Raw genomic sequence first — 144,179 nt, forward strand, 5'->3', positions numbered from 1 at the left:
ACGTCACAATACATTGTTGCGTCATAAAGGAGACAGATGGCAGTGGCATATCTTTCTTTCTTTTTTTTATATTGGAATATGATATTGGGATATGATCTTATAATTTGATGTGTTTTTTTAAACCTTTGAAAAAAGTGACAAAGAAAAGATAACGATTTTTTGTGATTTGTTGATTTTTTTTTCTTTGGCAATGAATTAAAATTGGAAACTTGATATGTAACCATTCAGGTATTTCATAATTTATATTGCTCAATTGGTTTAAATCTATTAATAGCATAAGCAATCATAATCCACACCCGTATCCACAAGCATGCGACTTTTTCCAGTAGACTTGATATAACAGTTTCCATGGCAGTACAATAAACAGATGCGCAATCGGAGCGTGTAGCCTACTTATGCAAATACACGCCATTTTCTGTGACGTCACGAGTGAAGTGAGAAAGTAGAAAAACATTCATGAGATAGAGGGAACCAAATGACTGAGTCAATGAATTATCCGGTGTGATTTAATTCTTTAGAACGATTAAATATGCCACTTTTTGGTAAAAAGCATGAAACGGATAAGAAACATTCAAAGGAATCGGATGTTCGGAAGAAATATGACTTCAAGCGGACCCTGGGAACGTAAGTATCAGTTCTCCATTCCTCTGTCACACTTTCATATGCAACTAGAAGACATCGTACATGAATTTTCCTCTACGTTTTATTTTTTTTATATTTCATCTTCTTTTAAATACCCAGATTAAATCATCAATGTCCCGGGGGATTATTCATATTTGCAATAACAAATGCTTACATGATGAAAGATGTGTTTTAACATGTAGGCCATTATATTTTCAATTAAGGATGTACATTTTACACATATTTTTTACCCAAATGTTAAAGGCTAGATAACAGGGTAAACCAAGCGTTGAATCCTTTGTTGTATTATAAAGACGACGATGTGATGACAGTTTCATTAATCCGTATCACGAAGATGGACTAAACCTATAGTTCCTTGAGATTTAAATGTAACTGTGGCATACCAATCATTGTAAGATTAAAGACACTATTAATTAATATAGTAGGTAACCCTTGTATAGTTGACCTTATGTAATTCATGTTGTGCTTTGGTTAACCCTTAAAAATGACATCCTAAGACAATGTGATTCCATAAAGCTTTTAGTTTTGACGTACACTGTAGGGTTGCAGATCAGAAACTGTGAATTGCATTTAAAAAAGAAAAGAAAGAAAGAAAAAAAACTTCTGTCAGTTATATTCACATGCAGTGACAGAATTGCACAAGCCTTTAGAGAAAATATATTTCTATCGGATGTATTGATTGTGGGTTAGAGTAATTTCTTTTCCAAATGACACCATGTGAAATCATATTGTACAGGGATGGGGGATTAGACTGGCAGATGCTTCAGATTAACTTGACCTCATGAACAACGTTTTTTTTTATTGACCGTTATTTAGTAATGGACCACGTTCACCTTCACAATGAATGTTGCAGATAATAATGATCATTAGACTGTTTTGTTATACTCTTATGCAGGGTATAATATTTAATGTGAAAATCTAATTAATAGGTATTGTATGCAGCCCACACCTTTCCTACACTGCTTACGCAAAATAGTGTATCCATTAATAATGATATAATTCATACATATTACGTACCCATTAGTAAATTAAGATATATTTACTGCACATGTACAATGAAGGGTTACATAATGACACAATAACCAGACATTATAGGTTCATAACCTCCACCAACACATATATGGACAGAGCTCGAGGTTAATAACTTACCTGAGTTTTTGTGTTTGTTAGTAACACACTTCAACAGGTCTTAATTGTGTTGATTAATAGAGAATATTTGGGAACAAGAAATTTTAAGTTATGCTTGGATTTTGGTTCTCTATTTTGTTAACCATGTCATTTAATTGTGATCATTAATATTGAATTGCTAAGAATATACAAACCTGTTCATAAGTTTTGGGATATCAGATGTTTGATAAGTTGTTATCAATTGTTGTGGGCGTTCATGGTCTTGTAAGTTGATTTTCACCCCCTTTTTGTTTTAATTGCTTCTTTATATAAGGCTTTTTTCATTCCACTCGTCAAGAGTAATGAAGTTCAACATGAAATAAACGAAAGACCTGCCATCACATGTATACTAGAAGAAATTAACAGTTCTCCATTTGTCCATGACTTCAGATATTAAGTGTCATTTGTGATTCTGAATTCATTATTTAATTTTTAGAGAATTAATTGATTACTCTAAAATGGTATGAAATCATTATTGACAATTGTATAGTTGTAAGCATGTTTTATATATATAGTATAATAAATTGTATTTACTGCTGACATGAACATCTGAGGGTGATATCAATTACCCAAGTAGAATGATAGGAAAAAATTCATTCCTTGATAATCAAATAATTTTATAGCATAATTTACAAAACAAATAGTGAGAGTGTTCGAAATCACTTGATAACAGTAAGAAGAAAGGAGAGAGCAAACAGTGAAAAAAATATATTTTTACTTATAAACCAGGATGTGATGATCAGTGCTTATGACAGTGGCATTAAGGAAATGTTGTTTATATGTGTATTCCTAGATGCTGAACATGCTGAATGGACTAATATTTAATTTTGTGTTTAAAAGAATTTAACAGATATGTTTGCTGTCTGGTATTGTGCAAAAGAAATTTGAAAAATGTTACCTCAGAGGAATAAAAATAATCAATGCTTGTCACTGTAGATTGAATCTCAGAGAGTTTTTTGAAGGCATTTGAAAGTATTCAGCAATTGTCAAAAGGAATTGAAGAATTTAGCTGTCCTTTTTATTCATCTTAATGTGTTCATTAATAATAGATCATTGGGTTGTGTTCATGTGCTGTAGAAGGTGACACATTGAATTTCAGTCATGAAATTTACACATGCACACATGTGGGAGTATCACCTGTCATTTAACTGCAACACTCAGCAAAGACCTATGGCATATATGCATCATTGATTAAAAATCTTTTTCTTGTTTATATACACTATCATTGGAAGGTTACATCAACAGATTATTAACAAAATGTAAGAAAGAAAGAAAAATAGAAGCAAAATATACCATGTCTAATCTAGTTTATATACTAGCTAATACTTAATTTGCTCTTTTATGTTTATCAGCTGTTTTGTAAATAGTTATATTATGTATTTTATAGATTTTGTCAATCAATTGTCTATTCTTCAGCACAAACAATGCTTTTAAATTTTTAATAGTGTTTTCAAAAAATAAATAAAAAGATTCCAAGTATGTAAACTTGGGTCTATTTCTAAACAAAAGGATGGATCATATTCAAAGCGGTTGACAATATAGTATACTCAAATCAATTATTCAATTAACAGGAGGCAAAGATATAATCCGGAATCAATGACTTTATTACCAGGTAGTTCAGCTCAATTAGTTAGTCGGCTTTTGTAATTTATCTTTGTATAGAGACTCTAGCTTTGCTAAAGATTGGCTCTTCAGGGCAATTTCTCCTTTGTTTAATGGTCAAGACAAGAATTTACGAGGAATTAACTTTTGATAATTATGGACAAATCAAGAAGTGGCATGCAAAGGTTTCTCCAACTTTAACATGTACCATACTTTCATTGTACCATGATAACAGGGAACAGCTGTTTTTCATAAGTCTTTGAAAAATTATTGCATGGTTGGCTCCCTCCTTTTCCCAGCTCAACCATTTGGACTGTCCATAACCCCCCCTCACCCCCCCCCCCCCCCCAAAAAAAAAATAATTAAAAATATCTATTTAGGACAGGTACTAGTATAAATATGCTAAAAATTAAGAATGCATTCTAAATATTCTGTAGCTACTAAAACATGAATAATGTACAGTGCAGACATAGTGAAGAAACAACATGCAGATAATTTTTAATTTAAGGAGGTGATCAAGAAAACAAGAATTTCATGAAAATCTAATAATAAGTGTGTGGTTAAAATGCCCCCCAAAATACATGCAGAAAAGAACTTTTAATAATTTGACAGTTTATCATTAATGACAAGATACGTGTACAGGAAGTGTGATTATATGACTAGGTCCTGGTCTCAAGAGGGGTATATGTAATCAAAAATAATATCTGACAAGGAGTCGTTCAAGTAACATTAAGGTTGTGTTTTAACTCTTAACTTTTTATTAAATTGCATATGGTATTAGCTTCTAAAACTTCTGAGGGGGAGAGAGAATTATGCCTAGATTAGGTAACTATACAGTAATTAAAACACACATACAACAGGGCCAGGGGACAAAAATTTTTCAGTTTTTACCTTTAATTTGTCTTCATCTTCTTCAGTATAAGGAGTTCACTCTTAGAGCTTACTCCATGTGGAGTAATTAATGTTACATCTGACATCATTAAATCTTGTAAGCATGAATTCATATTAAGCACTGTAACCATGTTTCACTGTATACATAACAGATTGGCAAAAACAGTTTAGTGCATGCCTGTGTTAAATTTTTTTTTTATTAAATTTTTAAAGGAACAAAATGATTCATGAATCAATCATGTCTACAAATTCAAATAATTTCCTTATATTTTTTATGAAAACTTTGAAATGAATGTTTATGAAAGACACTCACTCTTTTAGCTACAAAATTGCTTAAGGTAGAACCTATGTCGGAAAAGTCTTTGTCACAGGATTTTCAAACTTTTTAAAATGATTTATTAGCATTTGCTTATTAATCAGTTTAAAATAAATGGTGTCTTTCCTTGTTATTAAATACAGTGCAACTTGTGTAACTTGGTATCATATTATACACTGTAACTCTATATTTTCAGCGATATTGAGTGTTGCAATTAAGACACAAAAATGATATAAAAAATAACAAAAACACCGTTGTGAATATCAAAATTAACTGATTTTATTGACTGGACACTATTTTGTAAAATTGATCAGGAATTCATTCATTTTTTTCAAATTTTCTAAGAGATAAACCCACATTTCAACAAATGTATGCAAAGAGGCTCATTATTTTCAAAGGATTTTTAGTCAACCTAACATACTAAAATTGTAAAAAAAATTCAAAAGTCTTTGTCACAGGATTTTTAATCTTTAATATGATGAAGAACATACTTAAATGATGATAAAAAGTGATTAAAATATACATGTTGCCTTACTAACTTACGAAAAATATGTCAATTTATTAGTACAACTTCTGTTGACCTTTTTGCACTTACACAACATTTGGTGATAAAGACTGTTTTAAGGATATTTTCTGTTTCACTTCGTAAATATTTATCAGAAAATGTATCTTTTTATTAAAGAATAATATTTAAAAGAAAAAATTATTTCTATACAGCAACCATCAAAATACTAATGAACAAGGGAAAACTGTCAATGTGACAGCAAATGGGCCAGATTTCCTTTTGTGTGAACAGTACCGTTACTAGTATTTCTCACAATTTTTTTTTTTAAAAAGTTTCTATTCTGATAACTCTAGGAGGTGAGTCATACCATCAATATACATGGTAACCTATAAACATGTTTTGCATTAAAGTGACTAAATTCAAGAAATTTTATTTTTCTCACAAATATGAAAAATTAAAATCCAAGTACTCTGCACCTATCTGACAAGTATACAATAGAAAACGTTCATATCTTGAAAATATGCAATATTTTGCACAAAAATGATTAAGTTCAACAACTGGTATTTAAAATTTCTCACATAATTAGCAAAAATTAAAAATTCCAACTACTATGCACAAAATGTTCAATACCAGTACACATCATGATATAAGCACTATCAATCTTTGAACAGATCCTGCCACCTATGCTTCCGATGACAAATCATCAAGGAATTTTATTATTTTGTTGGCAATGGAACATTTCTTTGCAATCTTGCACTCTTTTAAAATGCTAGCAATACCATTCATATCATCACGGTTGTGAATTTTCCTTAGCTGAGACATCCCTAGGGAACAAGCAGCAAGTTTGTTGCACACATTTTGTGAAATTACCTTTTTCTCAACTAATGCATGGAGACTAGATTTACAAGCAAAATAAGACAGTTGGAAAACAAAATCATTTAATTGATTTTCATTCAGACTGAAATGTTCAAACAGTTCCCGCAATGCAACAACATCTTCTAATGCATTATGTGCTGCATATTCTTTGCCTAACAAACATTTAATGAGGGACTGCTGAGAAAAACTTCCATTTACTTCATCCTTTTTGTACAATGATCTTGCAATAACTAACGTATCAACAAAACCTGAAATACTTCGGTTTAAAGTTTCACAAAGACCATATTTTTCCAAAGAATTAATGAGGACAGGCACATCAAAGTTTTTAATATTATGTCCTACGATGCAAGGATAAGTAAATTTCTTCACAAATGCAAGAAATTGTAACAGACCATCCTTTTGCTTAACTGCTTCAATGCTTTTTTCCTGGAGAAGTAGTTTTCCATCTTTGAAACTCAAACCAGTGGCTGATGATGCACCAGGACTTATGGGCTTAGTAGGGAATACATATGTATTAAAAGTTTTATCACTGCAGACAGCTGCTATCTGAATGATATCTGAAGTACGCCCTGTAATGGAACACATTGAGACATTTTAATTATACATCTGAGGTACTAAATCATTCAATAAAACAATTTTTTTTTTCAATAAGATTTCACGAAGTTCTGCTTCTGCCTTTTTTTTTTTTTCTTTTTTTTTTCTTTTTTTTTTTTACAATTCCACACTTTTTTTTTAGTCTCTGCAAAAAAATTGTCTTTAGACTGAAAATATGTCACACTACAACACACTGAAGTGCTTAGGATGAATAATTGCTATATATTATTTTGCATAAAGATATCAAAACTTCTTGTGGAGAAGTAAAATGATTTTTTTTTCTTCAAAATTTGCAGATATGAAATATATATGCCCAAAACAAAGATGTTGCATCTGTATTGTTTCCACAGTTAACCAAATTATTCAAGCAAAATTATTCACACACCTAGTCCTGTTGTTTCCAAGTCAAAGAACATAAAAGGCTGCTGAGCTGTTAGATGCTTTTCAGGCAAAACACTTATTTCCTCAATATCAGTGTGGTCCTGTAATTCAATATTGGTGCTGTAGGTGTCACCTGATTGAAAATATAAAACATGTAATACATGTATTAAATTAACAACATATCATTTGGGATATATCAATTTTGGATGCATGTCATGGCCTTCAGACAAGCATCCTTTTTTAAAACATAATTATTCACTTTGTACTTAAAATACAGAATGGCATAATTAATTCATCATAAAATATGCATATAAGTTTACCTTCAAGGACAGTCTTCACTGCATTTCTAGAACTGCGGTTTGATCTGAGCTCAAGCCTGCGTCTTTTGTACTTTGATGATCTCTGCAAAAGTCTTTTCCGTTTGAGTTTGTTGGCCAGCTTAATTGTGTGTTTTCTTGTAAATGTACCTGGACTGAGGCAGCAGTTTTTGTTCAGCTAAAATGTAAAAATTTATGTACTATGTGCAATTCGATATTGAGTTAACATTTTACAAAGATACAAAAATCAGTCACAAAATTATATACATATATATATATATATATATATATATATATATATATATATATATATATATATATATATATATATATATATATATATACCAAAATGTTATCAGGAACCTGACTAGTTATATACTTACCTTCAACAAATAATTATGGCCTTCATTTTTCTGACATACTGTTGCTGATACACGAGACACTAGACTTTCTGAGCCACTGTAACACCTGAATTTTTAGCAAAGAAGTTTTCCATATTACCATATTTTTGAAGGATGTGGGGGTGTAGGGTTAAATAATCATTGCATACATGTATGTACATTCACACTTCAAAGGTATTGAAAATCAGAGTATACATGTACTTACATTCTCTTTGGAGCTTTGCTGGACACCATATGATTAAAATTCTCATTGGCTTGAGAGGATCCTAGTTTGCATAGAATGTCAGATTTTAACACAAATTTTGAAATTAAATCCTCTAGAGACATTCTCAAATTTAAATCAGATAAGGGTTTGCCAAAAGGTAGGTTTTTGGGTTTGTAGCCTTTTTCTGCACTCCTACACCAATTACCACAGGACTGGTGTTCACCTGAATAAAATGATTCAATATATTACTTGGCAAAATGTCATGCACAATTGTGTTACAAATGCATCAAAATATTGATAAAATTTGCTTCATATAAATAACATGGATATAAAGCAATCTTGACGGTCCTGTGGTACTGAAAAGTGATTGAAAACATTATATTGCACACCTGGTAAATAGAATTGTTCAAAATATTCATGGATAAATTTAAATAAATTTAAATACCATACAAATGGGGTACAATTGCCTCTAGAGCACTTCCAAGTTGTTCTGGATTTTCCTGATTCTGATGTAGGCTAAACATGAAACAGCGCTCAATGTGTGTTCTGACTTTTTGGTTTTTGAGTTGTCTGTGTTCATTGCTGAGGTTGATTAAGGCCGAAGTGAAAGATTTCCTGATATGGTTGCTATCTGTTTTCTTTGAAATTGATGGGTCTACAATAGCCTTAACCCTAGAAATGGTGGTGGAGTCATTATCCATTATCAGTGTTGATACCTTGGGGAAAAAAGAAAAATTGTGAATAATAAGTCCATAAGTCCATTTCTTGTCAAAATAAGGTCAACTTTTAAAAAATTGTTTGCTTGCCCTCTCCTGACTTAGAATTTTAAAAAAATGGTAGGTAGGAAGGAGTATTTTCTATTAATCAGAAAGACTTGCAAATAAAGAGTTAAAATAACTATTAATGGGATGAGAAAACTTTTGGAATAATAAATAAATAGTTTACTGGAGGTTAAAAAAGTTTTAAGTTGGGATGTTTTTAGTCAATCGGTTGGGAGAGAGCAAACAAACATTTTTTTTAAGATGGCCTAACTGAATATATTATGAGCAACTAATGATATACATGTACAATAAATATTGTTTAGTCTTTACCTACTCTATGACCCTGATTGATGACATCTTGTAACATATCACATGCTAAAGCAGGTTCCATTCCCTTTGATGTCCCTGTCCAATTTTTGCTACAAGTGTGTTCTTTTGGCATTTGGTCAGAACTAGAGGCTGTAGAGCAAACTTTACAATGGGATGACTTTACTCCGAACCCAATACATTTTCCTGTTTTCTCTCCTATCAAGGAAGCATGGCCTGAAAAGTAAAAATGAAAACTTTGTAACTACATTGAAAGGGAATTCTTACAATCTATTCCAAACAATGATTGGGCATTAGAGTTTTTGTATTTGAAAATACATCTTTTTTTAGGAAGAAGTTATTCATTTTAAAAACCAATTATTTCTTGTTGCTTCTTGATGCAGTGAAATATGATTATGGCAAACATATACTAAACAATAATACAATACTGGTATGTTACATAATATAAAATATTTACCAGATAAACTATTGTAAGCTCTTCCAGTGCCACGTTTTTGCCATGCTCCATCGAAGCTAGCTGATATTTCCCCATTACTCCTGTCAATACAAAGACACAGACATTCTTAAAAAATTAAACTAGTATAAACTTTTTTTCCAAATAATTTATTATTATGCAACATATTTTGGCCGTATTAAGGTTTGTCTTGCCATATAATATTGGTTAGACTAGTCTTTCAGATCTAAATAAGAATATCTGATCAACTGAATTCTAAATATATGGTTCAGTATTTAATGTTATTTGACAATAGCTAGTAAAATACGTACAGCTCAGCCTCTTCCGTCAGATGTTTTTTACATGATTCAGTAGCCATTTCCAATAGTTTTTGCCCTACTTCCCTCTCTCTGGCTTTCAAGCTGTTATAACTGATGGGAGGTATGTTCAGAGCAGCAAGGAGGTTACTAATATGAGTCTCTCCAAATCCACCATTTATCATTCCTTGAATTGCACATAGTATAGGAATAATACAAGTTATCTAGGCCAAAGGCTAAAGGGTGTGTGGAATGCAACCCAAGGTAAACCTCTATACATATCCTTGATTGGACCCAGATAACAAATTCATTTCCTAAGTAAACAAATAGATTATTCAATACCTACTTCAAATCTATTGTGTATCAACCCATTGATAGAATTTACTGTGTGCTAAAAAGCATCATTGACATAATGTTTCTACTTTTGCTAGAGAGACTGCTTCATTCAATTTCATAGTGACAACATGTTATTTACACTCTACTTTAGACCAGGTGTACAGAAAATTACCTCTGGCTTGTTAACTTATCATAACTCATCATAAAGTTACATAGAAAAAAAAATGTATTTTTTTTTGTATGTATTGTATTTTTTTCTACCCAGTTGCTATTGTAAATTATGATAATTAAGTATATGCAATAATGAAACTGTGCCATACACTGGTACCGTAATCAACTTTTAAAAAAAAAAAAAACCCATATTTTTTTAAATGTGTAAAATGAAATAATTCAGCTGTATTTGAGATTTAGCAGAAGAAATATGTTGTGGATCATAAACCTAGCCTCATTCTGTAGTCTTTATATATAATATAAGTTTAATCTTCCAAAGGTTTTTCCTACCAGCTGCTAATTTGGTATTGACATCCCAGGCATATCCTCCTCTGTCGGTGAAATGGCGTGACCCCGTTGGTATTGCATTTACAAATCCACACTCAGTATAACCACATTTCACATCCAAAAACTGGGCAAGCCCGAAGTTTCTCTCCCCAACACAATTCAACAGATGAAGAGGTTGGCTGCACAGTTCACAAGCCTTTAGTCCGTCTGCTAAAACGCCCAACTCTACTATCCTTCGCCCTTCTCGCCAACTTTCCTGTTATTTTAATAAAATTCAAGATCTGTTTAAGTTTGTCACATAATTGTTATAACTCCACTTAATAGTCACTGATAGTTGCTCGCGTGCCAAAAAAAAAAAAAAAAAAACTTACCGCATTTTCAACTACTTCTTCCCGCTCTACCATACGTATGTCACAACCATTGGCATTATCGTCTGCAGATTTAGAGTATGCATGGTCTTTTTCGGTATTATAAAAGCGTATTCTTCTTGTTTCTTCCAATTTCTTTAATCGTTTAATATGACTTTTCTTAATAAAACGGCCCCCTTTCGATCTCATTTTGTTTGTTCAAATTGTTGTTGTCGTTTGACATTTCACCGGATATTTACGCTACGTATAATTTTAAAACCGGATTCGATCAGACATAGCAAAAACGTTTCTATGACGTAATACGACGTAGGTTCTACGTTAAGTTTGGACTACAATTGGCGTAAATAAGGTATAGGCATAAAAAATGTTATCAATCCTCTCCAAAAAGATAAAGGGGTGCTGAAATTTCTTACACGCTGTAATTTATGGTCAGAAAACCTTAAGTATCTTTAAAGATCTAAGCATATTGATTGACTTTTCATCCACAGTTGTGGTCTAATAGAGCTTTAACTGATGGATTTTATATGGCCCCATGTTTCTTATATTATGGTTGAATGGGATTAACTTTCCATTGAGATATTTTCTATCATTCAGGTAGCTAGGATTTTCCTTTGAGAATATTAGAGTGAATGCTACATGTATTGATTGAAGTTTTAAAGGTACATTACCTATTTTTGTTGCTTAAAATATTTTATTTCTGGGGGTTATTGATTAATATCAAGTAAGGGGGCTTTTGATTGAAAATATGAAAAATGCATGAATTAGCCATATTTTTTAACATGATATAATTCCAGGGGTTATCATATTACCTGAGAGTTAATTACAAGTAGTACATGTCAGTGGTGGATTCAGGATTCCTTAAAGGGGGGTAGGGTGGGGTGGCAGCAGCCCTAGGGTCTGAGGACCACCTTTAGGCTCCCAGTGTGTCAAAGCCCTGGTGGGGGACCAGGGACAAAGCCCCTGGAAGATTCCAGGATTTAGGATTTTTTTAGATCAGTTTTGTGTGTAAGTTTAGATATACTTTATGAACAAGATGATTAATATCTAACAAGTTACAACCAAAAAAATTATGTTTTCAACTTTGCTAAATTTTTGGGTACAAGGGGGGAGGGTGGGGGAAGGGGGGCTGCCCCCTCTCTGAATCTGCCAGTGCATTGATCAAGCATTTCATATATATGACAAATAACATACTATTCATATTTTTAACTATAAATTTTAGAAAGCTGTGTTAATTATTTTTTTCACTCTAGACTACTTGTCCACGATTTAACCAGACAACTCTCGTATTGTGTTATATTTAATGCATTTCTTTGATGAAATCAATTTTGAGAATTATGAAATTTGCAGGTATAAAAGTATATATAGAGAATTGAAACATTCAGGATTATTTTCTCCGTTACCCTATAGTCAGCTAAGAGGAAAACATTTCTAAAACGTAATTAAAAAGACTTACCAGTAGTTAAAATCTAATTGAACAATGTACATGATATATATACTCGGACTAATACAAAATATTTCTTAGTGGTTTAATTCTATTATAATGTACAATCTTATGTTATCTCGAACTTGATGGGACCATTAAGGAAAAAATTCCAAATATCTGTGGGTTTTTGAGATAATGAGACTGCAGAGACTACACATACATGTATGTTCACTTAGAAATTAAAATAGCTAGCATTAGTTAATAAGAACTAGCATTAAAAGAATTAAAGATTTATTTTGAACATTTTCTATAGGTTGTCTTGAGCTTGTCCTCTTTAAATAAGCAATAATTGAATTAATGATAGAGTGAGTATGTATCTAAAAGAATAGTATTTGATTATTTATTTGTTCAAACCAAATCCAAAGAATGCATGCAATTTCCCACAGTCTTAGTAGGCGGCAAGCCCTTTTAATATCCTGGGGAGGGTTAACCTAAAGGTCAGAAATATTAAAAATGTAATTGATTTTCTTCAAGTTCTGATGCTCCCCACTGCACTTTGTTGACATTTCATGACAAAGATGTAACATAATATTGGTGCTTATAGGAAACACCCACCAGCTTTTCCATGAAACTCTGAGAATACGATAGTGGATTTGAACATAATACATTTTGCAATTATAGATAAAGCATTATGCAGTTTGAATTGAATTATACCATATAATAAAATACCATATTTGCATGTATACACAAAATTCTCTGGGCAATGCAGTAAAATTATGGACAATTGTGTATTGGAGTTTTAATTTACTGTGATATTTATATTGACAATAAAATCCTTAGGAAGTATCTTCTTGTGCAGCTCATATTATCACACAAAATATGAAAATAATTATACACTCTCAATTTTTAGTAGATTGGCCTTGCATTATAATTTATGGGTGGCTACACTGTGATCATGCAAACTGGCAACAATATTCATCATACCCCATTAGCCAATCCACCGACACATAAATGACTTCCTAAGTTTGTAATGCTTTGAACATTTTGAATGTCTAACTGGGAAGTCTCATTGGAAGTGATGTCATTTATAGTCGCAGAAGGAAGAAGAGTTGGTGCTAAAATACATCTTAAAGCTGAACACGACTCGTAAATAGGCATACGCCATTTACGATATTACTATCTAAGATAACAGCACCAAGGTATACTCTTCGCATTCGTTACACCTGACTGCTTTATTGTCACGGGTATCGGCGTGGAATGGCGACCCTTGTTCGTGCTGGTTATCTTGCATTACTTTTGTTTACATTTTATTGCAGTCACGTATATTTGTGTTTGTTTGTATACTGCACTGACCTGTGCAACTGTTGTAAATCTCTTTGGTATCTTACTCTCCTGCATTAGAAGAAGCACAGTTATTTTCGTCGCTAGTAAGTGCTGTATAGCATACGTCCGTCTACACCGGTGACAATTGATTACACTAAACAGTGACCAAGTGAGCGGCTCTATATATAGGGGCTCTCAGATATAGCGAAAGTCCTATCGAATATGGCGGATAGATTCTTTTTAAGAAGCGTGTTCAGCTTTAAGTATTGCATACATACCCCCCCCCCCCCCCAAAAAAAAAGGAAAGAAAGAAAGATAAAGAAAAAGATGTACTAGCTGTTAAAATCAAAGGGATTTTAACATTTAAACATTTGATGACAGTTAACTTAGAAACTGATATAAGGGTTATTTGTTTTCCTCAGAGAAAATTAGATACTTGATTTATTCTTTTTCTCAGAGATTTTGGACTATCTTTGCATAATTAGTCTAATGGTTTCAGTTAATTACCTGTTCATTGGTCTGCGTACAGTGGTTATGTGCAGTTTTAGTGTTTTATGCCTATTGAGTTAACAGGTTCTTTATGGATGACAAGTGTCTGGAACCATTGCAGGTGTGAAGGTATTGGCAGAATTTAAGTTTCTTTCATGTAGAAGATGTGAGGCTTTATAGTTTCCTTGTCCTATATTTATGTATTCAAAGACTTAAGGCCCTGATGATATGTTGACACTCACAAACTGTACCAGTGCTTAGGAGATATACCATATGTTTGATAGACATATATGGTAAGATATGTTAAGATGGGATTGACTGCATAAAATGTTTTGATTTGTCATATTAGTTAACACTTCAACATGTTCAGCTTACCAAACTTTAAGTTATAATTATTTTGAGGAGTATAGGCAAAATGGATGACATTCATAAGGCATTTAGACTCTGGCTTTAAAGTGATATTTATTCAACCCACATTGTACTCTTGCACTTTGGAAGAAGTTTTATTTACAATTGTAACAGGAAGGAGAAAATGTATGACTGGACTAGGAGTCAAACTGGGGACCCCTGCATCACTAGTCAGGTGCTTTATTGACTGAGCTAACCAGGCCCGCACCATTACACAAAGAAAATGTGTCATTGTAAATCAGAGACTTCTTTTTTATAATACATGTGTATATATTAAACATCAATGCATTGATTTAAAAAAGGAATGAAATATACGCGGCTAGGATAAGGCTGTCCGTAAAATATCAAACTGTTCCAAATGTAGAAACTTCTCTGAACTACCTAGATATGACGTCATAATAGCATATGAAGTCAAGTCACTGCATACTTGAGCTGACTTGACGGGAAAGTGTCATAACTTTTACATTCCTTTCCCGTGATATGTAAAGATTTTTTAGCGTTATTGTTTGATTCAAGCATCTGGATTGTTCTTTAAGCTTAAGTGTGCTGTTATGATGTTGAACATTTGCAATTTAATATCGTTATTCCTTTTACTTGTCTGATATACATATATTCAAACAATAACAAAAAATGACTGTGAAACGCTCCCCCTTACACGTCCGTGGGCAGAGTTAGAATTTATAAATCGTGTATATATTTGACTGGCACAAGTGATTAATAAGGATAAATTGAAGATATTCTGTGTGAATCTACTAGAGAAGTATCTCTTCTAACTGAGTTTTGCTGGGGGATTGTATGTAATTTATCCTATTTTGTATAAATTGCGATAAACAGTGGAAAATGCCCCCTTGTATATGGGTAAGTTGAATTTCTAGTGGAATATTTTCTCAACAAAAAAAATTCAGACTTGCCCACAGCACTTTTTATGTACCAAAGATTACGATGAATTGACTTATGTGACAAATTTTTCTCAATAATGTTGTTTTGCACTTGTGCTGATGCAATTTTTATGCAACATTTAGAAATTTACATTGTATAAGTGTCCGTCACGTGATCAACAAAGTCATGTGACATCACAAAAATGCATAGTTTTAATACCTGATTACACTCTCATCACAAGTTGACTGCAAATTGATACATAGATTACAAATTGAAATTATCTAGCTCAAAATAAAATGTATATTTTAATGCATATTAAGCCTTCGGACAGCCTTAACATAGCTGCGTATTCAAATGAACATAAAATATTGCACATAAGTGATATACATATTCCTTAAATTGCTTTTAAATGACATTAACTTTAAAGTTTGCCTTAAATATCATACTTAAGATTTGATAAGTATTGCATTTGGATATAAATTGACCTTCACACCTTGACCTAGTCTAAATGACCTTGATACAAGGCCACTATACACCACCTTTGTATTCCTTGGAATATGACCTATGATTTTCTCAGTTTCAAAGTTTATTATTTATTAGGATAATCATTTTACACTTATTGCTATCACATATGATAACGTACAGTGAAAACTTTGAAAATCTAATAAAATTGCAGGTGCACAGATTGAAATGGTATATTTCTTTTCTACAAAATTTGAAGAAAAAAATAAAGGGCACACTGCATGGTTTTGAGCATGTTAAAATATTCTTTCCATTTTGTTAACTGAAAGAAACAACTCCATTGGAAAATTAGAAATCAGTTGAAAGACTTTGAAAAAAAAAAATCTTTGAAATGACTGCATGAAGCGTGCAGGTTCACTGTAAATTTAGCATTGTGTATGGTAGGATTATTTGTCACATGTAATCTGTGACACAACCAGATTTGTTCTCCATTTTGACAGTGAAAGGGACATTTTATTGGTACCATGCATGATGATAGCATTGTTTTCTTGGAATAAACAAGAGATCAATAGAATATTTGTTAATTATCAGGAGATGTTATCACACCATTGTGTGACCTGTCTGCTCTAAAATTATCATTGATTTTTTTAATACTACAGAGGGGTTTGGTTACAATAGACCACTGATAGAAAACACACAGACATGTATACATGTATACACATAAATATTGATAAAATCTAGTGAAATTTGATTAAACAGCTGGTTGGCTGGCTGGAAATTCAAAGCTACTCCCAAAGGTAGAGGGGTAGTATGATTGAGACTTTTTTGTTCAACTGATAGCAGTATAATTTGTTTTTCATTATATAGTATTATTAGCTGTTATTAAGCAAGAAACCTGTAGCTGTCACCTTAAAACTTGTCCAATGTTTCAGAGTATAAACACTGATTAATGAGTTTGAACGTTAATAAAATCATAAAAGTGAAGAACTTGGTGTTACAACAAGGTTTTAAAAGAATTTCAAAGAAATTTCTATTTTAAGTAACTGTAACAACACTGTCAAAATCAAAAACCAATATCTTTTTTTTTTTAATTAGTATCGTTACTTGTGTATCAATTTTAAGTCTTATTGAAATTGTACCAAAACTGAAAGAGGAGTGATCAGTTTCATTTATCAGCGTTCTGGAATTTTGTTATGTGATCTGCAATCTTTTGTAAGAACAAAAAAAAAAAAAAAAAGAATAAACAGTGTGATTAACAATTTTATTTCATTGCAATGTGTTCTCATTCATTATTAATTAAAAAGATACACAACTCACAAAGTAAGGCCCAATATGCATCATTTCATTAATAAGCATAAATAAATATAAAGTTTATATATTTTCAAAACAATTCAGGTTTGTTATTTAATCGAATCGTTGAATATACATAGAAAAAGGGATAATCATTAAGTACCGATATGGGTACCTGTATTAATTGAATGAAACAGTATTTTACAGGTAAATTTGAAAAAAAAAACATGGATACCGAGTACAGGTGACCATCCCTATTTCTAAACATGCTAAAGGCCACAAATATATCAAACTCTAACATACATTCATCAGCTTTGTGATAATATACATAAATTGAACAATGCACTACTGTAACATATCTGCATAGTTTATGGAAATCCACAAAATGATATATTGAAGTGCAACTCCCAGTTGTCTAAGAACTGTTTCCAGTAATTGTCTGATCTGTCAAACAAGAAACTGAGATGATTGCTTTGTGTTCTGTAAGAGGATGGGACTGGGGGCCTAGCAGACATTGTAGAATTTATAGTTAAAGATTGGACTTAATTCAAATATTTTTAAAACTGATTGAGGATATTTGCTTGGAGTTAATATATTAATGAATGCATAGATGTTCTTACTTCTGCAGAATCAGGGTTCCTCTGACAGGGTCATCAACTACATTAGTTAATTCTGTCCAGACTATTCTGCAAGATATTTGTTTCATGAACCTTTTGGCTTGTAAAAGAGTACATCTATACAAACATATATACATGTATAAGTAAAGTACTTCCTGCTGACTTAACTTTTTGGCTCTTACTTGATTTCTAAAAAAAATATTATTTTTGCACCAGTCTTTATTTTTGCCCATTTCACTCTCTTAGGAAGTGAACAAATTTAAAACGAGGTTATTTCAAACAAAACTACATTAAATACTGTAACTGTGTCTGGGAGAATTAAGGGCAAAAGAGTTTGGAAGTGTGAAACATGTGAAAGGGGGAAAATAAGATGGGGCGAAAATAATCCTGATGGTGTATACATGGTGTACAATATATGAAAGACACTTCAATTAACTGTTGTAACACTGTTGAGTCAGGGCAAATTTGGATACCAGTACCTATGATTTTTTCAGGATCCCACAGTCATATTTCTAAAGGGCCCACTTTTTAGTTTTGTTGTCAGTAGTAATAATGAGAGGTTTTTGATTACTCTCTGTACCTTTTACACTTGTAGCTTAATGTACCTTCAACCTGTTATAACTTTTAGTTGCTATACCCTTTACTACACAGCTACCTGTACAGTGTAGATGGTTTTCCTATAAACGTATTTTTCCTCGGAGTTATTCCCCTTGGCCGCCATCTCGTAGGTCAAAGTAGTGAATTTTCCTCTTTGAGCAACCAATTTTAATAATGCATGCTAAAAATATATGTTAAAAAATATTTACAATATTGAAATCATGAATTAAAAGAAGCTTTAACAAATGTATATTCATAAGAAAAACGGTGTTATCCTCACCTCAGTGCCCAGAGTAACAAATTGAACTTGGTTGAATAATGAAGGGATCTGGGGATATTGACCTACAATATGGCGGCCATGGGAAATAACTCTTGCTTAAATCACCTTGATGGAAAACCATATATTATTGGACACTCACTATCACTAAATGAACTGCTATAGTCTATATAGCCATTTTCTACATCATGCACCTGCCTGGTGTGTAAAATTAAATACCTGGTATTCTAAATGTTCAACTTTTACCAATGTGAGATTTTTTTGGAGAGGGACTACATCTCCCCCAAATCCCAATTTTTTGTGTAAGTGTGTATGTTTTCTTTCTCTTTTTCAGTTACAGTGTCAGTAATAAAAAAAAAAGTAAACCCTGAAATATATAAAGTTTAAATATTGACTGTCATAATGAGATACTTTTAACCATAAGAATTACTGTCATACTTTCATGCCACTAGTTCATTGAGAAAAGTCACAACTGTCTACTAGCTGTTATAATCTTGTAGTATTATAAATATTTCAGTTGTGTCTTCCGTTGTTTAGAGTGCTTCTGAACCCTTTTGAAGGAATGAGAGTGTCACATTTTTGTACCCCGCTTTCACAAAAGCGAGGAAACATTAAATCTCATTCGTCTGTCTGTCAGTCTGTCTGTCTGTCACAAAAACTTTAACCTTGGTCATAACTTCTGTATGAGAAGAGATAGGGCTTTCATATTTCACATGAACATTACCTGTGACAAGACCTTTCCAAATATACTTTGATATTTGACTCTTTGACCTTGACCTTTAAGTTCGACCTTCTTTTAAAAAAAATTAACATTACTTTAAATTAGTCATAAAATTTGAATGAGAAAAGATAGGGCTTTCATATTACACATGTATATTACCTCTGACAAGACCTTTCTAATTTGACTATGATTTTTGACCCTGTGACCTTGAAGTTTTACCTTCTTTTCAAACTTTTATCTTTGCTTATAACTTTGATTGAGAAGGGATATGGCTTTCATATTTGACGTGCATTACTTGTGACAAGATGTTTCCGAGCATGCTATGATTTTGACCCCTTGACCTTGACCTTCATGTTTCCACTAAGACACCAAAAGCGGGGGACCACAATTCTTTGAATTTGCTTGTTTGTTTAATATTAAACCACCTAAAAACTCTAGAAATCGGAAGTTTTAATATTTAAAAACGTTTGTCAATGAACAGTATTTTTTAAAAAAGCCTTGGTCAAGTGGGCAGCTCTGGTCTATTCCTATCTCTCACCCATATTATTAATTTTTACATCTTTGAATTCAGATCTAAATCGCCTAGCATTTGATTTCTTTTCTTCAAAAAGAAAAAAAATATTCCCATTATCAGTTCTTCAGTCGTGCATAGAAGAGTATTTTGCTGCAGTGATTAAGTCATTGAGATGCCAAACTTTTGGTATCCATGTAATTAACTTTCTTGTGGAACACTAGGCACTTTTAATCTTTCTGCTGCAGCAATGTGTCATCAAATTTATGTAGCCTAATACAGACTTGCAGCGCAATATGTAATTCAAGTTTTTACTTCTTTTTTTTACTACCAGCATGCATGTATAATAATCTGTTGATCTGAGAATGTCTTGAATAATGAAGTCAAGTATTTCATTTATGTAATGATCTTGCTTTCCTGTTAAAAATGAAGGTTGATTTATGACTTAAACTGACAAGTATTGAATGCAAGAGTTCTAGAATCTACTCATATCCAGGAGCCATTATTAGGGTTCCATTTGTACTTTGCTTGGTGCAGCTCCATCATTGGACAAGAGATTAGGAGACAAATCTTGTGCATTAATTACCAATAAGCCCTTTTAAATTAAAATTAATTACTGCAGCCGGAATTTTCCACCAGCAAGCACACATCATTGAAAGCAGAGGACAAAACTCCATGCATAAAATTGTGTGGAAGCATAAAGGTTTTTTTTGATGAGGATATCATATCACTATTATTGCACAGAAGTCAGTAATTACGTGAATGGTTGTGGAAGTCAGTGTTCGGAATTATGATAGTCTCCTAGCACTCAGAAAACACAAGGCATAAACAAGAAGAAATTGATTGGATGTCAGATCAGAGATTATTGACATTAACAGTACTTTGGTAATGTTTTCTGTGCAGTTCTTAGGAAAGATTACATATTAATTTCACTTACACATTTATCACCCTGTCTAATGTTAGAGTAAATGAGTTAATGATGAGGTATAGAGAGATGATTAAGGTCCTGGAGCCTTTAGTCTCAATGTTGTAGATAAGGGTCTTTCAGCTGCTGTGTTTCTTAGCTGAATGTAACAATAATATATAACACCTGTATTTTTACTATGCTTCCTTCCCTAAATTGGGCAAAACTTTTTTTTTTTGGTAAAAGTTTTATATCTCTTAAGTCTTTAAGAATGGACTCAACTATCATTCGATCTCCTAAAGGTGTGTCTTGATCTTCAGTCTATGGCTCTGGTCATTGTCACTTGTTAGAGTTAATAAAGTAATGTAGTCATGTCAGAGCTCAACATGTTGAAAACTGGTAGATTATATCATTTAATTTTTTTTAATGATATTTAAGCTTGAATATACATATATATTTTTTTCTTAAGGCATAACAGCATATGTTATGATTCTGGCATAAGATCATATCTTGAAGTTATAAGGATGATAGCTAGAGGGTCGTGAGTTCTTGAAATGACAAATTTTGTTAACAAGTTTGCATAAATTGTTAATTGTCTTTGCAAGCCTGTTTGTCCTTATTATATAATAAACCATTAGGCTTATTACTAGAAATGTTCTGAGGCCTATAATAGAAATGTTTTCGTGCTGTTTCAAGGACATTTCATTTAAGGTTCTTGTATATATATAATAGATCTGTATAATTTAATTGATGAAAGGTGAACTGCTAGTGTAGATCAAGTGGTATTGTATTTCTCATTACTGGGAACCAGTTGCATAAAATATGCATGTAGTATTAAGAAAGCCATTCAGTTCCATTAAAATATGCTTACGTGTTAATTTATAATTATAAATGTCTACCTCAGAACAATTATTATGTATATACTTAAATATGTAACAACAGTTAGATTGCTCATGTTTATTTGTATCCCTTTTGAAGGTTGTTGGGTTTACCCACATTTTACACAACTGTTTACTTGTATGATACTGTCAAAAATAAAATGGGTGAGATTCTGAATGTTTAAGATATTTTTAATTGCTATCTTAGAGAGCTTGCAACAGAAATCTGAGTATAATATTTGAACTTAATGTCTTTACAGGGGTGCTTTCTCCGAAGTTTTGCTAGCAGAGGACAAATCAGAAAGGGGGAAATTAGTGGCCATCAAATGTATAGATCGATGTGGATTACTAGGCAAAGAAGAATCGCTTGAGAATGAAATTCAAGTCCTTCGAAGGTAATACTCAGAAATGGAAGAAAATCTTATCACCATGATGGGGTACTTGAGTGCCTTGCGAAAAAAGTAATTTTCACTTGCTGGAGCTGATTCTTAGGGATGAATCCTCAGATAATTGTTCTGTGGTGTATCAAATGGTGTCAGTAACCTGTGAAAGATGTTAAATTAATTTTCTTCCTCCAGATATTTATCAATCCACTGGACAGAGTTTCATTTGCAAGAATGTTAGAACCGGGGATGAAAATTTGGTATTTGGTGCTTTGTTTAAGTCATGTGCCTGGCTATTTGAACCATTGCACATTCCTTGAAGAAATACAAATACCAAATACTGATTTCATTTTTGGCTATTTTGAGTTAGAGCATAATAACATTCAGACATATAGTGTTGTACAGTAAGAACTTAGCACAACTTTTTTCCTCATCTCTCTCAGGTATACATATATGCAAAGTTACAAAGTATATGATATATGTAAATAGCATTGTGTATATCCATTGATTTGTAGGAAATTGCTCTCCCACTCAATGTACATGCTATTACTCTTATCTTCATGACTATAAAAAATGTTAATTTACATAATTGGAAAACTTCTTTACAATATTGTTCAATAACCTTTTTTCTCTCAGGAAGGCAAACGTGGGCATTCATTATTAGACATTATCAAAGCCAACACAGAGGTGACCACCGCTTGTTCAGTTCATGGCAATGTAAACTATGGGGTATTGATCCGTTTACACAGTTAATTGTTGGCTTATGAGGTAGCTTTTTTTCTTCATTGAGAGTAAAAGAGAAGAATCCATGGAGTCCCACGTGAATTACAACTGCATTAATTCCTGCTGTTAAATTTTAGTCTGTAAAAATAGTAATTGAGGCCAAAAGCAAGTGAATACAGTGTAGCAAGTGATTACTGCAAATGTCTGATTTTTCTTGAACTTTTTGGTGCAGGTAAACAGGGCTTTCAAAAAGATTAGAAAAAAGCGGTATATAACTTTAACAAAAATAGGAGGTACCTTGTGGAAGGTGATTTTAATCAAATATGTTATTAAATATTTTTGGTCAGTATACAATCATTCAGTCAGGTAAAAGTACCAGGTACTAGCAGCTGATTTTGAAATGGCTGACTAAATAAACCAATCATATATACCTTCAAAGTTGGGTATTTTGCGACTGAGTAAAATGGGATATTGGACATGATCTGTAATGTTTGCCAGGGCTCATTTCCTTCTGGCTGATTGTCCATCCCGAATTTCTCTTTTTATCTCTGTTTCAAACATTTTCCTCAAACTTCTGATACATACTTGTAATGAACAATACAGCTGTGGCAATATTTTCTGACTTTGACCTTTCACTTGACCTCACTTTTCCTTGATCATTCTGCATTTTGGTAATTAGTTGCTCTGAAACTGATTAAGCTATGAATTTTTACCAAATGTAATACACTTGATGTATATACACAATGTACTAAGACACATTGGTGGGAGAATTTCTTCGTTCTTTGTCAAAACCCCGTAACCGTAAGCTTTGTTGACTTTAGCCTACCTTTGCTCCATTTTTGTGTTTAGATCATTTTCTTTGAACTCTTCACTTGAGATATTTTTCCCAAACATCTGCATACATGGATACATATTGGTTGCGTATATATATATGTATGTATGTATATATATATATATATATATATATATATATATATATATATATATATATATATATATATATATATATATATATATATATATATATATTGGATTGTTGGAATTGAAATACGTACATCTTCATACACTATTATGATACATGTTAGTGAGAGCAGGTCATTTGTGTCGTTAAAATAAAAAAATTGTATTTTACTAATGGCTCAGACTGAAGTAACAAGGTTAATTTCTTTTCATGCTTTAATGCAAATGTACCATTTAACATCTTTGAATCTGTCCAATCAGTGACACACGTCTTGAAAATATGCACAACATATTTTTAAGAGCAATCACTTTCCCTAACAAAGACCTAAAAATATTTCCATAGAAAATGAATGGACCCACCTAAGGTACAGCTATTTTCATTATCCATTGGGCGAATTATAAACACAGTAAATGTTCTTAACAAATTAGACACTCAAAATTCCATCGAATGTTTAATTATTGTTAAATTGATTCACTAGAAGAGATACCTAGTTGAAAACTGCATGTATTAAATCTAGTATACAGAAACTTTGAAGTGTTAAGTAGAAATAAATATTTATTTGATTGAAATGAGAGAATTTTCTCAGTGTATACATTTCTATCATCAATATGCAGCAAAGGTATTTGGCTTGAGCATAACCATAATGATCTATACAAAATGAGCTCTCTTGGAAAATGTTGTCTGTGTCAGTTAAAAAATGTAAACACTTTGCATATTAAAGATCAAAGATTTTTTTCATGAAAGAATACCACATTATTGATAATTTTTTACCCTGAAATTCTTAACCATAATTATGGTAGGTATAAAAGAACAAAGAATAAAAATTGATAGCGAGTAATTTATCCTGAAATGGCTGGTCTCTGTCATCTTCTCTATATTATTTTATGGCCTTTAAGATCAGAAGAGGGTAACTGCATTTTTGTTTTCATTATGAAACTATAGAACCAAGGGAATTCGAGCCCTCCGTCTTGTACTGACATTTATTTTGTGCTCATTTGCAATTCTGTATGGAGGCACATATTGTGAGAACTGAAAGTCTAGATGATAAGAAAGTCATATTGTTTAGTTATTAAAAAGGTTTAATCGTAAAGTTCAGATAAAGCAAACCCACACAGAAGGAATATTAGCTCATAACAAAGTTTTTTTTTTCATTAAGAGGTGAAAAATTTAAAATATTTATTGAATTAACCATGAAATAGGAGGTAGAAACATTAATACAGTTACATGTCTAAGAAATAAATGTAGTTTTAGAATTTGTAGATAACTGCAAACATATTAGCATGATTAGCTTATGAAGGTCATTCTAAAATACATACAAAAGGTTGCCATTCATCATATCATTTTTACAAATGATTATGGATAAACTTTGCAAACAATAAGCCTATTCACGACTGGACACCAATCAGAAGTTAGAATTTAAACTTCACATTGATGTATTTACAAAAGATGCAATACGGTACCAAAGACGTTGCCTTGATTTAAGATCTTGACCGAAAGGAAAATGAAAGGAAGACAAGAAGAAGATACACATGTATTTCAAAACAAATCAATAATCAGAATCCTCATCAGAATTTGTTTGACGGTGTTGACAGGCATCATCATGTATATCAGAAATTAAGTGGTCTTACACATAATTATACACTGATGTCTAGAGCCAAATAACACTACACATGCACTGTAACCTGAGTCTCTCAGGTGACCTATTGCTATCTGTTTTTGTCAGTCATTGTGCGACATGCATTGGTTGTAAACTTTTGAACATTTTCAGCTTCTTCTCTTGAATCGCCAAAACAATTTCAATCAATTTTGGCACATAGCTTTATTGGATGAAGGGGTACAAAATTTTGAATTTCATGGTCCCTGCCCCACTGGGGCCTGACAGGTGGGGCTAAAACCACCAAAATGCTATCTTTCAAAAAGCTTCTTTACTCCTGGACATCAAGCAGTCAGACTGTTGGCATGATTGTATAAGGATAGAGTCTTGTACCAAAATTATGAAATTAATAGTCCCAGGGTCAGGGGTTCTGGAGTTAGGGTGTGGTTCTAATGATCATAATGTGAAAATGCATAAATTCTTTAAAAATCTTCCCCCCCCCCCCCCCCCCTAATTAGCAGTTTAACTAGAGCATAGTTATGATAATCAAAGGTGCCTCTTCAAAAATTGTGAAATTTGTGGCTCCAGTATCATGGGTTTTGGTGTGTGTGTGTGTGTGGGGGGGGGGGGGGGGGGGGGGGGAGAGGGCTCTATTGATTATGTAATGAAAATCCATTATTTCTTTGAAAATCATCTTCTCTGATCTTGTGTATATGAAGCAAACAAACTAGATGTATATGATGAGCAAGGGTGCCTCTTCCAAAATTGTTAATTACCAATTTCTTGCATGAAATGTAGACCATGTACCATTAATTTAAAAAATTAGTATACATGGAAGTATGATAAAGTTTGTTCACAAGTTTCAGGAGAGTAAGATGAGTTAATTGTTCCTTAATTTTGAAATAATTGACAATTTCTTCAGTTTTGGTTTTAATTTTACAATGTCTGGAAATTGTTTGTAAATATTGATGTAGAAACTTTATTTTCTCAACTCTGAAAACATCATAAAAAGTTTTGAATTTTTTTAAAGGAGTGTAAAAATGACTCCAAGAATCAAAATCTCTATATTTTGTATAAGAAGAGAAAAAGGTAATGAACATTGTAAAAATACTATACAAATATAGCCTTTCGATGAGGTCAATCCCTAGATATACACACCTCAGAGAAAGCATATCTAGGGATTGTACCGAATCATAAGGCTATATTTGTTTTATTATTTTTCTATATCCTTTTCAGTTAATAAGAATTGTCTCAAAAATCCATGTTTCTAATACTCAATACAACTGAGTCAATAGTTTCTCATATACGGCATTGTTATGTTAATTTTATACCCATTATGGCATCACAAATAACAGCTGAGGTATCCGTTTTTAGAAACATCCAGTTTATAATGACTATTGTGACATCATCACTATTGTTGCTTCACAGAAGAACTTTTTTCAATTTTAGAAACACCATTTTAATAAGCTATTTTCAGAAGCTTAAAATAGAAACACCCAGTTTATAAGATATGTTTTATACTTCAGATCATATGATCTAGTTTGAGCCAATCAGATACTAGGGAACAATAGAGAAAAATAATAATCTTTTTCAGTTTGATTCTGAATTATTTATGAAGTTTCTATGGTTTTATATTTGCAGACTCAGCCATCCCAATATTGTGCAGCTGCTAGATGTTTTTGATGACAAAGCTCATGTGTACCTAGTCATGGAACTGTAAGTAAAAAAATGTCAATGATGTTGAGCAAACAAAAAAAAATTGGATAGTTAAATCAAATTACTGCATATTCTCAGAGGATGTTGACTGATGTCAAGCCAAGAAAAAAAAATTAGGATAATTAAAAAAAATTGCATAATATACGTGGTAGCGTAACTTTTCATCCATCATTTATTTTGTTACACCCCCACCTGTTGGAACTTTGAAGATCATCAAATATGCGGCCAGATGGAGTAAAGAAAAAAACACAGTGTTTTGTTTAAGACACGATGAAATGGAGGGGGGGGGGGGGGGGTTGATCTATGTTTCTTGGATAGTAGTTTGTCACTAATTGGTGCACAGGTACTTAGTATGTGAACACATTTAAAAAATCAAGGTGATTATGTAGATGAAATGAAAATAAAAAAAATCTATGCATCATTTTCTGTCCTTATAGTGATGACATCAGATTCTATGAAATTAGTTAGTCTTTAATTCTTCTCTCCAAGTATTCTCTCAGTTTCCCAGCTCTCTGATCTTGAACCTCATCCCAGAGTGGTTATTGCAGTCAGGCTTTTATAGGATTTTATACTGAGATGATATGAAAAGAAAGCTATTATACTCAGATGATATAAATTATATCTGCATGTTTTTCTTTCTGTTTTAAGTATTCTAGATAATTTTAAAGACAAACGTCCTATTTTGATCATTATTTCTTTTCCAGTGTGACAGGGGGTGAATTATTTGATAGAATAGTCCAGAAAGGTAGCTATACAGAGAAAGATGCCAGCAACCTGATCAAACAGGTCCTAGAAGGTGTGGACTATATGCATGATCGTGGTGTGGTGCATAGGGATTTAAAGGTGATAATGTTGTAGTCAGATCCCCCCACCCCCTACCCCTCATGGAAAAAGAGCAGAATTAAAACACAGAATCTTGTGGCATGGTCAGATATGTTTTAATGACCATAACTTCCTCAGTGTATAAATTTCTCACTTTTCACTTCAACTGGATATCCACTTTGAAGCCTTATTCAATATTAAGTTTTAAATGTAGGTTTATATCAAAGTAACGTTATGTGCGAAAGCTTTAATGCAAAGTTTAAAGCTAGGTTCATAAAGAGATTCCTCTATTCTCAGCAAGGATGAAAGCAAATTTGATTAAATTTTTAGCTGATTTTAATTTTCTGATAATTATAATAAAACAAATCTTAAAGGAAAATTATATTAGAGCAATGAGTATTGTTATATGCAATCTATGAAGAACTAGTTTATCTTTTTTTTGTTCAAAATGGCAAGGATTGTTTTAATTGTGTAACTATAATATTTATCATATATTAGTCAGTAATATTAAACACCGATTCCTCACTGTGTGATGCAGGTGACGTCACAATAACGCATATCAATGAACAACCTTATCACTTATCAGACTGGCATGCAAAAATGGATATCAAACCAGAAAAAAAGTATTTAAAAAGTGTAAAAGTTAATTAATTTGATTTTATTGAAATATACATGTAATAAGATCTGCGCATGTACAAAAATTTCTTGACTTAAGTTTTAAAATATCCAAAAATTGGCTCTAATAGATATTAAAGAAAAAGGTCATATGTACACGAAATGTTCTTACATGACTTTATGTGAACTCACACATTTAATATTTTGAATATGTGATAAATAGAATACTACAAACTAAATTCCATATCTTACGTCATATTAACTTTTGGGCCCCATATCAGCCCATATATGAATTTTAGTATGCAATATTCTCTATTTAGTCTCTCATCTTTGTCAGTTAATTCGGGAACTTCCCAGAAATTGTTTTATATTCTCAAAAGCTGCATGAATACATGCAGGATGAATTAGCCATATACACATATATTTCATAAGTATGTTTCAAAAAGAATTTGTCCTCATTCCTCTTTTTGGAGAGGGCATTTAGACTGAGACATTGCATGTTGCCCCAATCCTGTAAGATTTTTTTGAATAAATATACATGTAATTGTAAAATTTATAATATATATATTAAATTATTTTCAAAATGGCTGGCCTTTGAACATTATATAGAACACCACATTCAGTCAGTAGGGCCATCTATACAACCTACGTTACATGTACTGCTACATGTAATATTCAAGCTGTAGGTAGAATATAAAGTATGAATTACATTTCACCAGAGATATAGATATCGGATAATGGCACCTCTACCATGCTTTGTAATATACTGCAGCCCATGAGATTTCATATCCTTGAGCATGTTGAGGTGGCTCACACAGAATAAAAATCTCAATTCTAACAGCAAAACAGAATTGTTCACATATTACATGTTCAATATTACAGGAGAAAACAAAATTTAAAGGCAGAATTGATGACGAAGGAAGTCGAAGGAAATAAAGAATAAGAAATTTTATGAAACTGTACTATAATGACTTGCTGTTCATTACTCTGCCTCTTTGTAACCATTGATAATGATTCTCAGTTGGTTTTATCTATCTTTGACATTTTCCTAGTACCTTTTTGACATTTTCTTTTTTATTAAAAAGAGCTCTTGAATGTGTAGGGGAAAATAATAATCATTGTGTTCTTTGAAGGTCAAGTAATTTATCAAATCTTATTTTCTACAATTGAGAGAAAGGTGTTTTTAATTATCAATTATTACTAATAAGTGCCACATGTTATATTAAGGGGAAAAAAGATTAAAAAATTTTTTTTCACAGTTTTGGAATAGAAAGGAAGTGTTTTATTAAGAGTTATTTCAAAAGATTTTCACATTTAAATTCAATTCTTGTAATTTTGAATTTCCCTATGTATGATTTTTCAGTATCGACACTTTGTCAACATGTTGAAAATAATTGCTGCACTGCTAGGTTCAGTTTGGTATGGTACACTGAAAAGTGACCTTATATAAAAATAAATTTAACAAGTAAGACAATTTCATTAATCTAATTGAATTTCGTATTTGCTTTTTTACAGCCAGAAAATCTATTATATTATAGTCCAGATGCTGATTCTAAAATTATGATTAGCGATTTTGGTTTATCAAAAACGGAGGAATCTGGTACCATGGCAACCGCCTGTGGCACACCTGGTTATGTAGGTAAGAAAAGCCAATTTTCAGGGAAATTTACAATGTACTTTACATAGTTTAATAAATACTTTTTTGTAAGTACATTGACTGTTATATTTTTCAATCAAATAGACTTCTCAAAGTTGATGATGTAATTTGCCTTTTACGTGGAGAATTTTAGACTAAATACTTATTATGTGACTTTTTGGCAAAATGCTTGGATATAACCTCCATCTCTTTTAACCAATACTGTCAAGGAATACCACACACACTTACAAAGAAAAACACAACATTGAACATTCTCTAAGGTTTCTGTACACAATATAGTGTCTGGGGCTATGTAGCAAATCCCATTACTTCACACTGAATTGATTTCAAGCATTAATGGAGGCTGCAGCGCTGTCTTTTCTTAAAACCAAGTGAACTATGTATACCAGTCATTTCTGATGAAAATGACAGTAGCCCCCAAGGACAGGCTTTGTAGATTAATGACAGGTTTTAGTTCCACAGATTCACATTTTCTGCTGGGTTTTTGGTGTGTAAAGAAATGCTTCCTTGACAGTAATTGCCCATCCTTACGCACCCTGAGAGTGTCTGATAATTGGTGACCGGCTAGACTGGTATTATTGTGATTAGCTAAGGCTTGGTTAGTTCCTGTCCCATTCATATCATAGATAGAGGAGAACATGTGCTTCATGGAAAACTGTAAAAAGTGGCATTGTTTTTTTTTGTAGTTACCCATGATTAATTTTTGAAATATTCAAGATTATTAAAAAGATTATACTTATGTCTTGAAAAGTATACATGTAGAGTTGAATTTTTACTGAAAGGAAGTTGAATAAAGTTCAGAATTTGGTCTATAAGCATGATTTATAATACACATGATACAATCAGGAAAATTGTGTCATATAAATTATTTTTTTTCTAAAATGTGTTTACTCATGGAGGATTAATTGTGTTCATTAAATTTAGTACATGTATCAGATGTCTTTTCTTGAAAAACAAACAAAACAAAGTTGACTAAAAATAAAAATATGTCTTATTTAAAATAAGTGAACTTTTGTGCTTCCTCTTGTATACATGGGTTTCTAAAAATTATGAAAGGACATTAAATTTTTACTATATCTGTACAGAAATTCAAGTGTGGAGGTAATTTATTATAATCATGTTAGAAAAAGTCTTTTGTCAAGTTTTAAATAAGTATTCTCCTGGGTATCAGTGCCTTTACATGTACAGTCAAACCTTGTTAACTCCAACTTGATGGAGCATAGAAAGAAAAAGTATCAGAGAGATATCAGGGAATATGACATATTGAGGTTAAAATACATAAAGAAAAAGTGGATGAGATTTCCAACTTGCTTTCAAATTGACATATCCATGATACTGTAAATCACTTTCTTTCTGTGTTATAACATGAAACTGCCACAAAAATAATTTAATTCTCACATATATTTGTATTTACTAAAGATTGTTCAGAACAATACCCAAAATCGGGAAATTATGTCTTGCTTATAAATACCAAATGACCATCTCAAGAAAATAAGGTGTCTCCAAAATTTAGTGATCTACAGTATTCAAGATACATGAGTTCAACTGTATTTTTTATTCATCCATTAGCATTATCATTGTATGATAGAAATAGCCCTCTGCTTTATTTTGCTACTCTGTGTAATTAACAATACAAGTACGATGTGTAAATATCTGTGAATAGGAGGCAAATTTATAGTAATATGAAACATTTTATCGTAAGCCAACTCATATGACTTGTGGATTATTAACTGTTAGGTAGTAACAGCATGTCGGTTTCTACTTAACAAAGTTTAGTGACCGAGTTCAGTGTTCAATAAATAACTTTCCAAGTTTCATATATCATGTGTTCTAGTGATTAGTATGTTTTATTTATGGTTTGGATATTTCAGTCTCTGGAAAGGAAAAAAAAACACTTTGAAATTTTATCTATGGTGAAATTGGTTAGCCTTTGAATGTACTCTGTTGAAATAGTTTGATCTTAAACTTAACAAAATTGAGACTGTAACTTGCGTGATCTAGATTAATGGTCTAATTAAAAGTAATGTGCCTGTGTAATAAAAGTAAAAGAATATGATGCCCTGGTAGCCTGTCTAACTGATTTAAAGAAAAAAAAATCATTGATTATTAGATAATTCAAAGTAAGAAGGTAATGGGTTCTATAAGCTACATTTTAAACATTTTAATTATTCTGATATGTTGTTTTTCAGCACCAGAAGTTTTAGCCCAGCAACCATATGGCAAAGAAGTTGACTGTTGGTCCATAGGTGTTATATCGTACATATTGTAAGTAATACACTGTAATTGCACAAGTTAGGCAGCCATCCCCCCTTATCACTCAAATAAGTGTCATTGTCAAAAGGTCAGAGTTAATGAAAGATGATTGATATGTCTACCAATACTTAAAATGATTACTAGAAAAATACTTTATTCTAATGACTTTGTATTCATTCAGTGGTAGGAGGGTGGGGGAAGACACCATTAGATTTCGGGGGTCCCCCAATGACAGGATATTGAAATGGTTGAGGATGCTGAAGAGTTCTGTATGACTTAGTTTTCCAGTTAATAAATCTCCTCATCATAGAAAAAATAGGTTGAGCATTTTCTCCCTGAGATAAAAGAGTGTGTAAACAATAGTGTGTAAGTTACTAATGGAATTTCTATTTCAAACCAATACTTGTCGGTGATGCATTCAGACTGAGAAATGTACAACGACAGATGTAAGTCAATTACGAGTATCCTCTGTGGATAGAAAATTATTGACACAAGCAGACAAAAAAGCAATTGATGAATGCGGTACATTAGGATGATGAGAAATGATTGTCCCCTGTGTTCTTCTTATCATGAGCTGAGAGGTACTTGGTGTGTTCACCTAAAAGACTGTAAACTGTGAATTACTATGGGTTATTGAGTGTAGAAGATTGTTTTAAGGATGACAATTTTATTCTTCTGTGTTCTCTAACCTGAAGTTAGTATATAAAGAAACTTTTTTTGAGAGAAAGAGAGGGGGTGGAGGTTGAGGGTAGGGGTAGTCATTTATTTTGGATGGCTAAAAGAGAATATTAGGATTTAAGTATATAATATATAAACACATATTTATCATGATAAGGGGATTGTCCAAGAAATGCTGAAATGTCCAGAATGCTCCTTTACAATGTAAATTTTAAACTCCTGAGTTTCTGAGCTTCGATGAATATTATGAATCTTAGATTTTAAATGTTACCCATTATTGACAAAGAATACTGTAATTTTAATTTGAATTTAATCTGTTTTGCTGAGTACTAAATTCTAAATGTAAATTTCATTTGTTAGAGTTACTGTCAAACCTGATTATCTTGATCCCGATAGAGCAATCTGATTATCTTGAACCCGATAGGGCCAAGAAAAAACTTTATAGAGATTTTAAGATAGCACAGGGTTAGAGATACTGAGGTTAAAATTTAAAAAAAAAAAAAAAAAAAAAAAAAAAAAAAAAAAAATTGGAACTTCTAACTCCTCTGACATATTTGTGGTATTTAGATATTGATGTTCAAGATACTGAAGTTCAGCTGTATTATTTTCACTTTATCCAAATATTTTCTCCCCATCGTTTCTGCCAGTGTTACATCTTGTTGCCTTCTTCACGTCAGTCTGTCAATTAGAAGGCCCTGTGATACCCTAATGTAAACTCCAAACAATGATAATATGACATGTTTAAATTGTTTTTATTTCATAAATGGATTTTCATGGCTTTATTAAACATTTGCACTGACGTTAAAAAAAAATAATACAAGGACATTGGATATAAATCATTTTAAGAATTTGACAAAATCAGATACCTATAGCTGGGACTATCTGACAAGTTGAAAACAGATCTATGATAATCTTAAAGGAAACAGCAGGGACAATAGATATAAAATATAATACTTTACATCACTGGAGACTAAACTCTACACTTCCTGCTAGCAAGGTTTAACAGAAATAGGGAAGTGAATGAAGAAACATTTCTACTGGATCAGACAGATTTTTAATCAGTGGATTTATGTGTCCTACTCATGCAGCCTTCATTAAGAAACTACAGTACATACATAAAATGATACTGCATACATTTCCTTTGCAGAGTTATGTAATTAACTCATCAGAGGTAATAAAATTAGGTGAACACCACAAATCATTTTATAGATTTTATGTTTATATTGCCTTCTAGCTGCCCTAAATTTTACTTTATATTAGCCTTATTTCAAAATGGCATTAAAATCATTAAACCAATCAAATGTTAGAATATTTTACTCTACTCAAAGTTTGAGGATGTTGAATTACCTTGAGTAGGATCATTTGGTACATGTTATGTAAAAGTCCCAAAGATTTGTCTGGGCCATAAGCTTGTAATTGTAATACAAATTGTAAAAGTTCATACCTTAGGATAGAATAAAGTTTGTACATGACCTGAAGGTGTGTTGTTTGACCTCTATCCAAATTCAAAATCTAGGTCAAGGTTGCAGGGATAAAAATTTAAAATTCTTAAGTAGTCCATAGCATTATAATGAAAGACACAAAGGTAATTTTAAACCTGGAGTTACCAGTTATGACCTATATATGGTTTTGTCATGACCAAGAGCCAAAGGTAATTGGGCAATCCCATGGAAAAGTGAACTGCTTATATAGGCAGTTATGAAGCAGTTCTTTAGCAGTTTTACAAATTTCAAGCAGTTTTCTAACAGTTTCGTACAGTTGGGCTTTTACTGCTCTTTTATAACTGCCAGAGCTTTAGGAGTAAACAGTTTTCCTAAGCAGTTATCAGTTTCCCTAGCAGTTATATCACAGCTGCCAATGCTTGGGGAGAAGACAGTTTTCCTATTAAGCAGTTTTGTAAGCAGTAATTAGCAGTTTCTTTAGTTTTTTTGATTGGGATCGAGATTAATTTCAAAGTTGGGCTCAGTGATCAGTAAATATACACAACAGGAACCATGCATACAAGTCTGACTGCCAAAATTCAACTTAAGCTGCCATGTTGTATTGTTGGAGTCAGAAGGAATATGTCACATGGTTTAGAAAGGAGAAGTTTTGTGTCTTGTGTCCAATGATATTTATTTTTCCGATTGTACATGTAGAGACTTATACCTCACTTACAGATTGCTTTAGCTGCAGAGCTGTACCTCTCTGGTTGAGAAAATTCGGATGAACAAACCAGCTGGTTTGACTGTTTGAACTTTCTCAACCAGAGAGCTACAGTTCTGCAGCAAAGATGGCTTCTGACCAGACCTCATCCAATTTCACTTTAACAAGTAAGGGTCACATGATATGACAAATGAATATGGTATATAGAAGTTAAAACTTGCATAGCTGTAAAACTTATAAATTACAATTTTGTTCTGGTTGCCAGTGAAAGAGGAAGAGGGAATTAGTTTCGTTATGAAATCTTTAGTTTGATTTTACATTCTCCTGCACCTTTCTGTTATTTTTTATTCTTTCAGATTATGTGGTTATCCTCCATTTTATGATGAAAATGATGCAGCTTTGTTCCAACAGATTCTCCGAGCCGAGTATGAATTTGATTCGCCCTACTGGGACGACATATCAGAATCAGGTGGGACTATGGACATACCTTAATTAATACCTCGGAATATTAATTGCTTAGTTGGATTCCTTGCCAATAATGTGGTTTAGCCTTTCTTCAATTCTTTTTTTTGTGTCATCAAGTTGGAGAAATGAAACACTGTCTTGGGACTTCTCCATCTGTTCCCCCCTTTTTTTTAATATATCAAGTTATATAATTAAGGTCTTCCGTCTCCAACGGAAGACCTTATTGTTTTCGTTCGGTTTCTTTTTCCCTATTATTATTAAGGTCTTCCGTCTCCAACGGAAGACCTTATTGTTTTCGTTCGGTTTCTTTTTCCCTATTATTATTATTATTAAGGTCTTCCGTCTCCAACGGAAGACCTTATTGTTTTCGTTCGGTTTCTTTTTCCCTATTATTAAGGTCTTCCGTCTCCAACGGAAGACCTTATTGTTTTCGTTCGGTTTCTTTTTCCCTATTATTATTATTATTATTATTATTATTATTCTTACCGATTTTGTGCACGCAAGTTCTCGGTAACGTCTTGGCCGATTTTCATGAAACTTTCAGGTCTGATAGGTATTGATCTGAACCTTATTGGAAATTTTTTCCGATGATGACGTCACTTTCCATCTCGAGATATTTAGGATTTTCTGATTTTTTGAGGGTCGGCTTGTCCTGGAAACTCCTCCGAAACGACTTAAGATATTGAGTCAAGATTTTCAGTGAAGGTAGGGGAAGGTTTGTAGATTTGCAGGCAGGTGTCCGAATCTCTCTAGCGCAAAAGGCGCCGAAGCTAGGTCGGGCTCAAAAAATGTCTCGGAAACATCTCACAAAATTTTACACCTTTTCTTTCATATCTTCATACATGTTAAGAATTTGTTAAAACATATAGAAGAAAAGTTGTGCAGAATGATACGACCTTTCATTTGATATCAAGAAAAAAGGGCTGACCCCTCAAATTAGGGGCTGAGAGGGACCAAAAGTCTTTAATCTTTAACTCTTTAACGATCAATATTTTGTAATACATTACTGAAGCAAAGATGTTTATCTTAATGATTTACAACAATATATAATAAGATTTTGATCATATGTTACGTAATAAGGGGTCACAAGGGGCCAGAATTCTAAATCTTTGACGCTTTATATCTCGAAAAGGGAGAATATTTTGATAAGCAATACTGAACAAAAGATGGTCAGAATAATGTTCTAAACAAGATGTACCCTTTCAATTTTTGTCAAACGGCCCCATTAAGGACTTGGAGGGGTGGCCCCTTAATATTTCCATTCAGCATATCTCCACAACGAAAAGAAATCTCTGAATAGTTGTTGGACAAAAAGTCTTCAAAATCACAAGACCTTTCATTTGATATCAAGAAAAAGGGGCTGACCCCTCAAATTAGGGGCTCAGGGGGGCCAAAAGTCTTTCATCTATAATTCTTTAACGATCAATAATTTGTAATTCATTTCTGAAGCAAAGATGCTTATCTTAATGATTTACAACAATATATGATAAGATTCTGATCATGTTACATAATAAGGGGTCACAAGGGGCCAGAATGCTAAATCTTTGACGCTTTATATCTCCAAAAGGGGGAATATTTTAATAAGCAATACTGAACAAAAGATGGTCAGAATAAGGTTCTAAACAATATGAACCCTTTCAGTTTTTGTCAAACGGCCCCATTAAGGACTTGGAGGGGTGGCCCCTAAATATTTCCATTCAGCATATCTCCACAACGAAAAGAAATCTCTGAATATTTCTTGAACAAAACGTTTTCAAAATCACAAGACCTTTCAATTGATATCAAGAAAATGGGGCTGACCCCTCAAACTAGGGGCTGAGAGGGGCCAAAAGCATGTCATCTAGAGCTTTTTTAATAATGTTATATAAATCAAAAGAATGAAATCTAATTAGGGAAGTCTATATATTATTATCTTTTGACAAAGATCATAGTCAAAATAATATCTCATCTTATCGAAAAATCGGACGGAAGACCTACTCGTTGCTCGCAACGAGATCTCATCTAGTTATTATTATTATTATTCTTACCGATTTTGTGCATGCAAGTTCTCAGTAACGTCTTGGCCGATTTTCATGAAACTCTCAGATCTGATAGGTATTGATCTGAACCTTATTGGAAATTTTTTTCGTTGATGACGTCACTTTCCATCTCAGGTTATTTAGGATTTTCTGATTTTCAAAGGGTCGGCTTGTCCTGGAAACTCCTCCGAAACGACTTAAGATATTGAGTCACGATTTTCAGTGAAGGTAGGGGAAGGTTTGTAGATTTGCAGGCAGGTGTCCAAATCTATCTAGCGCAAAAGGCGCCAAAGCTCGGTAGGGCTCAAAAAATGTCTCAGAAACATCTCACAAAATTTTACACCTTTTCTTTTATATCTTTACACATGTTAAAAAATTGTTAAAACATATAAAAGAAAAGTTGTGCAGAATGATACGACCTTTCATTTGATATCAAGAAAAAGGGGCTGACCCCTCAAATTAGGGGCTGAGAGGGGCCAAAAGTCTTCCATCTTTAACTCTTTAACGATCAGTAATTTGTAATACATTACTGAAGCAAAGATGTTTATCTCAACGATTTACAACAATATATGATAAGATTCTGATCATATGTTACGTAATAAAGGGTCAAAAGGGGCCAGAATACTAAATCTTTGATGCTTTATATCTCGAAAAGGGAGAATATTTTGATATGCAATACTGAACAAAAAATGATCAGAATAATGTACTTAACAATATGCACCCTTTCAATTTTTCTCAAACGGCCCCATAAAGGACTTGGAGGGGTGGCCCCTAAATATTTCCATTCAGCATATCTCCATAACGAAAAGAAATCTCTGAATAGTTGTTGAACAAAAAGTCTTCAAAATCACCAGACCTTTCATTTGATATCAAGAAAAAGGAGCTGACCCTTCAAATTAGGGGCTCAGAGGGGGCCAAAAATCTTTCATTTTTAACTTTTTAACGATCAATAATTTGTAATACATTACTGAAGCAAAGATGTTTATCTTAACGATTTACAACAATATATGATAAGATTCTGATCATATGTTACGTAATAAAGGGTCAAAAGGGGCCAGAATACTAAATCTTTGATGCTTTATATCTCGAAAAGGGAGAATATTTTGATAAGCAATACTGAACAAAAAATGATCAGAATAATGTACTTAACAATATGCACCCTTTCAATTTTTCTCAAACGGCCCCATAAAGGACTTGGAGGGGTGGCCCCTAAATATTTCCATTCAGCATATCTCCATAACGAAAAGAGATCTCTGAATAGTTGTTGAACAAAAAGTCTTCAAAATCACCAGACCTTTCATTTGATATCAAGAAAAAGGAGCTGACCCTTCAAATTAGGGGCTCAGAGGGGGCCAAAAATCTTTCATTTTTAACTTTTTAACGATCAATAATTTGTAATACATTACTGAAACAAAGATGTTTATCTTAACGATTTACAACAATATATGATAAGATTTTGATCATATGTTACGTAATTAAGGGTCAAAAGGGGCCAGAATGCTAAATCTTTGACGCTTTATATCTCGAAAAGGGGGAATATTTTGATAAGCAATACTGAACAAAAGATGGTCAGAATAATGTTCTAAACAATATGCACCCTTTCAAATTTTGTCAAACGACCCCATTAAGGACTTGGAGGGGTGGCCCCTAAATATTTCCATTCAGCATATCTCCATAACGAAAAGAAATCTCTGAACAAAAAGTCTTCAAAATCACAAGACCTTTCATTTGATATCAAGAAAAAGGAGCTGACCCTTCAAATTAGGGGCTCAGAGGGGCCAAAAGTCTTTCATTTTTAACTTTTTAACGATCAGTAATTTGCAATACATTACTGAAGCAAAGTTGTTTATCTTAATGATTTACAACAATATGTGATAAGATTCTGATCATATGTTACGTAATAAAGGGTCAAAAGGGGCCAGAATACTAAATCTTTGACGCTTTATATCTCGAAAAGGGGGAATATTTTGATAAGCAATACTGAACAAAAGATGGTCAGAATAATGTTCTTTACAATATACACTCTTTCTATCTTTGTCAAACGGCCCCATTAAGGATTTGGAGGGGTGGCCCCTAAATATTTCCATTCAACATATCTCCACAACGAAAGGAAATCTCTGAATAGTTGTTAAACAAAAAGTCTTCAAAATCACAAGACCTTTTATTTGATATCAAGAAAAAGGGGCTGACCCCTCAAACTAGGGGCTCAGAGGGGCCAGAAGTCTGTCATCTATAGCTCTGATAATGTTATAAAAATCAAAAGAATGAAATCTAATTAGAGAAGTCTATATATTATTATCTTTTAACAAAGTTCATAGTCAAAATCATATCTCATCTTATCGAAAAATCGGACGGAAGACCTACTCGTTGCTCGCAACGAGATCTCATCTAGTTATTATTATTATTATTCTTTTTTTTTCTTACCGATTTTGTGCACGCGAGTTCTCGGAAACGACTCGGTCGATTTTCATGAAACTTTCAGATCTGATAGATATTGATCTGAACCTTATTGGAAATTTTTTATATTGATGACGTCACTTCCGGTCGTGAGATATAGACAATTATCTGATTTTCAGAGGGTCGGCTTGTCCTGGTAATCACTCCAAAACGAATAAAGATATTGAGTTGAGATTTTCAGTGAAGGTAGAGGAGGGATTGTAGATATGCTTTTTTGCGTCCATATCTTTCCAGCGCAAAAGGCGCCAAAGCTCGCCTGGGCTCGAAAAATAGGCTCACAAGCATCTCGCAAAATTTGACAAGTTTTCTATCATATCTTTATACCTGTAAATATTTTGTTAAAACATATATAACAAAAGTTGTGCAGAATGATAAGTGCTTTCATTTGATATCAAGAAAAAGGGGCTGACCCCTCAAGTAAGGGGCTCAGAGGGGCCAAAAGTCTTTCATCTATAACTTTTTAACGATCAATATTTTGTTATACATTACTGAAGCAAAAATGTTTATCTTAACAATTTACAACAATATATGATAAGATTCTGATCATATGTTACGTAATAAGGGGTCAGAAGGGGCCAGAATGCTAAATCTTTGACGCTTTATATCTCGAAAAGGGGGAATATTTTGATAAGCAATACTGAACAAAAGATGGTCAGAATAATGTTCTAAACAATATGCACCCTTTCAATTTTTGTCAATCGGCCCCATTAAGGACTTGGAGGGGTGGCCCCTAAATATTTCCATTCAGCATATCTCCACAACGAAAAGAAATCTCTGTATAGTTGTTGAACAAAAAGTCTTCAAATTCTCGAGACCTTCCATTTGATATCAAGAACAGGGGGCTGACCCTTCAAATTAGGGGCTCAGAGGGGCCAAAAGTCTTTAATCTATAACTCTTTAACGATCAATAATCTGTAACACATCACTGAAGCAAAGATGTTTATCTTAACGTTTTACAACAATATATGATAAGATTCTGATCATATGTTAGGTAATAAGGGGTCACAAGGGGCCAGAATGCTAAATCTTTGACGCTTTATATCTCGAAAAGGGGGAATATTTTGATATGCAATGCTGAACAAAAGATGGTCAGAATAATGTTCTAAACAATGTGCACCCTTTCAGTTTTTGTCAAACGGCCCCATTAAGGACTTGGAGGGGTGGCCCCTAAATATTTCCATTCAGCATATCTCCACAACGAAAAGAAATCTCTGTATAGTTGTTGAACAAAAAGTCTTCAAATTCTCGAGACCTTTCATTTGATATCAAGAACAGGGGGCTGACCCTTCAAATTAGGGGCTCAGAGGGGCCAAAAGCAATTCATCGATAGCTCTTTGATAATGTATATAAAATCAAAGGATTGAAATCTAATTAGGGAAGTCTATATATATTATTATCTTTTAACAAAGATCATGGTTAAAATCATATCTCATCTTATCGAAAAATCGGACGGAAGACCTACTCGTTGCTCGCAACGAGATCTCATCTATAGTTATTAGGTCTTCCGTTCACAACGGAAGACCTATAGTGATTGTATTGTTTCTTTTTATTATTATTATTATTATTCCTCCCAAATTTTGTGAGCGCGATTACTCAGAGATGTTTCGATAGATTTTCACAATTTTTTACAGGATAATAGGTTAATATGTGAAGTTTATATAAAATTCCGTTTTTTGAAAAATTCACTTCCGGTCCGAAGTTATGACCGAATTTCAAATTTTAAAATGTACTTTTGTCCGGTGTTTTTCTCAAAAGCAGTTTGAGGTAAAGATGTGAAACTTACAGGAATAATAGATCATGACATTCTCTTTGTTTCTACGTGATTTTCGTTTGTGTCTTGAACTTCCTGTCTGAACCGGAAGTGAATTTGTGTTTCAGTCATTTTTCGACTTTTTTGTTTTTAAATATATTTTGAAGATATCTTTAGGCATAATAGAGATAGGTCCATAAGTGCCAAATATATGATTTGTTTTGAAATCAGATAACACGTTTTGTAGATTTCAGCTACTTTCGTTTTGGTTTAAAAAATCAAAGTACTGAAAGTACTGAAAGGGCATTTCTTACTTTAACTTACATGAAGGTTATGTTTACATGTTTCTCTGCTTACAAAAATCAATACATACAGTATCATATATAAGAATGAAGACTACATTTAATTGCAGTAAATATCAAAGTACCTGAAGTACTGAGAGGACTGTTTTAGATACCCAATTTTTTCTAACTACAGTGTAGTATAAACAGGCATGTTTTTCTATACATAAAAATCAATGCATACAATAAGTTACCTATGGAAGCTATTTTCATTAGCCAATAAAAATCAAAGTACCGTAAGGACTGAAAAGATATTAAGTATTGTTTTTTTTTACTTTGACTTACATATAGATGCTTCTCTAAATGCAAAATTCAATTCCACACTCCATGTTTTATAATTTATTATGTTTATATATAAGGATGGTGGATAGTTTCATTTTAGTAGTGAAAATCAAAGTACTGTAAGAACTGACAGGTTGTTTTCTAGATCCCCCCCCCCCCCAATTTAACTTTTAAATTTAAAAATAGTTTAAATACGCTTCTACTAATGAATAAAAACATGCATACAATTTCATATAAAAGGACAACAAATACATTCATTTTTGCAGTAAAAATCAATGAACTGCAAGTACCGAAAGGACAAATTTTAGATTCTTTACAACTTAATTATTACATACTGTACACGTTTTTCTACATAAAAAAACAATGCAAACGGTATCATATAGGAACGGAAGACCTTTTTGTTGCCATGGCAACAAGAGTCTAGTTATATATATATTTTGAACAAACCATGCGAGATCCTATATATATATATATATATATATATATATATATATATATATATATATATATATATTAGGGATGGCAATCGAATACAGAATTGCCAATCGGTTAACCGCAAGACGTTCCGACCGATTAGTCGGTTAATCGTATCAAAAATTCTCGACATAGCTACACTCAAATTAGTAAGACTATAAAGATGTTCATGTAGTAATTAGGTCTTCCGTTTTCAACGGAAGACCTATAGTGATTCTACTGTTTCTTATTATTATTAGTAGGTCTTCCGTTTTCAACGGAAGACCTATAGTGATTCTACTGTTTCTTATTATTATTATTATTATTATTATTATTCTTATTCTTATTTTTTTGACTTTCTAATTTTGTGCACGCGATTTCTCAAAGACTATTGGATGGATTTACATGAAATTTTCAGGAAAAGTGTGTTGTAACATGAACTTGATCTATCTGAGAGATTTTTTGGAAATTCACTTCCGGTGCCAAGTTACAGACCATTTTCTGATTTCAAAATGACATTTTGTCCGCGGATAATCTCAAGAATGACAAGAGATATCAATGTCAAACTTTCAGGGATTATAGATCGTGATAGGTACTAGCCGGGTCGCTACTTTTCGTTCGTCGTCGGCACTTCCGGTCGCTTACGGAAGTGATCAAAGAAATCGTAAAATTTCAACTTTCCTTTTTTAAATCGATACTTACATCACATTATTGCACCTCTTTTGTAGTTTCGAAATATGTTGGTCCCACCGGAAACAAAAACGTCAACTTCCGGTAAGAAGAGAAAAACTACATAATTTGAGTATTTTTCTTTCCCATTAATATCTTTTGTAGATAAAGTATTTGAAATGATTTTTGAATATGTTATTCAGACTGCAAATGTCTAGAGTAACGTCAAATATCTTTGTAAAAGTCACTTCCGGTCGCGTGTTTTCCTGTCCTCAAAATGAGAAGTTGTGTGAGCAAGATCTCGGAAACGGTAAGAGATTATGACACCAAACTTTTATGAGCAACAGACCTTAAGATGTAGGCAAAACCATTTGGGTTAAGAGCGTCAGTCGTCACTTCCGGTCGTCACAGGAAGTGATCAAAGAAAACGAAAATTTCAACGTTTCTTTTTTTAATTAAAAATTACATCACTTTATTGCATCTTTTTCGCAGATTCGAAAGATATTCGTCCCACCGGAAACAAATACGACAACTTCCGGTTAGAAGAGAAAAACTAAATAATTTGAGTTTTTTTTTAAATTTTCCGTAAATATTCTTTATAGATAAAGTATTAGAAATGAATTTTAAATGTGCTATTCAGAGTGCAAATGTCTAGAGTAACCTTAAATATTTTTTCAAAAATTCACTTCCGGTCGCGTGTTTTCCTGTCCTCAAAATGAGAAGTTGTCTGAGCGAGATCTCAAAAACAGGTAAAAGATAAAAACACCAAAATTTTAAGAGTAATGGACGTTGAGGGGTAGGTGATACCATTTGGATTAAACTCGTCAGTCGTCACTTCCGCTTCTCACAGGAAGTAATCAAAGAAATAAAAAATTTTAACTTTTCGTTTTTAAATTAAAACTTACATGACTTTATTGCATCTCTTTTGCTGTTTTGAAATATGTTAGATTCCACCGGAAACAAAAACGTCAACTTCCGGTTTTAGGAGATAAACTACGTTATTTTGATATTTAACTTTCTCATAAATATCGCTTATCGATGAAGTACCTGAAATGATTTTATGCATGTTGTAGATACTGCAAATGTCTAGAGAACAGTCAGAGATATTTATAAAATTCACTTCCGGTTGTGTGTTTACCTGTTCTCAAAATTAGAATTTAGTCCCACAATATTGTTCGGCAACAATAAACGACTGAGGACTAAAACTTTCAGGACTGATACTCAGTCATCAGTTTATTTGAATCGTGAGAAAATCTTGCATCGCCGTTACTTCCGGTCGTGAAAGGAAGTGATGTAAAAAAGTGAATGATTCATGGTTAGCACGTTGGATTTTCACGCTGACGATTAGGGTTAAATCTCCAGAGTGTCTGAATTTCTTTTATCACTTTTTCAGCCAGATTTTTCTTTGTATTTTCAGAATCGGACGGAAGACCTCTCATTGCTCGCAATGAGTTTCTAGTTAAGGTCTTCCGTCTCCAACGGAAGACCTTATTGTTTTCGTTCGGTTTCTTTTTCCCTATTATTATTAAGGTCTTCCGTCTCCAACGGAAGACCTTATTGTTTTCGTTCGGTTTCTTTTTCCCTATTATTATTATTAGGGTCTTCCGTCTTCTGCGGAAGACCCTTCTATTATTCTATTGTTGATTTTTCACTTTTCTTATTAGGGTCTTCCGTCTTCTGCGGAAGACCCTTCTATTATTCTATTGTTGATTTTTCACTTTTCTTTTTAGGGTCTTCCGTCTTCAGCGGAAGACCCTTCTATTATTCTTATGTTTCTTTTTCAATTTTCTTATTATTATTCTTTTTTTCTGCACAAATTTTGTGCAGACGATTTCTCAGAGATGGGTTGATGGATCTGCATCAAATTTTCAGGGTTGGTGCTAGATTATCTGAAGTTAATTCCGGCTAAATATTTTTTTAACAATCACTTCCGGTCAAAAGTTATCGTCCTTTTAATAAAATTCAGAGGACCTCCTTGTCTGTGATGGAACTCAAAAACGGCTTAAGCTAGAACGCTGAAATTTTCAGTGATGATAGAGGACATGTTGCCATTATGCACCTGGGTTTAGATATTTTCCGGAAGTGTCTAGTATGGAAGCTCGGTAGGGGTCAAAATTTAGGACACGAATCATGAGTGAATTTTTGAGACATTTTGTATCATATCATTAAAAGTATAAATATTTTGTTAAAACATACTGAACAATATTTGTGCAGAATGACAAGATCTTTAACAGGATATCAAGAAAAAAGGGCTGATTCATCAAATTAGGGGCCGAGAGGGTCTAAAAGTAATAAATAAATAACTCTTTAACAATCAATATTTTGGAGTACATTACTGAAGCAAAAATGTTTATCTTAACAATTTACAACTATATATTATAATATTTATGTCATATGTTACATAATTAGGGGCCATAAGGGGCCAGAATGCTAAATCTTTGACGCTTTATATCTCAAAAGTGGGAAATATTTTGATAAGCAATATTGAACAAAAGATGTCCAAAATAATGTTCTAAACAAGATGCAACCTTTCATTTTTTGCTAAACGTCCCCATTAAGGAGTTGAAGGGCCGGCCCCTAAATACTTCTTTTGAAAATATCTCAGAAACGAAAAAGAATTTCTGACTAGTTGTTAAACAAAAAGTGTTCAAAATCATAAGAGCTTTAAAGTGATATGAAGAGAAAGGGGCTGGACCCTCACAATAGGGGCTGAGAGGGGCCCAAAGTCTTTGAACAATAACTCTTTAACAATCAATATTATGTAATGAATTACTGAAGCAAAAATGTTTATCTCAACAATGTACGACTATATATTATGATATTCACATCATATGTTACATAATTAGGGGCCATAAGGGGCCAGAATGCTAAATCTTTGACGCTTTATATCTCAAAAGTAGGAAATATTTTGATAAGCAATATTGAATAAAAGATGTTCAAAATAATGTTCTAAACAAGATGCAACCTTTCATTTTTTGCTAAACGTCCCCATTAAGGAGTTGAAGGGCCGGCCCCTAAATACTTCTTTTGCAAATATCTCAGAAACGAAAAAGAATTTCTGACTAGTTGTTGAAGAAAAAGTGTGAAAAATTATGAGAGTTTTAAGGTGATATCAAGGAAAAGGGTCTGACCCCTTAAATAAGGGGCCGAGAGGCGCCGAAAGTAGAAAATCAATAACTCTTTAATGATCAATATTTTGTAATATATTACTGAGGCGAAATAGTTCTTCTTCACACACTTTATCTAAATAACATGATGTTGATATCATATGTTACGAAATAAGGGGTCTTTAGGGGGCCAAATTGCATAATTTTTGGCGCAACATGTCTTGAAAAGGAAGAATATTTTGATAAACGGTATTGAACAAAAGACGTTCAAAATAATATTCTGAACAATATGCACTCTTTCAATTTTTGCTAGACGTCCCCATTTAGGACTTGAAGGGCCGGCCCTTAATATTTCTTTTGCATATATTCCGAAAACAAAAAAGAATTTCTGAATAGTTGTTGAACAAAAAGTGTTCAAAATCATGAGAGCTTTAAGATGATATCAAGAAAAAGGGGCTGACCTCTCACATTAGGGGCCAAGAAGGGCCGAAAAGTCTTTAATCTATAACCCTTTAATGATCAATATTTTGTTAAACATTATTAAAGCAAAATTGTTCGTCTTAACAATTTATTTATATCATTATATTTGAACGAAAATCCCAGTCAAATTTTATCTCATCTTATCAAAAATCGGACTTAAGACCCACTCGTTGCTTGCAACGAGATCTCCTCTAGTTATTATTATTTTTCTTACCGATTTTGTGCACGCGAGTTCTCGGAAATGGCTAGGTCGATTTTCACCAAACTTTCAGATCTGATAGATATTCATCTGAACCTTGTCGGAAATTTTCGCCGTCGATGACTTCACTTCCGGTCGTGCTATATGGACGATTTTCTGATTTTCAGAGGGTCAGCTTGTCCTGGCAATCACTCCTAAACGACTCAAGATATTGAGTTGAAATTCTCAGTGAAGGTAGAGGAAAGATTGGAGATGTGCTTTTTTGCGTCTATATCCTCCTAGCGCAAAAGGCACCGAAGCTCGCCAGGGCTCGAAAAATGGGCTCAAAAGCATCTCGCAAAATTTTACAAGTTTTCTTTCATATATTTATACCTTTAAATATTTTGTTAATATATATATATATAACAAAAGATGTGTAAAATTAAAAGACATTTCATTTGATATCAAGAAAAAAGGGCTGTCTCCTCAAATTAGGGGTTCAATGGGGCCAAAAGTCTTTCATGTATAACTCTTGACCAATCAATATTTTGTTATAAATTTTTGAAGCAAAAATGTTCATTTTAACGATTTGCAACTATATGTTTTAAAATTTTGATCACATGTTACGTAATAAGGGGCCATAAGGGGCCAGAATGCTAAATCTTTGAAGCTTTATGTCCCAAAAAGGGGGAATATTTTAATAAGCGATATTGAACAAAAGATGTTCAGAATAATGTTCTAAACAATATGCAACCTTTCAATTTTTGCAAAACAGCCCCATTAGGGACTTGAAGGGCTGGCAGCTAAATATTTCACTTAAGCATATCTCGAAAACGAAAATAAATTTCTGAATATTTGTTGAAAAAAAAAATTCTTCAAAATCATAAGACCTTTCATTTGTTATCAAGGAAAAGGGCTGATCCCTCAAATTAGGGGCTCAAAGGGGTCAAGAGTCTTTCATGTATAGCTCTTGAACGATCAATATTTTGTTATAAACTACTGAAGCAAAAATGTTCATATAAACAAGTTGCAACCTTATCTTATAAGAGTTTGATCATATATTACGTAATAAGGGTTCAGAAGGGGCCAGAATGCTAAATCTGTGAAGCTTTATATCTCAAAAAGGGGGAATATTTTGATAAGCAATAGTGAACAAAGGATGTTCAGAGTAATGTTCTAAACAATATGCACCCTTTCAATTTTTGGAAAATGGCCCTTTTAAGGACTTAAACGGCTAGCCCCTAAATATTTCTATTCATCATATCTCGAAAACAGAAATAAATTTCTAAATAGTTGTTGAACAAGATGTCTTCAAAATCACAAGACCTTTCATTCGATATCAAGTAAAAGGGGCTGCCCCCTCAAATTAGGGGCTCTGAGGGGTCAAAGGTCTTTCATGTATAACTCTTGAATGATCAATATTTTGTTATAAATTACTAAAGCAAAAATGTTCATCTTAATAATTTGCAACTATATATTTTGAAATTGTGATCATATGTTACGTAATAAGGGGCCAGATTGCTAAATCTTTGAAGCTTTATATCTCAAAAAGGGGAAGTGTTTTGATAAGCAACATTGAACAAAAGATGTTTAGAATAATATTCTAAACAATATGCAAAATTTCAATTTTTGCAAAAAGGCCCCATTAAAGTTTTGAAGGGCCAGCCCATAAATATTTCAACTCAGCATATCTCGAAAACGAAAATAAATTTCTTAATGATTGTTGAACAAAAAGTCTTCAAAATCACACGGCCTTTCATTTTATATCAAGAAAAAAGGAGTGAATCTTTAAATTAGGGGCTCAGAGGGACCAAACGATTCTAATCTGTAACTCTTGAACGATCAATATTTTGTTATAAATTACTGAAGCAAAAATACTTGTGTAACAATATGCAACAACATATTGTAAAAGTTTGATATTCTGTTACGTAATTAGGAGCCATAAGGGTCCTGAATGCTGAACCTTTCATGCTTTATATCTCGAAAAGAGTAAACATTTTGATAAGCAAAATTGAACAAAAGATGTTTAAGATAATATAATATAAATCAAAAAAATAAAATCTAATGAGGGGAGTCTTGATATCATTATCTTCTAACGAATATCTGAGTCAAAATCACATGTCATCTTATCAAAAATCGGACGGAAGACCTACTCGTTGCTCGCAACGAGATCTCATCTAGTTATTATTATTATTCTTTTTTTTTTCCTTACCGATTTTGTGCAGAAGATTTCTCGGAGATCTCTCGATCGATTTGCTTCAAATTTTCAGGGTTAATGCGTTGCTATCTGAAGTTTATAACGCCGCTTCAGTTTTTGAAAAATCACTTCCGGTCAGAAGTTATCGCCCTTTGATCGATTTTTACATAGACCTTGTGTCTGCACAAAAACTCAAAAACGACAAATGCTAGAGTGTTGAAACTTTTAGTGGTGATAGAGGACATGTTCTAGATGTGCACCTTGGTTTTCAAATTTTCCGGTAGTGCGAAGTATGGAAGCTGGGTAGGGGTCGAAATTTAGGACGTGATTTACGAGTGAATTTTAGAGACATTTCTTATAATAACATTTTAAATAGAAGTATTTTGTTAAAACATATAGAACAAAAAGTCTTCAAAATTACAAGACCTTTTATTTGATATCAAGAAAAAGGGGCTGACCCCTCAAATTAGGGGCTCAGAAGGGCCAAAAGTCTTTCATCTATAACTCTTTAATGATCAATATTTTGTTATAAATTACTGAAGCAAAAATGTTCATCTTAACAATCTGCAACTATATATTATAAAATTTTGATCATATGTTACGTAATAAGGGGCCATAAGGGTCCAGAATGCTAAATCTTTGACACTTTATATCTCGAAAAGGGGAAATATTTTGATAAGCAATATTGAACAAAAGATGTTCAGAATAATGTTCTAAACAATATACACCCTCTTAATTTTTGCAAGACATCCCCATTAAGGAGTTGAAGGGCTGGCCCCTAAATATTGTTATTCTATATATCTCTTAAACGAAAGGAAATTTCTGAATAGTTGTTGAACAAAAAGTCTTCAAAATCACAAGACTTTTTATTTGATATCAAGAAAAAGGGGCTGGCCCCTCAAATTAGGGGCTCAGAAGGGCCAAAATTCTTTCATCTATAACTCTTTAATGATCAATATTTTGTTATAAATTACTGAAGCAAAAATGTTCATCTTAACATTCTGCAACTATATATTATAAAATTTTGATCATATGTTACGTAATAAGGGGCCATAAGGGGCCAGAATGCTAAATCTTTGACACATTATATCTCGAAAAGGGGAAATATTTTGATAAGCAATATTGAACAAAAGATGTTCAGAATAATGTTCTAAACAATATACCCCCTTTTACTTTTTGCAAGACATCCCCATTAAGGACTTGGAGGGCTGGCCCCTAAATATTGTTATTCTATATATCTCTTAAACTAAAGGAAATTTCTGAATAGTTGTTGAACAAAAAGTCTTTAAAATCACAAGACCTGTCATTTGGTATCAAGAAAAAGGGGTTGACCCCTCAAATTAGGGGTTCAGAAGGGCCAAAAGTCTTTCATCTATAATTCTTTAATGATCAATATTTTGTTATAAATTACTGAAGCAAAAATGTTCATCTTAACATTTTGCAACTATATATTATAAAATTTTGATCATATGTTACGTAATAAGGGGCCAGAATTCTAAATCATTGACACTTTATATCTCGAAAAGGGGAAATATTTTGATAAGCAATATTGAACAAAAGATGTTCAGAATAATGTTCTAAACAATATACACCCTTTTAATTTTTGCAAGACATCCCCATTAAGGACTTGGAGGGCTGGCCCCTAAATATTGTTATTCTATATATCTCTTAAACGAAAGGAAATTTCAGAATAGTTGTTGAACAAAAAGTCTTCAAAATCACAAGACCTTTCATTAGATATCAAGAAAAAGGGGCTGACCCCTCAAATTAGGGGCCTGCAAGGGCCAAAAATCTTTCATCTATAACTCTTTAATGATCAATATTTTGTTATAAATTACTGAAGCAAAAATGCTTATCTTAACATTCCGCACACTATATGTTATAAAATTTTGATTATATGTTAGGTAATAAGGGGCCATAAGGGGCCAGAATGCTAAATCTTTGACACATTATATATTTGGAAAAGGGGAAATATTTTGATAAGCAATATTGAACAAAAGATGTATAGAATAATGTTCTTAACAATATACACCCTTTTAATTTTTGCTAGACATCCCCATTAAGGACTTGGAGGGCTGGCCCCTAAATATTGTTATTCTATATATCTCTTAAACTAAAGGAAATTTCTGAATAGTTGTTGAACAAAAAGTCTTCAAAATCACAATCCTTTCATTTGATATCAAGAAAAAGGGGCAGACCCCTCAAATTAGGGGCTCAGAGGAGCCAAAAATCTTTCATCTTTAATTTTAATGATGAATATTTTGTTATAAATTACTGAAGCAAAAATGTTCATCTTAACATTCTATAACTATATATTATAAAACTTTCATCATATGTTCAAAATAATGGGCCAAAATGGGCCAGATTGCCAAATCTTTGACACCTCGAACAAGGGGAAATATTTTGATAAACAATATTGAACAAAAGATGCTCAGAATAATGTTTTAAACAAGATGCATCCTTACACTTTTTATAGACGAAAATCTCAGTCAAGGTCTTGACTAATCTTATCCAAAATCAGACGGAAGACCCACTCGTTGCTCGCAACGAGAACCATCTAGTTATTATTATTATTATTATTCTTTTTTTTTTCCTTACCGATTTTGTGCAGAAGATTTCTCGGAGATCGCTCGATCGATTTGCTCCAAATTTTCAGGGTTAATGCGTTGGTATCTGAAGTTTATAACACCTCGTCAGTTTTTGAAAAATCACTTCCGGTCAGAAGTTATCGCCCTTTGATCGATTTTTAGATAGACCTTGTGTCTGCACAAAAACTCAGGAACGACAAATGCTAGAGTGTTGAAACTTTCAGTGGTGATAGAGGACATGTTCTAGATGTGCACCTTGGTTTTCATATTTTCCGGAAGTGCAAAGTATGGAAGCTCGGTAGGGGTCGAAATTTAGGACGTGATTTATGGGTGAATTTTAGAGACATTTCTGATAATAACATTTTAAATAGAAGTATTTTGTTAAAACATATTGAACAAAAAGTCTTCAAAATCACAAGACCTTTTATTTGATATCACGAAAAAGGGGCTGACCCCTCAAATTAGGGGCTCAGAAGGGCCAAATGTCTTTTATCTATAACTTTTTAATGATCAATATTTTGTTATACATTACTGAAGCAAAAATGTTTATCTTAACATTCTGTAGCTATATATTATAAAATTTTGACCATATGTTACGTAATAAGGGGCCAAAAGGGGCCAGAATGCTAAATCTTTGACACTTTGTATCTCGAAAAGGAGAAATATTTTGATAAGCAATATTGAACAAAAGATGTTCAGAATAATGTTCTAAACAATATACACCCTTTTAATTTTTGCAAGACATCCCCATTAAGGACTTAGAGGTCTGGCCCCTAAATATTGTTATTCTATATATCTCTTAAACGAAAGGAAATTTCTGAATAGTTGTTGAACAAAAAGTCCTCAAAATCAAAAGACCTTTCATTTGATATCAAGAAAAAGGGGCTGACCCCTCAAATTAGGGGCTCAGAAGGGCCAAAAGTCTTTTATCTATAACTCTTTAATGATCAATATTTTGTTATAAATTACTGAAGCAAAAATGTTTAGGTTCAAATTCTGCAACTATATATTATAAAATTTTGGTCATATGTTACGTAATAAGGGGCCATAAGGGGCCAGAATGCTAAATCTTTGACACTTTGTATCTCGAAAAGTGGAAATATTTTGATAAGCAATATTGAACAAAAGATGTTCAGAATAATGTTCTAAACAATATACACCCTTTTAATTTTTGCAAGACATCCCCATTAAGGAGTTGGAGGGCTGGCCCCTAAATATTGTTATTCTATATATCTCTTAAACGAAAGGAAATTTCTGAATAGTTGTTGAACAAAAAGTCCTCAAAATCAAAAGACCTTTCATTTGATATCAAGAAAAAGGGGCTGACCCCTCAAACTAGGGGCTCAGAAGGGCCAAAAGTCTTTTATCTATAACTCTTTAATGATCAATATTTTGTTATAAATTACTGAAGCAAAAATGTTTAGGTTCAAATTCTGCAACTATATATTATAAAATTTTGGTCATATGTTACGTAATAAGGGGCCATAAGGGGCCAGAATGCTAAATCTTTGACACTTTGTATCTCGAAAAGTGGAAATATTTTGATAAGCAATATTGAACAAAAGATGTTCAGAATAATGTTCTAAACAATATACACCCTTTTAATTTTTGCAAGACATCCCCATTAAGGAGTTGGAGGGCTGGCCCCTAAATATTGTTATTCTATATATCTCTTAAACGAAAGGAAATTTCTGAATAGTTGTTGAACAAAAAGTCCTCAAAATCAAAAGACCTTTCATTTGATATCAAGAAAAAGGGGCTGACCCCTCAAATTAGGGGCTCAGAAGGGCCAAAAGTCTTTTATCTATAACTCTTTAATGATCAATATTTTGCTATAAATTACTGAAGCAAAAATGTTCATCTTAACATTCTGCAACTATATATTATAAAATTTTGGTCATATGTTACGTAATAAGGGGCCATAAGGGGCCAGAATGCTAAATCTTTGACACTTTGTATCTCGAAAATGGGAAATATTTTGATAAGCAATATTGAACAAAAATTGATCAGAATAATGTTTTTAACAATATGCATCCTTTAATTTTTTATAGACGAATATCTCAGTCAAGATCTTGACGAATCTTATCCAAAATCAGACGGAAGACCCACTCGTTGCTCGCAACGAGAACCATCTAGTTATTATTATTATTATTATTCTTACCGATTTTGTGCACGCAAGTTCTCGGTAACGTCTTGGCCGATTTTCATGAAACTTTCAGATCTGATAGGTATTGATCTGAACCTTATTGGAAATTTTTTTCGTTGATGACGTCACTTTCCATCTCGAGATATTTAGGATTTTCTGATTTTCAGAGGGTCGGCCTGTCCTGGAAACTCCTCCGAAACGACTTAAGATATTGAGTCAAGATTTTCAGTGAAGGTAGGGGAAGGTTTGTAGATTTGCAGGCAGGTGTCCAAATCTCTCTAGCTCAAAAGGCGCCGAAGCTCGGTAGGGCTCAAAAAATGTCTCAGAAACATCTCACAAAATTTTACACCTTTTCTTTCATATCTTCATACATGTTAAGAATTTGTTAAAATATATAGAAGAAAAGTTGTGCAGAATGATACGACCTTTCATTTGATATCAAGAAAAAGGGGCTGACCCCTCATATTAGGGGCTGAGAGGGGCCAAAAGTCTTCCATCTATAACTCTTTAACCAGCAATAATTTGTAATACATTACTGAAGCAAAAATGTTTATCTTAACAATTTACAACAATATATGATAAGATTTTGATCATATGTTACGTAATAAGGGGTCACAAGGGGCCAGAATGCTAAATCTTTGACGCTTTATATTTCGAAAAGGAAGAATATTTTGATAAGCAATACTGAACAAAAGATGGTCAGAATAATGTTCTAAACAACATGCACTCTTTCAATTTTTGTCAGACGGCCCCATTAAGGACCTGAAGGGATGGCCCCTAAATATTTCCATTCAGTATATCTCCACAACGAAAAGAAATCTCTGAATAGTTGTTGAACAAAAAGTCTTCAAAATCACAAGACCTTTCATTTGATATCAAGAAAAAGGGGCTGACCCTTCAAATTAGGGGCTGAGAGGGGCCAAAAGTCTTCCATCTATAACTCTTTAACCAGCAATAATTTGTAATACATTACTGAAGCAGAGATGTTTATCTTAATGATTTACAACAATATATGATAAGATTCTGATCATATGTTATGTAATAAGGGGTCACAAGGGGCCAGAATGCTAAATCTTTGACGCTTTATATCTCGAAAAGGAAGAATATTTTGATAAGCAATACTGAACAAAAGATGGTCAGAATAATGTTCTAAACAACATGCACTCTTTTAATTTTTGTCAGACGGCCCCATTAAGGACCTGAAGGGGTGACCCCTAAATATTTCCATTCAGTATATCTCCACAACGAAAAGAAATCTCTGAATAGTTGTTGAACAAAAAGTCTTCAAAATCACAAGACCTTTCATTTGATATCAAGAGAAAGGGGCTGACCCTTCAAATTAGGGGCTGAGAGGGGCCAAAAGTCTTTCATCTATAACTCTTTAACCAGCAATAATTTGTAATACATTACTGAAGCAAAGATGTTTATCTTAATGATTTACAACAATATATGATAAGATTCTGATCATATGTTATGTAATAAGGGGTCACAAGGGGCCAGAATGCTAAATCTTTGACGCTTTATAACTCGAAAAGGAAGAATATTTTGATAAGCAATACTGAACAAAAGATGGTCAGAATAATGTTCTAAACAACATGCACTCTTTCAATTTTTGTCAGACGGCCCCATTAAGGACCTGAAGGGGTGGCCCCTAAATATTTCCATTCAGTATATCTCCACAACGAAAAGAAATCTCTGAATAGTTGTTGAACAAAAAGTCTTCAAAATCACAAGACCTTTCATTTGATATCAAGAAAAAGGGGCTGACCCTTCAAATTAGGGGCTGAGAGGGGCCAAAAGTCTTTCATCTATAACTCTTTAACCAGCAATAATTTGTAATACATTACTGAAGCAAAGATGTTTATCTTAATGATTTACAACAATATATGATAAGATTCTGATCATATGTTATGTAATAAGGGGTCACAAGGGGCCAGAATGCTAAATCTTTGACGCTTTATAACTCGAAAAGGAAGAATATTTTGATAAGCAATACTGAACAAAAGATGGTCAGAATAATGTTCTAAACAACATGCACTCTTTCAATTTTTGTCAGACGGCCCCATTAAGGACCTGAAGGGGTGGCCCCTAAATATTTCCATTCAGCATATCTCCACAACGAAAAGAAATCTCTGAATAGTTGTTGAACAAAAAGTCTTCAAAATCACAAGACCTTTCATTTGATATCAAGAAAAAGGGGCTGACCCTTCAAATTAGGGGCTGAGAGGGGCCAAAAGTCTTTCATCTATAACTCTTTAACCAGCAATAATTTGTAATACATTACTGAAGCAGAGATGTTTATCTTAATGATTTACAACAATATATGATAAGATTCTGATCATATGTTATGTAATAAGGGGTCACAAGGGGCCAGAATGCTAAATCTTTGACGCTTTATAACTCGAAAAGGAAGAATATTTTGATAAGCAATACTGAACAAAAGATGGTCAGAATAATGTTCTAAACAACATGCACTCTTTTAATTTTTGTCAGACGGCCCCATTAAGGACCTGAAGGGGTGGCCCCTAAATATTTCCATTCAGCATATCTCCACAACGAAAAGAAATCTCTGAATAGTTGTTGAACAAAAAGTCTTCAAAATCACAAGACCTTTCATTTGATATCAAGAAAAAGGGGCTGACCCTTCAAATTAGGGGCTGAGAGGGGCCAAAAGTCTTTCATCTATAACTCTTTAACCAGCAATAATTTGTAATACATTACTGAAGCAAAGATGTTTATCTTAACGATTTACAACAATATATGATAAGATTCTGATCATATGTTATGTAATAAGGGGTCACAAGGGGCCAGAATGCAAAATCTTTGACGCTTTATATTTCGAAAAGGAAGAATATTTTGATAAGCAATACTGAACAAAAGATGGTCAGAATAATATTCTAAACAACATGCACTCTTTCAATTTTTGTCAGACGGACCCATTAAGGACCTGAAGGGATGGCCCCTAAATATTTCCATTCAGTATATCTCCACAACGAAAAGAAATCTCTGAATAGTTGTTGAACAAAAAGTCTTCAAAATCACAAGACCTTTCATTTGATATCAAGAAAAAGGGGCTGACCCTTCAAATTAGGGGCTGAGAGGGGCCAAAAGTCTTCCATCTATAACTCTTTAACCAGCAATAATTTGTAATACATTGCTGAAGCAAAGATGTTTATCTTAATGATTTACAGCAATATATGATAAGATTCTGATCATATGTTACGTAATAAGGGGTCACAAGGGGCCAGAATGCTTAATCTTTGACACTTTATAACTCGAAAAGGAAGAATATTATGATAAGCAATACTGAACAAAAGATGGTCAGAATAATGTTCTAAACAACATGCACTCTTTCAATTTTTGTCAGACGGCCCCATTAAGGACCTGAAGGGGTGGCCCCTAAATATTTCCATTCAGCATATCTCCACAACGAAAAGAAATCTCTGAATAATTGTTGAACAAAAAGTCTTCAAAATCACAAAACCTTTCATTTGATATCAAGAAAAAGGGACTGACCCTTCAAATTAGGGGCTGAGAGGGGCCAAAATCTTTCATCTATAACTCTTTAACCAGCAATAATTTGTAATACATTACTGAAGCAAAGATGTTTATCTTAATGATTTACAACAATATATGATAAGATTCTGATCATATGTTACGTAATAAGGGGTCACAAGGGGCCAGAATGCTAAATCTTTGACGCTTTATATCTCGAAAAGGAAGAATATTTTGATAAGCAATACTGAACAAAAGATGGTCAGAATAATGTTCTAAACAATATGCTTCCTTTCACTTTTTTGTCAAACGGCCCGATTAAGGACTTGGAGGGGTGACCCCTAAATATTTCCATTCAGCATATCTCCACAACGAAAGGAAATCTTTGAATATTTCTTGAAAAATCGTTTCCAAAATCACAAGACCTTTCAATTGATATCAAGAAAAAGGGGCTGACTCCTTAAACTAGGGGCTCAGAGGGGCCAAAAGTATGTCATCTATAGCTCTTTGATAATGGTATATAAATCAAAAGAATGAAATCTAATTAGGGAAGTCTATATATTATTATCTTTTAACAAAGATCATAATCAAAATCATATCTCATCTTATCGAGAAATCGGACGGAAGACCTACTCGTTGCTCGCAACGAGATCTCATCTAGTTATTATTATTATTCTTACCGATTTTGTGCACGCGAATTCTCGGTAATGTCCAGGCGGATTTTCATGAAACTCTCAGATCTGATAGGTATTGATCTGAACCTTATTGGAAATTTTTTTCGTTGATGACGTCACTTTCTATCTCGAGATATTAAGGATTTTCTGATTTTCAGAGGGTCGGCCTGTCCTGGAAACTCCTCCGAAACGACTTAAGATATTGAGTCAAGATTTTCAGTGAAGGTAGGGGAAGGTTTGTAGATTTGCAGGCAGGTGTCCAAATCTCTCTAGCACAAAAGGCGCCGAAGCTCGGTAGGGCTCAAGAAATGTCTCAGAAACATCTCACAAAATTTTACACCTTTTCTTTCATATTTTCATACATGTTAAGAATTTGTTAAAACATATAGAATAAAAGTTGTGCAGAATGATACGACCTTTCATTTGATATCAAGAAAAAGGGGCTGATTCTTCAAATTAGGGGCTCAGAGGGGTCAAAAGTCTTTCATCTATAACTCTTTAACGATCAATAATTTGTAATACATTACTGAAGCAAAGATGCTTATCTTAATGACTTACAACAATATATGATAAGATTCTGATCATATGTTACGTAATAAGGGGTTACAAGGGGTCAGAATGCTAAATCTTTGAGGCTTTATATCTCGAAAAGGGGGAATATTTTGATAAGCAATACTGAACAAAAGATGGTTAGAATAATGTTCTAAACAATATGCACCTTTCAGTTTTTGTCAAACGGCCCCATTAAGGACTTGGAGGGGTGGCCCCTAAATATTTTCATTCAGCATATCTCCAAAATGAAAAGAAATCTCTGAATAGTTGTTGAACAAAAAGTCTTCAAAATCACAAGACCTTTCATTTGATATCAAGAAAAAGGGACTGACCCCTCAAACTAGGGGCTCAGAAGGGCCAAAAGCATGTCATTTATAGCTCTTTGATAATGTTATATAAATCAAAAGAATGAAATCTAATTAGGGAAGTCTATATATTATTATCTTTTAACAAAGATCATAGTCAAAATCATATCTCATCTTATCGAAAAATCGGACGGAAGACCTACTCGTTGCTCGCAACGAGATCTCATCTAGTTATTATTATTATTCTTATTCTTATTTTTTTGACTTTCTAATTTTGTGCACGCGATTTCTCGAAGACTATTGGATGGATTTACATGAAATTTTCAGGAAAAGTGTGTTATAACATGAACTTGATCTATCTGAGAGATTTTTTGGAAATTCACTTCCGGTGCCAAGTTACAGACCATTTTCTGATTTCAAAATGACATTTTGTCCGCGGATAATCTCAAGAACGACAAAAGATATCAATGTCAAACTTTCAGGGATTATAGTTCGTGATAGGTACTAGCCGGGTCGCTACTTTTCGTTCGTCGTCGGCACTTCTGGTCGCTTACGGAAGTGATCAAAGAAATCGTAAAATTTCAACTTTCCTTTTTTAAATCGATACTTACATCACATTATTGGATCTCTTTTGTAGTTTCGAAATATGTTGGTCCCACCGGAAACAAAAACGTCAACTTCCGGTAAGAAGAGAAAAACTACATAATTTGAGTATTTTTCTTTCCCATTAATATCTTCTGTAGATAAAGTATTTGAAATGAATTTTAAATATGTTATTCAGACTAAAAATGTCTAGAGTAACGTCAAATATCTTTGTAAAATTCACTTCCGGTCGCGTGTTTTTCTGTCCTCAAAATGAGAAGTTGTGTGAGCAATATCTCGGAAACGGTAAGAGATTATGACACCAAACTTTTATGAGCAACAGACCTTAAGATGTAGGCAAAACCATTTGGGTTAAGAGTGGCAGACGTCACTTCCAGTCGTCACAGGAAGTGATCAAAGAAATCGAAAATTTCAACTTTTCTTTTTTTAACTAAAAATGCATCACTTTATTGCATCTTTTTCGCAGATTCGAAAGATGTTCGTCCCACTGGAAACAAATACGACAACTTCCGGATAGAAGAGAAAAACTAAATACATGTAATTTGAGTTTTTTTAATTTCCCGTAAATATTCTTTATAGATGAAGTATTTGAAATGAATTTTAAATATGCTATTCAGAGTGCAAATGTCTAGAGTAACCTTAAATATTTTTTCAAAAATTCACTTCCGGTCACGTGTTTTCCTGTCCTCAAAATGAGAAGTTGTCTGAGCGAGATCTCAAAAACAGGTAAAAGATTAAAACACCAAAATTTTAAGAGTAATGGACATTGAGGGGTAGATGAAACAATTTTGGTTAAACGCGTCAGTCGTCACTTCCGCTTGTCACAGGAAGTGATCAAAGAAATCAAAAATTTTAACTTTTCTTTTTTAAATTAAAACTTACATGACTTTATTGCATCTCTTTTGCTGCTTTGAAATATGTTAGATTCCACCGGAAACAAAAACGTCAACTTCCGGTTTTAGGAGATAAACTACATTATTCTTATATTTAACTTTCTCATAAATATCGCTTATCGATGAAGTACCTGAAATGATTTTATGCATGTTGTAGATACTGCAAATGTCTAGAGAACAGTCAGAGATTTTTATAAAATTCACTTCCGGTTGTGTGTTTACCTGTTCTCAAAATTAGAATTTAGTCCCACAATATTGTTCCGCAACAGTAAATGACTGAGGACTAAAACTTTCAGGACTGATATTCAGTTATCAGTTTATTTGAATCGTGAGAAAATCTTGCATCGCCGTTACTTCCGGTCGTGAAATGAAGTGATGTAAAAAAGTGAATGGTTAATGGTTAGCACGTTGGATTTTCACGCTGACGATTAGGGTTAAATCTCCAGAGTGTCTGAATTTCTTTTATCACTTTTTCAGCTTGAATTTTCGCTTTTATTTTCAGAATCGGACGGAAGACCTCTCATTGCTCGCAATGAGTTTCTAGTATTATGCTTATATTTATATATGATCAGAATACTACATATATTTTATTTCAATTTTAATGGGCCAAAAAAAAAAGAGGAAAAACAGAAAAGAGAAAAAAGTAAGAAACCCATGAAACATCCTGAGGTCGCAGATGCATTAAAAAAATTCAGAAAAGATGTCATTCTGCATTTTCACCATAATCAAAATTTAATGTGAATTATCGATTATCTTACGATGTTTGTTTTAGAATATAATTTGATAGGTAACTGCAAAGGATAGAAGAGGTTGTGTACACATTATAATCAATTCAATTCAATTTATTCTCACATTGTGTAAAACAACATAGAGAAAATACAACATCAATGTCAAACAAAATACATGATGCAAAAGTGTACAGTTTACATTAACCAGGAAGGGTAACAGAAGTCAACAATCGTTTAATTAAAATCATTAAAGAAACACGGGACAGGGTGGGTAACGACATGTGTTTAAACAGCAATTAACGACTCGAAAAGTGACCAATTACCCCCACGCGATGTCAATCTTTAGAGCCTTAATTATATCTGAATCAACTTGAATAGGTGGACATGCTAACATTTCAGAAAATTTTATGTGTATTTTTAAATTGAATTTTCAGGAAATTGTATTCAAATTTACACATATATTAATTTTTTCCCGACTAACCGATTACAGATTTTCTAACTGATTACCATGGTTCCGACCGAGTAACCGGTTAACCGATTACAAATTGCCATCCCTAATATATATATATATATATATATATATATATATATATATGGTCTCCCATGGTTTGTGGTTGGATAAGATTTTTTATCCAACTCTTGTTTTTTTAACCCTGAGCCTTGGCGAGGGGATAAAAAAACACAACGAGTTCGATAAAAAATCATATCTAACCACAAACCATGGGATATTCTTTATATCACATGTTTTACACAGGTATTTCATGTTTTATACTGTTTATACATGTGAATCCACAATATTTGACTTGACTAAATTCACCAAAAACCATTGTGACGTCACAACCGTGGATATGAAAATGATATCCTATGAGCTATATCCACTGTATAAAGGAGTATAACGTGATAAATAGAGGATATTCAATGTTTTGTCGATGAATATGGAATTTATTTCACGAGTGGGACAGGAATTTTTTTATATTTTCACGAGTGCGAAGCACGAGTGAAAATATAAAAAAAAAATCCTGTCTCACGAGTGAAATAAATTCCATTTTCATCTACAAAACATTGAATTTTCTGTTTATTACATTTTCTTTGATTTTCCCTTTGCCTCTGTCTTAAATTTTCTTAACATAGTGTCATAGGCTTGACGTCATAGTTGAGCGGTTGAGACGTCATAGCTTAGCAGTTGTGAGATTGAAAACGTTACATAGCATGGATTTTAGCAACATACTTGGGAAGAAATTTGCCGTTTTAGCTCTATCAAGATTGTTAGTTACTAGCTCTATCTTATGACAGGCCAGAAATAATTTTTACTTACTTTGATATCCTTTCACACTGTGAGAGAATATCGTTTTGGTATCCTTTCACACTGTGAGAGAATATCACTTTTATTCAATAAATAAATCACAGAATTTCACTGTTGAAAATGTAATAAATAATATTATTGTATGAGATATAAAGTCAAGAACAAATTTTCTTATCACAAAAATTTGCCACAGCTATGGAAAAAATGTTTCACAAACACATTTATTTTTCATTTTTTGCTAATTTAAATTTAGTTAAAAGACAAAAATTTCTTTTGGCGAAGTAATCTTTGACTTTTCTTCAATGAAAAGTCACAAGATACTGTTAAAAAGCAAGAAACATTAGAGTGATTATATGTATGATTGTATCTTTTTCAGCTAAGGACTTCATCCGACACTTAATGTGCAAGAATCCGAAGCAGAGATTTACCTGTAAACAGGCACTATCTTATCCATGGTAAGTCTACATCGAACTGTCATAAAGACATCATGTTTAACAAGCACAAGCAGATCATCTCAAGTATAAATATATGTACTGTAACAGTATGATTACTGAATATTGATATAAATATACTTTACTTCAGGGAGAAAGTATTCTTTAAACGTGGTTTTATTGAAGGGTTGAAAGTTTGACGATTTTGATTTTATAGAAATATGGCGAGTGAAAACTGTGATGATTTAATAGGATTTTACAGTGCTGTTTAACAAGAATGAGTGGAAACTTTGACAATTTTCATTCATTCGTCAATTTTGTCAACATTTCCACATCGTCAAAGTTTCCACTTTTACGGTGTCATATAATGAATATATTTTTCAGAATAAGGGTTTTTTCACTGTATGAATTCTAAAGTTAAAACCTGACATTAGTTTGAGGTAGTTAGCCATTTCAACATTATCACAACTCTGGACCTGTAATTCTATTTTCATATGCAAATCTCTTTTTTTTTTTAATTTTGATTTGGGGGGGGGGGGGGGGGGGCATCAAATAAGTTATCTAAAAACGTCTTTTTTCAAACATTTTCTTAATTTTGATTTTTTAATAATAATGGTTCTTATTGTTTAAAAAAAAAATCTCAGCTTAATCTATTTTCATGATATGTTATGCATTTACTATTTGGATTTAAAACAAGGATTACATTTTGACTACTGGATAACCAGTCTCGTGTTGAAATTTATGGCTGCTTGTTTTGGACCCTGCCATTTATTAATTGAAATTTTGTCAGTCATTCAAGCTAACTCAGTATTGATGAGGAGGATTTACATATTATGTCACAAATTAAGTTTTTAGAAGAATGGCCTTCATATTATAAAAGTTAATGCAAATTTATTTAAAAGACATCAATTATCATGTGCTTGTGGTATGATACTCTAATTTCTCCAGTGTGTTGCATTGACTGGTTAGGTACTGGTAATCACAAATGATATTTGAAAATTAAATTCCTACTTGCATTCTGGTAATTGAAGCTGTGTCATCTTTACAAAATTGCACATTTATCTGTGTTGTCTCATTAGAATTGCATTTATATTGTGATAAAAGCATTAGAATTTCATCTTCATATTTCAGAGACACAATTGTAAAATTGACAGCAAAAAATCAGAAGAAAATGCATGAATTGTTGCATAATAATTTTTCAGTTTTGTCTTATGGAAATGGCATAAATTGAAGTTATTTTAAATTCCAGGAATTTGGAGATTTGTTCATTTTTTTATTTTACAGGATCTCTGGTAACACTGCATTAGAGAAAGATATCCATGCTTCTGTCAGTGAACAAATGAGGAAGAATTTTGCAAAAACGAAGTGGAAGGTAAAAAAAACATACACAGTAAAAACACTGTCATATTGAATCTAAAGGGAAACCAAATCGTGAGAGGGCTTGTACAGTGAAAACTGTCTAATCCAACACCTGTACAATCTGTCTCACTGTGAATTCTGACCTTCATGCCCATTTTACCATTTCTTATGCTCTTTACACTGTGTAATCAAACACCCTGTCTATATTCTGACACAAAATGTGTCTCCCAGTGCATGTGAATAGGTTTCACTTGATCTAAAATCCATAATGCTTACGGTAACATTGGGAGATACTTTGAAAAGTAAATTTTGGTGGCAATTGAGTGCAATTTTAAAGTTGTGAAATTTGAAACCTGATAATGGAGTACCTTAATCTGCATTGATTGACTTCTGTAATCAAGGGGTAAGAAAAGCATGGAAAATAAGATCTGTCATAACCAGTGATTTCACATTTCAAAATTTTCACAGCTACAAGACGTATTTGAAAAGTTGCAAACATTCATTGAATGTTTACTATTTAACCTGTAGAAGTTAATGATTTTAAATCATTTAAAAGGTCAGAAAAAGGTGCATGTAATGTCACTTGGTATTATTTGTTATTTAAAAACTACATCATGTGATTGTGTTAATTTTTGGATATTTTTATCATTACAGCAAGCATACAATGCCACAGCAGTGATTAGACAGATGAAGAAGTTAGCCATGAACAAAGATGACCATAGTCATCAGGCAGAAACAAAGTCCTAAATGACTGCCATTGGTCGTATTGTATGTAACTCCTTGACGACCCTTGTGGGGGACTTGAGGCGAAGCATATGTGTGTTTTGTGGGGGATCTACAAGAGTTTCAGATTGAGGCGTTAATTTGACAGCGGCACTATGTAGGGCAGTGAATGACCTGGTGTAGTAGCAGTTTTGAATCTCTGTCAACTTGTAGATTGAGTCTATTTCATATTTATTGTTACCAATTTTTGTTACTTATTTATATTCTTAGCAATTAAACAGAGGGTAAATGGAACTTAAGGGTCTTCTGTAAAAAAAAAAAAATGATCAAAATATCTTTATAACACTTAATGAATATAATACACTGTATGATCTTAAACTTTTCAAGTGGAATGGGTTATTTTGATTGACTGAGTATTAAAAAAAAACACTTTTTGCACAGCTCTTTGGAAGTAAGAGCACCATTTTATTTATCAAGCTACATTTTTTTGTTGTTGTCTATTTTAATATATTACCAAACAGATGGCCTGAATACCTTATTGCACTGCCCAATATGTTTGGTACTTTTTAGCACTTCTTGATAATGGTGCAGCTGTTGTGGAATCTTTAGACCGAGAGAATAAATTTTTGTGCCGAGCTGTATAGATGTTGTTCGGCATGGTGTATAATACTTTTAACTACGACCTGTAGTTGTTAATACATTCCTTGTCAGTTGTTGTTGTCTTGGCATTTTTACACTTGTTGACTTCTTTTTCATCATGTCAATCGCCAGAAGTTGGCCATTGACTGGCACCGGTAACTGACCTGACTCTTAACTCTGACCAAGACTGTCATTATTTATATGACTCGGAGAACGTTCAGAGTGGAGGGCAGTTGCTGGTACTTGCTTTGGGTATTTTTAGTATGTATATCATTCATTTTATGCTAGCTAATAGTAGATAATTTTATCTCAAGAGCTGTGATGCACAAATTTAAATTGTTTGATAGATAGAAGGTTTATTTTTTAGTTTTCATTTTTAATTTTTTTTCTTTAAAATAGAATATAATAAGTTAAGGCTAAAAAAATTTTTTAGAATTGAAATTTCCACAGGGAAAATTAGACCCCTTCAGAATATTACAATTTTTTGGACCAATTCATCAAAACAATGTGTTCTTGTACAATGATAGTGTGCAATATTTTCTGTTTTTGACTTTTTTGTTTGAGCCAAGATGAAAACCTTTAAAATTAATGATTCAAAATAAAGCTGTTATTGTTTGTAATTCATTGCCATATCCAAAGTTTACAAGCACTGTTTAAGGGGCTGGATAGATTTTATAAAACTATACTTTTTTGTACCTTAAACAGCTCTTAATTGTGGATCATGAAATAGTTCATACTAATACATGTACATGTATTTCCTATGCTGACCACCAAAATTTACACAACTTTTTGTTTCCCTTATGTTTTCATAAGAAATATTGTTATTGATATTGCAATTTATAAGATAAGTTAATACTCTGGAATTAACAATCTCTAAATGTAGACAATCCTTCTTTTATATTTTACTCTCATATTTTGGAAATAAACCCACATAAGCATGTTAGTTTTATTTGATATTGGAACAAAACAAATTGTTTGGGAAGGAAAGGTAACTCATTAAGCTTTTTTTTCTTCAAATTATTAATTTTTCATCTATTTTTCAAAAAAAATTAAAGACTGTTTTCTTTACAGTATGTGATATTTTTTGTGCTGTTATGTGTAGGTCTTAAGTAGAAATGTTATAAAGTATGGGTGGAGAGTGTATTTCTGTGAGAGTTGAATTAAATTGTATGTTTATAGCTTCTCAAAAATAGAAATTTTCTCTCTTTGTTACCTTGTGGTGTACGTCCAACAATTTTACTGTTTATTGCTAATTATTAGAAAATTGAATTCTGATGATTATGTGTTATTGTATGAAACACCATACTTTAAGTGTTTTAATGAAACAAGTATTAATATAAAGTTCTAGTTTTTAATCAAGTATTATAAATACTAATACATGCACTAATAAATGACAGCGTATAAAGTTGAAACAACATGAAAATAAAAATGTTGTACTATATTTAGTTGAATACATGTATTGATAGATGATATTAACATAGGAATTTTAGATTTATATTATGAAACAATGAAAATTACATTTTGTTATTATTCAGCTTATAGTGTATTGCTTACATATTTATGGAAAGAATCAAAGTCTTGGGAGGAATTAGACATAACATGTCTGTGTGTTTGACAAATCAAATTTCACATATATGTGCAGCATGTGTAAGATAATTGGTAGTGTAGGCAAGCCAATGCTTTACGTGTCGCGAACATTTTGAACAAATTTATTGTTGTAGCCTTTGAAAGAGTTTTTTTCAATCAATTTATCAATTTTCTAACAATTTTTCCTATTGATGTGTTGTCATATTTATTTATTGTAATCTTGTGTATTTATTATTGTAAAACATTGATATTCCAAAAAATACCTAATTAAATATTATTTTTCAAAACTTTACTAAGGGTTGTTTTCTTTTGATTTTAAATTAAATCAGTGGTTGGCACATATGGGGATCACTTTCCTGTCTTCTTTTGCATTCTTAAGACTCTGTATATCTGAACAAAGAAATTTGACATTTTGCTTGCACACTGCTTGTTACAAATTTTTTTTAAACTTATTAAATTAAATCAGTGGTTGCTTATCTCCCTTAATGCAATACAAGCTGCAGTATTTTTGTGTACAAATGTGCTAGTATGATATCTCTATCTGAAGAAACATTTTATTCTCATTATAGTAATGTACAGTTACCATATTATACATGTATATATAGAAAATCATTTTTTGTAGAGATAGACAATAATGTAATAATTTTACGCCGATCATAATTTCTGAATAGGTCTTCCAATGATGTGAATAACAGAAGTTTATAAATCATTTTTTTCTGACAAAAAAATAATTTTACACCAAACAAACCTATCAGATAGGAAAACTGCTGCTCATACTGTTTTATTTTTGAACCTCTATTTGTCAAGAATTTTTATATTGACATGTAACTTTGTTTTTTTTTCAAACGTGAGAGGCAGGCCTTTGATACACAGTGTGTATTAACTGGCTCAAAACTTCACGTAAAATGTCGATTTTGAACTTGACTTCTGTTGATATTGCATCAAAATCATCAGTTGCCAGGTTTAATTTTTAATAGATCTCTTTCACTCTAAGTATCTTAAGCTTTCCAAATCGAGTTCTTTTATTTCTGAACTGTTTAGACAAAGGTTTTTAGATTTCATTTTGTTGGCGAATTGTCTGATTTATTTTAACTAAAGAAATATCGCATTTAAGCTATAAAATATTTAATTGGAAAACTGTTAAGTGGAAATTTGATTATGGATGAAACCCTGCACTCACAGAAGGTAAACGATTATTAGTCATCATGAGGTCACCTGTGTTACTCAAGTGACCAATGCTATGAAATATAAAGATAAATCAAGCTTAAATCCATTGCAACAATACATATCGGGAGCAGAGCAGACAGGGACCTCTAAAAACACCAGAGAGGATCAGGTACCATAGAGGAGTTAGCAACCTCTGTCGTCCGGTCATACCCGCCGTGTGCTCCTTGTCATGATTGGGCAAACGGAAAAATCCGTAGACAATTCAATGTGACATTAATTAATGGCCTAATAACAATTTTTCTGAAAAACATCAGTCAACATTTGACCTAACGATAAATTGTATTTGCTAACAAGCTTAAGGTCATTGTATCGAACATAAAATTTGCATAATGTTGATTTTAAACGAGACTGTTGATATCCTTGTATCATCAACTTATTTCAGTTTCAATAGTTGCCTCGTTTTAGAAAGTGTTCCTACGCGTAGAACATCTTCTTGCGTATCGAATCAACTGGGAGACATAAACTCCATAATGTAGGTAAAAATGGTATATTGCTACATACATAACGGAAGTTGAACATAGAAAGTCATCATGTTTATCATAAAGTTTTGTAGTAGCTTTGCCATTAATTTTTTTATTTAGTAAAATATCATACAGGTGTGTCAGACTCTGTAGTGTCTTTTATTTCGAGTTGGAAGGAATATATGGAATCAAAGTAGGAATGGAAATGTATATTATTAATTGATAAAACGTCGTCGATATATCTAAATGTCGAATTGAAGGCCAAGGAAGAGATCTCTTCTTTTTAAGTAGAAATTTTTGAATAAATTATCTTCATAGGAATACAACTATAGGTCTGCTAATAACGGGGCGCAATTACAGTGTAGTACCCATGGGAATTCCATCAGATTATTTGAAGACCTGATCTCCAAAAACTACATAGATATTGTCAATCAGAAACCCAAACATCTTTTACTATCATCTTGTACTTGTGTGTACAATCAGAATGTTTTTTAACAAAATAATTTTGCATATGACCAATGATAAGGTATGTAAATTTACGAGTTTCATTTTTATCGAAAAAGCAGTTGTGTATGATGTCAAATTGCTGGACTTTAATTTATCCTGGGTTTTGTCCAGGTAAAACAAATACTTAGTTGTTATAATCTATACCATAGTCGCTGGACATGGAAAATAAGAAAACAAAAGAAAAAGCAAAGTTATCACATTTTATATTATGCAAAATTTAACAAGGTTAGACTATTTTATAAGATGCTCTTCAAAGTGATCCAGTCAATCTAATTTCCTCAGCTTTCACTTGACTTGGGATGAATAAATTAATATTCCTATTCATCTAATTATGCATTTAATGTAAATAATAAAATTATCTATTTAATGAAATATTTATCTTTTATTTATTAATTTAATTTTATATGTAATTTATATTTAGATATTTAGATATGAATATTTACCCAGTTCTCGCCTTTCACTCGTCTTGGGGTGAACAAGTTAATTTTCCATGTGTTGTGAAACAAAAATAGCATACACTATTTTGATCCTTAATAGATCTATGAAATAAATAAAAAATAGACTTGTGAAATATGGAGATAACGAACAGTATTCAAGCTCAAAGTCCATTAAAATAATACAAATCGGGAGCAGAGCAAACACGGACCTCCAAAAACAGAGGTGGGGTCAGGTGCCATGGAGGAGTGAGCATCCCCTGCCGACCGGTCACACCCGCCATGTGCTCCTTGTCATGATCACTAAATAACGGAAAAATCCGTCGACAATTAAGTGTGTAAATAATGACATAACAATTAATTTGAAAAACGTCAGTCAGCATATGTCTTAATGAGAAATTGTATTTGCTGACAAGGTCATTGTATCGACCATAGAGCTTACGAAATGATGACTTTAAACATGACTTTTGATATTCTTGTTTCATCAACTTGTTTGTCAGTAACTTGCCTCGTTTTAGAAATTTTTCATATTGTATATGATATTGTATCGATTCAACTGAGAGATATACACCCCATATGCAGGTGATAAGGGTATATTGCTGCATAAGTAAAGGAAGTTGACGATTGAAAAGTTAAAGTCATCACGTTTATCATAAAGCTTTGTTGTTAGATTATCATTAACGTCTTTTTCCAGTAAAATATCCAAATACGAAACAGATGTGTCAGACTCCGTGGTGTTTATTTCAAGCTCACTTGGATATATCGTGTCGACATAATTATAAATGGAAATAACTATTGTTAATTGATAATACGTCGTCGATATATCTAAATGTGGAGTTGAAGACCACAGCAAGAGATTTCTTTTTCTCTTGTATAAGATTTTGAATAAATTCTGCTTCATATGAATAAAAAAATAGGTCTGCTAACAACGGGGTGCAATTGGTACCAATGGAAATGCCAACAGATTGTTGGAAGACCTGGTCTCCGAAAACCACATAGATATTGTCAATCAGAAACTCAAGCATCTTTTTAATATCAACTTCAGAGTATTTGTGTGTACAGTCAGAATGTTTTTTTAACTGGTCTGAGACATAAATATTCACTTTTTTTTTTACAAGACCTTGGTAAAATACAGATAAATATAGGTAAATCAGAGACAGAAAAAAGTGTTTAATTGTTATAGACATTTCGCACCAATGAAAAATGCAGCTACCATTGTTTCTTCCTATGCAGTTACCAGCAAGTGAAAATTGCATACATCTTAAGCTTTGCTTTACCTAAGCAGAATGAAATTTCAGTGTGCTCAATTTTGTGACACTGTGTAATCGTATAAAACTATATCTACTATAAATATAGATGCATTATTGTCTTTTCCCCTAAACATTCTTATGTTTAAAAGGTAGTCGATTTCATTTGTACAACATACTTTTTTGAAGGAATCAGAGAAGTCCCAAATCCAATAGCTTTGGCATTTGTAAGTTTCTGTCTGTTTTTGCAAACTAAGAGTTTTATAAGAAACGCAATCTTGCATTACCGAAAATCTATATTGCATTACCAAAAAACACACACACAAAAAAAAAAAAAAATCTCATCAAAACTTAATATTTATGTATCATTACCGAAAATTTTATTAGTCAATTTCTGAATCAATGTATAGCTTTTCCGATTATCTAACTTCTGTACCTCTTCCATTACAACCAGTCTTAATTGTTTCACTTGCACATTAAGTGAAGAGGACTTTGAGAAGGATAGATTAAAATTCAGCACTATTTAATAGATAAATATTTACAATCGCTGACGTAACACGTCTCAATAAACATGGTCAATGTAATTCTGGATGCAGTATCCCCTATTCTGCTGTTGTCTGTATCTGCTTGGTACAAATAAAAGGATAGTGGATGACATACAGAAATTGGCTTGGAACTTCGAGTGAAATGCCGCATTTTGAATTTTCGGTAATGATGCCTTATATTCGTTTGATGATCGGTCACGGTAGCCTAGTGATAGGGCTTTCGCTTCGTGATCGAGAGGCCCGGGTTCGATTCTTGTTCGCTGCGCCGCGTCAAACATAATTATAAACATTAGTGACTAATCCTTTGCCAAGCGCCTGGGGCATAAGAAGTGAAAGTCACGGTTCTTTTGGATGATACCTTAAAAACCGAGGTACCGTTTCACGGTAGGCGTTAACACGATAAAGATGACCTACTGCTCAATGGCCATGAGTACCGAGTGTAGGTCTAAATTTGAAGCCCTTCGCCTCTCTATATGAGTGAAAAATTTCCGAATGGGACGTAAAACAACAAACAATCAACCAATCATAATTTTTTTTTTTTGGAAATGAAAAAAAAAATTTCGGTAGTGATGTCCGACCAGATTTCAAAAATTTCGATAATGCAATGCAGCCTAAGAAACTGTCTTCAAGTAGCTTATACAGAACATACATGTATGTTATGCATTTTATAGGACTGCTACAGATACCTTTATAAATAATCTTTTACAGGGTCACGGGTAACATCAAGATCCTTCACTGCTCAAAGGCCGTAAGTGCCGAGTACATGTCTACATTTGCAGCCCTCCATCGGAAAGTGGTGGCGTCTCAGTATGAGTGAAACATTCTCGAAGAGACGTTAAACAAATTGGGAGCAGAGCAAATACGGACCTCTCAAAACATCAGAGGTGGGATCAGGTGGCATGGAGGAGTAAGCATTCCCTGTCGATCGGTCACACCCGCTGTGTGCTCCTTGCCACGTTGGGGCAAACGGAAAAATCCGCAGACAATTCAATGTGAAAATAATGGCCTCACTTTTTGTATGAAAAACGATAGATTGTATTTGATGACAAGGTCATTGTATCGACCATAAAATTTGCGAAATGTTTACTTAAAAGGAGACTCTTGATTTCCTTGTATCATTAACTTATTTGTCAATAGCTTGCCTTGTTTTAGAAACTGTTCTTACGTAGAACATGCTCTTGCGTATCGAATCAACTGGGAGACATACACTCCATACGCAGGTGATAAGTGTATATTACTGCATAAATAAAGGAAGTTGACAATAGAAAGTCATCGAGTTTATCATAATATTTTGTTAAGTTACCATTTTTAACGTCTTTTTCTAGTAAAATATCCAAATATGAAACAGATGTATCAGACTCTGTGGTGTCTTTCATTTCGAGTTCAAAGTGAGAGTCTTACATAAGAAATACTACTCCCCTACCGGCAAATGTAATCTGGTTCCCCTTAAAAGGCTTTAATTCCGTCAAAAATCAATTAAGTGGAACAGAATGCATATTTGATCTTTAACTCATCATGGTAGGCCCACATTCCAAAATCCAACTCAATATCTGCAAGTGTTAAGGAAAAAAGTGCAGAAAACCAATAGGGAAATATAGTTCCCCTTAAAAATAAAAAAAAACCTCAATTCCAGCAAAAATCATCGAATTGGAAGAAAATACACACTCACTCTGTAATTCATCAAAGTACACTCATATACCAAAAGTCAGCTCAATATCTGAATGCATTTAAAAAAAGTGTGGAAAACCAAGCTAGACAGACTGACAGACATAAGGAGGGACAGACAGACAAAGAAGGAGACGTATAGTCCCCTTTAGTTTCGCCAGTAGGTGACTAATAACAAGTTACTTTACTATGTGGTATATATGAATATCTGATTTTTTTTAAGTGTGCCTAATTTAAATTAATTTAATGATTAATGTTACCATGATCATATTTAACCACCCCCATTCCTGGGGTGCTATCCCCTACATTTATAGGAATTTTCATTGTTAGAATGTGACCCCTCAGTTCAATTACACATGTACTCAAAATGGACTGCTGTTATTTTGCTTGTCCGGAAATTTTTATATCCAGAAGAAATACCCTTTCACCTGGATCTGCCCTTGTTGGGTTTAAAAAAAACTTATCAAGGCTTTTTTTCCTTCATGTGTGTTATAAAGAATATAGTTTGAATATCATCTGCAAGCAGTAGCAGTAGGCTTTTGGTAGGGGCATTATAGTTAGCAATGACAGAAAACAGTGGAAGTTGGGTTTAGTATATTGAATTCCATACAATATGGATCTATTTGTAGACCAAAAATTGCTGTCAAGGTGAAAACAAATCCATATGCGAAATAATTGCTATTATTAAAAGTGAGCAACGAAAGAAGTGCTTGACGAATTGTTAGAATGTCTTTGAAACTCAGCTGATGTAGCCCTTTCTTGTGACTTATTAATCCACTGTTATTTTTTCCTATGATATTTTCGCTTTAAAGATGATATAAAAAGTTGATCATTTTTATTCTATCACTCAGTATATCGATCAAAGGATAAAAATATGCATGTTTATAGTTATATCTGATGAAACTTTAATTATATTTAAAAAAGATTCAGAGTTAAAATTAAAAAGTAATGTGCTAGAATGTTATTTTAAAATTTGAAAATTGTACGTGCTTGTTAATGTCGACCGTAGGTTGAAAAAAAATCAAGAGTTTTTTTTTTAAATGTAACTAGAGACAATAAAGTGAATTAACTATCTCGTTATTAGATTTTGGCAACTAAATCTCTTTTGCATGATATCATGAAGACGATTCTTTGGAACACCACATAAACTAAAATAAAAAATCATGACAATGTTTCTAATACACATCTTTGTCTTGAGAAATGTTTCACAAAGCTTTGCAGTGTGCATCATTTCCCTCAAAATTACCAGAAGGTGAATTCACGAGTCATATGATTTTCTCTTGAAAAAATTATATATGGATATGTTATCCTTTATTTAGTATGATTAAAAAAAAAGAATAGATACAGTGTAGTGAGATTTGATAGATTAAAAGACTTTCAGTTGATGTTTGATGCCATTTTGGAATATTCTGATTACATGTGTATGTTTGTTGTTTAACGTCCCTCTCGAGAATTTTTCACTCATTTAGAGACGCCAACGGTGGAGAGCTGCTAATTTTGACCTATACTCGGCACTTAGGGCCATTGAACAGCGAGGGATCTTTTTCGTGCCAGCACCTACTCAACACGGGACCTCGGTTTATACTGTCTCATTCGAAGGACTCGTCTCCACGCCCTAGTGGGATTCGAACCCACGACGTAAAGATCAACTCCTTACTCCTCGACTCTAGAGCAAACTCTCTAACCACTGCGCCACGCTGGCGACTACATGTATATGAGTACGTAATTATATTATGCAAAGTACCATGTTATACATTCCGAAATCTCTTTCAAAAGATATTAAGCTTTGAACTCTATCACCATTGATCAGGACCATTTAATATTAACTCTCCAAATATCTAACACTATAAACAAGGAAAAGCCTATGTCATAATCTTCCTGTAAAAACAACATAAAAAAAAATCATCAAGAATTTGAACTCATTTTATCCTCATCTTATAACACAAATCATCTTATGTCATGAAATTGTTTGATGAATATTACTGAATGGTAAAAAATAAAATCAATGAATGAAAGAAAACTACAGTATAGTACGTAGGCATTGGAAAGAAATGATTTTCTTTATTTTTTATTTGTCCCTTGTGAAAGAAGGTAAGTAAATTACATGTGCTTTTTTTAAAAATATACAATTAAAATGGTCAAAACATTTGTTTCATACTTAAAAGGGAGTATACTTTAATTCTTGTTTTATTTGTAGGCTTGTAGTATTCGCTAACAAGCAATTTTTATATGCTGTCAAGTTTCTTGCGATTTACGATAGTGTTGTATAAAATATTCATACACTTTCCTTTTTTCATTAAACAGCGTATGTGGGGGCCGAGGAAACATGCTGGGGAAAGTCAGATGTTCGTAGGGGTACATATGAGTTCATTCAGTGTGTAGGAAGTATGGACATTATCCTACTAGAAGACGTGAAAGTATATAAAAGGAAAGGATATGAAATGGTTTATCGGAGTTCTTTTAGAAATTATTTTGTTTTAGAAACATTCATATCTACATGCAATGGAAAACGCATATGTAATGTCGCAATTGCCGACCTTTTTGCTGATAACAAATTTCATTCCGTAGATCTTGGAAGACTGTGTATTATATTTGCTTGTGTCCCAGAAAAAGAAAATCACTTTTATAATATAATGTATTGTAAATATAATGGATAAAGGATCAAGAGAGCGTTTTTATGCCGCCTGTTTGACAATTTTTCACATTTTCGACGTCTTTACCGTACAACAAGTTCAATTCAACCAAAATGCCCCCCCCCCCATCAACCCCCCCCCAAAAAACCCAAAACCATTCTTGTGTAAGGGAGTTAACTTTTTTCCAAACCTTTCTCCTTTCAAAAGAGTACATAGTTAGGAAAGCATGAAAAATGGTGGAAGAATTTATAAAATCCTCTCCCCAACAATTAAGGGAGTGGGGCCTTGGGTGTCAAAGTAATACTTAGTAAGATATAAAAAAAAATCTGCTTCTCAAGAACTACAAGGCAAATTGTCAAACTTATATGCAGGAATTTACATGTAGCGTATATTCAAATTTATACAGTCTTGGCCCTGGTATCACGGTAGCAAGGGATCAAAGTTTTATGCAGTAAAACGTGGAGGGGGTCTTTAAAAATCTTTATTGTCTAAAGAGTAGGTGAACCACAGCTAAGCATGTTAATATGCAAGCTTCAACGGTAAGGGGAGATTCAAATTTGTTCATATCAATAGCAATCGGGGCAATGGGTGGCGCTCAAAGTTTTTATAGAAATATTTAGTTTATATATACATATATATAACCCACAATTTGTAAATTGTGACATTACTTTGGATAAACCCTCGTTATTCGTTCGAACATACGTGTTAGATATTCATTCGAACTAATCAAGGCAGATTTAACCTTTGCGTCACTAGATTTAGTTTCCACTTGCAAGACCTTAAATATATATTACAGAAAGGGTAGGGGCATTTGATTCAAATCATTTTTACTTGACATATTCAACCAGATTATGAGGCTATCTGAACGAATCATCCTCACAACGTCAGGGGTCCTGAGTCAACACGTTGCCGTTGGACGTGTTGACTCAGGGCCCCTGACAGTTTGTAACATTGATAATGCTTGTATAACAATATCGTCTTTGTAAGGCTCATTATAACAAGTGTATTTTAGAAGAACATTTTAATTCTACGTCAGGAAATCCAGTTTATACTCACACTTCACTTTCTGTGGATAGAATTATTCAAAATCACATTTCCGTATTTAATACTTTTCACATTCCAGTCAACAAAAGTGAGTTCAATTTATTCTATTTATACTGGATACCTAGACTTCATAAAAATAAAGAATTTTTATGCTTTTCCTACCAGTGACTTTTAACATGCCGGATTGACCTTCGGTGAAAGTCAAGACACGCCCTCGGGTCATAAGCAATCCCCGTTCCAAGTATGACCTTCAAATGATTCTTCGTTACAAAGTAAAAGCCAGAACAAGAATTTTGTACCTTTTTCTTCCAGTGACCTTTAACTTACATGAATGACCTTGGATCAAGGTTATGACACACTCTCGGGTCATAAGCAATATCTTAATAAGTATGAGCTTTCAGATATTATCCATTATAAGGATATAACACGGACAAAAGTGCACGGACAGACAAGGCGATTCCTATGTCCGCCCCCCTCCCCCTCCCCCAAAGTTAAACTACATAGTTCCTGGTAAATATGTCCAAGGTGGCTAACTTAGATCATAGTTAGTAAGGTTTGAAATCGATTCAATTGGATCACATCAATTCATTGCTTGGTAATTGCGGACCTAAATGGGTACGTTTTATAGATATTTACTAGTTTAGTAATTTGGTATTATAAAAGACGATATTCATAATTTACTTTTAATTATACCCCCGCAAACGAAGTTTGAAGGGTGTATATGAATCACTTTGTCCGTCTGTCTGTCTGCAATTTTGTCCGGGTTCTGACTTTGTAATGGAGAATCATTGGAAGTTCATACTTGGTACAAAGATTGTTTATGACCTGAGGGGTGTCATAACCTTGATCCTAAGTCTTTCTGGCAAGTTCAAGCTCACTGGTATAAAAAAGTGTAAAATTCATGACAGGTCTAGAATTTTCTAATGGAGAAATGTTTGATGTCCATATTTCACTAAAAGATAACTTATGACCAGAGGATGTGTCTTTTTTTAACCAAGGTACTTTTGGCAAATTCAAGGTCACATTTGCAAAATTTGAATGGGCACTTTTAAAAATGCATTGGGGGGGGGGTCCATCATTTTGTGAGCTCACTCAGTACCTCTAGTTAACTATTTTCAGAGCAATAGAGGAGCTACTTATCAATCACTGATACACTGAAGAAAGCCAGGGGCAACATTTTTCAAGCAGTGGAGTTCTCCGGGTTTTTGCGGTGTGATATTTATGGTGGCATATCACAGATAACAATTTTTAAGTCAAAGGCCTCAGAGATATTAATCAGAGATAAAAACGCATCAAGTATACTTGAAAATAAATACAGAAATTTAGGTAAGTAAAGTAAAATCAAAAAACGTTTATTTCTACATCTGATACTAGTATATATATACACTAATCATTTTCATACTTCAGGATTGTGAATACAGTAAAATTTCTGAAACGTCAAGGGGCGAACAAAAATAAAACTTGCATCTGAATTTCTCAGCAGATTCTCTTAAAAATAAATCTTTGGACTAAGATTTATTACTCTTTCAAATTTCATTGCAAACTGTCGAAAAAAATCTGAGTTACTGAGTATATTGTGAACAGTTAAAATCTTTAGCCAGATCTTCAAAATTTGATAAATTTTTTATCAAATGGTTGACCATTTCGTACAAAATTTGAAGTAATTTAGTGTTTTAACAATGAAAGCGATTTGATTTAAACTACATGTATTCAAATATTTATGTATTCTCCTTTTCCTTCCTTACAATTACACATGCAGTGTCTTTATGTCGATGAGTGATCATTAAAATGTATTCAGTTTGAAATACCTTATTTTGTTTATTTGATTGAGAAAAGGAAACTACTTTGTAGCTCAATCATAACCTTTATAAATTACAAGATTGGTCCCATAGCTTTTATGATTCACATCGCTGTGAAGAATACAGCAGCGCCTTTGAATGTACAAGAAATTTCAGCAACATTGGAGAAGTGGAACTGAATCTGTATGTAGAAACCAAGGAGGACATAATTTTGATGATGAGAGGTCGGTTTCTTTGTCTGTTTTTCATAATGCTACGCCTCAACAGTTTGTATCTTACGACAATAAACTTTAAACACAAGCAGAATACATATACATGTATATGAAGATACATATATAATTGTAAATGTAAGTATTTGATGTCCATGTAGGGTGTTGTCATTATTCCTAAAATAACTTAATCTGTAAAATTCTTTTAAGATACTTTTCGTAGCAGTTAGTATTTTCGTTTATTCTTTATATGAAAAATACATGTACTTGATGCGTCATGTAGGTTTTGTATGTATTTCCATGGTTGGGTGTTTTTGATATGATATCTCTAAAGTCAAAACCATTATGGTCTTTAAGGAACTATTTTAAGCGGTCCATATATCTTTATCTCCCAAGGATAATGCCTAGATGCTAAGTACAAGTATATCAATTGTATACTTTCCCAGCTGATGTACCATATCCTTAACTTGATTTGTTTCAAATGTCACAATCATTGTAGCCTTTCACTTAAAATTGTTCCGACAAATGAGAGTGACTTGATATTTAAAAAAAAAACAAGTTTGTTTGCTTTGCTCGTTTGTCAAGACTAAATTCCTCATAGTGTCTCGCAGATTAAGACTATTCAAGCTGAGTTTATTTTTTGTCTGATCTGTTACAAAGTTTCTAATTTAATAAAGAAACTGATGTGATACACAACGGATTTCTTAATGATTTGACATTTGACATTTCTGTCCGAAGTCTTGATTAAAAAAGTTAAAAATAAAGTCATCATATTATCAATTTTTATTTACATATTTCATTCATAGGTGTAGCGTTTTTTCAATGTCGAATACCAAATGTTATTGTGGAACAAGTTCTGCAGTACTCGTCTGGAAAAGGTAATGAAATGAATCGAAGTCTTAGAATATTATAAAGAGATGATATTATTGATTTATAGAGGACAGCATATTCTATGTTTGCCACACGTTGAATTTAATACATTTTCATTTTTCAGAAATCGAAAAATGTCGATGGAAAGACCTTGGTTTTCCATTGATCAGCACGATAGTTTCTGTCATTGCATCAGTGATTATGACTATCGGCGGCATCGCATATTGCATAGCATGGAGGAAAACTAAGTGTAAGGCAACTGGTTTTTCAGAGAAGGATGCTAGAAAATTTAATGAATGATATAGATTATTAAAAACTAGGGATGTCAATTTTGTCAATAATTCATATTCGAATATTCAATGAAAGTATTCGAATATATTCGAATATTCGATAAAATAAATAAAATCTGTTTTATTTTAAATATGTATCATCATACTCTCATGAAAGGTTTAGCGCAGGTATACCTATATTGGAAGTAAAATTGTATGAAGACTTTTGTAGTTGTACAATAAGAAATTCCTTTTGATATTTGTCAATGTTTGAAAGAAATAAATTATAATTGATTTAAATGTTGAAAAGTATAATTTTTACAAATGAAACATGTGTATTTATAGTAGCTTCAACTGAGGAACCAGTCGCCTTACCAAAGGCAAGATAGTCCTAACGATATACTGTTCAGACTTCAATAAGTTTAATAAATTACAATTATCTGCCTAATAAGAGATATGATTATAATCTTTGATACACTGCTTTTAAAATATAAACAAATATCTCCATAGTCAATTTTCCTAGGTAATTAACTAATTTACAACCCAAGATATAATCATTTATTCTGAAATTGGGCCTTTTACATTCTAATTACAGTCTAATTCTATTGGACATTCATTTGAATGATCAATTAAATTTGTTTTGATAAATATACTCTTCAAGTCTTTTAGACATTTTAAGAAGGTTTTCATTTTGTTGTCCTCGATTCTAGACCAGATCGTATTTAACTAATAAAAACTAGGAAAGTACGTTTTGTATTATACATAAAGCATTATTGTACAATTCTTTAACACCTTACTCAAAACAAAATCCATGTAATTTAGTAATTCTATAACATAACAAAGTAGTGAAAGAAATCAGGCGATCGAAATTGATCGCTAGTAAATTAAAGAAGGATAATTCCAGTACTGTTCTAATCAAAATTTATTATTCACAGTACTTCTTTTTATGAAATCTGAAAAACACCGAATATTCGAATCTTTAATTCATATTCGAATATCAACTCATCGAATGAATATTCGAATATTCGTTGCCATCCCTATTAAAAACATAAGTTCAATTTTTAATGAATTGGAATTCCCATGTACAGTAGACTGATTACTTTTTCAGGGGAAAGACTGAAAGGAAAGTGGTAGGCACTTTCTCTGACGTAATAATGAAATTCATTTGTTTAATAATGTTTTAGAAACAAAATAATTACACGTTATTTATATAATTTAAAAAAAAAATCACTGACGGAAGAGTTGATTTATTTTACAGCAGTAATCAACAGTTGAGTCAGAAGAAAAAAAAGAAACTATACCGACCTTGGTAGAAATACATTTACTCATAACTATGAAACCCTGGAAACGTACATGGAAGTGCCATTGTAGAATTTGTAGATCACGCCATATTTTGATTTAAAAATGATTAATTTTCTCATCACAGTATATAAAAGATAAACTTTTGACTTTTTTCTTGAAAACATTACTTGAAGCATTTTTCAAAATTTATATTTTTTTAATGTCTTTGTCGGAGATAAAACTACAAATAAGGAAATAGCTTTACATCTTCATAAAGCCATTTGCTTATCACATGACAGAAGTGCCTTCCCGCTGTATGGCTTAGTAATACAATGTGTGGGGCTTGCAAATTTATGTTTCTTATTATTGAAAAAATAACGTAAATGTATATTTTTGGAATTTAATCGGGTAGAAATGGAAGAATGAGAAATAGCTGTCTGTTTTTTTAATTAATGATGATGATCAAACAGTTTCCTCATTTGATAATTTTTTGCACAAACGTTTGTTTTTAAATCCATATTCCAGAACGTTTTTTTACGGGTAAGTAACAAAGCAAATCTAAGACTTTTAATTCCGTATTAAAATATAGTTGGAGGAAGTAGTCTACCTAATTATACATAATTAAATAAAACTTAATTCAAAAATAGTTTAAAAAACGTTATTAAAAAAACTTTAGGTGTCATCGTTTTTATTTGGTGTTTATATATGAATGTTTGTAAAGGTAATTATAATTCGATACGTAATGACCTATTACAGCCAATTGCAATACTCATAGCACGATATCGTCTAAGCGTGTATTCAGAACCGGTGCCTAAAACCTGGATTACCATAATGAGAGAGAACGAGCATTAAGTGTAACCCGTATAAATTTAAGAGTTGTTGAAGATCGAACGATGAGTTACACGTAACACGTCTGTAGGCACTACCTTGTTCAGGGCCCGGGTTTAATACTTAAGTTCTCCATAGTTTTCTTATTAAGAAACAAGGGAGACAAATCAAGATTATTTTAATTAAATGTCAGTTAGATATATGAATTATGTTGAATTAATCATACGCTTGCATATTGAAGGTTTATACTTAGTTTTGTTTTAATTGAGTATTGTACTATATTCAAAAAATCATGATTTATTGAACATTTGTGTATGCATTGTTTATTTGAGCAATCAGGAAATTATATGTGTTTCCTTGTTTACTTTGTACGTGTTTAACAATGATTTATTTAATTAATTACATATCATTTATCCTTTATCGTATGTATTGGATGGTCAGAATGTACAATTACGTGATGATTTTTGTGGAAGTTGTAACATTTCTGATGGTCTTGGTGTTTCCTGGCTACTGTGGGTATCTACGTATATTTCCATAATTTTTGTACTTAATCATTAATCATATTTCATTATTTTCATCTCACTTTATCTAGACGAATTATTAGTAATCAATTTATGAAAATTCTATGAAAAATAATTATGTTCTTGGAGCAAAGAGCCAACAAAAGGATTTTTTCCATCGAAGTAATAAGGCGCCCTTAACCCCCCCTCACCCCCCCCCCCCAAATAATGATTTACTATAGCTAGCTTACGCTTTTTGATGCTGCCTGATTAATTTTAGGCTTAAGCTTGGTAGTTACATGTACGTATACTGATTCTTAAAGGTATCCAAGCTTCCTAAAGAAAGACTCAGTTGTATTTGAATAATTATTAGAAATAGAGTAAGTTTCCGTATTCAAAAGCAGTAATGCTATTTTAGCATATTAGCTATTATTTATTTAAATACTTACGATTAATAATGTATTATTATGATTATTTAGTAGATTGTTCTCAATGATTGTCAATAAAATACGCTGCATTTGTACTAAAATAACTAAATCTTAAAAAAACATTGACCAAATTTGAGGTTTCTTAGTAAGTATGATAGCAATTCAAGAATGTTGATTATTCGCTTGGTTATGCTAACTGATTACGAAGTGATCTTTTTTATTTTTTAATTCTTAATGAATATTTATTAGGGATGCCAATGAATAGTCGACTATTTGACTATCAGTCGAATGGACCGAAAATCGAATAGCGAAATGACTTTCGAATACTATTATACGTGTCAGTAAATAGATTATCTCAAAATTGAGAAACCTCTTTCCTCAGAGATAGTCATTAAGATACTTTTCTTCTTCAACAACAACAACAAAAAAAAAACAACAAAAAACACTGACTTTCATGTACGTGTACGTATAGAAAGTACAGTAATTGTAAAGGCCCCACTACCGCGGGAATTATTTGTCAGTAACTGACTGTGTTGTTTTTACAATAAACTACCCAGCAATATACTTGGCTTTGTTTGAAAATTATGAATTGGACTTGATCTTATACCATGTACCAATATTTTGTTATCTTAAGATTGCTCAATTGTAAGGAACACACCATAGCTGTGACATGTTTTGACATTTCGATAATTACTAAAGGATATTTTGATAGCAGGAGCAATCAATAAATGATTAAGCAGTATTTAACTGTTTAACAATTTCACAAGTAACTGACTTGTGGATAGTGTGAGATTACCCCCACCCCCTCAATCAATATATTTCATATAAGCTTTAAAAATATCGACTGGCAATTTTTTTTAATGTTTACTAAAATAAAAACTGACTGCATGTGCAGACCGATTTGTGAAATTCGATTGACGGGGAAATCATACATTTTGGAGAATTAGGTTTATAATTTTATTTCATATAATCATGCTATCCACACTTTAAATTGCATAAATTGTGATGTTACTTTTTAAATAGATTAAAGTTAAAGGGTTTTGAGTTACAAATACGTGATGTTCCAGTGACGTTTGAAATAGAATTTTATTTTCAGAAAATGTTCCGAATATACGACTATAGTATTGATAATGCAATCGAATAATCAACTAAGGAAAATACATATTTGGACATCCCTACCATTAATTAAGTCATAAAATGTGAACAGTTGGCTATCACATAACAGAGTAAATAAATATGACATTTTGCTTTTCACTTTAGAAGAAAATGCATAAAACTTTTGAGAGATTCAATGCTGTTCCATTTCTTTCAGGGACAAGTGCCTGCCCCGAAACGTAAGATGCTTTAAAATTTCACTTTTTTCTACCCTAACAAGTAAATTTTTCTTTGTTTAACATAGTTTTTATTAGTATAAAAATATTTACTATAGTAAATCAAAATATTTTTGCACTACTCAAAATAGTAGTACTTAAAATAGCTAACGCCGATTTTCTCCAATTCTTACAAGAGAATTTGGCATCAAAAATATTAGTTGTGGATTGTATATTTACATATTATTCCAAAATTTACAGTTTTGACATGGAATTTAACATATATATTAAGCCCCCCCCCCTCCCTCCAAAAAAAAAAGAAACCACAGTAAACTTTCATAGTAAATTGAAGTATCAAAGTACATCATGTACAAATATAGTAAACTATACACTGTAGTTATAGTCTTCTTAGAGATTTGATTTTTTTTATCATTTGCTTCTTTTGTGTTTCAATTTATTAGTATAGAGGATGGTACAACGGAATGTTGTTATGGTTATCAGAAAGTAGACAATACATGTCAAGGTAAAAATGGTTTTGGTGGTTTTTGCATCTATAAAATGAAAAAAACTTATAATCTATGTGAACGTATTACAGTTACAGTTAATTTATTGTAATTTCCTTGTTTACTTAGCATGTCCTTCTGGTTATTTCGGATCTTTCTGTGAATTTAAATGTCCTTTCCCTTCACACGGATCGTTGTGTAAATCAATCTGCCGATGTTCTTCCACAATATGCAACCATATATCTGGATGCTCTATTACTTCAGGTATCTCATAGGTTCCTTATTATAACTAGTAATGTTTTATATTTAATATGTACTTGTATAAAATGTAGGGATGTGGTCATTACAAGTAAAATTTTAGTATCATAGAGTTCATAACCTTTATTACATCTTTAGAGAATTCACACCATACAAATCGTGCAACAGGATTGAAGAATGGTACGTTTACCGTTTTTTTTGTTACAAAAATCATATTTACAATTTTCAAATGGTTTAAACATCATCGTAATATACACAATCGCATTTAACTTTTATTCTGTTGCTTAATAAAATTGACGTAATTATTTTACTTCAGACTGTAGGTTTGCAATTGTACGTTGCATTAAAATTCATGTTTATTTACTTGATCCAGAATTTTCAAATCATGTATCAACAGAATCGAACATAGGTGATGAATACATTGGGACGACTTTTAAATCTACAGAAAACAAACATACAGAGAGAACAATTATTATAACAGTTGGTGCATTTATATGCTGTATTCTACTAATTTTCATGTTCTATGAGATACGTGAATGCCGTCACTATTGTACACAAAATGAAAATCCACAGAACAGAGATGCCTGTGAAGGTATTTAAGCAGGTGTGTATGAAGTAAATGTTCGAAATGCTCAACAACAACAACAACAACAACAAAAAGATTGAGTCAGTGTTCGCTAAAAAACATGAAAACACATTTTCGTGATATACCGGTATAAAAGGAAAATTCCTCTAACTAAGAAGTATTTTCTCAACGTGCATAAATTTTGACATAATATATTTTTTTTAATTTTGCTTCTTAATTTAGATGCATTAGAGAATGAATGCGACGTTTTTAGTTTTCAAATGTTCTAAAGATGAAATTTCAACAGAGGATCATAGACAACAATCGGGATAAAAATTCATATAGTAATGTGAAATTAAAAAGATAAGAACAAACAAATTTGGAGCAGAGCAACCACGGACCTCTAAAACATTAATGGTGGGATCAGGTACATAGAGGAGTAAGCATACCTGTTCTCCTTGTCACATCGGGCAAACGGAAAAAAATCCGTAGACAATTAAGTGTAAAAATAATGCCCTAACAAATTGTATGAAAAACGTCAGTCAACATTAGCCTTAACGATGGATTGTATTTAGTAACATAGTCATTGTATGGGCGATAGATTTTTTACGAAATGTTTGACTTCAAGCGGTAATGTTGATATCCTTGTATCACCAACTTATATTTCAATAGCTCGTCTCGTTTTAGAAATTGCAAGTAAGTAGGGCATGCTCTTGCGAATCGAATCAACTTGGAAACATGAAAGCCACACGCAGGTGATAATGATATATTGCTACATAAATTAGGTAGGTTGACGATTGAAAAGTTGAAGTCAACTCGTTTATCCTAAAGTTTTGTTGTTAGGTGTCCATTAATGTCTTTATCTAGTAAAATATCCAAATGTGAAACAGGCGTGCCAGACTCTATGGTGTCTTTTATTTCGAGTTCAAAGGGATATATTCAGTCAACGTAAGAAAGAAAACGAATACTATTAATCGATGAAACGTCGTCGATATATCTATATGTTGAAATAAAGGCCACAGCAAGAGGATTCTTCTCCTCATGTAGAAGTTTTTTTTAATAACGTCCGCTTCATATGAACACAAAAATAAGTCTGCCAGTAACGGGGCGCAATTAGTAGCCATGAGATAGCCAAAAGATTGTTGCAAGACTTGCTCTCCAAAAACTACATAGATATTATCAATCAGAAACTCAGAAACAACTCAAGTCTTTTTTTAATATCAATTTCGGAGTACTTGTGTGTACAATCAAAACGTTTTTTTTTTTTCATAAAATACTTTTGAAAATGACTAATGGCAAGGTATGTAATTTTACGAATTCTACTTTTATTAAAAAAGCACTGCCTATAATGTCGAAAAGCTTGGGTTATAATTTATGATGGGAAATTGTTGCATAAAGTGTTGGAAAGTCTGGAACATCGTACGTTTTGATGTTACTGATTTTGGTAAAATTTTGTGATTTCAAATTTTCTGTAAGATCCTTGTAGTTTTTAAGAATCCACATCTGATTTACACCACTTCTCAAATACATTGTTGTACAGTACTCCTGAAGTTTCGCCTTCACTGCTGTTTATATTTTGGAGAGAATTTAAAAAATGGGTAGAACATTTACTGGAACCCGCTATCTTTGTTCGAAAGGATTTTTATGTAGTTAAGGAATCCAGTATAGGCCTGGTAATTCAAATTCAATCTGATTGCTAGGAATATTAAAAATATTTAAACCTGACATATGATTTTGAAGAATTCCCTCCTTAGAAGGGGAGCTATGAGTATAAATTGGTTACCACTTGTAGAATTAAATCCAGGTTCCTCTACAATAAAATTAAGATAATGAGCCTTACAAACAAAGACATTGTTGTTACCTGCTTTGTCAGCTGAGACCAGTACAAATTGATTGTTTAATCGTTTTAATTCTTTTTCCATTTCTGCATTATTGAAGACATAAATATAGATAGTTTTCATATTACCCCTCAACTGTTTAATGCAAGATTTCAATATCCATCTGATACTTTTTATCCATTCTGACATATATTGTTTAATTTGTCTCTTTTTAATTGTGTGCAACACGTAGTCCAAATACCAAAAGTGCATAAAAAGTTTGGAAACATTTCCACTTAGAGAAACAAATCACTGAAGTACGGAACTAGTGTGATGTCTTCAAGTGTATGAAAAAAGCAGTTGCCTCTACCATCTTATGGCAGACAATTTTTCTATTTTCTAACTATCTCTCTTGAACATACAGAATACCTTAAAATATACAGAGGTTGCTTAAATTTAACCCAGAAGCGAGCAAATCTGGATATTTTACCAGAAACAGCTATTGATACCAAGTTACATGGAACAAGTACACTTTGTGAAAAAAGGAATGAATTCAACCTTACTTTCTTACTTTCGTCAATTCCCCTTATCTTTATAGCAATATTCTCTTAAAACCTGTATTTGTGGGGTTTTTTTTGCGAGTTGACCGGGTAACATGTATATCGAGTGGACATATAAATTAAGATGACTATTATTAATTGATAAAGCGGGATAAGCAACCCTCGAAGTAATCCAATATCTATTATGTACAGAATGTATTATTTAATTTGTATTTTATTATACATGTATTAATTGAAAGGACTATTGCTAATTGATAAACACGTTGTAGATTTAAATGTATCTAAATACCAAGTTGAAGGCTTAATCTAAAACAGATTTCTAAATTATATTCAAATAGATAAAAAGATAATATTTTGATGCAGAGCATCAAATCGGCCGCATACGTCCCGCGTACTAGTCTAATTTCATGGATCTCTGTCACATGATGCCGATAATTTCTGCAGGCGTGATTATGGACAATACGAAAATTGTGAAGTATCGAAAATTTATCGTTTTGTCATTCGCACCTGTAGTAAATTGAAAGCAAAATTACGTTGCAATATTTTCTATATTTTTATAAATACTGTAATTTTCCGGAAACTTGCGATCGCATTGAGTTGCTTTGATGCATTATACACTCCCATGCTGGGGAGCACTTCTTGTAAGCCTTTTTTTTTTGTAAAATCATAAATTTGATTTTTGATTAAAATCGACAAAAATTGAAATACATTGATAACAATATAAAGAGATTATATAAAACTATTTTTGAAATTACTTATTCATTTCTTTAACTCATGATATCAATAGGGAATTATTCTAATATAAAAAATAACACCTCATTTCCCCATGTTCACTTTCTAACACATTCACATATAGATCAGTCGCTGCCGCGGCCGATAATAAAAATTGCATGTTATGGAAGATTCCTGTTATTCATCGTTTTTTTGCTTTATCTTTACTGTGATAGATCAGTTTGAATCTCTTCGTCAAAGATAAAACATTGTCCATGAAACGTATGGAGACAACAAACAGTGTTCAAGCTCAAAAGTCCATTAACCAATACAAATTTTGGAGCAGAGCAAACAAGGACCTCTAAAACATCCGAGGTGGAATTAGATGCCATGGAAGAGTGACCATTTCCTGCTGACCGGTCACACCCGCCGTGTGCTCCTTGTCAGGATCGAGCAAACGGAAACAAATTCGTAGACAATTCAGTGTGTAAATAATGGCCTAACAATTAGCATGAAAAACGTCAGTCAGCATTTGACTTCATGATAAATTGTATTTGCTGACAAGGTCATTGTACAGAAAATGACGACTTTAAACGAGACTGCTGATATTCTTGTTTCATCAACTTGTTTGGCAGTAACTTACCTCATTTTAGAAATTGTTCATACGTAGGGCATGCTCTTGCGTGTCGAATCAACTGAGAAATATAAACCCCAGGCGATGAAGGTATATTGCTGCATAAGTGTAACGTGTAACGAAACAGTTTTTACTGAAAATAACGTTTGGCCTTTTTTTGCCTTTATTTGGCCTTTATTTGACCATAGAAATATAAGAAATTCACGTTTCAATGCATCTTAAAATGATCATCCACTTCAAAGAAAGCAAAAACCAAGAAAGATTCACTGGAGTAATTAATAGATATTAAGTCAACAAATTCCAGATATTCTACCGGGGCACACTCAAATAACAAATGCAAAATAACAACACGATCAGGTTATAAAAGCAAATATAGGGGAATTAAACATAGATGAAATTTATGAAAAATAATTTTGATTGAAAAATAGACAAAATATAAGAATTCGAAAAGTAAAGAATAAATATAACTATCAGTAATGGTTTTTATCGGATATTTTATTGCGTTCTTAATGTCTTTTTACACTGAAAATAACGAGTTTAGTTAAATGTAATTTTTTTCACTTTTAAATACTCATAAAATGTAGCATTCACTAAACACGTACCAAACTGATATCGATTGGTTCCATTTCCTCGTCTGGCTCCTATCTGTTAATAACATTTACATGTAAGATTTACAAGAAGAATAACACATGGGCTATGTAGGTTTTGAAAAATATAATTTTCGTACCATGTAAAGAAAAAATTTGATATTACAACACTGCAACTTGACAATGATTTTAATAAATTAGTTTTTATTTTTGAGTTAACACACTTTAAATGAAATATCTCTACAAACCCCGTTGATTTCGTGGAACCGTGTTTAGTTGTGTGTCAATTTGTTTTTTGTAAAAAACCAATTGGCTATTGAATTCCATAAGTTTATCGATCCGCTTAGAAATCAAATAAAATGGATGAAATCTTATATAATTCCTATGAAGTTATATCTATATAGAGGAACAGAATAATCTTGGCAGACGATAAATTATTCCAATAAATACCTAATATAAAATATACGTACTGACAAAAGTCTATTTTGATCTAAAATGGATGGTATGCTTTCACATTTAATGATACCCGGTACATAGAAATGTAGTTTTTGAAGGAGAATGGTGTATAAAGGGTTAAAAAGTCATATATTTTGAAGCTATCCATCTATTATTTTTGAAGTATTTGAAAAGGATATATAACAATCCTTATTGTATATAAAGATGTATAACAAACACTAAAAAATCCTTTTCTGACTAAATTCCTTATAGTAATAAAAAATTGGCGATAAGTTAAAGAATGATAATATTTTTCTGTTGATGTGTATTACTTTATCAAATAGAACTCGTGTTACATTATTTTAAAATCAACATGTTTTGTCACCAATCGTCCAACATATTGAGAAAAGCATAAATTTCCTGTGATATTTATGCACTCATGCACGACTAAATTTTGATAAAATTTTTGCTTTCCCCAGCTTTTCCTGAGTTTGCTTTGAAAATTTTCCGAATTCAATACAAATTTTTATCGCTCCTCTCTGCTCAATGACGTCCTGCGACGTCATCTTTTCTTGCCCTTTTCAATGAAGACTACTCGTCTTCTAGATCTGCAATTGATTCCGCTCATCGAAGTAATGTATTGTGTCGCAATTTGGCATGTGATTTGATCCGTTTGTGCTCAATTCGCATCTTTATTTTTTATTTGTTTTTATGCTATTTGAAAGAGATATGACTAAAAACATTTAAGAATGTATTGCAATTTCATTACTAAATTTTGACTCTCTCCTTGACCCAAATTTGCACTTTTATATTTTAAATGATGTTGAAATAAATCATGATATATTTGATTTTTTGAATTCAATTTATATGAATTTGTTGGTGAAATATTTTTGTCAACTTTGGTCATAACATGACCTTGAAAAACAAGTTATGACAAAAGTCTACGTATTTTTTGAATGACCCTCTTAACAGATCTTTGATAGTCTTCGCTAATAAAAGTCCGAAACCAAAAATTCATTAAAATTATTGATGGAGTTTTCATGGGGGACAATAGAATTCTTTTTAAATGTATTTTCTGCTCTTTTATTTTAAAATTTCTCTTGTATACTTAGAAAACAAGAAAAAATGTATATTAGATATTTTAGCTTCTTACAAACAAATACGCAAACTTACGAACCTATAACTTTATCTTTATTTATTTTGTCGTTTATCATAAGAGGCAATTTAGATAACCCGCATATCAGTTAAAGTCTGGTATGTTATAGATGTATTTAGTTCTCAATTACTTTATATACATATGGATGCCTGACAAATACAGCTAATGCAACAATTTATTATAAGATCAAATTTTGTGACAAAACATGTTGATTTTAAAAAGATCAGTTCGGAAATGAAATTTGAAATGAAATTAAATTTGCAAATCAAAGATGGAGATAACGAAAAGTAATGAAGCTCAAAAGTCCATCGAAACAATACAAATCGAGAGTAGAGCAAACACGGACCTCCGAAATAGGTCAGATGTGGGATCAGGTACCATGGAGGAGTGAGCATCCCCTGTCGACCAGTCACACCCGCCGTCTGCTCATTGTCATGATCGGGCAATCAGAATAATCCGTGGAAAATTCAGTGTTTAAATAATGGCCTAACGATAAGTATGCAAAATTCAGTCAGCATTCAAATTTATGATAAATTATATTTGCTGCCAAGATCATTTTATCAACCGTAAACTTGCAAAGTGAAGACTTTAAACGAGACTAATGAATTTCTTGCTTCATCAACTTGTTTGTCAATACCTTGCCTCGTTTTAGAAATTGTTCGTACGTGAAGCATACTCTTGCGTATCAAATCAACTGGGAGATATAAACTCCATATGCAGGTGACAAGGGTATATTGCTACGTAGGTAAGGGAAGATAACGATTCGATGTCGAGTTTCAATGCTAGTTTGGTCTGAGTAAAAATAATGTATGAGCTCATCAATAGGTTATTTGTAAATAGTCTTTGTGTTAGAACTCTTGTAGAAATAGGTTGATGTCAAATGAGGGAGGACATTGAATGTATCCCAAAGTATTCAAGGGTCAAAAAAGACATACATGTACATGTCGTACATTTATTGACCTAAAAATGGTCAATATTCTCATCATAGTTTATAAAAATTCCACTTTTGACTTTTTTCTGGAAAACTCTGTTCTTGAAGCATTTTTCAATATTTATATTTTCAAATGTCTTTGTCGGAGATAAAATTTCAAATAAGGAAATAGCTTTACATCTTCATAAAGACGTTTGCACATGACAGAAGTGGCTTCCCACTGTGTTTATGGTAAGTAATAGAATGAGCGGAGCTTTCAAACTTAGGTTTCTAATTTTTGATTACAATAATATAAATGGATTACTTTTTTATTAAATCGGGTAGAAATGAAAGTATAAGGAATAAATGTCTGTTTTTTGGTAATGATGATGATCAAATAGTTTCCTCATTCGATAATTTTATGCATAAACGCCTATTCTAAATTCCGAATTCCAGGATGTTTTTGTGCTGGTTAGTGACAAAGCAAATCTAAGACAGTTTTATTGCGAATTAAAATGTAGTTGGAGGAAGTAGTCTACTCAATTATACATAATAAACTAAAATTTAATTCAAAAATAGTTTAAAAAAAACTAAATTAAAAAAAAAAGCCATGAGGTGTGATCGTTTTTATTTGGTGTTTACATATATATGAATGTGTGTGAAGGAACCTTATAAACCGATACGTAATGATCTAATGAAGCCAATTGCAATATTCATAGCGCGATGTCGCCTAAGAGTGTATTGAGAACTGGTGCCTAAAAGCTGGATTAACATAATCAGAGAACGAGCATTCAGTGTAACTAGTATTTAAGAATTTGTTTAAGATCGGAAAATCAGTTACATGTATTTGATCTGAAGGCACTTAAACCTGGTTCAGGGCCCGGGTTCGATACCTAGGTTCTCCATAATTTTCTTATTAAAAGTTTATGAACTTTGTAACATTTCGATTAGTCCTAACAAGCCTTATACCAACAGAGGAACGGGAGGGAAAACTTCAATATAATATTAGAAAAACGTATTCTCAATGTGATTTGTCTGAAGTTTTTAAGTTTCAATTAAAAAAGTGTGACAAATCATAATCAAGAGGATTTTAAATAAATGTGTTTGATGCATGAATTATCTAGAAATAGTTACACACTTGCATATTTTAGGTATATATATATATATATATATATATATATATATATATATATATATATATATATATATATATATATATATATATATATAGATTTGTATATTGTACTTATTCAAAGAATCATGATTTCTTGGACATTTGTGTATTCATTGTCAATTTAAGTGATCAGGAAATTTATGTGTTTCCTTGTTTTCTATGTACATGTTAATGATGATGTATTTAATTGTATCTATATCAATTTATCGTTTAATGTATGTATTGAATGGTCAGAATGTACAATTCCGTAATGGTTTTTGTGAAAGCTGTAACGTTTCTGATGGTCATTGTGTTTCCTGGCTACTGTAAGTATCTACTAATTTTCCATTAAGGAGGCTGGGGGGTCAACAAATTAACCATCAGATATAACTTATTTTTTTAGATATGATATCTTAAGCTGTCAACTATCATTTGGCTAAGAAAAAATTCATACATATTAGTTTTAAAAATTGATCATTTTTGTATATCTTTATATGGAGCTCTTCTTCTAAAGGAGATCAATATAGTCTAAAAATGGCTATGACCACCCAGCCCTCTTAATTTTAGTACTTAATCATTTATCACATTACATTATTTTCATCTCACTTTATCAATAGGAATTGTTAGTAATCAATTGATGAATTCTATGAAAAATAAATGTGTGCTTAGATCAAAGAGTCAACAAAAAGATGTTTTTTTCCATCAAAGTATCATTTTGACCTTAAAAAAAAAATAATGCTTTACTATAGCTAGCTTACGCATTTTGATGCTGCCTGATTAAATTTTAGATAGTTACATGTATACTGATTCTTAAAGATATCCGAGCTTTCTAAAGGAAGTATCAGTTATACTTGAAATATTATTGGAAATAGAATAAGTATCCATATTGAAAAGCAGTAATTCTATTTTAGCATGTGAACTCTTATTTATTTAAATACTTACGATTAAAAATGTATTGATATGAATATGTGGTAGATTGTCCTCAGTGCTTGGAGAGGCTTAGCAAACCAACGTGTACGTTGTACATAAATCTGTGTATTATATCATCAGTTTTGCTGCTGACAAATTTCTACACGTATCCACTTACATGTAGATGGTCAAGTACACGTAAGTCCTAACTTATAGCTAAATTTTCTTTATCAGCTTTTTATTTTTTTTTTTTAAAAAGGTGTGCGTTTTTGTAAAACCTGAAGATTTATTGCAAATAGTGATATAAAGAACTAAACCTTCTATAATTGAAAAATATAATTCTATAGAGTTTTTAATACACACCGTCTAGACTTTCAAAACATCCTTTGACGTATTACAATTATAAGAGCTCTTTTCAATTTTTATTTAAAAATATCGGCATATATTTATTTAAAACAGTGATATATAAAGTAAATTGAATGGGTTTGGTAATTTTTTTTATGTTCAGGACTTCTCCATTTAAAACACTTACAAGTACACGTACAGGTTATACTTTGCTAACAAAGAAAAATAATATAAAGGTGTACGTGTGATTAAACTTGCAAGTACATTTACAGGTGTGTTTGCTAAACCTCTCTATTGTCAATAAAATACCCTGACTTTTTTACTGAAAAAAAACTAACATCTTAAAAAAAAAGCATTGACAAAGTATGGGGTTCTGCCTTTTAATGTTAGTGCTCTGTACAGATTGTATGCTAGCAATGTTAGAATGTTGATTGCTCGCTGGCTAATGTTAACTGATTACAAAGTGATACTTTTTAATTCTTAATGACTATTAATTTATTCATTAAAAACTTGTATTTAACTTCTTAGTTGTTACAAGTAATAAAGACCAACTATATAAAATCTGAACAGTTGGCTATCACATAAGAACAGAGTTAACAAATATCACATTTTTCTTTTCACTTTAGAAGAAAATGTAAAAAAAAAAATTTAAGGAATTCAGTGTTGTTCTATTTCTTTCAGGGACAAGTGCCTGCTCTGAAATGTAAGATGCTTTAAAATTTACTATTTTTTACCCTAACAACTATATTAAAATAGATACTAAGCCCCCCCCCCCCCCCAAAAAAAAAAAGAACAACAAAAAATTGAGTAAACTTTCATATTAAATCAAACTATCAAAGCACATTATATACAGATATAGTAAACTATAGTTACAGTCTTTTTAAAGATTTTTTTTTAATCATTTGCCTCTTTTATGTTTCAATTTATTAGTCTAGAGAATGGTGCAACGAAATGTTGTTATGGTTATCAGAAAGTAGACAATACATGTCAAGGTAAAAAAGATTTCAGTAGTTTTTACATCGATAAAATGAGAAACTTATAATCTAAGTGAACGTATTACAGTTACAGTTAATTGATTGTAATTTTCTTGTTTACTTAGCATGTCCTCCTGGGTATTTCGGATCTTTTTGTCAATTTAAATGTCCTTTTCCTACATACGGATCGTTCTGTAAAACTACTTGCCTATGTTCTTCCACATTTTGCAACCATATATCTGGATGCGCTATTACTACAGGTATCTCATATATTCATAATTATCTATAGTAATGTTTAATATTTATGTACGAGGGTTGTACGGAAAGTTCGTGGACTATGCCAATCTTCGTTACACTATCTTCAAAAAATTTAAAATGAGCACATTATCATATGTAAAAATATTTATTTTGTTTAAGTGTGAAGTTTCATTCCATGTGATTTAATAGAATTCATGTTATTTAATTTTAAAATCAACACGTTTTGTAACCACGGAGCAAACTCAACAACACTTTAACATCAAAAACATACCGACATTAGGTTATCAAAAATACTATCCCTATACATTTTTCACAGTATTGCAAAATATCAGTGCACTCATTAAAAACTTTCTCTGTCACTTGAAATCTATTTTGCTAACAATTGTCTCAGTAGCATTATTTTGTTTGTCAATGTTGTATTTTTTCACTGCATAAGTGTGCTTTCAAAAGATCATCATCTGTAAAGCGCCAAACTCTTATCATGACGTTACAAACTTTTCCATGTTTTTGAGAAGATTTTTACAGATAACCCGTTTTCTCAGAGATCATCATCCTCTAAGCCGAGTAGCCTATCATTCAAATACCGCTTGTACCATGTACACACACATGCATGGCTCGCTTTTGACATATTTCCTACTTCCTCCGACATTTTCAGAGTTTTTTTAATAGAGTTTTTCAAAGTACAACACAAAATTGTATGGCTAACTGCTGCTCCGTGACGTTCTACGACGTCATCTTTTTTGGCTTTTTCAATGATGACTACCTATCTTCTGAAACTGACTTCATTTCAACGAAGCAAAATATTAAGTCATAATTTGGAATCAGAAGAGATGAAACAATTCTTAATTTGAACGTGTAGAATGTTTCCGATTTTGTGTCATTTTACTGAAGATATGACTTCAGACTTATTTGTTGTCTTGATTGTAAATTACGAAATTTTAATCTGCTCCGTGATCCGATTTTTGCATTTTTAAAGTGTAAATAAGTCTGAAATAAACCAAGATATTTTAAATTTTTTTAATACACATCATTTGAATTTACTGTTGAAATATTTCTTCCAAATTTGGATATAATATGACGTTAAGTAAAGAAGTTATGACGGTAGTCCACGAACTTTCCGAACAACCCTCGTACTTGTATAAAATGTATGGATTTGGTCATTCCAAGTAACATTGTAGTTCAATAGAGTTTATACAAGAAACATTGTAGTTCAATAGAGTTTATACAAGTAATATTGTAGTTCAATAGAGTTTATAACCTTTATTATATCTTTAGAGAATTCACACCATACAAATCGTGTAACAAGATTGAATATAGGTACGTTTACCCGTTTTTGATTACTAGAATCATATTTATAGTTTTTAAATGGTTTAAACATCATTATAATATACACAATCGCATTTACCATTATTCGGTTGCTTAATATAATTGACATAATTATTTTACTTAAGACTGTAGGTGTGGAATTGAACGTTTCATTAAATTCATGTTTATTTACTTGATCCAGAATTTTCAAATCATGGATCAACAGAATCGAACATCGGTGATGAATACGTTGGGACGACTTTTAAATCTAGAGAAAACAAACACACAAAGAGAGTAATCATTATAACAGTTGGTACATCTATATGCTGTATTCTACTAATTTTCATTATGTATGAGATATGTGAATACCGTCATTATTTTTAACAAAAAGAAAATCCACAGAACGGATATGCCTTTGAAGGTATTTAAGCAGATGCGTATGAAGTAAACGTTCGAAATGCTCAACAACAAAAAACAACAAAAAGCTTGAGTCAGTGATTCGCTAAAAACATGAATATGTAGAATAACATTTTCGTGATATACCGGCATAAAAGGAAAATTCCTCTAACTATAAAGCATTTTCTCAACGTGCATAAATTGTGACATAATATTTGTTCTTAAAATATGTGCTTCTTAACTTATATGCATTAAAGAATGAATGCGACGTTTTTAGTTTTCAAATGTTCTAAAGATGATATTTCAACAAAGGATCATAGGCAGCAGTCGTGATAAAAATTCATATAGTAATGTGAAATTAAAAAGATGAAAATTAACAAAGAACTGGGTACGTTACGTACAACAAGGCGACCCTGTCTCCTAATTTGGATTCAGTTTTTTTTTACAAACATGCCTTTGATGTGTCCTTTCAAAATCACTTTATTTTTTTAAATTATCCCAAACCGTTTTTCCATCAGAGGTCTGGAGAAATGGGGAGTTTTCTTTAAAATTTACAAATTTTGACGTGAAAACGTCATCACGGTGTTACTGATTTTAATGTAACTTTAAAAGAAAATCTGTAAATTCTCTGAACCGGAAACTATTTACTTTAACCTGCCTTATGTTCCAGAAAACAATTTTGAACTTTTCTTTCAATTCATCGTACATGTATCTTTGACAGCTGGAAGGATTATTTAAGAAATGAATTTAATTTTTGATTTTTGATTTTGAGGACATGGACTACGACGCTTCATGTCCGCATATTTCATGAAGCGCGTTAGCGCTTCATGATAAATATGCCGGCTTGAAGCGTTGTAGATCATGTGCGCACGAATTTTCAAAAATTAAATTCATTTCTTATATTTACATTATTTTTCTGATGAGTTGTCACATATTACGCTATTCAACTGTCATTTTTAAAGCAAAATACTTTGCGCTATAGTTTTGACGTCAAGTAAAATATTACGACGTAACAATGGATATATTCATGCCCATCCATGGTAGTTCATGAGAAAATGAACAATCTTCTAAATTGCAAAGAATCTTAAGAAAAATTTTGGAAATGCAAATATAATCATTTGTAGGAAAATATAATTTTATTATAAACGATTTCATCAGACAAGTAATGAAGCTACATGCATACAGACGAGACAAGGTACGTACTTCTTTTAAAATTGTGCGTGTATCAAATTTATGATTTTTGATATGTAAAAATTTCCTAATGATTTCTTCAACCATTTTTTGCATTGTCTATGAAGTTACATTAAAAAGTTTAAAAATATATGAATCAATTAAAAAGAAAATTGGAACGTCCCATATAAAGTTGTCAAAATTGGATTTTTTGCAATGGAAAAGTCATCAACACCACTATCCCTTTTCCATTTCAACAAATAACAGCGTTATTAATTTCGTATTTTCTATTTTATATAAATTATAATATAAAAATTACTCACTATTACGGGGATATGAGGTGTCTGTTAAACTGCGTTAAATTTTTTTCTTTGATATTAGAATTTCTTTTATAGATAGTTATTTATTCATTCCAGTGGATCCACTTTACTGCGTGGTTCATGTCAATTGCACTAACAAGGAATAATACCCCAATACACTTACACACAATCACTTTCTATATGTGAAAACCGCAAGGGGAGAGCGGTTATAAGATGTAACTTGCGGATTCCTGATTGATGAGGCCATTCCAAGTTTTCATCTTTGTTTAGCGTCCACCCTAAATTCGAAAACCTACATGTAACTTCCTATCCGAGAAAACACACAAACCTAAAGGGGGAAAACACATTTTCAGAACAGTTCTAGAATTTCTTATTATCATTTGCGACCTCTCCTCGCAATAAAACTAAGATAAACTACTAGTTTATTGAAATTAAAAAAAAATTGATACACCACTTAACAAAGAGAGATTTGTATTTGTTGATTTAATTTGAGTTTAACTTTGTGTTTGCCTTTCAAAGCTTTGTATTTGTCAATTTTAATTCGTGTTTGTTTTTTCTAATTTCATAACCTCAAAACCAATCCGTCGATCATAGAAAAAAAACTTGGAATGGCCTTATCGTAACTTGCGTTACCTTGCAAAATTTTGCTTCAAAATAAAAACCGTGAATCTCCGAAGGCTTTTATAAGAAAAGATGTGCGATTTGTTTAGATCCATTTCTCGATGAACAAAATATTTTATATTACCAATGCTAATAATTTAATTTTAGAGACAAACACACACTACTTTGCATGTACATACTCATTATTTGATTAACAAAATAGAAAATTACATGCCTAAATCTGCGTAATGAATTCGACGGGAAATGCACAAGAATTCCCGGGAAGGGATTCAGAAGCTTTAGTACACTCTAACGGGCATAATTCACTAAAACTAAAAGTTATAAAAATAAGGATATAATATTGTGTGTATTTACATAGAGTTTATCCATGTCAGCTATGAAAATCTGCGGTGTCATCTTCAAAGCAACGCAGCATGAAGCTGCAGACACTTACATTGATACTGATAGATCGATCAACGGTCAGTCGAGTCGAGAGCCACAGAAAATTGCGAAGGGATGTATTTAGTTTTAAATCAATTTCTTGATAATTACGAGTTGATGGTATAAACTTATGTTATGTGTCTTGTAAGGGATTCCCCAATGTATCGAAACTAATCACATTTTCATTTGAGTATTTTGCGTACAGGTTCTTGTATAATATTGATTTATTTACAGTTTTCATAATCTACAGAACAAGAATATGTTTCCTGATATGCTTTGAAGTGTTTAAAAACATAAATATTTATTATTAATTTTATAAGAATTTGTGTCTATCCGCGATGTAACACAATGAGCGTACAAATTGTCATTTTAATTGATATATTAATTTTGTACATTGCGTTTATTAATATTTTAAATATTGTGTTTTGAATTATAATTGATACAATTAGTGTGTAGAGCGACGGATAATAACCTCTTAATTATGAACTTGTTTACAAACTCTGGAAGATTGGATACAATAAGTGAGCGTCTTCATTTGACGGACAATTAGTTGTTATGATGTAATGTTCTCTAACATTGACACTTCCAATCAGACTTTGTGCAAAGCTGCAACTATCTAATTAACTGAAGAATGTGCAAGATACACAATGTTAATGTGAACAGAGGACATTGCCGTATCCTATAAGGAGATGCAGTGAGGGGAGAACTATATCAATATTAATTAAGTGACACTTTAACTAACTAATTGTTGTTACCAAATATGTGATCCCTGTGATGCAGCTTCTTGTACAAAATATGTGCGCACTGAGTATCAATAGCTTTTAACATCCTAGCTCTAAGACTGACTACGAGAGCTTTTTTACCATCTTAGCTCCTAGACTGAATATGTGAGCTTTCACCATCTTGGCTCCGAGACCTGCAGCCATTTTACTTTTTTATGTACCATTGTTTTTGCCTTTGCTGTGACTTTATAATAAAACTATAAACTTACAAAAGTCTTCTTAATCAAAACACATTGAGTAATTGTGTTATAGCGAGAGAAAATAGTGTTAGGGACATGCGGTCAACTAAAGTGACATGTCGTGCAAACAAAGTTTTGATTTATTAATCAAATGCATATTTATAAATGTGAAGAGATCAAGAAATCAAATTAATTCAAGAGTAGATAGATCATGTAAATAGTCAAAATCATGCCATTGTGATGAATTTAAAGTCTTCAGTCGAAAAGCCGAAAGAATTGAAATATTAAACGTGCATACACGTATCAATGAAAGTCAAGTAGTTAAATTTCAAGAAAGAAATGGTATATAAAATGTGCATATCAATTAAAGTCAAGTAGTTATATTTCAAGAGTGACTAAACCAAACGAAATGACATATAAAATGCTCGTTTCATTTAAAAGTCAAGAAGTTGAATTTCAAAAGAATTAGAATATTTATTGTGCATATCATTGATCATAAAACGCAGGGGGTTGAATTTCAAGAGTGGCAAAATCAAAAGAATTGAAATATCATATGACTGTGCATGTAAATTTTGAAAGACAAGAAGTTGAATTTCAATGGTAACTAATTCAAGAAAATTGAATTATGTAATATTCATATAAATGAAAGTAAAAGATATGAATTTTAAGACTGGCTTATTCACGAGAATTGGAACATATTGATATGCATTAAAAATGTCAAATTGTTTGTCAATTTATGAAAGCAGTGAAAATATTCAATGAGCTTGTTCATGAAATAATTCAATTTGCGCTATTTGTAAATAATAATTGTACTACTTGTAATATTATTGTAGGTTTGCCCTGTTAGTTTGAGATATGTGTGTTTAAAGCTTTTTCTTGTTTTTTGTCTATTTAGGAGTTGTTTTAGTTCTGTAATATGATTTTACAACAGTTGTGCCATTTTTCCCTATTTGAAATTTCTACTCACTTGATTTATAATATTTCTGTCAAATGATATCGAGTGCCCAAAAACTGTTCTCGGTAGTTTTGATGATGATAGTCTGTGCTCTGTGACCATTTCAGTGATGGTATCCTTTAATATTTTGTAAAAATACAAATTACTTTAAATGCAAGCTACATTGTCATTTTACGAAAAATCCCAAAACTTACTAGTATTATTTGTTTCCTATGTTTAAATGTTCGATTTGTGATAAATTATTATTCATGTACATTCCAGAAGATATTAAAAAAATAAATAAATACACGTGTTAGAAATACACGAAAAGGTGTAAATAAAATGATATAATTTTATTTCTCAAAGAAAATAAAAAGAAAAGATTTTAAAGTGATAGTTTTCATCATTGCACATAATTTCACATAATCCAAATATGGATTAGAGACCTCAACTCATTTAAACGTTATATAATCAATACCATCACTTCGTAGTAGTACTTTCAGTACTTTGATTTTTTTTATTGGTACTCGATCATTACAGTACATGTATAACTTGATTATCAGTAACCCCCCCCCCCCAATTTTATTTAAATGGAGACAAAATGTAAATAATCGAAATACAGAAAACAGAACCCTCACATAAAAGATGCAAAATTCACTTTCACGTCCCTTTTTATAAGCTACATAGAGATTTTATTTCTAGTTCAGTTATCAAATTATACTAAATCTGATGTTATTTTGTTACTTGTGGGAACAATACGCAAAACACGTCAAGGTACTTCTTTATGGAGTTATCCTTGCCATTCCCGGATTATATCACTAGCTTGATTATGTTTTTTTTTTCATGTTAGTGTCTGATAAAAAAAATCTTTTAAAATATACCTAACAAACTGCTGACATGTATTACGTGACTATACATCTACGAAGACAAAAACTGCTTTAAAATGGATAATGATTTTGCTTTAGAACTCCTGATGTTTACAGGTTACACAACCGTAGGTAAGACATTTGATATATTTCAGTGACAATGATAATTTTATCATTTCCTTTGGATACATTATTTCTCCGGGGCTTACCTTCGCAATTCTGTATATTTGTCCTTGTAGTAACGATAAAGTACTTTTAATATTTTTTCTGGAACGGATTATCATCATAGAACGTTGAAATCTTTAAAATTCAGAGATAATGTGCACCGTTTTCACAAAAGTGATATTGGGTAGGACGCCCCCCCCCACACCCCCCCACACCCCTCCTCCAGCCCCGATGAACAACCATTGGAATACTGAACATATTTCCTATGACACACTTTATGTATTATTTCATGGATAATCTGGATAAAATCTTTTTTAAAATACTCGCTTACTTCAAGATTAACACTATATAGTGTAGTTATTATTTACTTTCTTTTTTTCATACATGTAAATATCTAAAGAATACTAGTACATGTAATCTTTTTTCCTTTTTTCATTTCAAGACTTGGAATGCCTTAAAAATGTATTAGGAAAATAATTTCTGGAAAAAAATAATCGAGTTAAATCATCGATTATGGAGCGGAAAGGGGGGTGTCTTGTCCACAAGTAATTCAAGATCGTCTTTGTATTTCTTACAGAACTAGGAATAGATAATCTTTTTATAGACAATAAAAAAGGTTAATTGTACCATGTTTCACCTAAATTTTCGTAGAAAATGCCGAAAACGTTCACCACTATATAGGTTTATACACTTTATAAACTTGGTTTGTCAACATAATTAAAATTTCCTTATGAATTATAAATTAAACCCGATTTTACTTGAAAACACCGAGATCAATATTCCGATCAGCATGATAAATGTATATGTGATTAGAATCAGAATTGAATTTAAAAGACAATAAAAAGATAATAAAACCTTCAAATATAGAATTAAACAATTATTTTTTTTTAAGTATAGATTTATTGTGGAGAAAAATTGACGTCTATCCAAAAATGCAGCATTGTCAACTTCAATTTTTTGTAAAAACAGATGTGGCCGTACTTTTGTAAGGTCATTTTTTTCTCTTTCATATTAGAAATCGAGTTATATTTGTTCTTACTCGGATGCGGTCATATCGAAATATAGTCTTGAAGAGGAGGAAAACGTCCAAAATAAGGAAATTACGGAATCAAGGACTGGTTTTGAACGTCATATAAATGAAAGAGCGCTTGAGTTGAGAAAACTGTTACCCATTTCACACACAGGGAAACCTCAACAGTAACCTGATACATTTGATAAAATGTAAACCTACGTTTAATTTTTGAAGATTTTACAGGGCCAATTATTGGGCTTACCGTACCCAGTTCTTTGGAGCAGAGCAACCATGGACCTCTAAAAACATCAGAGGTGGGATCAGGTACCATAAAGGAGTAAGCATACCTGTTTTCCTTGTCACAGCGGGCAAACGGAAAAATCCGTAGACAATTCAGTGTAACAATAATGGACTAACAATTTGTATGAAAAACGTCAGTCAACATTAGCCTTAACGATAGATTGTATTTAGTAACATAGTCATTGTATGGACGATAGATTTTTACGAAATGTTTGACTTCAAACGGTTATGTTGATATCCTTATATTTACATTCAGTGTAATTTTCTTTATGAAATCCATTAGAAATCTACGACGTTCAAATCTCTATAACCGCGCGGTAGAATACACAGTAGGAACTATATGCATTTTCGTTATCTAGGGACACCAAAATTGTATTGTTTTGACTCAATTAAATTAAAAACAACTACCCTGTTAAATCAATGTAAAATAAAACAACTTTGTTTTTAAAATAAGTTAGTCTTTTTTTCTCGCAATGCTCATTTGCGTTATTTCCAACGTCACAAACGGCTATTACGTCTATTAAGCACACCAGTTCTGAAAGGCGTATTCATAATAAAAATTAACGAAATAAACAATTATGAAGAGAGAAAATTAGAGAATGTAAATATAAGCATTGAATTCTTATTTTTGGATGTCGTCGGTCAAATAACACACCTGGCCGTGCCGACAAATTGAATACCGCGCGTTAGCTGTCGGCACGGCCAGGTGTGTTATAGGACCGACGACATCCAAAAATAAGAATTCAATGCTTAAGTATCATCAATTTGTATTTCAAGAGGTCGCCTCCTTTTAGAAATTGTAAGTTAGTAGAGCATGCTCTTGCATATCGAATCAACTGGAAAACATAAAAGCCAAACGCAGGTGATAATGATATATTGCTACATAAATTAGGTAGGTTGACGATTACAAAGTTGAAGTCAACTCGTGTATCATAAAGTTTTGTTGTTAGGTTGCCATTAATGTCTTTATCTAGTAAAATATCCAAATATGAATCAGGCGTGTCAGACTCTATGCTGTCTTTTATTTCGAGTTCAAAGGGATATATCCAATCAACGTAAGAAAGGAAATGAATACTGTTAATCGATGAAACGTCGTCGATATATCTATATGTTGAAATAAAGGCCACAGCAAGAGGATTCTTCTCCTCATGTAGAAGTTTTTGAATATATTCCGCTTCATATAAACATAAAAATAAGTCTGCCAGTAACGGGGCGCAATTAGTAGCCATGAGATAGCCAAAAGATTGTTGCAAGACTTGCTCTCCAAAAACTACATAGATATTGTCAATCAGAAACTCAAGCCTCTTTTTAATATCAATTTCGGAGTACTTGTGTGTACAATCAAAACGTTTTTTTTCATAAAATACTTTTGAAAATGACTAATGGCAAGGTATGTAATTTTACGAATTCTATTTTTATTAAAAAAGCACTGCCTATAATGTCGAAAAGCTTGGGTTATAATTTATGATGGGAAATTGTTGTATAAAGTGTTGGAAAGTGTGGAACATCGTACGTTTTGATGTTACTGATTTTGGTAAAATTTTGTGATTTCAAATTTTCTGTAAGATCCTTATCCACATCTGATTTACACCGCTTCTCAAATACATTGTTGTACAGTACTCCTGAAATTTCGCCTTCACTGCTGTTTATATTTTGGGGAGAATTTAAAAAAGGGGTAGAACATAAACTGGAACCCGCTATCTTTGCTCGATAGGATTTTTATCTAGTTAAGGAACCCAGTATAGACATGGTAATTCAAAATCAATCTGATTGCTAGGAATATTAAAAATATTTAAACCTGACACATGATTTTGAAGAATTCTCTCCTTAGAAGGGGAACTATGAGTATAAATTGGTTACCACTTGTAGAATTAAATCCAGGTTCATCTACAATAAAATTAAGATAATGAGCCTTACAAACAAAGACAATGTTGTTACCTGCTTTGTCAACTGAGACCAGTACAAATTGATTGTGTAATCTTTTAATTCTTTTTTCCATGTCTGCATTATTGAAGACATAAAGATAGATAGTTTTCATATTACCCCTCAACTGTTTAATGCAAGATTTCAAAATTCATCTGATACTTTTTATCCATTCTGACATATATTGTTTAATTTGTCTATTTTTAATTGTGTACAATACGAAGTCCAAATACCAAAAGTGCACATAAAGTTTGGAAACATTTCCACTTAAAGAAATAAATCACTGAAGTACGGAACTAGTGTGATGTCTTCAAGTGTATAGAAAAAGCAGTTGCCTCTAGCATCTTATGGCAGACAATTTTTCTATTTTCTAACTATCTCTCTTGAACATACAGAATACCTTAAAATATACAGCGGTTGCTTAAATTAGACCCAGAAGCGAGCAAATCTGTTTCGTATTTTGGATATTTTACCAGATACAGCTATTGATACCAAGCTACATGGAACAAGTACACTTTGTGAAAAAAGGAATGAATTCAACCTTACTTTCCTCAATTCCCCTTATCTTTGTAGCAATATTCTATTAAAACCTGTATTTGTGGGGTGTTTTTGCGAGTTGACCGGGATTCATGTATATTGAGTGGACATGTGAATGAAGATGAATATTATTAATTGATAAAGCGGGATAAGCAACCCTCGACGTAATCCAATATCTTTCATGTACAGAATGAAATATATGGAGATAACGAACAGTATTCAAGCTCAAAAGTCCATTATACAATACAAAATAAGAGCAGAGCAAACACGGACCTCCAAACATCAGAGGTGGGATCAGGTGCCATGGAGGAGTGAGCATCCCCTGCCGACCGGTCACACCCGCCGTGTGCTCCTTGTCATGATCGGGAAATAACCGATAAATCCGTCGACAATTCAGTGTGTAAATAATGGCCTAACAATTAGTATGAAAAACGTCAGTCAGCATTTGACTCAATGATAAATTGTATTTGTTGACAAGGTCATTGTATAGAAAATGACGACTTTAAACGAGACTGCTGATATTCTTGTTTCATCAACTTGTTTGCCAGTAACTTACCTCGTTTTAGAAATTGTTCATACGTAGGGCATGCACTTGCGTGTCGAATCAACTGAGAGATATAAACCCCAGGCGATGAAGGTATATTGCTGCATAAGTGTAACGTGTAACGAAACAGATTTTACTGAAAATAACGTTTTTTTTGTATTTGACCATAGAAATATAAGAAATTCACATTTCAATGCATCTTAAAATGAACAACCACTTCAAAGAAAGCAAAAACCAAGAAAGATTCACTGGAGTAATTAATAGATATTAATTCAACAAATTCCAGATATTCTACCGGAGCAGACTCAAATAACAAATGCAAATTAAAAACACGATCAGGTTATAAAAGCATATATTGGGGAATTAAACACAGATGAAATTGATGAAAAATAATTCTGATTGAAAAATAGACAAAATATAAGAATCCGAAAAGTAAAGAATAAATATAACTATCAATAATGGTTTTTATCGGATATTTTATTGCGTTTTAATGTCTTTTTGCACTGAAAATAACGAGTTTAGTTAAATGTAATTTTTTCACTTTTAAATACTCATAAAATGTAGCATTCACTAAACAAGTACCAAATTGATATCGATTGGTTCCATTTCCTCGTCTGGCTCCTATCTGTTAATAGCATTTACATGTAAATGAGATTTACAAGGAGAGTAACACATGGGCTATGTAAGTTTTGAAAATATAATTTTCGTACCATGTAAAGAAAAAATTTGATATTACAACACTGCAGTTTGACAATGATTTTAATTAATTAGTTTTTATTTTAGAGTTAACCCACTTAAAATGAAATATCTCTACAAAACCCGTTGATTTCGCGGAACGTGTTTAGTTGTGTGTCAATTTGTTTTTTGTAAAAAAACAATTGGCTATTGAATTCCACAAGTTTATCGATCCGCTTAGAACTCAAATAAAATGGATGAAATCTTATATAATTCCTATGAAGTTATATCTGTATAGAGGAACAGAATAATTTTGGCAGATGATAAATTACTCCAATAAATACCTAATATAAAATATACGTACTGACAAAAGTATATATTGATCTAAAATGGATGGTAATGATACCCGGTACATAGAAATATAGTTTTTGAAGGAGATTGGTGTATAAAGGGTTAAAAAGTCATATATTTTGAAGCTATCCATCTATAATTTTTGAAGTATATGAAAAGGATATATAACAATCCTTATTGTATATAAAGATGTATAACAAACACTAAAAAAAATCCTTTTCGGACTAAATTCCTTATAGTAATAATAAATTGGCGATAAGTTAAAGAATGATAATATTTTTTTGTTGATGTGTATTACTTTATCAAATAGAGCTCATTTTACATTATTTTAAAATCAACATGTTTTGTCATCAATCGTCCAGCATAGTGATAAAAGCATAAAATTCCTGTGATATTTATGCACTCATGCACGACTAAATTTTGATAACATTTTTGCTTTCTCCAGCTTTTCCTGAGTTTGCTTTGAAATTTTTCAGAATTCAATACAAATTTGTATCGCTCCTCGCTGCTCAATGACGTCCTGCGACGTCATATTTTCTTGCCCTTTTCAATGAAGACTACTCGTCTTCTAGATCTGCAATTGATTCCGCTCATCGAAGTAATGTATTGTGTCGCAATCTGGCATGTGATTTGATCCGTTTGTGCTCAATTTGCATCTTTATTTTTTAATTTGTTTTTATGCTATTTGAAAGAGATATGACTAAAAACATTTAAGAATGTATTGCAATTTCATTACTAAATTTTGATTCTCTCCTTGACCCAAATTTGCACTTCAATTTGTATGAATTTGTTGTTTAAATATTTTTATCAACTTTGGTCATAACGTGACCTTGAAAAACAAGTTATGACAAAAGTCTACGTATTGTTTGAATGATCCTCTTAACAGATCTTTGATAGTCTTCACTAATAAAAGTCCGAAACCAAATATTCATTAAAATTATTGGTGGAGTTTTCATGGGGGGCAATAGAATTATTTTTAAATGTATTTTCTGCTCTTTTATTTTAAAATTTCTCTTGTATACTTAGAGAACAAGAAAAAAAAATGTATATTAGATATTTTAGCTTCTTACTAACAAATACGCAAACTTACGAACCTATAACTTTATTTATTTTGTCGTTTATCATTATCCAGAGGCAATTTAGATAATCCGCATATCAGTCAAAGTCTGGTATGTTATAGATGAATTTAGTTCTCAATTTCTTTATATACATATGGATGCCTGACAAATACTGCTAATGCAACAATTTATTATAAGATCAAATTTTGTGATAAAACATGTTGATTTTAAAAAGATCAGTTCGGAAATGAAATTTGAAATGAAATTAAATTTGCAAATGAAAGATGGAGATAACGAAAAGTAATGAAGCTCAAAAGTCCATTAAAACAATACAAATCGAGAGTAGAGCAAACACGGACCTCCGAAATAGATCAGATGTGGGATCAGGTGCCATAGAGGAGTGAGCATCCCTTGTCGACCAGTCACACCCGCCGTGTGCTCATTGTCATGATCGGGCAATCGGAATAATCCGTGGAAAATTTAGTATTTAAATAATGGCCTAACGATAAGTATGCAAAATTCAGTCAGCATTCAAATTTATGATAAATTATATTTGCTGCCAAGATCATTCTATCAACCGTAAAACTTGCAAAGTGAAGACTTTAAACGAGACTGATGAATTTCTTGCTTCATCAACTTGTTTGTCCATACCTTGCCTTGTTTTAGAAATTGTTCATACGTGAAGCATACTCTTGCGTATCAAATCAACTGGGAGATATATGCAGGTGACAAGGGTATATTGCTACGTAGGTAAGGGAAGTTAACGATTCGATGTCGAGTTTCAATGCTAGTTTGGTCTGAGTAAAAATAGTTATTGAGCTCAATAATGTATGAGCTCATCAATAGCTTATTTGTAAATAGTCTTTGTGTTAGAACTCTTGTAGAAATAGGTTTTGTCAATTATTGATGTCAAATGAGGGAGGACATTGAATGTACAGGAAAGTATTCAAGTGTAAAAAAAGACATACATGTACATGTCGTACAAAAATGGTCAATATTCTCATCATAGTTTATAAAAGTTCAACTTTTGACTTTTTCTTGAAAACTCTGTTCTTGAAGCATTTTTCAATATTTATATTTTCAAATGTCTTTGTCGGAGATAAAATTACAAATAAGGAAATAGCTTTACATCTTAATAAAGACGTTTGCACATGACAGAAGTGGCTTCCCACTGTGTTCATAGTAAGTAATAGAATGAGCGGAGCTTGCAAACTTAGGTTTCTAATTTTTGATTAAAAATAATGTAAAAGGATTACGTTTTTTTAATTAAATCGGGTAGAAATGAAAGTATAAGGAATAAATGTCTGTTTTTTCGTTAATGATGATGATCAAATAGTTTCCTCATTCGATAATTTTATGCATAAACGCCTATTCTAAATTCCTTATTCCAGGACGTTTTTGTACTGGTTAGTGACAAAGCAAATCTAAGACAATTTTATTGCGAATTAAAATGTAGTTGGAGGAAGTAGTATACTCAATTATACATAATTAACTAAAATTTAATTCAAAAATGGTTAAAAAAAACTAAATTAAAAAAAAACCTAAGGTGTGATCGTTTTTATTTGGTGTTTACATATGAATGTTTGTGAAGGTACCTTATAAACCGATACATAATGATCTAATGAAGCCAATTGCAATATTTATAGCGCGATGTCGCCTAAGGGTGTATTGAGAACTGGTGCCTAAAAGCTGGATTAACATAATCAGAGAGAACGAGCATTAAGTGTAACCCGTATTTAAGAATTTGTTTAAGATCGGAAAATCAGTTACATGTATTTGATCTGATGGCACTTAAATCTGGTCCAGGGCCCGGGTTCGATACTTAGGTTCTCCATAGTTTTCTTATTAAAAGTTTATGAACTTTGTAACATTTCGATTAGTCCTAACAAGCCTTATACCAACAGAGGAACGGGGGGGGGGGGGGGAAACTTCAACATAATATTAGAAAAACGTGTTCTCAATGTGATATGTCTGAAGTTTTAAAGTTTCAATTAAAAAAAAGTGTGACAAATCATAATCAAGAGGATTTTAAATAAATGTGTTTGATGCATGAATTATCTAGAAATAATTACACACTTGCATATTTTAGGTATATATATATATATATATATATATATATATATATATATATATATATATATATATATATATATATATATATATATATATATATATATATATATATATATATATATATATAGATTTGTATGTTGTACTTATTCAAAGAATCATGATTTCTTGGACATTTGTGTATTGTCAATTTAAGTGATCAGGAAATTTATGTGTTTCCTTGTTTTCTACGTACGTGTTAATGATGATGTATTTAATTGTATCTGTATCAATTTATCGTTTAATGTATGTATTGAATGGTCAGAATGTACAATTCCGTAATGGTTTTTGTGAAAGCTGTAACGTTTCTGATGGTCATTGTGTTTCCTGGCGACTGTAAGTATCTACTAATTTTTCATTAAGGAGGCTGGGGGGTCAACAAATTAACCATCGGATATAACTTATTTTTTTTTAGATATGATATCTTAAGCTGTCAACTATCATTTGGCAAAGAAAAAATTCATACATTTTAGTTTTAAAATTTGATCATTTTTGTATATCTTTACATGGAGCTCTTCTTCTAAAGGAGATCAATATAGTCTAAAAATGGCCACGACCACCCAGCCCTCTTAATTTTAGTACTTAATCTTTTATCACATTACATTATTTTCATCTCACTTTATCAATAGGAATTGTTAGTAATCAATTTATGAATTCTATGAAAAATAAATATGTGCTTAGAGCAAAGAGTCAACAAAAAGATTTTTTTTCCATCAAAGTATCATTTTGACCTTAAAAAAATAAATGCTTTACTATAGCTAGCTTACGCTTTTTGATGCTGCCTGACTAAATTTTAGTTACATGTACGAGGGGTTATCAAAAAGTTCGTGGACTGAGTCGACAAAATTAGTACTATGTAGTCTGTGCTTTCAAAAATTTATAAGGAACATAAAACAACAAAAAAATACAGAAATTTTGAAAATTTTAGCTTGATACGTTCATTATTTGCCAAATTATTATAAAATGAAAACGACATTATATGATCACCCGGCGCTGTCTCCGTTTAGTTTCATGACGTCCGACAACGTCGTTGTTATTCAATGTCCGATTCTTCTACCTCATACACTTGCCTTGATGGGATTCCCTGGAGTTGAGTAAGGACTTAAACCCGTCCTTTTTATATGACTTTAAAATGTCATGAACAGCTGCTGTCATAGCATATAATATTGCAAATGGATTTATACATAAGGAGAGATCCTCGCTTGATTATGCCAGCATATTTTGCTTTTTGAAGTTCATAATTTATCACATATGATCAACTTCATTTTTTGACGTGATTGACTTTTCACATTGACTTCAAATCGACATTAACTGTGCATCCCTTTTCTCGCTGAATCCATTTTGGCATAAAAAAAAAAACAGGTACTCTAGATGCAATTTATTTCTCTGTAGCCAGTTCAAAGATTTCATAGGCCTATACCAGTTTTTTAGGGACAAAACTTTGTAGAATGTTGGAAAAAGAAACCCCTCTCCCTTTTTGACGTCATTTTCAAGCCCTCAATTGTTTGGACACTCCAAACAAAATTTACGATAAAATATCATAGAACTTACAGAATGAGGTAAAAAATGCATATTTTACGAACCAATAGTGTCCCATCACACACTTGAATTAACGGGATTTTTGGATGTCAAATGTTCATAACAAAATAGTTTTTCTCAGTAATACTTAGGTCGAAAAAACGTCATATTCGAGGTTGCGCCGCCTGGACATACCATTGCTTACAAAAACATTATTAATTTATCAGAAAATAAAATTTATGATTATGTTTTATTCTTTAGATAGAAAAGATGATGCTAACTAAATATTTTAAAATTCATTAATGTACCTAAAGCGGTTTTAATTTTATGGCGCTAGTCCACGAACTTTTTGATACCCCCTCGTATACTGATTCTAAAAGATATCCGAGCTTTCTAATGGAAGTATCAGTTATACTTGAAATATTATTGGAAATAGAATAAGATTCCATATTGAAAAGCAGTAACTCTATTTTAGCATGTGAACTCTTATTTATATAAATACTTACGATTAAAAATGCATTGATATGACTATGTAGTAGATTGTCCTCAATGCTTGGAGAGGCTTAGCAAACCAACGTGTACGTTGTACATAAATCTGTGTATTATGTCATCAGTTTTGCTGTTGACGAATTTCTACTCGTATCCACTTACATGTAGATGGTCAAGTACACATAAGTCCTAACTTATCGCTAAATTTTCTTTATTAGCTTTTTATTTTTTTTAAAAAAGGTGTGCGTTTTTTCTTAAACCTGAAGATTTAATGCAAATAGTAATATAAAGAACTAAACCTTCTATAATTGAAAAATATAATTTTATAGAGTGTTAAATACACACCGTCTAGACTTTCAAAACATCCTTTGACGTATTACAATTATAAGTGCTCTTTTCAATTTTTATTTAAAAACATATGCATATATTTATTTAAAACAGTGATATACATAGTAAATTGAATGGGTTTGGTAATTTTTTTCATGTTCAGGACTTCTGCATTTAAAACACTTACAAATACACGTACAGGTTATACTTTGCTAACAAAGAAAAATAATGTAAACGTGTACGTGTGATTAAACGTGTAGTTTACACATGCAAGTACACATGCAAGTACATGTACAGGTGTGTTTGCTAAACCTCTTTATTGTCAATAAGATACCCTGATTTTTTTTTACTGAAAAAACTAACATCTTAAAAAAGCATTGATAGAGTATGGGGTTCTGCCTTTTAATTTTAGTGCTACTGTACAGATTGTATGCTAGCAATGTTAGAATGTTGATTGCTCGCTGGCTAATGTTAACTGATTACAAAGTGATACTTTTTAATTCTTAATGACTATTAATTAATTCATTAAAAACTTGTATTTAACTTCTTAGTTGTTACAAGTAATAAAGACCCACTATATAAAATATGAATAGTTTGCTATCACATAAGAACAGAGTTAACAAATATCACATTTTTCTTTCCACTTTAGAAGAAAATGTAAAAAATTTGAAGGAATTCAGTGTTGTGCTATTTCTTTCAGGGACAAGTGCCTGCTCTGAAATGTAAGATGCTTTAACATTTACTATTTTTTTACCCTAACAACTATATTAAGATAGATACTAAGCCCCCCCCCCCCCCAAAAAAAAAGAACAAAAAATTGAGTAAACTTTCATATTAAATCAAACTATCAAAGCACATTATGTACAGATATAGTAATCTATAGTTACAGTCTTTTTAAAGATTTTTTTTTATCATTTGCCTCTTTTATGTTTCAATTTATTAGTCTAGAGAATGGTACAACGAAATGTTGTTATGGTTATCAGAAAGTAGACAATACATGTCAAGGTAAAAAAGATTTTAGTGGTTTTCACATCGATAAAATGAAAAACTTATAATCTAAGTGAACGTATTACAGTTAATTGATTGTAATTTCCTTGTTTACTTAGAATGTCCTCCTGGGTATTTCGGATCTTTTTGTCAATTTAAATGTCCTTTCCCTTCATACGGATCGTCCTGTAAATCTACCTGCCTATGTTCTTCCACATTTTGCAACCATATATCTGGATGCGCTATTACTACAGGTATCTCATATATTCATAATTATCTATAGTAATGTTTTATATTTATGTACGAGGGTTGTTCGGAAAGTTCGTGGACTATGCCAATCTTCGTTATACTATCTTCACAAAATTTAAGATGAGCACATTATCATATGTAAAAATATTTATTTTGTTTAAGTGTGATGTTTCATTCCATGTGATTTAATAGAATTCATGTTATTTAATTTTAAAATCAACACGTTTTGTAACCACGGAGCAAACTCAACAACACTGTAACATCAAAAACATACCGACATTAGGTTCTCAAAAATACTATCCCTATACATTTTACACAGTATTGCAAAATACCAGTGCACTCATTAAAAACTTTCTCTGTCACTTAAAATCTATTTTGCTAACAATTGTCTCAGAAGCATTATTTTGTTTGTCAATGTTATATTTTTTCACTGCATAAGTGTGCTTTCAAAAGATCATCATCTGTGAAGCGCCAAACTCTTATCATGACGTTACAAACTTTTCCATGTTTTTGAGAAGATTTTTACAGATAATCCGTTTTCTCAGAGATCACCATCCTCTAAGCCGAGTAGCCTATCATTCAAATACCGCTTGTACCATGTACACACACATGCATGACTCGCTTTTGACATATTTCCTACTTCCTCCGACATTTTCAGAGTTTTTTTAATAGAGTTTTTCAAAGTACAACACAAAATTGTATAGCTAACTGCTGCTCCGTGACGTTCTACGACGTCATTTTTTTTGGCTTTTTCAATGAGGACTACCTATCTTCTGAAACTGATTTCATTTCAACGAAGCAAAATATTAAGTCATAATTTGGAATCAGAAGAGATGAAACAATTCTTAATTTGAACGTGTAGAATTTTTCCGATTTTGTTCATTTTACTGAAGATATGACTTCAGACATTATTGTCTTGATTGTAAATTACGAAATTTTGATCTGCTCCGTGATCCGATTTTCGCATTTTTAAAGTCTAAATAAGTTTGAAATAAACCATGATATTTTGAATTTTTTTTTAATACACATCATTTGAATTTACTGCTGAAATATTTCTTCCAAATTTGGATATAATATGACGTTAAGTAAAGAAGTTATGACGGTAGTCCACGAACTTTCCGAGCAACCCTCGCACTTGTATAAAATGTACGGATTTGGTCATTCCAAGTAACATTGTAGTTCAATAGAGTTTATACAAGTAACATTGTAGTTCAATAGAGTTTATACAAGTAATATTGTAGTTCAATAGAGTTTATAACCTTTATTATATCTTTAGAGAATTCATACCATACAAATCGTTCAACAAGATTGAATATAGGTACGTTTACCCGTTTTTGATTACAAGAATCATATTTATAGTTTTTAAATGGTTTAAACATCATAATAATATACACAATCGCATTTACCATTATTCGGTTGCTTAATATAATTGACATAATTATTTTACTTAAGACTGTAGGTGTGGAATTGTACGTTTCATTAAATTCATGTTTATTTACTTGATCCAGAATTTTCAAATCATGCATCAACAGAATCGAACATCGGTGATGAATACGTTGGGACGACTTTTAAATCTAGAGAAAACAAACACACAAAGAGAATAATCATTATAACAGTTGGTACATCTATATGCTGTATTCTACTAATTTTCATTATGTATGAGATATATGAATACCGTCATTATTTTTAACAAAAAGAAAATCCACAGAACGGATATGCCTTTGAAGGTATTTAAGCAGGTGCGTATGAAGTAAACGTTTGAAATGCTCAACAACAAAATCAACAAAAAGCTTGAGTCAGTGGTTCGCTAAAAACATGAATATGTAGAATAACATTTTCGTGATATACCGGTATAAAAGGAAAATTCCTCTAACTATAAAGCATTTTCTCAACGTGCATAAATTGTGACATAATATTTTTTCTTAAAGTATGTGCTTCTTATCTTATATGCATTAAAGAATGAATGCGACGTATTTAGTTTTCAAATGTTCTAAAGATGATATTTCAACAAAGGATCATAGGCAGCAGTCGTGATAAAAATTCATATAGTAATGTGAAATTAAAAAGATGAGAACTAACAAAGAACTGGGTACGTTACGTACAACAAGGCGACCCTGTCTCCCAATTTGGATTCAGTTTTTTACAAACATGCCTTCAATGTGTCCTTTCAAAATCATTTTATTTTTTTGAATTATCCCAAACCGTTTTTCCATCAGAGGTCTGGAAATATGGGGAGTTTTCTTTAAAATTTACAAATTTTGACGTGAAAACGTCATCACGGTGTTACTGATTTTAATGTAACTTTAAAAGAAAATCTGTAAATTCTCTGAACCGGAAACTATGCGTCTATAAAATGAAAAACATAATCTCAGTCAACGTATTACAGTTACAGTAAACTTATTGATTGTAATCTCTTTGTTTTCGTAGTATGTCCTCCTGGATATTACGGATCTTTTTGTGAATTTAAATGTCCTTTCCCTTCATACGGATCGTTGTGTAAATCTTTCTGCCCATGTTCTTCCGCAATTTGCAACCATATATCTGGATGCTCTATTACTACAGGCATCTCATATGTTTATAATTATAACTAATAATGTTTAATATTTATGTACTTGTATAAAATGTATGAATTTTGTCATTCCAAGTAACATTGTAGTATAATAGTGTTTATAACCTTTTATATCTTTAGAGTATTCAAAGTATACAAATCGTGCAACAAGATTGAATAATGGTACGTTTACCGTTTTTTTTTAATAACAAAATCACATTTACAGATTTAAATGGTTTAAAAATCATCACAATATACACAGTCACAATTACCTTTATTCAATTGCTTAATATAATTGACGTAAATATTTTTCTTAAAAGTGTAGGTGTAAAATTGTACGTTTCATTAAATTCATGTTTATTTACTAGATACAGAATTTTCAAATCATACATCAACAGAATTAAACACAGGTGGTAAATACGTTAGGACGACTTTTAAATCTACAGAAAACATACAGAATGAGCAAATATTATGACAGTTAATGTATTTATCTGCTGTATTCTTCTTATTTTCATTATCTATGAGATATGTGAATGCCGTCATTATTGAACACCAAAGGAAAATCCACAAAACGGAAATAACTTTGATGATATTTAAGCGGGCGCTGATGAAGTAAATGTTCGAAATGTTCAAAATAATAAAAAAAATAAATAGATTAAAAAGAATTAATGAAAATTTAAAAAAAAAATCAAAAGCTTAAGTGCAGTGCTCACCTGAAAAAAAAAACCATGAATCTGTAAGTTACACATTTTCGTGACATACCGGTATAAAAGTAAAGTAACTTATTCTATGAAGCATTTTCTCAATATTTCTCAACATTTCGCACACAATGGGACATAATATGCTTTTAAAATAAAATGTCTTAACTTCTTAACTTAGATTCGTTAAACAATGAATGCGACGTTTTTAGTTTTCAAATGTTCTAAAGATGATATTTTAACAAAGGATTATAGACATCAAATATGAAAAAAATTAGTATAGAAATTGGACATTGAAAAAGATTGCAACAAACAAATTTGGAGCAGAGCTCTAAAAACATCAGGTAGGATCAAGTGCCATGGAGGAGTAAGCATCCCCTGTGCTCCCTGTCACGGAAAAATCCGTAGTCAATTCGGTGTGAAAATAATGGCCTAACAAGTAGAATGAAAAACGTCAGTCAACATAATACTTAACGATACGTTTTATTTCGTAACAAGGTCATTGTATCGACCATAGATTTTCAAAATGTTTGCATTTAAACGGTACTGTTGATATCCTTATATCATCAACTTATATTTCAATAGGTAGTTTCTTTTTAGAAATTGTTAATAAGTACAGCATGCTCCTACGTTTAAACTGGGAGGCATAAACACATCATGCAGGTTACAATGGTACATTGCTATATGAATTAGGTACGTTTACCATTAAAAAGTAAAAGTCAACTCGTTTAGCATAAATTTTTGTTGTTAGGTTGCCATTAATGTCTTTTTCTAGTAAAATATCCAAATATGAAACAAATGTTTCAGAATCTATGGTGTCTTTTATTTCGAGTTCAAAGATATATAACGGTATCCAAAAAACGTAAGAATGAAAATGAATATTTTTAATTGATGAAACGTCGTCGATATATCGAAATGTCGAAATATAGGCCACAGTAAGATGTTTCCTCTTTTTGAATAAATTCTGCTTTCATATGAACACAAAAATAGGTCTGCTAATAACAGGGTGCAATCGGTACCCATGAGAATTCCAACAGATTGTTGAAATGAAATATAGGGAGATAAGGAAAAGTATTCGAGCTCAAAAAGTCCATAAACATTACAAATCAGGAGGAGAGCAAACGCGGACCTCTAAGAAATCAGAGGTGGGACCAGGTGCCATGGAGGAGTCAGCATCCCCTGCCGACCGGTCACATCCGCGCAGCACTGTTAAGGCGTACTTCGAAGAAATCAACAGAATATAAACGTGCATAAATACATATCTTTTTGAAATGAATTTTAATTTTGTAAAGGTACTATATTATCTTTTGACTTTAACATTCTTTGAAATAACATTGTATACCCCACTCTGTACTGAATTGGTTTGGTCACGTTATTTGATAGTCACGTGATAAATGCATGTAATGTGTACTGTATGTATGTCACAAACAAATTTCAATATCGCAAGGGCATACCCGAGTTAAAATTAAAAATCAAAGTAATAGATTGTTTCTACATAACTTATTGTTTATGGAAAGTGCTGCTGCTTTAAATAGAATTCGCATTTTATTAGTTTAAATTTCAAGTTATCTTGCTAATGTCGAAATATGTGTGACCTTTACCAAGTATATCATGTATTTGTTAAGTTATGCTATCGATTTCAGGAAAGCAGCAGCACTTTTCAAGTTAAGGAATATGTCCATTATGTGTATTAAAAAAATGATCAAGATCTATTAAGTGTATTCCCTTGCGAAAACGCGATTTAATGAGGCACCTCGGCGTGAAACATGCACACCCTTTAGACAAAAACACGGTAGAATTAATTCAATACATTCTCTCGATATTTTTTGTATAATGGCACTAAACAAACGTTTCAGATTTATATTAATGGTCTACCTAAGATTTTCAAAAAATATTCTGTTTAATAATATCATGCATTTTTCACTGTGAAAAAATTACTTGATCCGCCTCTCACTGCACATAAAATGCGTCAAACTTCACCATGATGACGTCATGTCGACAAGTGCATTGCGATCAGTGACTTGTTTATATCTTGCTGTGTGGGATTTAACTAGCGACAAAAAAGAATGCAGTGGTAAATTTTGATGTAGTTCATTACTTTTATGCAGTTTAGATTCGCAAATTATTTCATTTTCTGTTATTGTGAGGAATTGCTATATTCGTGTGATGTCACAGTAAATTTTTCCCGTATAAATTAGGCCCCGCCCCCTTTATGAAACCTTAACAGAGCTGCGCGCCGTGTGCTCTTTGTCATGATTGGGAAATACCGGAAAAAACCGTCGACAATTCAGTGTATAAAAAATGGCCTAACAATAAATATGAAAAAAGTCAGTCAGCATTTGACTCAATGAAAGATTGTATTTGCTGACAAGGTCATTGTATCGACCATAAAACTTAAAAAAATTGATGACTTTAAACGAGACTGCTGATATTCTTGTTTCATCAACTTGTTTGTCAATAACTTACCTCGTTTTAGAAATTGTTCATACGAAGAGCATGCTCTTGCGTGTCGAATCAGCTGAGAGATATACACCCATATGCAGGTGATAAGGGTATATTGCTGCATAAGTAAAGGAAGGTGACGATTGAAAAGTTAAAGTCATCAGGTTTATCAGGAAGCTTGGTTGTTAGATTATCATTAACGCCTTTTTCTAGTAAAATATCAAGATATGAAACAGACAAATCAGACTCTGTGGTATCTTTTATTTCAAGATCACTGAAATATATCACATCGACATATAAATGGAAATAACTATTGTTAATTGATAATCCGTCGTCGATATATTTAAATATTTCCATTTCTATTTGTTTTCTCTGTGATATCTCTTTGAAAGTTAGGAGAGTTGATTTCTTGATCATTCCACTGAATGCAAATTTCGCCAAGCGAAAGGTCAGGAGCTAAGAAGGCCTAATATGCATGTAATTCTCATGCGGCTGTCTTTGTGTCTGACTCTAAGGAGGCCTAATATGCATGTAATTCTCGTGCGGCTGTCTTTGTGTTTGACGTCAGTGGGCGGGGACTATAGAAATTGACATGTGAGGCCTCGTGTAATTTAAATCTATTAGTCTACATTTTTAAAATCTAAATTTACAATTTTATTTCACAATGAAATGGAAATATAAGGAATCACTGTTTAGTTAGTAGAGTATGCCAGGGACATCAAGAATGGTTGGAAACGTGGGATAATTTATGCATAAGGCATTATGCAAATTATCCCACGTTTCCAACCATCGTTGATGCCCTGGCATACTCTACTAACTAGACAGTGATTCCTTAAATATCGCGTCGACATATGAATGGAAGTAACTATTGTTAATTGATAATACGTCGTCGATATATCTAAATGTCGAGTTGAAGGCCACAGCAAGATATTTCTTTTTCTCGTGTATATGATTTGGAATAAATTCTGCTTGACATGAATACAAAAATAAGTCTGCTAATAACGGGGTGCAATTGGTACCCATAGGAATTCCAAAAGATTGTTGGAAGACCTGGTCGCCAAAAACCGACATAGATATTGTCAATCAGAAACTCAAGCATCTTTTTGATATCAATATCATAGTAATTGGGTGTACAATCACAATGTTTTTTAACAAAATAATTTTGCAAAAGACCAATGACAAGGTGTGTAAATTTACGAGTTCTATTTTTATTGAAAAAGTAGCTGTCAATGATGTCGAAAAGCCTGGACTTTAATTTATCGTGGAAAATGGTTGTATATAGAGTTGAAAATTCTTAAGATTATATGCATTGATTTTTTTTTTAAATTTTGAGATTTCAAATTTTCCTAAAGTTCCTTGGAATTTTTAAGTATCCACATCTGATTTGCACCACTTCGCAAATATATTGTTGCACAGTACTCCTGAAATTTCTCCTTCACTAGTACTGCTGTTAATATTTTAGTGAGATTGAAGAAAGAGGCTTGGTAGAACATTTGCTGGAGCCCATTATCTTTGTTCGTAAGAATTTTTTATGTAGTTAAGGAATCCTGTATAGGCACGGTAATTGAATTTTAATCTGATTGGTGGGAATATTAAATTTCTTTTTAAAAGTAAGATATGATTTTGAAGAATTTCCTTCTTAGAAGGGGAACTATGAGTATAAGTTGGTTATCATTCGCAAAATTAAATCCAAGTTCCCCTAAAATGCAATTAAGATAATATGCCTTAAAAACAAAGACAATGTTGTTACCTACCTTGTCAGCTGGGAGCAGTACACATTGATTGCGTAATCTTTCTAATTTCTGAATAAATCACTGAATCAGTATGATGTCTTCAAGTGTATGTGAAAGCAGCAGTTTGTATGATTCAAGCCTCTAGCATCTGATGCCAGATAAATCTAAATACCAAGCTGAAGGCCACATATAGATTTCTTAAGTGTATTCAAATAGATAATAAAATTTGTAAATGTTATGGAAGATTCCTGTTATTCATTTATTTTTGCTTCATCTTTGCTGTGGTAGATCAAAGTTTAAGATGTTGTTTATGTAACGTGCAACAGAACGTTTGTTACTGAAGATAACTTTAGGCTTTTTTCATATTTGACCATAAAAATATAAGAAATTCACGTTAAAATACATCTCAACAAACAACAAATTCCTGAAATTTTACCCGGAGCAGACTCAAACAGCAAATACAAAATATCAACACGATCAAGTTATAATAGCAAATACTGAGGAATTAAACAAATGAAATTCTGATTGAAAAATAGAAAAAATATAAGAATAATAATAATAATTATCAATAAATGGTTTTTATCGGATATTTTATTGTGTTCGTAATTTCTCTGTACCATGAAAATAACGAGTTTAGCTAAATGTAAATTTTCACTTCACTTTTAACATGTTTAAATACTCATAAAATGTAGCAATTGCTAAACACTTGCCAAATTCATATCGATTGGTTCCATTTCCTCGTCTGGCTCCTATTTGCCAATTACAAACTGAGAATTAACAAGGCAAATTACATACAGAAAACTAGAGATTGCACAGACCATCATGCTTATTTTCCACTGAAGGGAAAAAAAAACGATCGTGTACTCGTGCATATTTTCCGTATATATAATGAGAGCAACACTTGGGCGATGAATTTTTTAAAAATTGTACTTTTCGTATCATGTAAAGAAAAAAAAATATATAAGTAAAGGCTGCAAATTGACAAGGATTTTAATTTATAAAAAATATTAATTTTAATTTTAGAATTAACCTACTTGAAATGAAATCTCTCCACATATCCCGTTAATTTCGTGGAACCGTGTTTAGTTGTGTGTCAATTTGATTTTTTGTTTTGTTATCAAGCAATAGGCTGTTTAATTGCATACATTTATTCAACCGCTTTGAAATTAAATCAAATAGATGCAATCTTATATAATTTTTATGAAGCTTTATGTTTAAAGAGGAACAGATTAATTTTGCCAGATGATTAAATATTCCAATAAGGACCTTCTGCAATTCAGCTTAATATTAAACAGGTGTGTGTGTGTTTGTTTGTTTGTTTATCTAATGTTTCGACGAAAAGTGATGGTACTCAAGCACAGGTCATAAAAATTGCACATGCATTAACACCAGTCAAAACTGAATGACATAAATATTCAAACTACTGATACCAATGCCATTATCGGGGTATAAGTCCTCGTATCAGAAAAGTATCATTTAGTTAAAGATAATAAAGCTACATATCAAATATGACTAACAGTCTCCCGTTTTTTTATAATGTGTTGGAAAGATCGATAGCCTGTCGATACAAATATAACTCCCCCCCCCCCCCCCCCAAAAAAAAAAATGTGATACGAAATGAGATACATACATGTTTATCTTTTTACAAAATTTAAAAGAAAAGTCTGAAAAGTGCATGCCTTATTTATTTGACATTTACACGTACATTATTATTTTCAGGTTGGGGGGGGGGATTCCGCTATAATAGTGGTATATCACTATTATAAGGAGATTCCGCTATATTTTCAGAAGTATTTACCCTCGATTTCATCAAATAACATGCTTGCTGTTTTCAAGCGCAAGTCATGGTGGGTATAAAAATGGACACTTATTGGCACCCGTACATGTTATGAATTTTATTAAATTTTCTCCCGATGCGATTAAAATGCGAACACACTTTTTAAAAACGGAAGTTACATTGTTAACATAACAACCACGGATTGCGGTAGTATTCAAGAAAGATTGAATCTCAATTTTTCTCACGCGTATACACAAATTAATGCTTATAATAACTTTCAATCCGCATTGACCATATGATTGAAACATTCTCAAGAGGGACGTTAAACAACAAACAATCCGCATTGAATAAGGTTTGTCGAATTTACAGAAGAAAAGATTATTTTTGTCTGCATGGTAACGGGTATGGAGGCCCGTGGTGACAAATAAAAAAAAGTTCATTATTCTGGTGGAACCAATTTTGTATAGTTAAATTGCAATAAATCGTTACATGAAGCATAAAAGTAATTAATGGTGAATTTATTTCTGATACATTTTCATCCGACAAAAAGTACACGAAATATAGCTGCAGTTTCCAAAAAAGTACGTTTAGAATTAGTGATAAAAGACACCACGAAATATGACACAAATACTTCATATTTGATATTATATTGGAGAAAGAGATCAATGGCAAACTAACAACTAAACTTTATGATGAACCTGGTGACTTCAACTTTTCTATCGTCAACTTCCCTTATTTATATAGAAATATACCATTAATACCTGCATATGGGATTTTTCTGTCAAAGTTTATTCAGTACGCAAGGTTTAGAGCATGTTCTTCATACGAACAATTTTTAAAACGAAGCAGGTTTCTGACAAACAAGTTGATGACTTAAGGGTATGTCTACAATCTCGTTTGAAGTCAACACTTTGCGAATTCTATGGTCAATACTATGACCTTGTTTTCAAATACATGTACAATCTGTCGTTGGGTCGAATGTTGACTGACGTCTTTCATGCAAATTGTTAAGCCATTATTTTCATAATGAATTGATTTTTCCATTTATACGATCATGACAAAGAGCACAAGACGGGTGTGACAGGTCAACAGGGGATGCTTACTCCTGTTTAAATGACCTTTTGAGCTTGATTACTGTTCTTTATCGTCATATTTCATTATATTGAAAATACTTGTTCAAATTTTTAAATTACAAAGCTGTTTCTCCTTTTCTTTCAATAATTGGTGCAGAAATAATCCAATTCTAGTATAGTTTCAAACTAAGATTTCATAGCCTTTTTCAGTTCAGAAAAGAGTAAAATATAAAGTTTCATGCAATTTAGACAATCAATAAATCGTGCTAAACTTATAAATGTAAAATGTCACTTCTACAGGTAATCCCATGCAAGAAAAATGTGTCTTTTCTGGATAGACTAATCGTTTGAACTTGTGGTTTTATCATCAAGATAAGAAACATTTTACTAGGGATTACCTGTAGAAGTGACATCTTATAGATTGCTTACGATTTATTGCCTTTAGACGATACAAATCGGTTCCAACAGAATAAAGTATACATGTAATGAGCTTTTTCATTTGTCACAACGGGCCTCCATACTCGTAACCATGCAGACAAAGATCGTCTTTTCTTCTGTAAATTCGACAAACCTCTTTCAATACGATTGAAAGTTATTACAAGCATTAATTTGTGCACACGTGTGAGAGAAATTGGGATTCAGTCTTTCTTGAATACTATCGCAATCAGTGGTTGCTATGTTAACAATGTAACTTCCGTTTTTAAAAAGTGTGTTTGCATTATTAAACGCATCAGCAGAAAATTTAATAAAATTCATAACATGTAAGGGTGCCAATTAGTGTTCATTTTTATACCCATCATGACTTACGCTTGAAAACAGCAAGCATGTTATTTGATAAAATCAAGGGTAAATACTTCTGAAAATATAGCGGCATCTCACTATAATAGTGATAAACCACTATTATAGCTGAATTTACGTTCCTCCAACCTGATCTTTATAACATATTCTACTACGCCCCCTCCCCCATTCTCTGCATAGTAACCGTAGTGAACACAGTTTTTCGTTCCACATCTAATATACACTTTTGTGCCTGCCTATTATTGACAAAGTTGGGAAAAATCTCGTGTCTAGATTCACAAAGTTGAGAGAAATATTTTCGTCCAGAACATTAGAAAATAAAGATGAAAAAGGGATATTAATTTGGTTTATTTACCTGCCACATAACTATTGATGCAACGTGCAGGCAATGCAGATCAACCATTCAGCGATAAGAAGTGTTCGTTTTAGTTTCAAGAATACAGGGTTCATGTGTTTTAAGTTGCAAGATTGTAGCATTATCTAAGTAGGTTTATTCAATATAAACATAAATCCTGTTTTATTTATTATGCATTCAATAAAACATAAATACTGTTTTATTGTTATTTGTGTATTAGTTAATTATACACTTTTTCGTAACATAATTTGACAAACTTGCAGACATGATTTTTTTTTAATATATGATTGATTTTCATTCCTAATTCTAGGAGGGTGAGTTGATCCAAAATCATGAATGAAATGTCAAGCAATCTTATCATTGATGTAATTGTGAATTTGATGCAGGTCATATTGTGAACACCTCCAGTTCAAGAGGGTGGGGATGGACTCCAGGGTTCATAACCTTTATACCATTAAATACATAATAACACAAGAAACAAAATTAGGTATGGTCAAGGGGGAAAGTTTTCAACCATTTTTGAGTTACATGATCATTTGTCATTTCAAGGACAGGGTGTGGCCAGGGAGACCTCTTGGCAGCTGGGGGTTGGGGGTTATGATCCTTTCACCATTTAATCTTTCATAATACAAATACTTCTTTGTGGTTTCGATTTTATTTAAAGCTATTTGATTGTTTCCATATCCATGGAATGGAAATGACCCCAGGGACATGCTTTAATATAGAACTTGCATGTAGCATCCGTGTATCCAATGATCTTTTACCTTTTTAAACTATAACCCAACTATTTGTATTTCAGATTGTTTTACCCCATTCCATACCTAAGCTTGTACTCACCGACTGTCATAGGTACTGTCAACTTCATTCAATATAATTCAATTAAAACGCACACTGAATTAATTCCTACTGATATAATGATATGTACACCATGTGCAATCCAATAATGATAATGATAAAACTAGTACTCGTAGGGTGACACAAGTCCAATGTTAGGCACGGGTCTAGACATTTTCAAACATGTACACATGTATCGTCGGATACCCACGGGTGATTTCGTGTTTTACTCATCACTGTGGGCAAATTCGCCGAAAAATCATCGTATGTAATTAATATGCGCAGGTCATTGACTGGCTGCTCCACATAATCGCGATGGCAATTTAAATCAACAAATTAAAGTTGACATTACAGTGTACGTATGTATGTTCGGCAATGACAAAAACCTTTCCGTAGTTAACATACGGATTGCAAATAAATCCACTCACCAGTGCATTTCGGTTTGCGAAAAATAGTCCCATATAATTTCTTACTGGTATTTGATTTAAGTGACCTGTACGATTTTTCTTTAATCGTTTCAAAACAAAATTTGCACCTTTAAACTAGTGTGAAGATATTAAGCGTAAATAGCAAAATAATAAACGTATTTTCAATATTGAGGAGTTCCAATTTTCTGATTGTTGTCTATAATCAACGATTTAGTATTTTACGACGATATTTCGGCGAGTTTGCCTAGGGTGATGAGTAAAAGACGAGATCACCCGTGGGTATCCGACGATGGTACACATGGTACATTATCAAATTATATATCAAAATTAAATATGATGTTTTTACATAGCTTTGTGCTATCTATTTCCAAAAACAGGCAAATTGTGGGAAGGGGTGGTTTTGACAAAATTGATCGGGTGTGGGTTTTCGAGAGGGTTTTTGCCTACCCAAACACTAATAAAAGTTTGCACATCAATTTTGAAAGTTGGCATCTAATTTGTTAAAATTTCATCAAAAACGCTATGCACTAGAATAATAATATTTGTTGTTTTGAACATAAATCTAAAATTTTCCAATTATGGGCCAAATATTTACACCCTCTCCTTTTTTTTTTAAAAAAGTTGTAAATTCTGTAATTTGAGACTGGTAATGAGTTAAGTATATGAAATACTTATATAAGAGGCCCATGGGGCACATGTTCACTTTGAACATTTTCTGCTCGATTTGACAAACAAATGTACTGTGTAAATTATATAACTATTGTCAGTGGCTGTTTTCTTGGTTACCCAAATATGAAGTAGTGTGCATTTAAAGACAAACACCTTAGTGCGGGTATTACCGTCTTATGACAGCATCTAGTGTTAGAAATTGTTCGTATGTGAAAAAAGCTCTTCTATATGGATTCAACTGAGAGACATATAAAAGTAAAAGATATATTATTACATAAATAGGGGAAGCTGACGATAGAGAAGTCGAAGTTATCATGTTTATCATAAAGTTAAGCTGTAAATTGTAGTTTGTAATCAATGTCTTATTTAAGTAAAATACCTAATATGAAACAGATGTACAGTATCAGATTCTGTGTTAGTTGACTTTTATTTCGGGTTTAATGGGATATATAAAATAATAAAAAATATGAATGAAAATGAATATTGCTTATTGATAAAACGTCACCTATATATCTTAATATCGAACTAAAGGCCATACCTTAAGTAGATAACTAAATTATAATGAAATAGATAATAAAAACTGAATATTCTATGGAAGATTCCTCTCATTCAGTTATTTTTGCTTCGTCGTTACTGTATTTAGATCGTTACATTAGATTAATGGGCTTCTCTTCGTAGCGTGAAGACTCTATTTTATTTAACCACTTTTGTATTTCAACGTTGAAATATAAGTAACGCACATTTCACTGCATCTTGAAATCATCAACTCAAAACAAAGTATAGAATGAGAAAGATTCAGAAGAGTAAGTAATGTTGATTAATTTAACAATTAAAGAAATTGTACTGGAATAGACTCAAAATAAAGCACATAGTAAATTTATAATTGCAAAATATGGGGAAATCAACAACAAATAGAAATTCGAAAATAAATCAATATTCTGATTGCAGCTAAAAAAGTTTATAAGACAATATACCTACATTGTCTTCAGAAAAGTATATAAGTAATATATATATACAGGTTATATATTACTACGGACTTTTATTTTTTTTAGTCTGTGAAGGAGAAATCTACATGTAAGTTTACATATTGCTTTTACTATACCCGATTTACCGTTACCAGAAATGTCTTTATCTGACCTCTGAAAACAGAGGCGGGATCAGGTGAATGAGAAAGAGTGAGCATCCCCAGTCAACCGATCACACCCGCCGTCTGCTTTTTGTCATGATAGCGTAAACAGAAAAATCCGGAGACAATTTAGTGTGAAAATAATTGCCTAACAATCATATGAAAAACATCGGTCAATATTTGACTTAACAATAGATTACAGTGTAGCTACAAACAAGGTCATTATATCGATCATAGAATTTGTGAAATGTTGACTTTAAACAAGGGTCTTGATATCCTTTAAGAAATTGATCGTTCGTAGAACATGTTACACCTTTTTTGATGATTGAAATTGCTACTGTTTTATAGAATCAGCATTGTTTGACCATTCTTACCTGCATGTATTATAAAATATATAAGTTAATTTGATAATCAAGAGCTTTTTATGAAAATAAGTGATTTTACAGCAATGTTTTAACACATGATTCTCAGCAATTTTCAGTTAGAAATATATTAAAAATCTTTTGTTTGGTATTTCAAGTATACGATGAATAAACAATTTACCTTAGCATTGGTCCAGTTCCTTGGGGTTTTGTTGAAAAAATAACAATGGTGTTCAAAAGGAACCCAACCATCAGGACAAATTATAAAAGATATGTTACTCAGTTTTACCTCTGTAGTGAGCGAAAATGAAATGAAATATCCGTATTATTTTTAATGACGGTTTCACGTATTTAATAAGCAAAAGTTAAAGTGGTCCAGTTTTTTTTCAAATTAATTTGAATATATATAAAATATGAAGATAACGATCAGAAGTCATGTTCAAAGTCCAGTTAAACAATACAAATTGTAAGCAGCAAACACAGATGGAAGAATTAAATTATCAACTTTCCTTTTAAATTTATATAGACAAACGTTGAGTAGCTTACATTATTTTGAAACCAGGATCCCCATCTTATATCAGCACGATTCCTGTCTATTGACCTCTCATTAAGATGACACTTCATGAGTTTACAAGAAAAGAACTTGTTGTTGTGCAGTATTCCTACACATCCTGATTTTAGCATTCAACATTGCAAAGCACATTGTAATGGACTGATGCTTTCGAAAGAGTTTATGTAATACCAAGAATGTATTGGCAAAATGTTATCAAAATTAAAGTTTCTTGTCAGTTGTGTTTCATAGGATAGGGTATTTGAAAATATTCTGAAGGTTCGGAAAAATACAATCAGGGACACTTATTTTGACCATTTTCTTTTACGAATATCGACTAGATCTATTTTTATTTATTTTCTAGTAAAGTGAATTGAAAACTCTTTTTCAATATATGTATTAAAAATCATTCACCGTTATTGATGTTTTCAATACACTTAAAAACGTAACTAAAAAACTCTTCCGAAAACTTTCATGTATTACACCAGAAGTTTGAGTAATAAGGCCTTGAAAGGTACCAAAATCAACAAAAATGCTGAATCAGCAAAAAACACAAAACATGCATATCTACCCATGTCTAGTGCAGATATATATCAAAATCTTATTTCTATGTAATGCATCGTGAAAACACTTAAATGTTTATCTTTACGATAAGAATTTTTTTAAAAAATATTTACAGTCAACTTCACGCCCTAGAGATAAGTGAATTTTTTGTCTATACACATGGAAAATTGACCGGTTGTTAGGGAAATTTCTTTAACCATGTTTCCATAGTAACCAAAAACTTTTTTTCATTTTATATAATGGTTTATAGCGCAAGAGAAATCTGTGTGCTGAAAATCATAATTCTGAGAACCCTCATGAATCACCTTTTGCCTGATTCTTGCAGAGACTTGTACTTAAGACATTCGTAATCTATTTATCTAATTTTGTTATCATAATTGTAACTTGAAAAAATAACAGCATGGCCTATATAATAATTATAACCAATAGGTTATTTGTAATGGGTTCAGAATGTGTCTGCATGCATATCTATGTACATATGTTCATCAAAAATTTTATCAGGTTCAGAATTTGTCTGCCTGTTACCTATGTACATGCATTTCAGCTTTAATTTTAACGGGTTCAGAAGTTGTCTGCCAGTTATCTGTGTACATACATCTCAGTTTTAATTTTAACAGGTCCAGAAGTTGTCTGCCTGTTTAGCATTCTTTCCATCACTTGATACATCATGTTCAGAATTTAATTGCCTCTGCCCCTTGTATTTTGTGCCATGATATATGTGTAGCAATAATGGTTATTTGTTTAGGGTATCATTTATTTCGGTGCATTAATATCCTAATGTTTGTTATTTTGATATAATTTCCTAAACCCTCACTGCAACATTTTGTTGCATTTTGGTAACTCCTACCTAACAAACACATAAGGCATTAAGTTCTATGATCTGTTATCATGTAATTTTGTACATATACCAGGTTTTTTTTATTACTTTAGTCCCAACCATGTGTGTTCCTATAACAACGTTACATATTCAGGGAATTACCAAGGCAACATTTTGAGTGGTGCTTCAACCCGTTGGGTTGATGACGTTTTTTTATGCACGCACCACTTTTGTTTCCAATAAAGTTTGATGTTGTATTATATCGCATCTGTGTGTTGTAACAATATTGTGCCTGGGAGACCACTGTTGTGTAATAATTTAGTGACTTGCATTTCTAGTCAAGAAACAGTTTACATGTCAACAAGCATTCCTTGATGCCGGTGTGTCTCCCAGCCAAATTCTTTTGTAATTGTTTTATGGATTACATTTTTCGTCATTTAAATAAATGACAAGTTTTTCTTTTTTAAACTTAACATGTTTTCTGTTATAAATATTGGAAACAAACAGAGCTGCTATGTTGCCTTGGACTACCAGTAATGTTTTAACATAAAATACATTGCTAGAACATTTCCATGTTTTCTTTGAACAGTAAAACACTGATGTACATGTAGTATGTAATGAATTTTATCACGATTTTACATTTCGCTATAATCGTATTTTACGAAGAATTACACTTTATTGAACGTTCATATCAATGCATAATACCGATATAAATTCAATGATAATTTGAGTCAATCAGAAATTTTTATGTACTTCCTTATTTTCTGTGTGGCACGTTGATGCATCAAATAATATATCGGATTTATTATTGAAAGGAATGTTTTATTGAAAGGAATGTTTTTTCTAATAATTAGATAATCATACACGATTATTGTTGAAGATATATTCGTGGAGTTCAGAGCCACGAGATTTTTTTCCTTCAGAGTATCTATGGAGCCTTTTAAAAATAATAGTTACTGAAATATCATTATCTCTTTTGATTTTGTACGATTCAAAATACGACATAGTACAAAAATTTAAAATAAGACATAGTAAAAGATATAATTTAAAAAAATTAAACCTCTGAGCGTCTTTCAAAAAGAAGCATGGATATTTGGAATAGTAATAGAAATAGATAAAATACTAACAAGCTTAAGAGTAGATAAATTGAATGTCCTATAAAAGCTAAATATCTATAATTAATTATATCAATGACGTTTATACATGTACTATCGGGATAGGCAACTCCTTCAACGCTACGTTTATATGCCCAAAACCTCACATATCTCAAACAACTTTTATTCCCTGTGAAAAAAAATTGGTGTTTTGTTAAATGAAGTTTCTTCTCATTCCTTTTGGGGATGGATTTTCAATAAATTTTAAAGTATACAAATTATACTTTCATTACTCTTTTTATACAGCAAGGAGTAATAAAGACGCACTAGAAAATATAAACAATCTACTGTCTCATATATATAATAATACAATTTACATATGATATTTTAATCTTAACATTATCTAAAAATACTAAAAGAAACCTTTAAAGAATTCAGTGCGTTTTTTATTTCTTTTAGGGACCAGTGCCTGCTCTATAATGTAAGTGCTTTAAATTTTCTCTACATTATAACTTTATCAATAAGTACGAATTTCTTCTCTCTACATTTTTCATGATTACAACCCTATATGTTTCAATGATACAATATATCTGTGTGTTTTCGTGCCACACAGAAAAGAAGGAAGTACATAACAATTTTCTGATTGACTCAAATTAACATATTTCATATGTCTTTAATAGCCTAGAGAATGGTACCACTGAATGTTGTTATTTGTATCGTAGAGTTAACAATAGATGTCAAGGTAAAAAAATCATTTTCCGATCGATTAAGTAAATAACTTTTATCTCAACCAAAGTATTAGATTAACAATACTTTTATTGATTGTAATCTTCCGTTTCTTTAGCATGCCCTACTGGGTATTTTGGACCTGTTTGTGAATACAAATGCCCTTTTCCTTCATACGGATTGCTTTGTCGAGAATCCTGCCATTGTTCTCCAACAGGTATTTCAATTTTTTGTAATTATCATTGTATGTTTTCAAAAAATAATTATCATTTTTAACAATATCGAAGAACAATTGAGTTTTTAAACCTCGCTGGTTTATATTTCTTGTAGAGTATTTTCACCAACCACATCGTACAACAAGCTCAAATAACGGTTTGTTTACCTGTTTATGATTAACAATTTACGTTCATAATAATGTTCACAAGAGCAATTTACTTCTTATTTTTGGTTGATAGAATAGGTGAGATGCTTTTACTTTACTTTTTGATCGGAAAAGTTTACGTTTCATGTTAATCATATCTATCTACTTGCTTCAGAATTTTCAAACCGTACATCAACAGAATTAAACACAGGTGGTATATAGGTTGGGACGACTTTTAAATCTACAGAAAATAGACATACAGAAAGAACAATCATTATTGTAATTGGTACAATAATATGTTGTTTGCTACTAATTTTCATAATCTATGAGATATATGGATTTCGATATTTTTGCATACGAAAGGAATATTCGCAAAACACTGATATTATTGAGGATTGATAATGTAAATCATTAATATGCGCATATAGAAAATGAGATCGCTCAGTCCTGAAAACTGTATTTCGAAGAATTAAAAAAATCGTTATAAATAGTCAAAGACATCAGCTCATGCATGATTCTATCAAATATTTTCCTCAAATGCATAAATTGTAACGAGTTATATCTTTGACAAAATAAAGCACAAAATATGGTTTTTGACGAATATGTGTTAGGCAACAGGTGCCTCGTGTTTGCTTTCAAATGTTCTGTTGATGATACTTCAAATAATAATAATGATAATAATAAAATAAAATAGACTGCATATACGAGCAGGGTATCCCAAAATATATGATATCATTTAAAATACCTGTCACAAACATATCCCTTGGCCAATATCCTTGATATATGTCTCTAAAAATATTTGAATAAGTACAATTTTTTAGCAACAAAATATTCCAAAAAAATTCTCACACTTATGAAATTGCAACGTAACAAATTTACATCAAACTTTTGCAAAAAAAAAAAAAAAAAAAAAAAAAAAAAAAAAAAAAAAAAAAACTAACAAACTGCCATTTCAATCAAAATGGATTATCAAAAGAGCTGGCTACCCTCATTTTAAAACTGTAATTATCAATTCTAGTCTTAGGGTACTCCTGCTAAACCCAAACCAGAATCTTTAACATTTATAAAAGGCTTACCTCTGATGAAAATCCAGAAGTTAAATTACTACCGAGACAGGCATTGTTATCTCAAGTTCAGGATTTTTGTGCAATGTCTAGATATTATCATTACACAGAGAGAACGTCATTTACAGGGTATCATTTAAAAACCATAGCATTTTTCAAGGTAAACTCATTTTTTTGTTTTCTTTTTAATGACAGTCAAATTATGTGAATAAAATTGGACATTATATGCAATGTTTATAATGCATTTGTTGTAATTCAATTAAGGAATGTTTTTAAGTTGTGTGTGAGTTATTGGTGTGTAAATCACACAGATTTGCACGTAGGCATATTTTTCATGAAGCGCTAGCGCGCTTCATGAAATATGCCTACGTGACAAGTCTGTGTGATTTACACACCAATAATTCACACTAAACTTAAAAACATTTCTTATATTTACATTTTACAAGTTTAAAAGAACCAATATACTCAATATTTAAATTCCTTGCTGCCCTATATCGTTACATTTTTGTTAACGTCTCTTTAGCCTTATTGTGACGTCACTTTAGCGCGTGTTTCACCATATATATTTCTACGCGTGAGTATACCTAAGGAATGTTTTTAAGTTTTGTGTGAGTTATTGGTGTATAAATCACACAGACTTGTCACGTAGGCATATTTCATGAAGCGCTAGCGCGCTTCATGAAAAATATGCCTACGTGCAAGTCTGTGTGATTTACACACCAATAATTCACACTAACTTAAAAACATTCCTTATATTTACATTTTACAAGATTAAAAGCACCAATAACATACTCAATATTTGAATTTCTTGCTGCCCTATATCGTTACTTTTTTATTTACGTCTCTGTCGCCTCATTGTGACGTCACTTTAGCGCGAGTTTCACCGTGTATATTGTTACGCGTGAGTATACACAAAAATGACTTTCAAATCAATTTCACAGTTGGCTTAGTAGAAAAACGCAGCAAATGTAAATATACAAAAATGACTTTCAAATCAATTTCACAGTTGGCTTAGTAGAAAAACACACCAAATGTAAATATTATTTGCTTCATAAGGTTTTACAGAATCTTGAAATGGTATATACATGTATTCTGGGACACCCTCGTATAGTAATGATTCATATTGAAAAGTTGATGTTCTTTAAGAAACGCTACTTAATAAGAATAAATCAGTGGCTCACAAGCCAACACTAACCATAATTCTTCTCAATATAAATAAGTGTATTTTTTCCAGTAAATTGTTTTACTGAACGAAAGCATTCTAAAACTTTACCCGTAATTTCCACCCCCTTCGTTTATGCATGCGCAAAAGGCAGATTATCTCGATCCAAGGGGTATCTTATATTAAACAAAATTTACACATCAAAATAACAGAGACTGTAGGAAATTGTTACTAAAACCAAAAGAGGTAAAGCACAAAAGTATCCAACTCGACTTTGTTATTAGCATGATTATCGGTCAACTGTACCTTTCAATTACAAAGTAATGCACTTCTGAGTTGGAATAAAATGTTTATCTGTTTATGCACAGAGCATTTGTTTACGAAGAGGGAGCAGAAATATTTTGTGGTTTTATATGTTTGATTTGTAAAAAAAGTTTGTTTTATAATGTTATTTAGCATGTCAGTCCACATATATATTTGTATTTTACCAATCAATGGCTACACTCCATTTCCGGGTATTCCTCATTTTAAAAGTCTAAAAGTTTTAATTCGATGATGCAAACTCTATAAAGCAAATCATTACATATGATTGTATAATTTCTCTCCTGTTTTATTGTGTGCTTTATAAGCCTACGAGGAGTGATCAAAAAGTTTGCCAAATATAATTGAATTAATTCCATAAAAAGAAATAAATTTGGTTTCAGTGTGTCTTATTTTTTAAAGTAGTCCTCTCTGAATAAATGCACATCTGCCACCAATCTGCCCATGTGCGAAAAACGTGGTCCAGGCGGTCACGTGACACGCACCGTAGCGTTCTGTTCCCAGCATCTAAAAGATTTTTCTAAGTCTTATAATTATTACCATGCAGGTAATTTTTTATAATAAGAATAGTACATTTGTCACATATTGCCAAATCTCGGCAATACGATGAGTGGATAAGGATGTCATTCACCAGAATGAGCATGGTGATCATCGCAACCCGACTCCTCTCAGAGTCCTCTGTCTTAGACGCGCCGTTTTTTTTTTTTTAAAGTGTGAATCAAGTATTTGATATGTTTAAGATTAAAAGTAAAATTCATATATTAGGGATTTAATGATTATTTTATTGTTAAGATATTAAACTATTTTTCTAACTGTAACTTGGCGATCTTTACTATATAACAGATTTCTCAACTAAGGATACATCTCTTTCCCAGCATACTTTCAATGGGCACCAGAACAAACATCATTTTAACCATCTCCCTTGATTCATTAAACCAATCAATCCAATTAATAATTGAACTTCTTGCAAGTTCCTTGTTTTCTTAAAACCTATACAAATTATTATGTGCCCCTGCAAAGGGATTTCCAAGATTTACATTAAACTTTACAGCTGTTCCTTGCTCGAGTAAGACTGAGTCACCCATTATACGTCACAAGTCACCTACATATCATAGGAGACAATTACCTGAACATATTGAGTTACATACTGGAATAAGTTCATCTGAGCTGGTAAAATAAGACTGAAATTGTTTTTTTTTGGATTTTTTACGCAAGATAGCTACAGCACAGTCGATCAAAATTACTCAGTCGTGAAAATTCACTTTGACTAACGTTGCTTATCTCCCTTAGCATATGACGTCAGTAAGGCCCAGTTGCTGTTCAAAGCTACGCAATGTTTACAAACTATCATGTCATTTTGCAGCTTAATTTTAAAGAATATCATAATCATGGCTAAAACCTTGTATAAATATACGATCTTCAAACAGGCCAGTATTCCTTTTTAAAAATTCTATTGCATCCATGTATTTGCAAGATATTTGCATGTTTTATCAGTCAAAATGTGATCATTTTCATCGTTTAACACTTCGATCTAAATTGACAGAATAATAAAGCGATCGGAAGAGAGAAAGAAAGGAGAGGGAGAATGAGAATGAATTCATTTTTCATAACCAGGGCAGTTGTTTTAATGAAATCATTTATTTACAACCTAGTTTTACTTTCACACAGAATCCAACACTTCAGTGTCAGTATCAGTATATGATGACACTTTTCTTGACAAACGATACACACCTGCTGTGTAGCATCACATGGCTTAAAAAAAACAAGAAAAAAATTTCTTGTGTTACTGTTTTATACAATTTAATCAATTCTTATCATTTGACACAGTCTTTAATTCACTGACTGTACAACATCACACCACCAATACCCGTTCTCTGGCGCCCCCCTCCCCCTTGTTATGTTCCCCAAACGAAGTTTGGGAACATATTGTTTTTACTCTGTTTCTTGTTATTAAGTCTTCCGTTCACAACGGAAGATTTATAGTGATTGTATTGTTTCTTTTTATTATTAAGTCTTCCGTTCACAACGGAAGACTTATATTGATTGTATTGTTTCTTTTTATTAGGTCTTCCGTTCACAACGGAAGACCTATAGTGATTGTATTGTTTCTTTTTATTAAGTCTTCCGTTCACAACGGAAGACTTATAGTGATTGTATTGTTTCTTTTTATTATTAAGTCTTCCGTTCACAACGGAAGACTTATAGTGTTTGTATTGTTTCTTTTTATTATTATTATTATTATTCCTCCCAAATTTTGTGAGCGCGATTACTCAGAGATGGTTGGATAGATTTTCACAATTTTTCACACGATAGTAGGCTGATATATGAAGTTTATATAAAATTCCGTTTTTTGAAAAATTCACTTCCGGTCCGAAGTTATGGCCGAATTTCCAATTTTAAAATGGACTTTTGTCCGGTGTTTTTCCCAGAAACGGTTTGAGGTAAAGATGTGAAATTTACAGGAATATTAGATCATGACATTCTCTTTGTTTCGAAGTTGTTTTCGTGTGTTTCCGGTACTTCCTGTCCGAACCGGAAGTGAACTTGTGTTAGGTCAATTTTTAACTTTTTTGTATTTTAATATTTTTTCAAGATATTATTATGTATAACAGAGGTTCTTCTACAAATACTAAATATATAATTTGTTTTGAAATCAGATTCCACATTTTGTAGATTTTCGGTACCGTCATTTTCCCTATTTACCTAGTGTGTGTACAGTGGGCAAAGAAAGATAACTCTGACTTGTAAGTGAGAATAGAACTTTCGAGATAAAGGCGGAAATAGTATCGATGACGTCAGAGACATATACACTCTCCATATCAAAATATTTAGACGTTCCATATTCAATCTTCTAAATGTAAGAGTACGTTGATTACCGCTTCCAGTGCATGTAAAGTTTGAAGTTGCCAGTGGAGTGTAAGTCTGTTTTGACAGTTAATTGATTTACACATGAATATATCTAAAACAAAAATTAATATATATGCTAGCTATAGGTAGCTAATTCAATTAAATATATTATAAGCACTGAATATACATTTATAGTGATGGACAGGCATGCAATTTTATCTATCTCGTATAGTAAGTTCAGAATACGATAGTTATAAGCTTTCTATAATGCAGACGATTTATTATTCTCTATGATTTGAATGCGAAATTATCCCGATTTCCGAGTTTTATTTCCGATATTAAAAAATATTACATACACTCAAAAAAGGAATTAAGCGATAGAAAATTGTAATACAGTACTGTTTTAAAGCCTTTATAAATAAATTGATATCTGCCACTGAAAAGAAAGAAAATCAATCTATAGATTAGATTTGGTTATTACATGTATATTTGATAAAAAGTTGAATTATTTATGACACATGATCTATACTCTATATACCCAAGGAGTTATAAATGATGTGAAAGGCGATTCTTGGATTCTTGTGAAATACTCAAAGAGTTAAAAAAAATATGTGAAAACGCGATTCTGTGTGAAATAATGCTTCGCTATATCTTTCTTTTGAAAAAAAAAAAAAACATGATAAAAAATTGCACAGGTCTGTTGATATGTGGGATGAGTATACCTGAATGAACACAATTTTATGCAATTATATATAATTATGTACATGCAACTGACCAGTACTTTTCCTTATAATTCATAAAACATAAAACTATCTAATTCCTTTGAAGCCCCCCCCCCCCCCCCCCGGTCTTGATTAATATTTGGAGATGTTAGTGCAGCTAGGCATTTGAATTATATAATCGTTTTAGATTTAAATCTGGAACATGTGGTTATAAATACATTTACATGTATACAGAATTTCATATTCTATAATGGTAGATTTGTCATTATGATACTGAAATGTTCAATTTACATGTCTGAGAGAGAGAGAGGAAGAGAGAGAGAGAGAGAGAGAGATTCCCTCTTAATCCCGATCCTCCTTTCCATTTACATAGACCAAAAATTAGTTCTATATCAGTGACACCCATTCTTTATTAAATGTTTTTTGATTTCATAGTCAGTCATGGTCACATCCTGTATATTTTTCTGCTTAAAAAGTATTACACGAAGTGCACGTGTGTTGACCTGTCAATCAAAATAACCTGACGCTTTATGCACTGCAAAAAAGTAGCCTGAGTTCGAAATGATCTTGAAGTATGATCTTTAAGTACATCTGATGCAACAAACTTGTGAAAAAATAAAATAAAATAAAATATCGCGGTATAATAAACTTCGATTGTGGGACGTGGAGACCGGTCCTTGGGATGAGATCGTATAAATCGAGGTCCCGTGTCGCAGAAGGTGCTGGCACAAAAAAGATTATTCACTGCTCAATGGTGATAATTGCCAAAGTATAAGTATACTCCGGCGAGCGGTGGCGTCTCCATGTGAGTGAAAACTTCTCGACAGGGACGTAAACAACATATAATAAATCAATCAATTAATCGATTGCTTAATAATTACTGTTATTGAATAATCTTTCTTATAGGTATGCTGTCAAATCTTGATAGCTGATAGTACGGTGTTCGTTCGTCTGTTTGTCTTAGAAATGATTGCAAACAATTTTTTTTAAATTGCTAATCATCCTTGCTCTATGATATACGTATATCTCTCATAGGTGCCAAATGCATTATACAAGATTGATCATGAAAATCAAAGTACCATAAGTACTGAAAGGACTTTTTTCCAGTTATTTTTTCTTTCACAGTTAATATGATATGTATGTTTTTGACACAGAAAAAAGCAAATTCTTACAGATTTAGAAGAACGGAAGACTTTTTTGTTGCCATGGCAACAAGAGTCTAGTTATTATTATTATTATTATTCCTCCCAAATTTTGTGAGCGCGATTACTCAGAGATGGTTGGATAGATTTTCACAATTTTTCACATGATAGTAGGCTGATATATGAAGTTTATATAAAATTCCGTTTTTTGAAAAATTCACTTCCGGTCCGAAGTTACGGCCGAATTTCCAATTTTTAAATGGACTTTTGTCCGGAATTTTTCTCGGAAACGGTTTGAGGTAAAGATGTGAAATTTACAGGAGTATTAGATCATGACATTCTCGTTGTTTCGAAGTTGTTTTCGTGTGTTTCCGGTACTTCCTGTCCGAACCGGAAGTGAACTTGTGTTTGGTCAATTTTCAACTTCTTTGTTTTTTAATATTTTTTCAAGATATTATTATGTATAACAGAGGTTATTCTACAAATACTAAATATATAAAATGTTTTGAAATCAGATTCCACATTTTGCAGATTTTCATTTTTCTTAGCTACCTAGTGTGTAAACAATGGGCAAAGAAAGATAACTCTGACTTGTAAGTGAGAATAGAACTTTCGAGGCGGAAATAGTATCGATGACGTCAGAGACATATACATATCAAAATATTTAGACGTTCCATATTCACTCTTTTAAATGTAAAAGTACGTTGGTTACCGCTTCCAGTGCATGTATAGTTTAAAGTTGCCAGTGTAGTGTAAGTCTGTATTGACAGTTAATTGATTTACACATGAATATATCTAAAAAAAAAATTAATAAATATGCTAGGTACCTAATTCAAGTAAATATATTATAAGCACTGAATATACATTTATAGTGATGGACAGGCATGCAATTTTATCTATCTCGTATAGTAAGTTCAGAATACGATAGTTATAAGCCTTCTATAATGTAGACGATTTATTATTCTCTATGATTTGAATGCGAAATTATCCCGATTTCCGAGTTTTATTTTCGATATTAAAAAATATTACATACACTCAAAAAGGAATTGAGCGATAGAAAATTGTAATACAGTACTGTTTTAAAGCCTTTATAAATAAACTGATATCTGCCACTTAAAAGAAAGAAAATCAATCTATAGATTAGATTTGGTTATTACATGTATATTTGATAAATAGTTAAATTATTTATGACACATGATCTATACTCTATATACCCAAGGAATTATAAAAGATGTGAAAAGACAATTCTTGGATTCTTGTGAAATACTCAAAGAGTTAAAAAAATATGTGAAAACGCGATTCTGTGTGAAATAATGGTACGCTATATGTTTCTTTGAAAAAAAAAAACCATGATAAAAAAAATTGCACAGGTCTCTTGATATGTGGGATAAGTATACCTGAATGAACACAATTTTATGCAATGATATATAATTATGTACATGCAACTGACGTCCGTACTTTTCGTTATAATTCATAAAACATAAAACTATCTAATTCCTTTGAAGCCCCCCCCCCCCCCCCCCGTCTTGATTAATATTTGGAGACGTTCGTGCAGCTAGGCATTTGAATTATATTTTAGATTTAAATCTGGAACATGTGAATATAATTACTATTTACATGTATACCGAATTTCATATTCTATAATGGTAGATTTGTCATTATGAAATGTTCAATTTACGCGTCTGAAAGAGAGAGAGAGAGAGAGAGAGAGAGAGAGAGAGAGAGAGAGAGAGAGAGAGAGAGAGAGAGAGGGAGAGAGAGAAATTCCCTCTTAATCCCGATCCTCCTATCCATTTATCCATAGACCAAAAATTAGTTCTATATCGGTCACACCCATTCTTTATTAAATGTTTTCTGATTTCATAGTCAGTCATGGTCACATCCTGTATATTTTTCAGCTTAAAAAGTATCACACGAAGTGCACGTGTGTTGACCTGTCAATCAAAATCACTTGACGCTGTATGCACTGCAATTAAGTAGCCTGAGTTCGAAATGATCTTGAAGTATGATC

At 32.1% G+C, this 144,179-nt stretch overlaps 2 protein-coding genes across 2 annotated transcripts; one reads left to right on the top strand and one right to left on the bottom strand.

Annotated features, from left to right (window-relative positions):
- The first annotated feature begins 404 nt into the window (after positions 1-404).
- Positions 405-67,978, top strand: LOC133184820 (calcium/calmodulin-dependent protein kinase type 1-like). The gene is made up of 10 exons (XM_061319903.1): positions 405-624; positions 21,977-22,111; positions 27,019-27,093; positions 27,798-27,936; positions 30,046-30,169; positions 32,377-32,452; positions 35,620-35,732; positions 63,324-63,402; positions 64,663-64,750; positions 65,392-67,978. The coding sequence occupies exons 1-10, from the start codon at positions 530-532 to the stop codon at positions 65,482-65,484; spliced, it is 1,017 nt and encodes a 338-aa protein (XP_061175887.1). The 5' UTR covers positions 405-529; the 3' UTR covers positions 65,485-67,978.
- LOC133184941 (uncharacterized) lies at positions 5,757-10,738 on the bottom strand. Its single transcript, XM_061320011.1, has 10 exons — positions 10,573-10,738; positions 9,751-9,922; positions 9,443-9,522; positions 8,993-9,201; positions 8,343-8,613; positions 7,898-8,120; positions 7,675-7,759; positions 7,295-7,469; positions 6,979-7,107; positions 5,757-6,568 (listed from the first exon to the last, which is right to left on the bottom strand). The coding sequence occupies exons 2-10, from the start codon at positions 9,918-9,920 to the stop codon at positions 5,805-5,807; spliced, it is 2,106 nt and encodes a 701-aa protein (XP_061175995.1). The 5' UTR covers positions 9,921-9,922; positions 10,573-10,738; the 3' UTR covers positions 5,757-5,804.
- Positions 67,979-144,179: the final 76,201 nt, after the last annotated feature.

The sequence above is a fragment of the Saccostrea echinata genome, unplaced genomic scaffold (genome assembly GCF_033153115.1).
Source record: "Saccostrea echinata isolate AGI-Se365-2 ecotype Australia unplaced genomic scaffold, CSIRO_AGI_Sech_v1 ptg000011l, whole genome shotgun sequence".
NCBI classification, from domain to species: domain Eukaryota; kingdom Metazoa; phylum Mollusca; class Bivalvia; order Ostreida; family Ostreidae; genus Saccostrea; species Saccostrea echinata.

Excerpts from the sequence above, each read along its gene's own strand:
- LOC133184820 (XM_061319903.1), top strand. The coding sequence starts at position 530 with ATGCCACTTTTTGGTAAAAAGCATGAAACGGATAAGAAACATTCAAAG. Across the intron at positions 27,937-30,045 it reads TGGTGCATAGGGATTTAAAG|CCAGAAAATCTATTATATTA; the intron begins GTGATAATGTTG and ends GCTTTTTTACAG. Across the intron at positions 32,453-35,619 it reads GGTGTTATATCGTACATATT|ATTATGTGGTTATCCTCCAT; the intron begins GTAAGTAATACA and ends TTATTCTTTCAG.
- LOC133184941 (XM_061320011.1), bottom strand. The coding sequence starts at position 9,920 with ATGATAAATGGTGGATTTGGAGAGACTCATATTAGTAACCTCCTTGCT. Across the intron at positions 8,614-8,992 it reads TCATCAATCAGGGTCATAGA|GTATCAACACTGATAATGGA; the intron begins GTAGGTAAAGAC and ends TTTTTCCCCAAG. Across the intron at positions 7,108-7,294 it reads AGTGAAGACTGTCCTTGAAG|GTGACACCTACAGCACCAAT; the intron begins GTAAACTTATAT and ends ATTTTCAATCAG.